The 139,547-nt window shown below is 47.4% G+C and overlaps 1 protein-coding gene across 1 annotated transcript; it reads left to right on the forward strand.

The window, feature by feature from the left end:
- Nucleotides 1-44,539: 44,539 nt before the first annotated feature.
- Nucleotides 44,540-119,941, forward strand: LOC126527925 (dermonecrotic toxin StSicTox-betaIC1-like). Its single transcript, XM_072284592.1, has 6 exons — nt 44,540-44,671; nt 94,992-95,232; nt 102,849-102,977; nt 107,879-108,010; nt 113,950-114,190; nt 119,774-119,941. The coding sequence occupies exons 1-6, from the start codon at nt 44,540-44,542 to the stop codon at nt 119,898-119,900; spliced, it is 1,002 nt and encodes a 333-aa protein (XP_072140693.1). The 3' UTR covers nt 119,901-119,941.
- The last annotated feature ends 19,606 nt before the right edge of the window (nt 119,942-139,547 follow it).

The raw sequence follows: 139,547 nt of genomic DNA on the forward strand, positions 1-139,547 counted from the left end.
TAGCCGTACGTGAGCTGCCTGATCGGTCTGCATGGTCCAGCCACCTGGTGGCGCATAGCTTACAGCAAACAAATACCGAATTTTTTCTAACCAAGTGTAAAATATTTACAAAAACAATGTGTTCACGATTACGCACCTGATGAAATTTTACATCAGCAGCAAAGTAGAACAGAGTTCATTACAGCTACTGTGTTTGGTTGAGCTCTTGCCACCAAGTGGCTGCACCGTGTAGACCATTCACGTTTGTGCCTCTGCTCATCCCATAAACGGCACGGTCAAACGGCCTGACCCAGTCTGCTTGCGCTTGTATTTAGCCAAATACCGGACACGCAAAACACTATTAGCCCAGGGAACGATCTACAGGGGCTCTGCGAGCGCCGCTTGCGTGACGTCAGGGCACGGACTCACGCCTGTCGTCTGCTGCAGTTCGCGTGCCTTCTGCGGTGTTTTGATTTGTTGGCAGTCGTTCCCTCTGCTTTTATACTCATGGCGGTAGTCTCAAATACATTTTTACTACATCTTCGTTCGCGAAAATTTATTCAAAGAGCTTATTTCTTAGAGAACGGTACAGTTCTCATAGGCAATGCTACTATGCCAGCCGAAGGAGCACAGGCTAGCCCACTGCGGGTTTTTCATGCGCGGATTGACAACCGCAAGAACATAGCACATAAGAATCCAGTTATGACATCATACCTGCCGGAGTTCAACAGGTATGTCAAAAACGCTGGCAATGTACGACTTCTACAGCAGTTACCTTGATTTTAATTCGCTAAACCAGGTTTGCTCATGACGAGTAGTTCCTGGTATAATATTGAATTTTTGCATTTCTTCACAGGCACACTCGGTAGTAACACGAGGACTTAACACTGCCGTTTAGATTCTACCAGCACCACCTGCTTCTTTAACTGCTTCTGAAAATTAGGTGGTTCTTCACACGTTTATTCTAAGGGGCAGTTTTTTGAAGTAAAGCTAATTAATTGAAGCTTACAGCTGTTTGCAGAATACGAAAGGGAATGCACCGATGTATATTCCCTTTTCCATGGTGCATGTTCAACTCACATGAGCAATTTACTGGTGTTTGTTGATTGAGGAATATACACAACGAATCTGTTTGGGAAACTGACATAAGCTGTTGAGTCCAAATTTTTTTAGTGAGATATGCTTTTTGGACCAAGTGGCTACAGCTAGAAAAAAGCTGAAGCATAATTCATTAGTATATGGGACATATTGAAGATAACTTAATTCCCTAGTGCAGGGTCAAAACTCAAGTGAGACATGTAAGGCTTGTGATGCCTTGCATAAGAAGGTTTGCAAGGTTTTCTTTTACGTACTGATGAAACGAATAGTTCTCCAATTAAACAACACTCGATCGAGACATGGTGAGGTGGAAGGTGCTTGACTTTTGCTTTTCTAGGCAGCCTAAGCTGCACTTTAGTACCTCGAGTATGCCTTAGGCATTACAATTGGCTCTGCAAAAAACGGCCTCGTGGTTTCAATTTGAAGTTGTAGTGAACTGATAGGTTTCGTGAACAATGCGTGCCTCGCCATAACTACAGTGGGTTGCTTCCGTTGTGCGAGGGATGTGCAGTATTGTCGATAAAAGCTACTGAGGGCGACCATGAAACATTTCATCGCTTGCAATTGATTAGCTCTAGATCATAACCACGAAACTTTTCTTTCAAGTAATCGCTACTACGGTTGTTTGTGAATAACCTCTAGATAAGGCGCCGTCGTGTTAGCAGCCACGAGCAATTCGTTTTATGCGGTCTTGTTTCAGAGAGCGGCGAAAGTAGCAGCAAATGCCCTTGCTTTTGCTTTTGCCCCTGTTGCTGTTTGCGAATTTATTGCTGCTATTTATTATTTGTCATTCCGAAAATGCCCCTCTTGCTAGTGCCAAGGAATTGGCCTGCAGTACGGTTTAATAAAATAAATGGTTCATACAATGTATAACGTTACTTTGCCTGTCTACCTTTTATTTCGCTTCATAATTATAAGACCATGTGAATACTTCTCTTGTTAACCCCCCCCCCCTTATGTAATGCCCAATCCAGGGCCCTTAAGGGATAATAAATGATGATGATGATGAAATGCGTGTCTAGTTCTATCTTTTACACATTAATAATGTGGCCATATTTGAATAGAACAATTCACCCGAGTAATAAGAATCATGACAGCTTCCCTGGGCAGTGCCTTTCTAACATGGATAACAGGCCGCCAAATACCAAGATTTTTCTTCCATATAAAATGCAGTATCTCTCGTAACTACGTACCAAGGCAATGGTAAATGTTCGGTGAAGCATCATACACAACTTCGCGTATTGAGTTCACAGACATTCTTTTTACGCAAAATTTATGTACAGACATGGCGCATGTATGCATTGCAAAAGCAGTTGATCCCTTTAACACTACATAGCTTGCGCTATCCAAGCCGCAAATTTTCTTGATTCATGCGTTTTAGAAGAAGGAACTGTGGTTCAGGCATGGCAGCAGAAAGAAGCCGACATATCCTTCGATAAGTACGGTTCGAGCCACTCATACCCCAAAAATACAGGAAGGGAACGAGCGTGCGCGGCAGCCGAGCGAGTCGTAGCGAGCGGCGCCCTGGCCGGGGCGTCACTCGCAAGAGGGAGCCACTCCAACTTCTCGTCGCTAAGTGTGGTAGTAATCCTCTGGCGTAAAGTGATGGCCGCAAATGCGCAAATCCTTGCACCGATCGGTTGCCAACAGTAAGATGCGCTGTAGCCACTCCACTCATCTGCTGCCTTGCAGAGAGACACGATGTCACAGCTTGACATATTTCAAGTAGCTACGTTTCCGGCCACCAATGTAAAAAGCGCGTACCATGGTGCTTGTTAAAATAAAGATCGAGATCAACCCTGACCGCGGAGCTCGTGTCAACATGCAACACGTAGCACAAGCAGTTCCTTTATGCTGGAAGTGCTTAAGTGTATTGAAAGATTGTCCTTGTGAATTCTCTTTCTGTTACTTTCTTTTTATAGAAACAAGTTAACTAACATTACAACTATTACAAACAACATTTGTTCACCATAAAGTCGGAAAAATCATCGATGACGCACCCTGGGCAGCCAATCGGATAGCTCGCCCTACTAGCGTCATTAGGGCAGTTCACGTCAAATGGTTAGGTGCGGCTGCAAATTCAACCGAGCGGTGTGCTGCGATCGGCAGCAATGTACATTTATAAGACCTTATAATAAATTACATGCTTTATGCGGAGCACTTAGATGCGTCAATTAAAGATCAAAAAGAACTACTTTAACGACTCAGTACGTTTCTATAAAAGCGTGAAAATTTTTTCGGGATCCCATTAATTAGATCGTGTTAAATGTTGTACTCGCTGTTAAATAGGGAGGAAAAAGGCAAGGTGGCGCTAAAATATCAATACAGTCGGTGATGGTAGTTGCTAAATTCTCCCCATTAGGTTATGACGAATGATGGGCTTTCATATATTGCAACATGGCATCAATTCTAGCTATGTATGCCTAACCAAAGGTTCGTATCATAAGAAGCCAACAAACACCGACACCAAGCACAACATAGGGGAAATTGGTTGTGCTTAATAAATGAAATAAAGAAACAATAAATTAATGGCATGAAAGTGGATGAAGAAACAATTTACCGCAGGTAGAACGATCCCACAACCTTTGCATTTCGTGTGCGATGCTCTACCAATCCGATAGACTACGTTGTTTGTGAAATCAATGAAATTATTCTTGTGTGTGATAAGGCAACCTCGTTTGCGCCGAGATGCTGCGATGGTTAATTTTGCACAGGATGCCAAACTTTTCAGGCGCAGAGAAGACAACTTTGACGTTAACACAAGGAGCTACCTTTTTAAATTGTGCGTGATTCTATGCATGTATGGAATTACCACAATTTTTTGTCTATCCCGAGTTCCTCCATCTGAATTTTCATTCACCATGGATGAATAGCTGCGCCGCAGGCCTTCAGCAACAGAGACTTGTACAAGAGATTGGATATCCTGCTGAAGTTTAAAAAATATCGCTCAATGTGTTAATCTCAAAGTAGTCTTCTTTTCCTCCTGAAAAATAAGGCAACCTGTGCAAAAACACCGTCCCATCATCTCGGCCCAAAAGAGGTTGCCTTGTCACACAAGAATAAATTCATTCATTGCATAAACAACGTGGTGTATGGGATCCCCCTTTCCTGTGGTAATTATTACATCGAACAGACGGGCCGCTGCCTTAATGAAAGACTGAAAGAGCACATGCACAATGTTCACCGTGCTATACAGGGTTGACTTTCTGCCAACTGCTGCATGTGTGGATGTAAGCCATGATACAAAATATGTAGCATCATTGCAAAACACAGTGATCGTGTCACGCGTGAAATAATCGAAGCGGGAAAAATTTAATGTTTGAAAGATGAGTTCGTCAGCACGCCCTCTGTCGCGCTAACTGACAAGGAGGTCAGATACCTCAGGCTATCGATGCCGCGTTGAATTTTGTATGGCGTTGTAGCGGTGTTCTGTGTGTGGTTGGTGTGCTAATGTGTGGCTATAAAACTTGCTATACTTTCTGAAAAGAAAACAAACTGTTGGAAGTAAGCGCTCTGTTCTCTCTTCTGTCCCCTCTGCTGTCCTTCAGGTGTTCTCCAAACGTTAAATTATGTTCAAGTTGTACTGCATGTTTATAGTTGCTAGCAGCAGTTTTGAACAACTTGAAAAAGCGTGTTTCATATTCTGCATCGAAATGGCCCTCAGTCTCCAGCGGCTACGTAGCACCTGACCGAGGCGGCGGTCAGACTTTCAACGCAGCAGAGGGTGCTCAAAATACCTGGGCCCGGACAGATCACCAATGGAAACTGACCTTTGCAAGGTTTAACAACCGAACCCTCTCGAGTGAGGCAAGCTTAGCAGGACACTTCGAAGAACTATCAGACATTGTTCGGGATATTATCGGCCTTAGTGAGATTAGAAGAACGGGTGAGGCTTACACATTGCTGAATAACGGCCATGTCCTATGCTATAGAGGTCTCCCGGATAAGAAGGGATACGGGGTAGGATTCCTAATCCATAAAGGCATAACGGGCAACATTGACGAATTCTACAGCATCAACGAGAGGGTAACAGTAGTCGCAAGCAAACTCAATAAAAAGGTATAGATTAAAGGTAGTACAAACATACGCTCCAACATCCAGTCATGACGATAAGGAAGTAGATCAGTTTTATGAAGATGTTGAATTAGCGATGAGAAACGTGTAAACGCAGTATACAGTTGTAATTAGGGGCTTCAATACAAAAGTGGGGAAAAAGCAGGCGGGTGAAAAGGCAATTGGCAACTACGGTGTCGATTCTAGAAACGCTAGAGGTGAGATGCTGGTAGAATTCGCAGAAAGGAATAAGCTGAGAATAATGAATACTTTTTTCTGGAAACGTACCAACAGAAAATGGACCTGGAGAAGCCCTAATTGTGAAATAAGAAATGAAATTGATTTCATACTTTCTGCCGATCCCAGCATAGTGTAGGATGTAGAAGTAATAGGTAGGGTAAAATGTACTGATCATAGGTTAGTGAGGGCCAGGATCCACCTCAATTTAAACAGAGAAAGTAAAATTGTTCAAGAAAAAACAGGTCAACTTAGAGGCAGTAAGGGTAAAAGCAAACAAATTTAGGCTGGTACTTGCAAACAAATATGCAGCCTTAGAACAGAGATGATGACATAGAGGTAATGAATGAAACCGTAACCAGGCTTGCCTCAGAGACAGCAATTGAAGTGGGAAGCACGGCACCAAGGCAACCAGCAGGCAAGCTCCCCAAGTAACAAAGGACCTAATAAAGAAACGACAAAGAAATGAAAGTGTCCTACTGAAGAGATGAGATAGAATTCGCGGAACTGTCAAAATTGATCAACAAGGCGAAAATAAGTGATATTCGAAACTATAACGCAAGAAAGAGTGAAGAAGCCGTAAAAAAAGGACGCAGCCTGATATCGATGAGAAGGAAACTTGGCATAGGGCAAAAGAAGATGTATGCACTGAAGGATAAGCAGGGTAATATCATCAGCAATCTCGAAGGTATAGTAAAACAAGCGGAAGAATTCTATACTGACCTGTGCAGTACTCAGAGGAGTCACGTTAACTCCATTAGAAACAGTAATGAACACGATACCGAAACTCTTCCTATAACTAGCGATGAGGTGAGAAGGGCCTTGCAGGACATGAAACGGGAAAGAGCAGCAGGAGCAGATGGAATAACAGTCGATTTAATCATAGATGGAGGAGAGATAATGCTAGGAAAACTGGCGACTCTCTGTACGAAATCTTCTATCGACTTCAAGAGTCCCAGAAAACTGGAAGAATGCAAACAATATGGTAATCCACATAAAGGGAGACGTTAAAGAATAGAAAAATCATACACCCATTAGCTTACTCCCAGTATTATATAAAATATTTACCAAAATATTCTCCAGCAGAATAACGACAACACTGGACTTTAGTCAACCAAGGGAGCAGGCTGGCTTCTGGAAAGGTTACTCTACAATGGATCACATCTGTGTAATTAAGCAGGTTATCGAGAAATCCACACAGTAGACTAAACCTCTCTATATGGCTTTCAATGATTACGAAAAAGCATTTGATTCAGTACAGATACTGGCAGTCATAGAGGCATTGTATAATCAAGGAGTACAGACCGCTTACGTAAATACCCTGGAAAATATCTACAGAGATTCCGCAGCCACCTTAATTCTACACAAGAAAAGTAGGAAGATACCTATAAAGAAAGGAGTCAGACAAGGAGACTCAATCTCTACATTGATATTCACTGCGTGCTTAGAAGTATTCAAGCTATTAAACTGGGAAGGCTTAGGAGTAAAGATCGACGGCGAATGCCTCAACAACTTTCGGTTTGCCGATGACATTGTCCTATTAAGCAACAATGCAGACGAGTTACAACAAATGATTGAGGACCTTCACAGGGAGAGTGTAAGAGCGGGGCTGAAGATTAATATCCAGAAGACAAAGAATGATGAATAACCTGGCAAGGGAATACGAGTTCAAGATCGTAGGTCACCCTCTAGAGTCTGTGGAGGAGTACGTTTACCTAGGTCTAGTAAACACAGGGAACCCGGACCATGATAAGGAAATTCACAGAAAAATAAGAATGGGTTGGATCGCCTACGGCAGACATTGTGAGCTCCTGAATGGGAGCTTACTTTATCATTGAAAAGGAAAGTATACAATCAGTGTATTTTACCGGTGCTGACATGCGGCGCAGAGACTTGGAAGCTGACAGAGAAGCTCGAGAACAAGTTAAGGATCACGCAAAGAGCGATGGAACGAAGAATGCTTGGCATAACCTTAAGAGACAGAAAGAGAGCAGTATGGATCAGAGAGGAAACGGGTATAGACGATATTCTAATAGACATTAAGAGAAAAAAATGTCGCTGGGCAGGTCATGTAATGCGCAGACTAGATAACCGTTGGACCATTAGGGTAATAGAATGGGTACTAAGGGAAGGGAAGCGCAGTAGAGGACGGCAGAAGACAAGGTGGTGCGTCGAAATTAGGAAATTTGCGGGTGCTCGTAGGAATCGGTTGGCGCAGGACAGGGATTCGCAGGGAGAGGCCTTCGCCATGCAGTGGGCATGAATAGGTTGAAGATGATGATGATGAAGATGATGACATTATACATCACCAAACCTTGGCATAGCTTAGTGAACAAACACTGCACTTCACCATTAGATATGTTTTGTGATTCTTCAATCTTTTAATGAGAGTTGATTGGATGCATTTCAAAATCAGGGGTTCAGTGGTATTAAAAGCGGAAAAAAATTGCAACTGTTTATTACTGTTTGGTGAAACTTACCCGAGATTACCCACATATTCCACCATCAAGTTGCACGAGCAGCCCACAAGCAGGGTATCAAAAAGGAAGAGACTGGAGGCCGCCAGCGTTTTACACGAAAGCATAATTGCTCAATCAGAAAATGGAGCAGAATCACAGGTTTGTACCTTTTGGGTTCACTTTGTTGGCACTCAGCAGCAAGAGGGTCCAATCCGGTTAGCACAGTATGTCTAAGGGGACATGCAGCATGGTTAAAAAAATCATTTTTTACACAGATGCAAGTAATGGTTGGTTTCAAGAAGTGTCATTTCTTTTGCCGCAGGAATAATGTTCATGATTATTCAGCCATGTTTCTAATTACTGGTTTTCTTATTTATATACAATCTCAGAAACCTTAGGTAACATTTGGAAAGACAAGTTTCTATAAATGAATACACCTATTTCGTGTCCAGCATACTTGGAAAACACGTCTGATGCAAAACAAGCCGAAAACAATGCCATTAGTAAACCTGCATCATGACATGCTCGCACGGAGAGCAAGCTTTAAGACATCTGCTTCGCGAATCCTTTTACGGATACAATGTGCACATTATTCAAACAGTTGGCACGTGTGCAATCAGAATATTTTTTAAATGTATCTGGTATATTTAATATTTTTTGTCTGCCATTGTTTTTTGGCACCGTCTTCATGTGCAGCTGCAAGGGATATACACCCAAAATTCAGCAAGCTTTTGTAAAGCAATCTAGGCAGGAACCTTCGATGTACGTCCCATCGTGCTGAAATCAATGGCAGTAATGCACTTTCAATGTGGTTCGCTTCAAATTTCTTCCATGCTCTCTGTGTCATTATACCAAAAGCCTCATGTATGTGATAATTCAGTGGAGAGTTTTCGTTTAGAACACTATGCAAAATGTATTTCTAAAAATGGAACCAGGGAATGTAAGCCAATTCTGCTGAACACATTACTTCTTCACATAATTTGTAAAAGTGGCCACTTAATCTGCTTCGACGGTTTGTTTGCTAAACCTAACTGGGCACTTTCTTGAATATTGTGTTAATCTTTCTGGGATAATAAATTTTCTTGGTGTTTCAGGAAAACGAGGAACCATAGGTTCAAGAAGAATTGATTGCTCAACTGAGAAAGGGACTAGAAAAGAAGGAGCAAGAAAATAAAAGTGTAAGAAAAGAACTTCGGGAGGCAGCATCCTTGAATCAAAGGCTGACAAGTGCTCTGCTGGAGAAAATTGGTGAGGATGGGCTCTTTGCTTTTTTATCTATAAAAATAACAGATTTGCTGGGTTCATCTCAAAAACATTCCAATACAGATGAGTAGCCTGGATTACAGTAACGCTAATTACCTTATAAAAAAATGAAAACAATATTGGCAGGATTTTAATCAGTTTCATGATGAAAATATGTGGATTGAAATATCATTCTAAAGTTTACTTGAAACTGACGCATATAGGTGTCTTTTTTTATGAGCATAGTTGAGCCAGCGTATAATGGTGAATTATAATGGTGAATGAGCCGTACTTTGGGACATGAGTGATACATTCGGGGTGGTGCGGCACGGTGATGAGATGGCCGCAGCAGCAGAAATATCACTTGATCATATTTTTTCACCAACAGGAAAATTTTGCAGTTGTGCGAGGTAGAGCTAATATACTTCAGCGTGGACTACAATTCATGGTAAGTGCCATTTGTGGGCAGCCAGTGTGTGGAAAACTTCGCAGCAAAGTGCTGTGCCGCCAGTTGTACGACTATGTGAAATTTTATATTTTTTTTATTTATATAATTACTTCAAAGTTTTTCATGTTCTTTGGTATAACAAAGAACAGACTCCCCACTTCTTCACGCTCCTTTTTCTTAAATTACACCACATCTTTTGCAAAGAGAAAGCAGCTCGATGGTGTCCATGGGGAGGTAATAAAGGAAGTGGCAAGTTCATTGCATGTGTCAGTTTTTGTTTCTTATTGAATTCATCTTATCTGTTTAGTTGACTTTATATGTAGAAATGTATATGTTGGCCAAAGCGGACAGCATATAAATGAAAGCCTGAAGAAGCATGCGCAGGATATCAAATCAATAGAGAAGTTGTCCAATATATCAGGATTGTGTTAAGTGAGGAAATAAATGTGTTCCAGAACAGTGATTATGTTGAAAATAAAGGTACTTGGGTTGCATAGGGGCTTTCTACATTGAGAGAGTTGCAGGCAAATGTGTGTCCCCGAACACAATGATTGTTTCTAAAAATAGAGGCACTCGAGATGGATAGGGGCTTCCTAGATTGAAAGAATGGGAGACAAATGTGCCAGTAGACCCGAGTTAAACATGCATTAAAACGAATGTTTATACATTTATTGAAGCTCTCACTGACTTGAGCAGTTAGGTTGCAGCTGCGGTGGTTCTATGATGTCTTGCTTTTATTGTCTCATTAACTTTGGTCTGCAATTTAGAAACTCCTCAGCGTGGATCAAGTAGTATAAAAGTTGTAAACAGGAATAAAGCGCCTCAGAAAGGCTGGCCAATGTTTCCATAGGACGTATGTTCGTCAAAGGTGACCTCGTCATCCTAGGCAGGTAAGTTTTAATGGGGTAATGGAGTAACGTCATGTGCAGTCGGTAGCGGCTCGCTGTGAAGGGAGAGACTGAAAATAAAATGGGCGCTGTCATTTGACGTCTCTAGGCGTGGTTTCTAAGATGAGGGGACTAGAGTAAGAAAGTGGGAAGGCAGCCAAATAAATGGAAAGATTTAAGACGGCGGGGTGTTGCGGGAGTGAGACGTTAGTGAGCCTTCCGAGGTCTCGTAGGTGGCATGTGTTTCTGGTTGTAGAAGAGCCGGTAAGTGTGTGAGGAACACAAAGACACGAGTTCAAAGAATGACTTGACTTGCGTAGCAGCAATGTGCCAGGAAATTTTTAAACTGTTAAGATGGCGACACGCAGTTTGGGTGCAATGAAATTCATTCTCCCACTCTTGTCCCCTCGTCTTTACACCTTGCCTAGAGACATCAAACGACAGTGCTCATTTTCTTCTCGGTATCTTCCATTACAGCCAGCTGCCGACAAGAAGGACAACACCTAATGTCACTCCACTAACCCGTTAAAACTAACCTGCCGATGATAACGAGGGCACCTTTGGTGAACATAGCTCCTCCTATTGAAAGGTCGACCAGGCTTTCTGAGGCACTTTATCCCTGTTTACAACATTTACATTATTACGATATCATCGAACGATGCTCAAGAGACGAGCCGCCGTGAGAACCACGATTAAGTTTGTCGGTGCGCTTGGCGCGAGTCAGTGTCGGCCTGGCTGCCTGGCTCCAGTGTAAATAGCTTGTAAATAGCCTTTTCTGTCTGTGTCTTTCCATATGCAACATTCTGGTGGAGGTCAGCGATCCCCGTCCTCACTACGGAACTCCGAAGTGGTCGGCACACCGAGCTTGTCACCTTGCCTCTCGGTGACGCGCCCACCTCTGCAACGGCTTCGGCTTGTCCCACTGCTCCAATCACCACGGTCGCCCAACATCGCGACCCAGGCGTGTTCTCTGGCCTGGAGGGACAGGATGTTGACGACTGGATCAAGCTCTAAGAACACGCCAGTGCTAATAACAGGTGGGACCCAACGATTATGCTCGCCAATCTCATCTTTTATCTCGGCGGCACCCCACGCGTGTGGCGATAAACGCATGCCGACGAGATAACCAGTTGGGACAGTTTCAAAGAGAAGCTACGGGAACTGTTCGGCCACCCCATTGAGCGCAAGGCTGCCGCGAGAAAGGCTCTTGCGTCTCGTGTTCAGTCATCTACGGAGCCGCACGTTTCCTACAACCTCGACGTCTTGGCTCTATGCCGCAAAGCTGACGATGCTATGTCCGAAGCAAATCAAGTGTCACATGTTCTAAAAGGCATCGCCGACGGCGCTTTCAATTTGCTTGTTTTCGGCAACGTCTCGACTATCGACGCCATCATCAAAGAATACCGGCGCCTTGAACAAGCTAAGAGCCGCCGTATCACACACCGCCTCACGCGGCTTCCCAACACTGCTGCTACGTCGATATGTGAGGGTCGACCACGTCAGACCACCACCTGTGACGATGTCACCCGTATTGTTCGCCGCGAACTCGGCCACCTGTTCGCCGGCTTTCTCTACGGTGCCTCCCGATCCTACAGCAACACCATTGCTATAATTCAGGCCGTCGTCCGACAGGAACTTGAGAACATGGGTCTGAACTCCGTGTTTTCCACGTCTCAACCCAGCGTTCCCCACTTCTCTAGCGGCCCTCCTCGTCCTCGGCAGTCCTTTTCCGCCACATCTCGCCGCAACCCGTCCGATTCGCGTACCCCTGATAACCGGCCGATCTGCTTCCACTGCTGTCGCATCGGCCTCGTCGCTCGGCACTGCCGCAACCAATGGCCACCACCTCCTCGGACATATGCCGCCGCTTATTCCCGCACCTTTGGACCTTCCGTTCCCTACACCACCCGCCATGAATCCACTGCCGCTGATGCTCCTGCTCCGAACCTTGGCTACAGCCGCTCGCCCTCACCTCGACGCCATTAGTCTCGTTCGCCCCAACGCCGTCGCTTCTCTTCGCTGCTTATCGCCTCCCAGGTCCAGCAGGAAAACTAGGCACTGCCGCTTCTGGAGGTGAAGCTGCGTTGTCGACCCTACCCTCAAATCCTCTGCTCACGTTACCCACGAACCGAAACTTTCTTGACGTTGACGGCTATCCTGTCACGGCACTCATCGATACAGGAGCACATCTTTCTATTATGAGTGCTGCCTTCCGACGACGACTGAACAAGCTCCTCACCCCAGCGTCGGCACGCGTCGTCCGCGTTGCGGATGGCGGTACTGTGCCTATCATCGGCATGTGTACGGCACGTGTCAGCATCGCCTGCCGCCACACTCCTGTCCTCTTCACCGTAATTGCTCATTGTCCCCCACGACCTAATTCTCGGCCTCGATTTTCTCTCCGCACATTCCGCTCTTATTGACTGCTCTTCCAGTACCCTTCGCCTTGATTTGCCGATGCTCGCAGAACCTTCTGACGCACCCCACTGCCGCTTACGTCCCACTGGCTTTCTTCGCCTGCAGCCAAAGTCAATAGCCTACATTAAACTATTGTCTTTCCCACCAGTTCCCGATGGCGAGTACCTCGCCACTCCTCTGCCCGACATTCCAATAAGGTATGACGTTACAGTGCCTCACAGTATACTTAATGTTACTGGGAACCGCACTCGCATGCCGGTCTGTAACTTTGGATTGGCAAAGCAAATTCTACTGCAAGGTGTTTGCCTTGCCACCGTTGATTGTCTCGGCGACGAATACGTGGCAGCGTTGTCGACCGATGGTTCTCGCGAGCCTACCATGCCCCTCGCTTAGCATGCCCCTCTCGCGAACTTAGCCTACCCCTGCAGCCTCGGGTGCCGATCCCAACATAAAGAAAATGGCTGCGACGGATCTGTCCTCTGCGCAGGCTGAAGAGCTTTGCCAACAATTATCGTCCTACCGAGATATTTTCGACTTCGATGATCGCCCTTTAGGCCAGGCGCTCGCGGTCAAGCATCGGATTTTTACTGGCGATGCTACGCCTATTCACCGACGAGCGTATCGAGTTTCTGCGTCGGAACGCCAAGTACTTCAAAACGAAGTCAACAAAATGCTAGATAAAAACATCATTGAGCCTTCTTCGAGTCCCAAGGCGTCACCTGTGGTGTTGGTTAAGAAGAAGGATGGCACGTGGCGCTTCTGTGTAGACTACCGTCGTCTGAACAACATTACTACATTACGACGACGCCCTTGACTGCCTGCACGGTTCCAGCTATTTCTCGTCTATTGAGCTTCGTTCGGGATACTGGCAGATTGTTGCTGACGATATAAACAGAGAAAAAACCGCGTTCATCACACCTGATGGCCTATACCAATTTAAAGTAATGCCGTTTGGATGATGCAACGCCACTGCCACCTTTGAGCGTATGAGCTGCTTGCTCCAAGGTTTCAAATGGTCCACATGCCTCTGCTACCTCGACGACGTCATCGTCTTCTCGCCTACGTTCGACACTCACCTTGAGCGCCTCACAACTATACTTGATGTATTTCGAAAGGCGAAGCTACAACTTAACTCGTCCAAATGTCGTTTTGGCCACCGACAAATTACTCTTCTGGGCCATCTCGTTGACGCATCCGGAGTACAGCCTGATCCCGACAAAACTCGCGCTGTCAGAAAGTTTCCGGTTTCGTAGACAGCCGCAGACGTTCGAGGTTTTGTAGGGCTATGCTCATACTTTCGCCGTATTGTTCCACATTTTGCGACAATTGCTAGACCCCTAACTAATCTTTTCTAGTCTTCTCTAGTCTCGTCACTCTTCTAACCTCACCACCCCTTCTCGCCCATTTCGACCCTGATCGCCCTACACAATTGCGTGCAGATGCCAGCGGTCATGGCGTAGGGGCCGTCTTAGCCCAGCGTCAGCGTGGCGAGGATCGCGTTATTGCTTATGCGAGCCGCCTCCTAGCACCATCGGAGCGCAGCTATTCCATTACCGAACGAGAATGCCTTGCTGCTGTCTGGGCGGTTGCGAAGTTCCGTCCTTACCTTTACGGTCGCCCTTTTTCCGTAGTCACTGACCATCATGCTCTCTGCTGGCTCTCATCGCTAAGAGATCCTACAGGCCGGCTTGGTCGATGGGCTTTGAGGCTACAAGAATTTTCATATTCCGTGGTCTACAAGTCTAGCCGCCTGCACCATGACGCTGACAGCTTGTCGCGTTACCCTGTTGACGACTCTGACTCCTCCAATATTGCCAGTGCTTCTTGCCTATTCTCTATATCACAGCTGCTTCATTTCGCCGACGAGCAGCCGTGACGCTTACATCAGAGCCCTCATCGACCGTTTTGAACACTCTCCGGCCGATGCTACTCTATGCCTCTTCGTCCTCCGCGACGGCACTCAGTACCGTCGTAACCTTCATCCGGACGGCTTTGAGTTCCTGCTTGTAGTACCTAAACACCTCCGCTCCACCGTTCTAGAAAAGCTCCACGACGCACCAACGGCAGAACATCTCGGCGTATCTCGAACCTATGACCGTGTACGTCGCCGTTTTTTCTGGGCGGGCCTTGCCCGTTCCGCACGACGTTACGTCGCCGCTTGTGAACTTTGCCAACAACACAACAAGCCTTCCCAGCTCCCCGCTGGTTACCTGCAGCCGCTCGACATCCCTGCCGAGCCCTTTCATCGTGTCGGCTTAGACCTTCTCGGCCCATTACCGGAATCTACATGAGGGAACAAGTGGGTTGCAGTCGCGGCGGACTACGCGACACGCTGCGCCTGTAACCCGTATTCTTCCGACCAGTTGCGCAACTGATGTTGGGAACTTCCTCCTACTTGATATCATTTTGATGCATGGTGCCCCACGTCAATTGCTAACAGATCGTGGCCGTACGTTTTTGGCCAATGTCATCGGCGACATCATGCATGCCTGCTCAATACGGCATAAATTTACCACCTCCTACCACCCCCAAACGAACGGCCTCACTGAGCGCTTGAACCGCACCCTTACAGACATGCTATCAAAATACGTTTCCGGCGACCACTGTGACGGGGTCCTGGCTCTACCTTACATTACCTTTGCATACAACTCTTCCCGTCTCGAAACTGCTGGCTTTTCACCGTTTTACCTCTTCTATGGCCGCGAACCAACGCTACCACTGGACACTGTGCTTCCGTCCACCGCAGCTTCAACTAGCGCTTATGCCCGTGATGCTATCGCCCATGCTTACCATGCTCGCGAAGTTGCGCGCGCTCGTCTATAAGTCTCTCAAGGCAAACAAAAGCAACGCTACGACCTCCGTCACCGTGATGTCCATTTTGTGCCCGGCAGCGTAGTGTTGCTTTGGTCACCTTCGCGTAAAGTTGGCTTTTGTGAAAACGGCTTTCTTGTTACACAGGCCCATATCGCGTGCTCCACAAAGTGACCGATGTCACCTATGAAATCGTTCTAGCCACGCCAACTACGTCCTCCCCTGTAACAAGCAGTGACATTGTCCACGTCGCCCAACTCAAGCCCTATATCTCCCCACGCGCCTTGGAGATTTAACAGCACCGTGAGGGTGATTTTGCCGCCGGGGGGGATTAGTATTACGATATCATCGAACGATGCTCAAGAGACGAGCCGCCGTGAGAACGACGATGAAGTTGGTCGGTGCGCTTGGCGCGAGCGAGTGTCGGCATGGCTCAAGTGTAAATAGCCTGTAAATAGTCTTTTCTGTCTGTGTCTTTCCACACGCAACTGTATCGCGTGTGCGATACTCCATCTGACAGCCCTCTTTTTGATTCAGCATGTAATTTTGCAGGTATGTATTTAACCCTGAAAAGCCCTATGTATTATTTTTAATACGGAATTGGCTGCCTAAAGACTTATGCACTCGAAACTCAATGTGGAGCCAACACTAGTGTTTTTGATAGGCTGGAGGGAGTTTTCAGTTTGGACAGTCTAGCAAATCAATTACTGATAAAGTATTTGCGATGGTAAATAATTTTTACTGTAAATTTTTTCGTGGTTTCTTTTGTACCAATTTATCCGGGTCCAGAAATTAATGTGATAAAGTTGTTTTGATTTTCTGTAATGTGGAATGGTGCTCAGGTCTTTTTGGAGTTCATCTTTTTTACCTCACCTTTAGTTGCAGGTTCAGTGAGACGTCATGTGTTCTTCGCTTGGTTTCTGTCTCTTTGCACTGGTTTCCTACTATGCATACGTACCAACTTGCCCAGCTTACTGTTTTAGAAGGAACTGGTATATAAAGTTCCTTCATGCTTGCATGTGCAGTAACACTTACGTGAATAATCCCAAGAGGCTGTTTATAGAATAAAAGCTAAACTATTTGATGGCTATCTCTCCATGAAGGCTTTGTCAAGGGACAGAAAAGTTTAGAATTATGTTATTATAGAAGGCTGTGTTATCGTGAAATAGTAATGGTGTTCTTTCTTTCGGAATTTCTTCCTTAGAGGTAGCTCGAGCCACAGCAGAAAGGCTAGACGGACAAGTCATCGCTGAGTATATAATGCCCTGCTCTTTGGATGCAGGTAATGCCTTTTTTTCTGCCCTTCAGTGTCCCAATTTCATAACATACTAGTCACTCAACTGTGCTTTGTGCACAGCTTGCACATTACAGGCACCGGGCTGCCTAAAGAAATGGTGCCAGAGAGGGCAAATGATTCAGGTATGTTTAAGTGTTAACTTCTGTTATTGGCAGCTACTTGGATAGCTATATCTAGTTGAGCTGTAGTCCACTATACTTGGAGATGGCGAACAGTATTTCTTTTTGCTTTGCATTTTCTACAAAAAAGTTGCATTGCTCACTCGAATATCTATTTTCTGTGCAGGCATTGATGCCTTTGACATAACCGAGTACTTCTGTAGTGAGCAGGATTGTGCTGCATCTTCTGGTGAGTATTGGCTGCATTCTTTTTCAGTCTTGCAAGGAAGGATGACATAATAATACTTCTATCTTTGTTTTTCACATATTTGGATGGCTCTTTCATTATTTGTGCGGGAATTGATGCCCCTGTGGAAGGTGGCCCCATCGGGGGAAATTGTTCTGCATCCAGTGGTAACTGTTGAGCATGCTTTTTTGTGTTTTGAAATTGGATGCTATTACTTAACTCCACATCCTTGTTTAGTGCATGTACTTCGAAAAAGCAGAATTGCAGTTATACTAGTGCCTTTGTTCAATCCTATTATTCTGGATCACCAATAACATTATGTGGGTGTAATTTAGCAAAAAAACAGCAAATACAAAGGCAAAATATAGCATACGTGGAGTTAACAGTGTCTAGGATTCACTTTAACTGCAAAACATTGCACATATTAGCTGTTGGGCCAGTCTGATTAGGGCCAATCTAAATGTACTGGGCCTGCCTAATCTAAATTTACAGCTTGACAAACTTAACAAAAGAAACCTGTTTTCAAAGGTTTTGGAAATGAAGGTTAAAGTATATCAAGATTGACGAAATCTCGTCTAGGCGGAAAGTAACCGCATAATAGAAATAAAAACAGAATACCGACCAAAATGGGGTTGTCTAAAAATTCCTATGCGTTTCAGCTTCCACATGGAAGCCTTGTTCATTGAGCTGAGAGGCACAAAACATTCAGCTTAAATCCATATCAAAAATCGTTTCAGGCATCTTGCGCATATTGGCGGGAGATTGCCATCGTTTCGATTAAGCCTGTGTGCGGTTGTTTGCATAGTCAGGCATTCCAGATACTATGTCTTCGTCCAGTTATTTTCTTGGGCGATGACTGAAGCTTCGCCCCAGTTGATATCGCATTGCTTGTATTCTGCGTCTTCAGCGAGTGCACTGGAAGGGACATTCTTTTTTTTTCACATCGTTAATGTGCTCCTTTAGGCATTGCTAAAAATTTGCACTTTTACTAGTGTAGACATAGGTGCAGTCTGCGGACAGTATATTATACATTGACAGCTCCATTTTGGTTGTTCTGTTTTTACTCCTATTATAAAGGTTAAAGTAGTTCTCAGTGCTTTTTGTGGCAAAGAATGAAATTTTACTCCTTGACCAGGTGATGAAACAGGTGGCACTTATGTAAAGCCTATCAACGAATAAAAGAAAAGCCAACAATTAAGGTTTGGCACTTCTGCACTTACTTTTCGCCATTCTCCTCCACGCACCTCCAGCCTTTTGCCTCCTTTGTCATCTTGTGATATTGTGCGGCTTTCATTTCATTGCTTCTTTGATCAGAAGTGTGTAAATTATAGACGACTCTCTGCCGCTATTTCTGTTACACTTGCATGAATACTTAAAGGGTAACTGACACAAAATTTGTGTGTGATAGCCACCGACTTCGTAATCAGTGGGTGTGACACAGTTCTTTAAACGTGTAATTCAGAAATACCATATTTTAATTCGATGAATTAAAAGAACGCATGAAATGTTTTGCCGAAGGTTTCGTTTACAAGGGACCTTTTGTGATGTGTGTGGGGCGCGACATGGTGTGGTGGTCGGGATGGACAGAAGCAGACAAGGAGTGCGTGCGCCGAGACGAATTCCGTGCTGAAAGGAGAAAACGACAACGCCGAAGGACGTCCGGCACGTGAACGCGCGGCGCGAAAAAAGGAACTAAAAGAAGAAAAGCTAACCAATTAGGAAAGACAACGGGGCATCAGGCAGCCAATAGGAAAGTGACTAATTGGCCAGGGCGGAAGAAAAGGCGAGGCGCGCTGGCAGAAGGGGGAGACGCCGGGAGAGTTCCAGGAAGCGACGCCAGGAGAAGGTCAGCCACCGGACTGGGAGTTGAAGACGGGCGTCGGGTTCCGCACCCGAGCCACCAGGACTTCACCCAACCGGGGCCTCCTGCCAACCCGTTCCTGTGAGTCGCCAGTCTACCCGAGCGTGCCGCCGGCTGCCCGAGGCCGGCGTTCGAGCTTCTGTGCCCGTGGGCAGGACGAGAGCAGTCGGGCTACGGGCCCGAGTTCTACGCCCAGCTGCCCGGCCAGAACGCCGCCACCATCTGCTCGTGCCGCCAAGTCGCCTGCCTTACCTCTTCAAGCCAGAGCTGGCACGCTCCGGTCGCCCGGTCAACCATTCTATACCCCGACCTTTGGTGAGACCGGCGCAACTCCTTTCATCGTCTTGTCGCCGCGTCTCCACGTCGAGACTGTTATGCGTCCCTGCCGTCGTGGCAAGCCCGGACACGCGCACTAGTTAACGTCATAATAGCCCCAAGTGTGTTTCTTACTGCCGTGATGTCTGTTTGAGTACTTATTTTAAGCTTTCTATTTCCTTCTATTTATTTTAAAGCTTCTTTCTAGTTCCATTAAAAGTTTGTGTGTTTTCGAAACCAACGGCTTTTTCCTCAATTAGGTTCTCGGAGGCGGCGCCTAAGAGAACCGTTAAAACCTTTGAGTACGCGAACCTTTGTCCCCAATTGGGTATCACACCTTTGTATGTCATGAACATTGGGTGTGATCACAAGGTATCACTGACGCAGTAGTAACAGCTGCATTGTGATCATCCTTGTAAAAACTTTCAAACAGGATAATAGGAGAGAAATGTGCGAAGGATAAAAGGCGCTGTGCATTTTGGCAGAATCAACAATAGGGTACCATCTCATCATTCCTTGTTTAAAGCCGGGAAGCGCAGAGTGAAAGAGGACAGTGGTTTAATCGGCACTTAAGCTTTCTTAAATACATTGTCAATGTGTAGCTTGCAAGCATTGGACATGACTGATGCACATGTGAACCACCCCCTCCTAATTTCATGACATGCAAAGAGCCTTGTAAGCAGACCCTCTTTGACAGGAAACTGCACTCCATTTGGTGCAAATTTTGAAATGGTCATCTTAAAGAAGGTATAAAGGGTGATCTTTAGCTTATTCAAGAAATTTTGCCTTGCATTTTTTTTTTTGCATGAGTCGACGGCTGTCTGATGAGCCACCCGTGGTTGCTTAGTGGCCATAGTGTCGGGCTGCTAAGCATGAAGTAAAGGGATCAAATCCTAGCTACGGCGGCCGCACTTTGATTGCGGTGAAATGCAAGGGCACCCATGTACTTTGATTTAGGTGCACATTAAAGTACCCCAGATGGCCCAGATTAATGCGCAATCTGTCAGTATGGCGTGATTCGTAATCAGATGGTGGTCTTGGCACGTAAAACCTTACAATTAAAAAAAGTTGATCTATGTGATAAAGCAAGAAAAATCGGATCCACAGTTGTTTTCAGCACTCTTTTACGTGAATCCGCAGCAGAAGTGCCGCATGCTTACAGCGCTTGCGAGGGCCACATTATTTCATCAGAAATACTCTTAGCCACACAAACTAAATGGGGCAGCTGCTCTGAAAATTTTGCTACAATTAAGTATAAGACACGTATCATTTCTTGTGTAACAGCTTTTTTCATATTCTCAGTGCCTTGTGCAAACCACGACAACATTGTCAATTAAGCTTGGGAACATCCCATTATGTTCTGTGCGATTTTAATGCTTGCATCAAAGCGGTCACACCTTAGCAGAGTTCTCTCAACGAATTTGAGGATGCTGGGATGTTGAATAGCTAGTTAATGCATATAGTTTCATTCAAATAGAGCACAATATGCGTACAAGCACATAAACAAGAGGGGAAATACGTGAAATTTGCCAACTAATGGAGTTCAGCATAATGCCACAATCGGGCTATGCTTTTACAGTGAAACGTCAATAAACCATAGTTGGTCGGAGCATGGACAAAGTATGTAGTATGTACTAAACGCTAGTACTGCTTAACGAAAATAGTATGAGATGGCCCTCTTCGCTGTCAAAAACAGAACTTAGAGAGAGTGTGATGAAAGGACAAAACCATGCCGTATTTATTCACTTCGCACGACAAAAGTCTGCTATTTTCATTTTCGTTTGATGACGCGGTGGCCTAGCAGTGACGACAGCGGCCTCAAACTTGCTGAAGCTGCGAGCCACCATTTCAGTCAGCCCCCTTTTTTCGGCAAACACTCACATGGCAGATTCCTCGTTGGCGCTGCATATTCTCCATGCACGGGGATGGCAGCGCTACAGACGTCGCGGGCATCTTTTTCACTGCGGGTGCTGTTCTTGTCTGTACGATTGCATTCATGAGGCTGACATAACGTGCAGCTTCTGCTGCTGTCAGGTCTGAATCGCTCATGCTGTTGTCCTCATCATTGTCGTTAGGCGACACTTCGGTAACGATGGCGAAAAGCTGAACCTCGTAGCCGTCATTTTTTCGCAACTTCTTTGCATTCCAAATCTTACACACCGTAGTCAACAGTAGATGCCTGTCGCGTGCCAGCACCGACTTCGTGCCACGTTTGATAGCACGATGTCCAGTTTTTCTTCTATGCTGAGCACCCGGTATTTATTATCTGAGCTTCGGCATGACGTGAGTCCTAGCTTGCACGACGCCGAAATTATGTTGATGTGGCTTCACGCGCAAATACACAAGGCGCTTGGAGGCTGTTGTTCTGATCTCTGACCCTTGTTGTTCTAACGGGCGCCCAATGAGGACGACGTACCGCCGTGATTGCAGGACAAAAAGTGGAAACACTACGCACTAACCAATACGTACGCAATAAGCTGGTACGGCTCGCGCGGATACCAAACGCAATGTGTTTAATGGCCGCTGAGCCAGGGATATCATTTTAATACTTTTAAAATGAAACTACTGTCTAGGCAGGTACGGTTTAACGAGGTTTTACTGTTATTGCATTTTTTCACAATGTAAGTGTATGCAATTTGATATGAGTGGGTTCAACTGTATTTGGTTTAAGGGCATAATGCTCCCATACCAGGCATTGGTGCTCACACCAGGTGCTCCCACCTTCAGCATTGCACTTGAGCTCAAGAAGCACAATGGCGACTATTTATTTTGATTTAATGCTACCAATTTTACAGAGAAACAACAGCCTGCACTTGCCGCGCCTCCACACTTCAGGAGCGCAAGCCAGGCACCAGCAAGCTTGTTCGAAGACGTCAATGGCCAGGTGACACTGCTTATGATTTCTTGCGATTGTAACTATAGTGCGGACAGTTAAACTTTTTTTGCCAAGGATTAACTGCATGTTGTAAATACTGTCCAGTATTTGCTGTTTCGCTTATTTGGTCTGCTTTAATGATATTTCATAGATTGTGGGAGTTGTGTGTTGTAACACAGCAGTGAAAATTTAGTGAACCTCAAAGTTGGAAAATCCAAAGCATGTTCATTATGCACTTGCTTACATGTGGGCATAGTGCACAGTAGTACTGTGAACCTGTGTTACGTGACCAGACTTTGGTCTAATAATATTGGAGGGGCACATTCATTTTTGTGTACATTAGACATTGAAAGATTGCTTCTGCATCGAATGACACTGCCGTTTGAATCTGCCCATTATGATGTCATATTTATGCTGATAATAATTTCTAGGATCAATTTAGCAGCAGAAAAACAGCAGACTGCTACAATTCCGCTTCGCTTTAGTATTAATTATCAAGGGACTGCAGAAGTTAAATATTAAAGGTGCTACATATGACATACAGGGAGTGATATCGCCCTTTCAAAGAAAAAAAATTGTTTTTGATGAGGATTGCGGGTTAACTGAGAATGTGGTCATAAAAATCGTAAGACCTCAACTACAGCATTTCTTGTAGCTCAGCTATTTTTGCAATGTTAATTCTCATCAGTTAACCAATCAGTCTGCTCAAATAAGTCTGTAGAACCAAAAGGTATACACTAGACTCCAGTGGTAGAAAACTCACCTTAGGGGAACTACTGTATAAACTTAAATAGGGTTGCGACATTGGCTGGCTGCCCATTGGAATGATTATGATATAGTATATTACCGTTAAATAGTCCGGTCAATTCGATCCTGTTCTGAAAGCTTCAGCTGGCACTCATACATTTCCATTGGCTCAAATACATTATTTCTTTCTGAAGTTGTCCTTCGCTAGATAATGCAAAAAAGTAATCATAATCCGCATGCATGCTGTCACCCCCCGGAGAGGTGTTCGATAGCTGCTGCATTTGTCTTGGGTGTTACCTAGGGCACAGTGAATGCGTTGAACACATCTTCCTCCAAGTACCCCATTTATGGCCTGCATAGGTGGACATTTTAAGAAGTGAAAACTGTTTTCAATTAATTGTACACTATTTGCTTGAATTTAATGTGCACCTTTTTTCAGTAACATAAGTCCAAAAATTTCCTCCGCAGTACAGTAACGAAAAAGACGAGAAAACAGTGCCGCGCACGCCTGGCGAAGCTATGTGGGCTGGATGCAGTGCGTGGCCAGAGATGAGTTGGAGACTAATGGTATAGACTATCAAAACAAGCTACTATAGTTCAAATTGCTCTAGCATTACACAAAATATGATAGCTGTAGTTTCCTTCGGCAACCTTTTGTGCGCAGGTAGGTACATATTGCAAAATAAGCAGCATACAGTACAGCCTATATCCTTCACCCAAATGTCCTCAATCCATGTCCTTCAATTAAATGAAACTTCATTGAACCCTACACTTTTTCTTTCCCCTCATGTTGTTTAAGTGGATACCAGTGAGCATCACTTCAGCAATATTTTTCAGACTGCCTGGCAAAGTACATCGACCGGCACCCTGCACCACAGCCACCGAAGGAGCATCGAGTGAATGCAGGGAGGAAGTACTTGCGCACTTTCTTTACTGAAGCGGCACAGCAGGGCAAGAGGGTGCCCAAAGCACCAAAACATGCTGATGTGCAATAAAAATGGATTCATAAGCAAGGGTGTTACACCACTTATTGCAAGCATGCTGCTATAGTGCCTGATACGCCTAACATACATGTTTGACCAAACTTACAAGTTTTTTTTCTCCATGGGCAAGCTGCTTTTCATGCTTCTTGGCTCTGAAATTATACATGGTAAACATCAACATTATAGGTCAGTTCAATTCACCTGAACCACTGAACCAGTTTACAGCAGGGCGTAAGTAGTTCAGAAATTATGCAGCTCATATTTAGTGGTGCAAGCCCAAAGCTCAGATGAGATACTGTCCACACGCGAGCAGGCATAATGTTTTCTCTGCCTAAAGTGTACCGTTCGCGTCGGTTTAAGAGATGATTTGCCGTCCTTGCCACCGCCCACCATATACCCTCCAGACCCACCGTCCAACAACCATACGACCCGCCCACCATCCACCCAGCTTGCGGCCCGCCCACCATCCAGCCATCATGCTCGTTGCCCACCATCCACCCATCATTCCCGCCGCCCACCATCCACCCATCATACCCGCTGCCCACCATCCACCCAGCGTGCTGCCCACTACATTATTCCACCATTATGATGGTGCTGGATTCCGCTATGCCCATCATGTGTGTTTTTCCAACAGGGCGCGTTTTAAATCTTCCTCCGCTCGAGGTTCCTGGCGGCACTTCTACCTCATCGGTCTGAGAGTCAGCGGCCCTTTTATTAAGCGCACCTGTCGCCGAGGATGACCCTACAACCGACAGCGAATACCACCGTCGCATTCGGGCTGTAGTGCGCTTTCCCTACCTTGAGGTGCGGCATGATTACCCCTTTACGACGGCGGAGATAGAGTGCGCGGTTTACCGTGGGAATCCGCAGTCGGTGCCAGCGTTGGACGGGCTCACTGCCATGTTAGTGCATGATTTTTACCGCTTGCATCCTCATTTCTTTTATGTCATCTTTAATGCCGCCCTTCGGAAGGGGCACTTTCCCTCTGCCTGGAAGGTCGGTCGAATAATTTAATTCCTAAGCCCGGCCGTCCCTCTCGCCAACCTTCCGACTAGCACTCCATCGTCATGAATTCTCTTTTCGGATAGATATTGTTACGCGAAGGACGGCGCAGTAAGTAGAGCCAGTATTTACATGTTATATTTACAACAGCGGTTGCAGCGCTGACCGGTTAGGTTCACAGCGCGAACCCAGTTCATTCTTCCTCCTCTTTTCTTGAGTGATGGCGCCCAGGTGCCTCGTTCAAACAATCAAATACCACACGCGTGTAGCTTAATCTCCCAGCGCCAGAAGCGACGTCCCAGAGCGTCTAAATGTCATCACCGGTAGGGTGACGCTGCTTCAGTCGTGTAACCTGCACGATATCACTGGACTGGGAAGCAAATGGGGTGTCAGGGACGATCTCGTAGGTGACCGGGGGTCACGGCACGAAGCACGCGGTAGGGGCCTCTGTAACGTGACAGCAGTTTTTATGACAGGCCGACCTGACGCGACATAGACCATAGAAGCACCAAAGAAGCGAGCGGGAAGTGCACCTCTCGGGGTCGCCGGTAGTACAAACGCCTTTGACTCTCTTGGGATTTCAGAAGGCGGTCACGGGCAAATTCCCTTGCGTGGGCACCACGGGCGATGGCGTGAAGTGCATATTCACTGGTCGGTGCCACGTGAAATGGGAGGGTTGTGTCGAGGGGCAGTTCTGGTTCTCGGCCGAACAGAAGGAAAAATGGGGAATAATTGGTTGTGTCGTGGCGCGAGGAATTATAAGCTAATGTGACAAATGGGAGAGCGAGGTGCCAATCAGTGTGGTCTCAAGAGACATATTTCGCGAGCATGTCTGTGAGAGTGGGATTGAGACGCTGCGCGAAGGCATTTGTCTGCGGATGGTATGACGTAGATAGCTTGTGCCTCGTGGCACAGGACTGCAGGATGTCTGCTATAACTTTTGTAAGGAATGTCCTGCCATAGTCTATGAGAAGTTGTCGCGGAGCTCCATGTAATAATATCACGTCGCATAGTAGAAAATCGGCGACATCAGTGGCGCAGCTTGTAGGAAACACTCGGGTGATGGTGTAGCGCGTGGCTCAATCCGTGGCCACAGCTATCCAGAGGTAGAAAGAGGAAAAGGGCCAAGTAAGTCCAAACAAACCCGAAAGAATGGTTCCGCGGGAATGACGAGTGGTTTAAGGTACCCAGCAGGGAGCGTCAATGGTGTCTTGCGTCGCTGGCATTTCTCACATGCAGCTACGTATCTTCAGAGTGAGCAAGCCCTGGTCAAAAGAAGCGTCGGCGGATCTGGTCGTAAGTACGTGACACACATAGGTGACCGGCAGTGGGGAGGTCTTGATGTTCATGGAGAACAGCCGAGCGAAGGTGTTTAGGGGTCACTAGGAGTAATGCAAGGCCGTCCGGATGAACGTTGTGGCGGTAGAGTACGCCATCTTGAAGTGTGAATAAGCGAAGGGAATTGTTGGCAAGTGTCGATTCCAGCCGATCAATGATGATACGCAAGGATGGGTCCGGGCGCTGCTAGTCGACGACATGAAGCAGTGGAAAAACAGAGAGAACACAGGCACCGGTGTCAGTATGAGACGTAGAGGTTGCGTGTTCGACTGGGTAGCGAGAGAGGCAATCGGCGTCCTCTTGTTGGCCTACTGACCTGTAAGTCACCCTGTAAGGATATTCTTTTGGTCGGAGGGCCCAACGACCGAGCCGGCCAGTAGGATCCATGAGCGACGAAAGCTAAGAGAGTGCACGATGGTCAGTGATTACTGAGAAGGGTTCGCCATATAAATATGGGCAGAACATTGAAACAGCCCCGACGAGAGCAAGACATTCGCGCTCGGTAATCGAAAACTTGCGCTCTGCAGTTGTCAGGAGCCGGCTAGCGTAGGTTATAATGCGGTCTTGTCCCTGTTGGCGTTGCGATAACACGGCGCCGATGCCATAACCACTGATATCGGTTCGGACCACTGTAGGTGCAGACGGGTCAAAGTGGGCCTAGACCGGGGAATTGGTGGGAATCGTGATAAGGCGTGATAATGCCGCAGCCTGAGGGAAACTCCACGTTAAAGGCACGTCTTTCTTCAGAAGTTCAGTGAGTGGTCGAGCGATTGCTGCGAAATCTTTCACGAACCTTCTGAAATAAGAACAGAGCCCCACAAAAGTCCGCACTTCTTTGAGAGACTGACGCACATGAAAAGCCGTTACTACCCGAACATTATCCGGTCGGGTTGTACTCCGGAAAAATCGACGTGATGACATAGCACTGTAATCTGTCGACGCCGGAAACTCATCGAAGTGGCACTTCGATTAGTTTAATTCGACCCCAGCCTTGCGGAATACGTCAATGATAGCTGCGACGCGCTCAAGGTGCATCTCAAATGTAGGAGAAAATACAAGGACGTCGTCGAGGTAACAAGGGTAAGTTGACCGTCTGAACCTCGAAGCAGAGAGCCTATTATCCGTTCGAACATGGCGGGGGCATTGAATAAACCGAATGGCATAATTGGTAGAGGCCACCTGGAGGAACGAAAGCCGTCTTTTCTTGGATTTGCTCACCGACGGAAATCTGCCAATAAGCAGATCGAACGTTGATGGAAGAAAAGTATTCGGCACCGTGAAGACAAGACCGTCATCGATTCGTGGTAAAGGGTAAACGTCCTTTTTAGCGATTCTGTTTACGTGGCGGAAATCAACTTAGAAACGCCACGTGCCATCTTTCTTTTTAACGAGCAGGACCGGTGACGCACAAGGACTCGACGAGGACTCAACAATGCCTCTGGCTAGCATCTTGTTTACTGCCTGCTGAATAACTTGCTGCTCTGCCGTGGACACGCGATACTGGTCAGCGGGGAATAGGAACAGCATCACCAGTGTTTATCCGATGCTTAACAAGGCACGTCTGACCAAGTGGTCGATTGTCAGTGTCAAATATGTCGCCGTAGGAAAGCAAAAGGTGATATAGGGCAGCTGGTTGGTCAGTGGCGAGGTCCGGCGCGACCACGGGACGTAATGGGCCGGTGAGGTTCAAGGCATCCTGCGGCCTAATCAGGAGGATCTGGAGGCGAGTCGGCTGCAAAAGCAGTGGCGTGGTCACCTGTCACTGACCGGAGCGTGGCCACCGCTATGCTTTCAGGTAACACTTGCTTCGTCAAGCCAAAATTCATAACGGGGAGACACATCCGATTAGCGGCAATGGTTACGACGGAGTGTGGCACAGAGGTGTCGTGCGCCAGGAGGACATCACAAATAGGTGCGACGACATAGTCGTCATCTGGCATGGTTGCCGCTGAGGCCAATTCGATGAAGGTTAGGGCTTTTGGAGGTAAGCGAAAAGCTCTCTAGTGCAGAGTGTTCGGTTGTTCGGGGCAAACGCCTGAAAGAAGAGGAAGCTCGAGGCACAGCGCATCGGTGGAACACTCGATGAGAGCGGGATGCTTCGTCAGAAAGTCGAGTCCAAAAATTAGGTCATGAGGGAAACTGGTCAGCATGGTGAACAGGACTGGAACTGGGCAGCCAGCAATTCCTATGCGAGCAGTGCACATACGACGGACGGCAACAGTAGCGCCACTGGCGACGCGTGCGGCTCGAGTGATGGCAGGTGTAATAACGTTTTTGAGGCGACGACATAAGTGCGCTCATTATGGGCACTAGGGCTCCAGTATGAAATAATTCCATCAACGGAACACCATCTACGACTACTTCAATTAGGGGCCGTTAAACGTAAACAATTCCAATATGTCTTTATTCCAAACTCCTGACGTCAAATTTGCGTAACCGCCGACGCAAGCATCGGGCGATCACCCGTAGGGTTGCCTGGGCAAACCAATCAAGTGCTCCAGGTCACATTTGTTTGCTTCAAAGACGATAAACATTGCCTGCATTTAGCAGCCTGTCTTATCTAATTGGCTCACGAGAGGCGAGGTGCATGCTCCAGTGGAGAGGGATTCGATGGGGCCAAGCCAGTGCCCTGAATATCGATAACCGGATAAAAAGAGTGGTGTCGGCATCTGTGACGGTTCCGCTTTCTCTTACCTTGCGGTGGCTCACCGACAATCGCGACGGCATGCAAGGGAAGCTTAATGACGCTAAAACGGATCCTCAGCAACGAAGAGTTGGCAGAACGAGGTCGCAAACGTGCCGAAAGTTCTCAGAAAGGTTACACGGCCACACAAAAGTTTTGACTACACGCAAATAAACCAATGCTCTCCGGCAGGGGCGTGTAGCCAGTACCGGAGCCATCGGCGGCAGCCATCTCTTAGTCCATTCGGAACGGAGAAGCCTACGGCTATTCCATTCAGTTTTGTTCGGCACGTTAAGGCATCTTTAACGCGTACGCGTCACTTTGACGCTGTAAGTTTTTGCGGTTTTGTGACGTCACGTTCGCCGCTTCAATCTCACGGCGAACGATACGTGTGACGTTCTCTTGAAATGGTCGTGTGCCGGTACGAGCGGAGCAGGAGGACGTGGCTGGGGTGTTTGGGAGATGGGAAAACTGTGCGACGACGCGGCGGCTTTTGACTACCTCGAAGCGGCGGCATTCTTTGGCGATGGCGTCGACGATAGAAACGCCGTTATAGACGAGCAAATTGAAGGCCTCGTCCGTGATACCTTTTAGGATATGGCTCACCTTCTCTACCTCGGTCCCCTGCAGGGGCGTCTGCGTCAGCAGGCGTTTGGTGTGTTGCGACACCACGGACCCGAGCACAGGAGGGTCGGAACCTCCCGCGTGTAGCCGTGCGCGGTTTAGCCGTGTCTGGGGAAAGGGGGATTCTGTGGGTTGAGCCGATGCTGGGTGTTCGGACCTTTAAGGCCCCTTGGCGGTGGCAACACACCCCTTTCGCCTCCGCTTCACATAGACGGCACCTCCAGGCTGACGCACCTGAGGGAAATCGGTAGTCGCCTTTTTCTGTTCTCCTCTCCATCTTCGTCTTTCTCTCTCACCTTTTCCGCTTTGCTGTCTTCTCTTCACTTCTTATTACTTCTGTATTTGCTGGCGGCAAGGGTTAACCTTGTGCATTATGCCCAGCATTGGGTATAGGTATTTGGTTATAGTGAGGATGTACCGCTGGCGTGTTCAGAACTGAACACTTCCTGTCCTTTGTCATCCCCTGGTTTGGCTCCATGGTGGGTGGCTGCCATCCCTGCCGAATCTATTATTATTACTTATGGAATCAACTTTCCCTCCACTCCCTGATTGCTCCTTCAAGAGGGGGCGCACCGAAGATTCCTTCAACTTCTTCTTGACTAAGAAAGAAACATTCCCCAATTACCATGTAATTAATAGTCAACATGAAAGCAAGATAGTCCGAACAATATCTCCTTTTTTTGTGGCAAGACCATTGACAAACTCCATCGGTCCAGGCTACAAAGTAATTAAATGGGAAGCGGCGACCTTCTTTAACTTCGTGACAAGACACAGGATAGTAAATTGTCAAAACTAATTGCTTTTCGGGACATTCCAGTTTCCGTAGGCCCACACCGATCTTTGAACGCTGTCTGCGGTGTCGGCTCAGAAGATGACCTGCTCTATCTTACTGAAAGTGAGCTATTTGAGGGATGGCAAGATCAAAATGTAGTAGGTCCGGAGAATAACGATTAGGCGGGACAGCAATGAAATCCCCACGAAACACGTAATCTTAACTTTTGGAACTAGTAATTTACCAGACTCAATAGAAACAAGCTACTGCAAACTCCATGTAAGGCCATGCATTCCTAACCCACGCCGATGCTTCTAGTGTCAGCGGTTCGGGCACGGTTCGCAAAGCTGTCGAGGGCGCATTGCTTGTGCAAAATGCATCAAACGAGCACTGATCTGACACTTGCACTTCCACCACCCGTTGCGCTAACTGTGATCACCCAGCGTACTCCCGTTCTTGAACATCCTGGAAAAAAGAAAACCAAATCATTGAAATCTAAATCAAACTGAACCTTTCTTTCCAAGAGGCGCGCAAGCGCTTCTCGAAGAACCAATCTAGTCCGTCCTACACCGATGTGGAGCGCCGGGGGCAGCACTACATCATTCGGCGGCCAACCAAGTCACACGGGGTGTGACGGCGGTCACGCAATCAGCCTCCCCGGCCCGAACAGCCAGCGCTGTTCTGGCCCCCGCAAAGGAGGAACAGCAGACCGTCGGGCCTCTTGGACCCAGTGCCACTGCGCGTGCAGATAGGCCCACCAACCCCGCGAACGCGCCCGCTACGCAGGCATTATCCACCACCTCAAACGAGGTGATGGATACGAACACAAATCCGGCGTCTCCGACACCCAAGGAACGGCGCAGCTCCCTCGAGCGCGCCGGGAAGAAAGAGAGAGTTCGTATCAAGGGGCCTCGAAGGGCCTCGTGGGCTAATTTAATCTATATCTCTTAGACACACAGCACAAAACATACATATTATAGACACACAGATATTACAGTGGAATGTAAGAGGTCTACCCCACAACCTAGACGATATTAAGTAACTTTTACATAGGTACACCCCAAAGTTTCTGTCGGTCCAAGAAACACATCTTACACCTTGACGAACAAACTTTCTCCGACAGTATTTCATTTTCCGAAAAGACCACAACGAGGCCCTTGCCTCGTCGGGCGGTGTGGCAATAATAGTATATAAGTGTGTTGCTTGCCGGCAGTTACAGCTTAAAACGCCCCTAGAGGCAGTTGCAGTCAGACCAGTGCTTATTAGTAAGCTGCTGACAATTGCGTCTTTATACATTCCTCCCAACTGTCAACTCTCTAAAATTGAATTTGACAGCTTAACTGCGCAACTCCTGGAACCCTACATGGTCGTTAGAGACTTAAATGTTCATCATACCTTGTGGGGTGACTCTCGGTGTGATGCCAGAGGACGTCTAATTGAAAACTTCCTCTTCAGTACAGGTGGATGCTTGCTGAACAAGTAGAAGCCAACTTTTTACAGCGTTGCGAACAAGAGATTTTCATCTATAGATTTATCCACTGTTTCAAGTACAGTCGTGCCGTTCTGGAATTAGAAAGTACATAAAAATGCATACGGCAGTGATCATTTCCCGATTGTATTAAAATTAAGGAAGCGGGACGAATGTTATCCACATGTACCCCAATGGAATGCTGACTCAGCGAACTGGCAGCGATATGGAGAGCTGACATATATGACCTGGGATGATATTCGTGCGCTTAGTATTGACTATGCAGTGTCATATTTAACCGCATTTATTGTCAACGGAGCGTCAATATGTATCCCGCAAAGAAACGCATCGCCTAATAAACGACGTGTTCCCTGGTCGAACAATGAATGTAAGGAAGCACGAAAGAAACAGAATAAGGTTCGGAATCAGCCCCGTAATTCCCCGACTATCTAAATCCTTATAAGCTTGAAGAAAATAAAATCAGAAGGCAGAAGAACGTGCCTACGTGCCGAAAGGGATAGCTGGGAAAAATACATTTCCGGCATTAATTCTTATATAGACGAAAAACCCTGGAACAGGGTAAACAAATTAAAAGGCTGCGATACTCATCCTCTGCCATTAGTAAACACGCAAGCAGACACTCTTGAGGACCAAGCTGATTGTCTAGGAGCACGTTTCGAGCACATTTCCAGTACATCTCATTACACAGATACATTCCTAAAATACCAGCGACTAGCAGAACAGCTGCATTTGGGTAGGAAAAGCACATCTAATGAAGTATACAATCGTCCATTTGGAATGGTTGAGTTCCAGGCCTCACTGAACTGTTGCGACAAGTCCGTTGTAGGAAGTGACAGAATAATGTATGACATGATCAGACACTTACACCCTGAAACCCAAAAAACACTACTGTCACTCTTCAATTCCATGTTCTAACTATAGCCCTATAGTCCTATATATTATTAAACTGCGTCGCACGACCAAGCTGCTTTTCGCTGTGTCACAAACCCGGGTGCGGGGAGTGGGCCCAAAAACTACCGGAATAAGTTATGATAATGTTGGGGCTCATAGAAAGCGCCGCAAACATCTCCCTGTACGAGTAATTAACTCACATTAACTATGCCAGGACGGCGGACCTATTTTTCGCTAACTGCGTCACAAGTGTCGGTTCGGTGCCGTAAAAGCCAAGATTGCTTGAAATGCGTCGCAGACTCACAAAATTTGCCACCTTGCCATGGTGCCGTGTCGAAATGTAGATGGAACGCAAGAATACGGCGGAAGCCCAACAAACCCGCTACATGCAAAGGAGACGGGTTGCGGAACAGGCGAATTTCACATGCGCAACCGGCCTCGCTGGCTTCCCTCGCGTGCCCTTAGCTTGTTGCGAGGTAACGCAACAAAACAATAAGCCGCAGAGTTCATCTATGTGCAATACTTCTTATTTTTAGCGGGAAAAATGGAATGTATAAACCACCTGCGCGTTGATTGCCCTTTCTTCCTATGCTCGCGTAAACTGAGGGACGTGTGTGGATTCTCTCTCTCACCTTCAATGGAGCCAAACTGTTAATAGATCGGCTCGCACGCCACATTGCAAAACATTCGAAGCCAGTATGGTTATATTCAGTACTTGCGAGCATATATTTTATGAACGTAAAAAAATTATTGATGTCTACTTTGACAGCCATAATAGATTTTCTCCTCGGCATAGGCCTTTTATCCACGAGTGTAACAACGATGGGATATAAGTGCAGCATTAGCATTAACCACATTTGTCTAGTAAGCGTAGCACTCGCTAATGCAGCTTACTCGGCTTGGCACCCTTTCGGTGTTTGCTAGCTTGGGCTAGAAACACGGAGACAGCTCGGGTTTGGTCAACACCTCCTAGAGAGTTGGACGCCCTTACGGCATTCCCCACGCGCAGGCTACTGGGACGAGCCCGATGGGCTGTCTGTGTATTTACTTGGTGGGAGCCCGAGACGTCGTAAGCTAACGATGAGCCAATGACAATTCTGTGAATATAAACGTTATGAAAACATGAAAGATTAGATCCAAATCTGCAATAACATGACGGACAACACTATAGAAAAACATAAGTGAGAAAGTCCCCGAAAAAGAAGCCATTGAAACCGCGAGAGATACGAGAGATTACACTACAGAAAGAATAAATTGGGAGGAGGTAAGCGATTGCACGAAGCCGGAAGGTAATGGTAGGCGTACACCGGGCGGCCCAGGCCGCATGGCTGCGCAACACTCCGGTTAAAGGGTACGGAAGGGGTGGGCGCTTTCAACCACATGCGCCCGCCCGCGCCGCTGTGTTTAAAAAGCCATCTGCGTCAAGGATACGGTCCACCGTGTCCGTGTTTTTGCGGCTGAGTTCGCGTTAATGAGAGACGCAGCACTAAAGTCCATTCGCTCACTGCTGCTGCTGCCATGCTTCCTCACTCCAGCCTTTCGACAGCAAGTTTCCGCGGTCACGAAGTATGATGTGTTCATGTCTCCTTGTGCGCGCTTGACACCATGCTTGTTCCTTTAGTTAGTATGCCTAAGTTCACCACCTTACACGGCCGATAAAACTACTCTTGTTACTTCCTATAGATGTCTACTAATGTGCTATCGCAATCGATGCTTCGCCTTTAGGCGAAACTGCAAATTTTTCGTAAGTAGTCCTTTCCCAATTATATGGATTTTGTTGTAATACTGCAACACATCAGCTTATGTCTACAGTCAGAAGAGATGTTGAACGCCAGTTCGCCGGTAGAGTGCGTCTGATCGAAGCAAACTCATGAGACACACACCGTGAAACGGACGATTCTTTCTCGGAAACTTTTTGGTGTCAAAAGACGCGAAATTGCAAGCTAACCCTGCAGAAACCCGTCACGAGGTGGAAGTTTCATCAAAATAAAGACAAAATATCTGCCTTAACTGGATGGCATTTTGGCCTTAGTCCGAGGTTCAAACCCGGAACTAACGCCTTTCCAGGTCGGTCGGTCTACAATCTCAACAAAGCAGGAGTCTACCACTTTCCATGAGGAGGCTGAATTGATGGGCAGCCCCAATCTTCAATACACTGACTACGGCAAATCTGTTGTGCGGAAGCGCGCAAGTTGGAAGAAAGTTTTATAAAAGGCAGAAAAAACTTAAAAAATTGCTTCTTCTTTAGCTTCGCCTTACAGGGAAGGTGGATACCAGTCTTTCTATTTATCAATAAATTACAGGGCGCTCTGAATGTCCGTATGATGGGTTGCTTGGGGAAAGCATTGCTACTTAAAACTTGAGTCTTACCGCGTCGCGACTTTCGAGTTCCAAAGTTAGGCAAGTAAAGGTTGCTGTAAAACTAGCGAAGAAAACTTTTTAGATACAGTTTTCGATAAGTTCCTCCCACACACGCGAAGAAATATAATCGTAAGGGCGAACATTGGCGTAGTAGCAGCATGGATCAGGAGTGTTTCACTCCATAGTGCTAGACTCTTTCCGTAGTGGTAGCTATAGGTGACCGATACCGGTTTTAGAAGAGAACACGCTAAGTTGCATGTACACATCGGAAGAAACAAAAGCATAGACGCAATAGCCTGACTGGCTGTATTGCAGAGTGTATATGGTCACGCCAACAGCGTTTCGCGGGGTGCACGACTGAGTAAGAGATTCTATGATGTATTCGAGCGTTATGTATCGCCTCACAAGGTAGATGCAATCCTCGGGCAGGCGTTCCAGTTGCAGCTGGGAATCCTCGAAAGAATGGTAGATGACCCGGAGCTTGATGACATGAGCCATTTGCATGAAGGCGTCCATGTCTTGAAAGCTCCTGACAGCCTCTCAAATCATAGTAACCTTCCCGACAACACTGACGGGCGACTGCCGGGCAACCTGCTGCACTATGTAAAACACACTGCACTATGTAAAACTGAGTATAAGTATGTATCCTCAGCGTTCTTCACGGATGCCTCAATGCCACAAGGAAGAGTTTTGTGTGCAGCACTGGGACAATATGTTAAAGTATGCGAGGCTGTCAATCTGCAAATAAGCACCCTTATAACCGAAGTACTCACAGTTAGTTTCTTCATAAAGTGCCTTATAGGAAAAATCATTCATAAAGCTGTGTTACTAAACGCTGACGGCCTTGCCATAGTGGAAGTATTGGAAACACACAAGAACCATAAATCCTCGTACTAAGCTCAAGTATCTGTGGATGGATTAATTGTATTCGACGCCTGCTCGCGAGGCTTTGGAGGAAATAAGCTTGCGGCGCTGGCGGATTGGTCCCTTCCCTCAAAACCACGAGAATGCGAGAATTTTAGCCTTCACAGTTCTAAGATTACATGCTACGCAAGCATCTCTTATGCATACGTTGATAGGCCCCTCCCCCAGCCCTGCCGTGCAGGCTGCCCTGGATCCACATCTCAATCCGAGATCAGAAAGCGACATCCCACCATTAAAGGGGCCCGGAAAGTGGAGCTTCTGTTTCATTCACGGACGTCAAGGTATTTTGTTTAAAATGATGAGAAGCTATTGCCAAGATATATAGGATAAACAAAAGCCAATTGTGAATTGCGCTTAATACAGAATGATTGAAATGTGGGCAAGTGGGCACAGATTCATAGCTATGCTGGGGCGCGCGATTTAACATAAGCAAAAGAAGAGAGATGAAGAAAATAGACAATTGACGCATTGAGTACGTACAACATTCAGGCCAACCGCCGTGGTTGCTCAGTGGCTATGGTGTTGGGCTGCTGAGCACGAGGTCGCGCGATCGAATCCCGGCCGCGTCGGCCGCATTTTGATAGGGGCGAAATGCGAAAACACCCGTGCACTTAAATTTACGTGCAGGTTAAAGAACCCCGGGTAGTCGAAATTTCCGGAGTCCTCCACTACGGCGTGCCTCATAAACAGAATGTGGTTTTGGCACGTTAAACCCCATAATTCTTTTTAATTTTTTTACAACATTCTGGCCGTGTTTTCCAATAGCGAATTCCGCCAACAAAAATATGATGATGTCGCTTGTCGAACATAAGCCTATTTTGTTACCCCTTTCCAACCGACAGTTCCTGACCACTTTTTATGTGGGAGATTTACGTAACAATTGGATTCATAAGCAATAGTGTGGCACGTACTTTTCTCGCCTCCACTTCTTCCTTTCTGAAAACACTGTTCACCCTGACATGACCAAGACTGTCTTTTTCAAGGACCTGCGCAAGCTGCACGAGGAGAATCCTCAGAACTTATAGTCAGGATATGGCGACATATCAAAGGCGCCAAATTCCACTATGTTGAAGTGCTAAAACCTCAATCTTGCTTGGCACGTTTTAAACTATATGCGGCCGAGGCCATTTTAGCTTGGAAGGCTTGGACTTCTGCTCCATGAGGCAGCAGCGAGCTCAAATTATAGAAAATTCATGGTACTGTCATACGGCGTCGTCAATGGTGGAACTGTGGGAGTTCATTTAGCGGAGGCAAGGAAGATACGTTTTCACAGCTTGAGAATGGGGAGTCAACTGCCTTTATTCAAAGGTAAAAGCAGGTGCCAAGTGAGAGCAGAGGGCAATCAACCTCTCTGCGAAGTATGGGATATACTCTGGCTTTCCGCGGAGCCGGAACAATTTAGAGGCTGGCGGTCGCTACAAGGGCTCCCCCTCCAGAATTCCGGAAGCTTAGGTCTGAATAGCAGAAGGACTGAAGAGATAATGTTCTAGACAGGCTGGTGTCATGTGTTCAAATGACAGTATCTTTTTTGCCGCGAACGTCAGTGTTCCGCGTTCTCTCTGAACGATAAATCACATGGAAGGAACCTTCATAAGACGGAGTCAACGGTGGCTTGATAAATTCGTGTCGCACAATGACGAGCGTGGTTTTGTCTATGGTCTGGAAACCAAACATACGCTGCCGGCGAGCGATAAGGGGGGGGGGGGGGGGAGGGTTGTAGGTCGAAGCTATTCGAATCATCGTGTAGCCTCCCAAACGGCTTCGTAACCGCTGGTGGAAGGCCTTGGTGGGTGCCGAAAATCTGTCCTGCAACGCGGATTGCAAACTCACAGAACATGTCGGCTGCACTGACTCCGAGTTCATCCTTGCTTGTTGTTCTTAGCCGCAGTAGTACTAGGGGTTGCCTTACTACCCAGTGCTGTCTATCGAACGTGGTGCTCAATGACGCCTTCATTTATCGGTGGATACATTGGACTATGCCATAGTTCTGTGGGTGGTAAACCATGGTGTTATGTAGGCCCGTGTGGAGCAGTCTCGCACGGGAACAAAGAAGCGGGCTTGGGGATTGCCGATCTTGGTCAGCAGTTATGTGCAAAAGGCAACTGTATCGCGACAGCCACGTAGTAACAAATGCTTATGCCACTCTTTAGGCCGTAATATCTTGTAGAACCCTGGCCTCAGGCCACCTTGAGTAACGGTCCACACACGTGAGGAGGTACCTGAAACCTCGGCAGCGCGGAAGAGTCCCCACCGTGTCTAAATGCACATGATCAAAATTATTCTCTGTTAGTAGAAACTGCTGCATCGCTGAATCTATGTGCCGTGTCACTTTCGTGGCTTGACAGGCTTGGCAGCTTCTTGCCCAGCTTCTAACTAACTTTGTTGATCCACGCCAGACGAAGCGGTCTGTGAAAAGCCTCTATGTCGCTCTGATGTAGGGATCACTTGGCCCGTGCAGTGAATCCAATATTGGCCGCTAAAACTTATGGAGGACGAACTGGCCAGGAGTTGCCTGCGATGTGTCGCACGTGACCAAAGTTGTGCAGAGAAGCGGACTCCCCGCTAGGTGGAGCGACGAGCCTTTTTCTCGCAATAGGCGCAGCTTGAAGTCATCTTGTTGGGCTGAGGCAAGGGCTTGGAACCCACAGGGCCAGTACGCAGATTGCCGACCCAGGACAGTAGGTCAGCTGCCTGATTTTTGGTCCAATAGATATGGCATATCACCGCAGAAAATTTGGAGATAAAGGAAAGTTGCCGAAGCTCAGGTTTTGAGTACGAGGGAACTGTTATTCTTGAAAACTAAGGTTACAGACTTTTTGTCCACCAGATCGTAGAAGCGACAACCTTCAAGAAAACAAAACGGAAATACTCCCTCCAGAAGGTGCTGTACCGAGCTTCTGTAGATTTTGTGCACTTTGAGAAGAAGCAAAGCGGCCACCATTCTTTGTCATAGTGCTGCTGCAGTACTGCACCCACTGCCGTGGTCGACGTGCCTACCATAAGGACAGTTGGCGCGTCGGGTAACAGATGATTCAACAACACTGCAGTCGCCCAACGCGTTTTGGCTTCCTGGAAGAAGTGCTCGTGCTCGTAGGACAAGTGAAACGTAGGCGATTTTTTTTTGTTTTTGTCGCGATGTAGCAGGTCGGTAAGTGGCTCAAGTACTTGCGCACGCCTGGTGTGAAGAGCCAGTGAAAGTTTATGAGGCCCGGAAACTCGCGCAACTTTCGGAAAGAAGTTAGAGAAAAGAAGTCCTCGATTGCCCTCACCCTTGCTTCCAGTGGCTTGATGCCTTAAGGGAAAATGCAATGGCCTTGAAAATAAGGGCTTCAACGCCGAAAATGCCTTCCTGGGCCCTTAAGAGGAAGCTTTAGCTCGGGCCCAACTCCGACGCGGCCTATTCAAATACATGTAAAAACGCAAAAACGTTTTTCTGAGATAACCCCTGGACCGATTTTAATGAAATTTGTTGCATTTGAAAGAGAAAGTGAAATTCTAGTGACTGTTTGTTGCAGAATTTCTATTTATGTTCTGAATTTTGTTAAAAAGATTTTCAAATATTCGAAAGTTTGAAAAAAATAGAAGCATGAAGTTTACAAATTCATAACTCTGCATCAAGAGCAGATATCGCGGTTCTGTAAACGGCATCCATTCGACCATTGAAAGCGGACAAATTTCATATGTCATTTTATATTTTACGTGAATTTGTTACGTTGTTTACAAAGGTTCTGCAAAAGCTGTATTTCCATAATACTAAATTTTTTTTAGATTCATGTATAGCATACCAATTTTGTCCGCTCTAGATGTACTATTACATGCAATTCAAAGAATTGTATTATCGTTCTTCGTTTTAGAGTTACAGAGTTGTAAACTTGATAGTTTCTTTTTTTGAAAATTTGCGATATTTGTCAAATTTTAATAAAAAATCAAGGCCCTAAATCAGAAATTCAAAACCAACATTCACTAGATTTTAAGTTTTTCCTTTAAAGCCAACAAACCTCGTCAAATTCGGTGCAGTGGTTGCCGAGAAAAACGAATTCTCCTTTTACATGCATTTAGATAGGAGCACCCGAGCTAAAGCTTCCTCTTAAGACCAGGCCGTGTTCACCCGCTCACTCAAACAGAAGGCGAGTATGGTCATCGTGCTTTTCGCCTGTGCAACATGCAAGGAGAATTTTTTATAGTTAAACGAAAATGAACGGGAGTCCACGCGTAACCTCGTCCATGCACCTTTGAAAAGTTTGCGCGGCATTCATCAAACCGTAAGGCATACGGTCAAACTCAAATAGGCCAAACGGAGTAGTGATTGCTATCTTGGGAGTGTCGCTGGTTTCAACAGGAATTTGGTGGTACGCGCTCATCAAATCGATCATCCTGTCTATTTGGTTCCTGCGAGAAGAGCGATGAAGCCATGTATGTGTGGAAGAGGATGTGTATCCGGAGTAGTGACGGCATTTAAAGGTCTGTAATCACCACAAAGCCCCCATTAGCGACTGTCCTCCGCTGGCTCCATATGAAGAGGGGAAGACCAATTGCTCGAGGAAGAAAGAATAACGTCGATGTGAAGTATGGATCCGAACTCAGTGCGGGGAACTTCCAGCCTTCGTCCAGCGAGCCTCCTTGCCCGGTCGGCGACCGGTGTGTTAGGAGTCATTGTCCCAGAAGCCGCGGAGCATGCGCGAACATCCAGCTTCTTTGGGAGAGGATGTCACTCGCTTGCCCTCCACCGCCGATGGCGGGTATAAATCCACCGGGCGATAAAGCACGTGGCTCATTTCCCTGCAGCCGTGTCGATGTGTTTCATCGGTGCCGCAGCAGCCGATACATGGTGTCAGAAGTGGGGTCGTCGCCGACGTAGCAGCGGGCCTCGCCGACCAGCCAGATGGAATTTCTGAAGCCACCGGAGCCGCTATGTTTGACGGGGGATAGCAGACGCTGGCACCTCTTCAGACAGAAGTTTGAGCTTTTCTTGACTGCCTCGGAGCCAACCGACAAACACCGACCGGAATCTCCGAACGCTGCTTTGATTTTGAGCATCACAGACGAACGGGGCAATGGCTATCGTATACGGATGCGAAAAATTTCACCACTTCGTCTACGGCCGCAAGGTTATAGTGAAAACAGATCACCGCCCACTGATTGCCATCTACGAAAAAGCACTTGGCCACATGCCGCCTAGGTGCAGCGCTTCTTTCTTAAGCTAATGCGGTATGACATTACAATGTGCTTAGTTCCAGGAAAGAAACTTCTGCTCGCAGATTTGCTATCAAGGGCCTCCGTCAAGGATGATACGAGCATCTCGAGTGATGACTTGGAAATTCATGCTGTAAGTATGGTTTCTGCCCTTGTTAGCGACGACACGTGGAAGACACTGACAGCAGAAACGAGGATCGATCCGTATCTAAGCGGCTTTCCAAAATGTTTAAGCAACGACACTCTAATTGAATGACCACTCAAGACATCCGAGGGCGAACTGTCTGAAGTTCGAGTCGTTCTGCTCAAAGGCTGAAAGGTTCTAATACCAGCTAGCTTGCGACGCGAGATGCTAGAAAGACTCTATCACGGCTATGTAGGAATCAACATGAAGAAATTCAAGGTACGACAACTCGTTTTTGACCCGGAGTGAACTCCGACATTGAGGCATTCGTTCAGAAGTGCAGTGCATGCATGAAATACGCATACAGCCAACCGCGAGAACTATTGAATATCCGCGATTTGGCTGAAAAACACTGATACCGAGTGGGCGCCGACATCTGCCACTACGGAGGGAAATAGTACTTGTGCTTATACGATGCTTTGTCTAGCTTCCCCGAAGTAGAACTGCTGAAAGCCTTGTAAGCCAGGAGCGTCATTGAGTAAACCAGCTTCATTTTTGTGAGTTACGGCATACCAATGCAAGTATGCACCGACAACCGTCCGCCATTCGCAAGCAATGACTTCGCTGCGTTTGCAAAAGCGATACGATTTCAAGCATACCCCCTCGAGTTTGTGATTTCCTCAATCAAATGGTCTACGGAAAATGGAGCGCAAATTGTAAAGCGCATCCAAAAACAACTACGGAACTTAAACAAGATTACTGGTTGGCACTTCTTGCTTACAGGACCACACCTCTAGAGCGCGGCCGAACCCCTGCAGAGCTCCTCCAAGGCCGCGTACTTCGCACCACCTTGCTCGACTTGCGCTATAGTCCTGAGCACAGGGTGTACAAGCATCGTCAAACAAACAGCCCCAAGCGGCCGCTGGTCCCACTACAGAAGGGTCACGTCGTTCGGCCGAGGGAGAGCTCGTGGACCCCAACAGCTAAAGTGTTACGGCAGGCTATGTTTCCCAGGTCGTACGACGTCGTTACGGAAGATGGAAGAGCGCTGCGATGGAACCGGCGACACCTGCTGCCGACCAGAGAGCCTTTCGCGACGGAACTACCGGATTTCGGCGACGACGCCAGCTCCGACGATTCAGCCCCTTCTCCCATCGGTACACCGCAGACTCATACGCCAGTGCCGAAGCTCAGCCTAGCACCTCCGGCGTCCGGGCGCCCAGCCATTGCCGCACCAATACGAGCACTGAGGAGGTCGATACGACAAGGAGCACCACCTCGTCGCCTCGCATACAACGAGGTCTTGCGCAAGTGGCTTAACTGTACAATAAGAGCGCTGTCTATACCAAACCAGTTATGCGAATAACATACGTCACTCAGAGATTTAGTTGTGACTGCACATTCTCTTTGTTTTGTTTTCCTAACGAATTGAGGGTGTAACGGTAGCCGAGTCATTGTCCCAGAAGCCACGGGGCATGCGCCCACATCCAGCTTCTCTGGGAGAGGAGGTCACTCCCTTGCCCTCCACTGCCGATGGCGTGTATAAATCTAGCTCGCATAAAGAATGTGGTTCATTCCCCTGCAACCCTGTCGGTGTCTTTCATCAGCGCCGCAGCAGCTGATACAGGCGCCGGCCGCGAACACTCACATTAGGGCTCAAATGGCCGAGGAAGTCCGCTTCCTGTATGGCAAAGCTGACGTCTGCGATCACAAACACCCATCTTTGCAAGCGTCGGTGTCCGATGTCTAGCATGATCGACCGTAGCCCATCCGATGCGACAATAGTGTTGTTCAATATATGGAACGTGAGTGTGGACCTGCCGCGTTGGCGATCTGCGGCTGTGGTGGGAACGGTAGACAGCTCAGCTCCCGTACTGACGAGGAGGCGGGCGCTGGTTTCGCGGTAGACTACGAAGAATAGGCGGCTTCCTCGAAGGCCAATGTCGCATTCTGGCGTTAGCGAGTGGCCGGTGCACTTTCCGTCCATGAACAAGGCTAGGTGTTGCGATTTGTTTGGTCGCGAAAGCGACGGTGATTCTAGCACATCTGCCGCTGCGGAGCCCTAGGTGTCCTGCAAGACCGCAGAGCATTATGGTTGCGCCGAATGGGTCGCCAGTGATGCCACCAATCCTCAGCATCTCCAGTGCACTATTAAGGTGGTCGACTGTTTCGTCCAGGCATAAGAGTCGGTCTCCTGGAAGCTGTGCCGAAGACGAGCAGTTGAATTTGCGGTCAGCGAGGGCTGCTAGGCCATTGAGACCCATCTCGTCGGGACTCGCAGAACCATGCGTGCGGACTGTGGGAGGCGCTGCAAGAACATCTCGCGCAAATTTGGAAGCTGGCTCCCGTTTGGTGAGTGATCACCAAGAATTTGACACATCCGAGTGCAGAAGTTGTGACGGTCGTTAATCGCCAAGATCCTCGGAGAGAAGCTGTAGGGGCCCACTCTGTTGCAATGGGTTGAGGCGCAGCGGGACCATGCGCTTCAGATCGTCGTGTGCTGTGACCGAAGGTGTACTTGCTAGCAAGTCCTCTGTGGCATCGGCGATGTCGGAGGGTAGCGCGGCGACGATGCGCAGGTACTTTGCTGTCTGTGAAGGGATGCACCGGAGTTCAAAACGGGCCTCTATTTCCAAAGGAACTCTTGGCAATGACAGGAGACGTAATCGTGGCGTCATCCCTGCCAGCAGGAGTAGGAGAAGGATCGTCCATGGCTATTACTTGCAAAAACGTAAATGTACCGGGTCAGTCCTTCTTGGTAGCTCGGTTTAGCCGAGGCAAGGAATGCGCATTTTGACACCTCGAGGACGGGGAGTCCACTGGCGTTATCCAATGGTAAAAGCAGGTTTGCCGAGTGGCTGTGGTTGTGCCCCTGTGTTGTCTCTGGTCCCTAGGCGTCATAAAATAACATAAATAATTTGTGGGGAAACCCGTTCCTATAGGTATGCAATAACGGATGTAAGGCCAACTGACACTAAATAAATAATGTGCCTGTAAAAGTAACCCAAAGCGCAGATTTTTAAAGAAGAACCAATTGGAAATATGAGTGGGCACGGTGACTCCTAGTGGTGCTAGCAGGGGCAATGATTCCCAGGGCCAGGCCTGGAGAGGAAGGTGCCCAAGAGGCCTGGGGAGGAAGGAAGCCCAAGAAAGGTGCGTACTTCATGCATCGACCACGGAACCGGGAACTCGCTAACTGCACGGACGTTGTCAGGGTCTGGTTGGACGCTAGCAGCATCAACTAGGTGTCCAAGTAACTTGATCTGGTGGCGCCCAAAGGTGCACTTAGAGTAACTGAGCTGGAGATCAGCCCGGAGAAATATGTAGAGAATGGCGGACAGGCCAGGTAGGTGGCTCTCGAAGCTTGGCGAGAGCACGATGACGTCGTCGAGATAACAAAGACAGGTCGACCCCCTAATACCGCGTAGAAAAGTGCTCATCATGCGTTGAAAAGTTGCAGCAGCGTTACACAACCGAAAAGGAATGACCTTAAATTGGTAGAGACCGTCGACATTGATGAAAGCTGTCTTCTTGCGGTCGCGGTCATCGGTGTCAATTTGCCAGTATCCCGAGCGAAGCTCTAGTGATCAGAAATACCTGGCACCATGGACGCAGTCGGGTGCATCATCAATTCGAGGCAGATGATACAAATCTTTCTTCGTTACCCGAGTAAGATGGCGATAATCAACGAAAAACCGCCAGCTGCTATCCTTCTTTTTCACAAGCACCACAGGAGATGCCCAAAGGCTAAAGGAAGGCTCCATCCCACCTGTGTCAAGTATTTTCTCTGCCTGCTTTTGGATGACATGGCTCTCAGAGTGAGACATTCGGTAAGGGTGCTTGTGAAGTGGGATGGCGTCTCCAGTTTCGATACGATTGGCCACGACATGTGTACGGCCTAGTGGGCTGTTGTCAACGTCAAAAACGTCAAGGTAAGAAAATAGGACAACATGGACTGTTTCACTTCGGTAAGGTAAGAGGTTAGCGGATATCATTTTGTTCAGAAGTGCCTTGGCTGGCGCGGGTATGACAGGGGTGTGCACGGTCCCAGCGTCAGCAGCGAATACAGAAACGGTACATTCCCGCAGTGGTGACGGATCGGCTAGTGAAATTTTTTGAGGAAGAATATGGGTCGAAGAAGAAAAGTTGAAGACTGGAAGCGTCGTTCTGTTGTTGGCAAGAACCACTATGGTGTTAGGAAGTACGATGTTGCGCGAGAGGATCAGATCTTTGATGGGAGCAACCACATAGTCACCATCAGGGAATGGGGGAAACGGCGACAGAACGACGTAAATAGCAGCCTGAGCAGGTGGCCGAAGAAACTCCACAGAACGTAGGCGAGTGTTACGTGAAGCGGCGTCATCAGGATACACGTGTCAATGACAGATGTGTATTTAGAAGACGTTGATTTCATCAAGAGACGATACTGTCACGTGGTAGTGACAGTGAAGAAAGCAGCCCAACTGCGAAAGACGAAACTACCGTTTTATTCGGCGAACTTGTGCCCTCAAAAACAGGCTACACGCAAAGAATGACGACAGCGGCGAACACAGTCGGCGATCGTCGAAAATCTGATCAGTGGGTCAAGCGCGTCGGCTTTTATACGGCAGTCGTCGAATGTTCCAGACTAATCGTTGGGACCCGCATGCCTTCCACAAAGTTCTACACCATTAGAGTCACGCGATGAAATCAGATAACACAAGGTTCGGCGACAACAGACAGCGGATAGAAGCATCGATAACTTTCCAGAAACTTCGGATACATGCAGGGGGGTCCCGCGCTGTGCGATAACATTTGTTAGGCGCGAAACGTGGTCGCCCGATAAAGATAAGTACACGTGTCAATGCGAACACTGTGTCACAATCACGACACAATTTTAACAGGTATGTAACATATACAAAGAACGAGGCACTCCATCCCCGGCACGCTTGACAAGAAATGCCCGAGTCCTCAGTCACTAACACATAACCACATAAGCCAACGTAAGCACACGGCTACACGTAAACTAATTCTCACATTATATATAATGATTTCATTATACACAATGCGCACAATTATTATGTACAATGATGATGTGGCAGAAGCATTTACAAAATTTTGTAGTAATTCTTTTTTCATATAGGAGGTTGTGGCCAAGTACTGCACCAGGGTGGCCAATCCTGCTCTGGTGAGGGAGTGCGTTACCGGTTCTGGTCACTGGCATCAGGCCGCACTCCAGGCCTGTTCATGCAATTTTATCAACACGCGGATTTCGCTTTAGTCCGGTGGAAAATTGCACGGCACCGGGATTCGAAACCCGGTCCACTACCTCTACGCCCCCGCTGCAATCACCTGCACAACCTCCTATATGAACACAACAATCAAACCCCGGTCCTCAGTCCCCACCAGCTACGAAGCAACTGACCATGGCGCCGGTACCTGCGACGCAGCAGAGGAGGCTAAGAATCCCTGGTTCCGGACAGGCCGCCATTGGAATCCGAACCTGGCAAAGTTTAACCCTAGAACGTTATCTACTGCGGCGATTGGAGTGTTAGCCGTCGTCTACTGCGGCTAACAGTGCTATTGGAGGAATTAACGTGCAGTAAATGGGATATGGAACAACTCCTGCGGTGGCGAAAAGGTAAAGTATCCGCCTAGCGTGCAAGAGGACCGCGGTTCGAATCCCGGTGCCGCGCAATTTTCCACCGGATAAAAAAACAAAAATATGCGTGTTGATAAAATTGCATAAATACGCCTGGAGTGCGGCCTGATCCCGGTGACCAGAACCGGTAACGCACTCTCTCACCAGAGCAGGATTGGCCACCCTGGTGCACAACTTGGCTACAACCTCCTATATGAATACAACAATCAAACACCGGCCCCTCAGTCCCCAACAGCCGCGAAGCAACTGACCACGGCGGCAGTCAGACCTGTGACGCAGCAGAGGGTGCTAAGAATCCCTGGCTCCAGGCAGGCCGCCATTGGAATCTGAACCTGGCAACGTTTAACGTTAGAACGTTATCTAGTGAGGCGAGTCTAGCAGTGTTATCGGAGGAATTAGAGGGCGTTAGATGGGATATATTAGCGCTCAGTGAGGTTAGGAGGATGAACGAAGCATATACAGTGCTAGAAAGCGGGCACGTCCTGTGCTACCGGTGCTTAGCGGAGAGACGAGAACTAGGAGTCGGACTCCTGATTAATAAAGATATAGCCGGTAACATACAGGAATTCTATAGTATTAACGGGAGTGTGGCAGGTCTTGTTGTGAAACTTAATATTGTCATCCAGCTATTACAACTAAAACAGTTTAACACCGACAGATTGGCAAAGAAACATCTGCCTTTTTGCGATGGCTGGTCCTCGGAGAGCGCGCGCGCAACCACGAACTTCGTCGTTCTCGCCTTAAGGGTCCCGTGTCAAAACGTGCAAACTTACTTTGCGTCATTGCTCCCCTCTCAAAAGCGACCGGCCCGGTCGCTTCAAGGGCAGCGGGCGTGCACAATGGGCAAGAGTGCCAACATGAAAAGACAAAAAAAAACATACAGGAATGTACACAATGCTGAAGCGGTTTGTGAGGGTTGCTTATCCCTCGCGTGCGTAATACGGCTTCATCCGTACTACGAGGACGACTTCAGCACGGGGTCGGCGTCGGTTCCAACCAGGATCAGAGCTTTGAGGCGCCACCTCGTAGTTCACATCACTGAGGCGGCGTACAACTTCATAGCGGCCGAAATAGCGGCGCAACGATTTCTCTGAGAGCCCACGGTGTCGGATAGGTGTCCACACCCACACGCGGTCGCCTGGTAAGTACTGGACATTCCGTCGGGTCCGGTTGTAACGGTAGGCGTCGGTATTCTGCTGGGTGTGGATGGGATTCCGAGTAAGCTGGCGAGCTTCCTCGGCTTTCTCGACGAAATCTTCAGTGGTGTCATTCCTTGTGGCTCCGTGGTCTACCGGGAGCATGGCGTCTAAGGGGGCTCTAACGCGACGTCCGTAAACAAGCTCGAATGCTGTAAACTCGGTGGTCTTCTGCCCAGCGGTATTGCAAGGAAACGTGACGTATGGAAAATTTCATCCCATGTTTTGTGTTCCACATCAATGTACATGGAGAGGATGTCGGCTAATGTTCTGTTTAGGCGCTCTTTTAAGCCGTTAGATTGGGGATGATAGCCTGTGGTCTTTCGGTGGTCGGTGTGCGTCAGTGTGACGACTTGTCGCAATACCTCCGCTATAAACGCTGCACCGCGGTCAGTAATTAGTACAGCGGGTGCACCGTGGCGAAACACGATCTTGTGGACGAAGAAGCTGGCGGCTTCAGCAGCAGGTCCCCGTGGCACAGCTTTCGTTTTTGCATAGCGAGTTAAATAGTCAGTTGCCACGATTATCCACTTATTTTGCAAGGATGACAAGGGGAACGGCCCAAGAAGGTCCATTCCCACTTGCTGGAACGGCGCCGGAGGCGGATCCAAAGGCTGAAGGAGGCCGGCAGGCTTGACGGGTGGAACTTCACGCCTCTCACAGTCACGGCACGTTCGCACATAGCGCTGAACCGACGAAAATAGGCGTGGCCAATAGTATTTTTGCCGTATGTGCGCTAATGTCCTCGCGAAGCCTAAGTGGCCGGCACAGCGATCGTCGTGACACGCCTGTAAAACTTCCTCGCGCAGTGCCGTCGGGACGACGAGAAGGAACGTTCCCTGAGTGTTCTCGAAATTGATCTTGTAGAGGACACTGTTTCGCAGGCAGTACGACGTCAATCCTCGTGAAAGTGGGCGTGTGACAAGAATGTCAGCTCCCTAGAGATATCGGATGACTGGAAGAAGCTCAGAGTCTACACGTTGATAGTCAGCCATGCGCGCCACGTCGACGACACCAAGAAACGGCAAATGTAGCTCCAAGTGGGAGGATGTCAAGGGAATAGGAGAACGGGACAAGCAGTCGGCGTCGCTATGCTTATGGCCGGATTTGTAGACAAGAGTTATGTCGTATACCTGGAGGCGGAGGCTCCAACGAGCGAGGCGACCAGACGGGTCTCGTAGATTGGCAAGCCAGCAGAGCGAGTGGTGATGACTGATCGCTCGAAATGGCCGGCCGTATAAGTAGGGTCGGAACTTGCTGATGGCCCACGCGACTGCTAAGCATTCTTTTTCGGTTGCTGAATAATTAGCTTCTGCTTTTGCCAGACTGCGACTCGCATACGCAATTACACGTTCTGCGCCATCTTGCCATTGACCCAGAATGGCCCCGTGTCCTACGTTGCTGGCGTCGGTGTGTATTTCGGTTGCCGCAGTGTCATCAAAATGTGCCAGCACTGGAGTGGATTGGTGGCGTTTACGCAATTTGGTGAAGGCCTGCTCTTGGTCTTCCGTCCACGCAAAGGGCACATCTTGTCGCGTCAGTCTCGTGAGCGGTTCAGCAAGCCTTGAGAAGCCTTCAACGAAACGATGGTAGTAAGCGCAGAGGCCCAGGAACCGCTGAACAGCCTTTTTGTCTTTAGGACGAGGAAACTCGGCAACGGCAGCGAGTTTTTCTGGGTCTGGTCGTACTCCTTGGGAGCTGACCACGTGGCCTAGAAAATTGAGTTCCTGGAAGCGAAAGTAATATTTTTCAGGCTTGATGGTGAGGTTGGCCTTGCGTATTGCGGTAAGGACACTTCGTAGTCGGGCGAATGTTCATCGAGCGTGCTGGAAAACACAACAACGTCGTCTAGGTGCACTAGACACGTCTGCCACTTTAGACCAACGAGTACAGTGTCCATCATTTGTTGAAACGTAGCAGGAGCGGAACAGAGACCGAAAGGCAGCACTTTAATTTCGTACAGCCGATCGGGAGTCACGAAGGTGGTTTTTTCACGGTCACGCTCGTCCACTTCGATTTGCCAGTAGCCTGACTTTAGGGCTAATGAAGTAAAGGACTGAGCATGACGCAGACGGTCCAAAGTGTCATCGATGAATGGCAGGGGATAAACGTCGCGTTTGGTGACTCTGTTAAACCGTCTGTAATAAATTGAGAAGCGGAGTGTGTTGTCTTTCTAGTACGACAGGCGATGCCCACGGACTTGTCGACGGCTGGATGACGTCATCATTTAGCATTTCTTGAACTTGACGCTTAATCGCATCCCGCTCCATAGGTGACACTCGATACGAATGCTGAAGAACAGGCCGCGCCGACTCCTCTGTAATGATCCGGTGTTGCGTAACGGAATCGCGCTGGACATTGGATTCCGTGGAAAAACAGCCGGAGAATTCTGTCAGTAGGCCCAGCAGCTGATTCTTCTTTACATCTGCTATGCCAGCATTAATGTGGACGCGGGTATTCAGGCTCGCGTGAGTTGTTGCGTCCGGTGAAGTCACTTGTAATGTGCCGATGTCTGAGAAGTCAGCAATGTCGTTCAGGAATGCCACAGCTGTACCTTGGAGGGACGTGCTGATACTCATGGCTGAAGTGTGTCAACAAAACTTGCGAGCACTTATGCTGTATTCGAACAAGGCCCCGGGCGATGCAGATGTGTCTTTCGAGCAGCTGCGGGAGATTTGCCTGGGCAATACCCTCATAGCCGTCGAATGCGTCGCTGGTGACGAGGGTCAATACGCTGCTCCTTGGCGGCACCGTGATGCTCTCGTCAACAATCCTCAAGGCCTTGACATACATGTGGTTAGTGCTGCTCCCTGCTAAGGCCTGCGCCGTCGAAAACGTTACCCGCGACTTTTGTAAGTTAATCACCGCTCCATTAGCCTGCAGAAAGTCCATTCCCAGAATTACGTCCCTCGAACAGCTTGGGAGGATAACGAAATCTCCGAGGTACGTAAACCCACGAATGCTCACGCGCGCTGTGCATCTTCGTACCGGGGTTAGCAGATGGCCTCCTGCAGTGCGAATTTGCGACCCAGTCCCCTCGTTAGAAACTTTCTTCAGCTTGCAGGCAAGGTCAATGCTCATAACTGAGGTGTCCGCTCCAATGTCGAGTAACGCAGTTATTTCTTCGTCGTCTATGGTGACGGGAATGTTCGACGTTACTACCTCTCGTGAGGTGTTTGACTCCGTCTGTACGTCTGCGTCGTTCTGTTTTCGTCGTTGTCGTCGTAGTGGAGGATCTTGCATACGGTCGTCGTCAGCGGCCTCACCTCCGGAGGTCGCCGAACTCAGTTTTCCCGACCCGCCGGGCTAGGCGAGCGGCGTCTTAGAGCGCCGCGAGTAAAGGATTGGCTTGGTGATGGTGACCTGTAACGAGCAGGAGACGACGAACGGGGCTCCTGCCATCACTGATCAACATTGCGACGATTCGCGACAAAACTCTCTATTTCCGGCAGCCGCTCACCAGGTCGTGCACGAGGTGCATTCGGCGAGAATCCACGGAGCCCCACATGACGACAAGGACACATTCTGTAGATGTGTCCGGCTTCGCCACAATGAAAACAAAGGGACTTGTATTGTGTGTTGCAACAGACGTCGCTCTTCCTAGTCCTTGCTTCGGCGATGCGCGGTGGGCTGCGAGGCGGCCTGAATCTTACGTCCATTTGTTGAGTAGGGTGTACCATGCTGCACGAACTTGAAGGTGGCGGACGGCGTACTGCTTCAGCGTAACTCATTTCGGCGTGCGGTCCCTGCTGTGGTGCCTCGTACTGTCCAGGAATATGGACGGCCTGTCGGACCTCGGCGCGCACCATTTCCGCAAAGAAAAGTTGTCCCACAGGGGCAGTGGTCGTCTGCATCTTCTGCAGTTCCTCCTTGACGACAGCCCTGATGAGTTCTCGCAAGGCGCCAACGTCGTTACCGAGGGTAACGGCAGAGAGCTCCCTTGAAATCATGGCGCCGCAGTTGTTTTGCCTGGCCCACTGTTGAAGGGCCTTTTCCATAGTAGTGGCTTTGTCATGGAACTCTGCAAGTGTCGTCGGCGGATTTCGAATGAGGCCAGCAAAGATTTCCTCTTTGACGCCGCGCATGAGATGGCGCACCTTATTTGTTTCAGTCATAAAAGGGTCCGCACGTCTGAAAAGCCGATTCATGTCTTCTACGTAGGCCGTCACTTGCTCATTCGGGCCTTGAATTCTTGCCTCCAACGCTAACTCCGCCCTCTCCTTCCTGTCCGCCCTGGCGAAGGCATTGAGGAACTGTCTACGAAATTCTTCCCATGACGTCAGTGTCGCCTCGTGGTTCTCAATCTAAGTTTTCGCGGAATCCTCAAGAGCGAAGTACACGTAGCGTAGCTTATGCTCGTGGTTCCAGTCGTTGAGGTTGGCAACCCGGTCAAAATGGTTAAGCCAGTCGTCGGCGTCCTCTGAAGCACTTCTGTGGAACAGATTCGGCGTTCGGATGTGATTGAAGACAACGTGCGATGCTGCAGGAGTGGCAGGAGGTGGTTGGTTCGTCATTCTAGTTCTTTCGGGTAGCAGACCGTGCTGTGGCTGGAGTCCCTGGAGACGTCGGCTGGCACGTAAGTGCACAGGGGTAAGCTCGGCTGAACTTTTCGCCGGGTTTAGGTCTGGGGTATGCTCCGGAGACCTTAACATCGACCGTACCCTGCACCTCCACCAGAAATGTCACCCAGCTATTACAACTAAAACATTTTACCTCCGACAGATTGGCAAAGAAACGTCTGCCTTTTTGCGATGCCTGGTCCTCGGAGAGCGCGCGCACAACCACGAACTTCGTCGTTCTCGCCTTAAGGGTCTCGTGTCATCACGTGCACACTTATTTGGCGTCAATATGAGGTACAAATTGAAGGTCGTACAGGTCTACGCCCCAACATCCACTCATGATGACCAGGAAGTCGAAAGCTTCTGTGAAGACGTGGAATCGGCGATGGGTAAAATCAAAATAAAACACACTATACTGATGGGCGACTTCAATGCCAGGGTAGGCAAAAAGCAGGCTGGAGACAAGTCAGAGGGGGAATATGGCATAGGTTCTAGGATTAGCAGGGTAGAGTTATTAGTAGAGTTTGCAGAACAGAATAATCTGCGGATAATGAATACCTTCTTCCGCAAGCAGGATGGCCGAAAGTGGACGTGGAGGAGCCAGAATGCCGAGACTAGAAATCAAATAGACGTTATACTCTGCGCTAACCCTGGCATCATACAAGATGTGGACGTGCTCGGCAAGGTGAGTGGCAGTGACCATAGGATGGTCACTGCCACTCACCTTGCCGGATCACTCACCTTGCCACGCAATTAGCCTAGACTTGAGGAGGGAACGCAAGAAACTGGTACATAAGAAGCCAATCCATGAGTTAGTGGTAGGAGGGAAACTAGAGGAATTCCGGATCAAGCTACAGAACAAGTATTCGGCATTAACTCAGGAAGAGGACTTCAGTCTTGAAGCAATGAACGACAATCTTATGGGCATCATTAAGGAGTGTGCAATAGAAGTCCGTGGTAACTCCGTTAGACAGGATACCAGTAAGCTGTCGCAGGAGACGAAAGATCTGATCAATAAACGCCAATGTATGAAAGCCTCTCACCCAACAGCTGAAATAGAATTGGCAGAACTTTCTAAGTTAATCAACAAGCGTAAGACAACTGACATAAGGAACTATAATATGGATAGAATTGAACATGCTCTCAGGTACGGAGGAAGCCTAAAAGCATTGAAGAAGAAACTAGGAATAGGCAAGAATCAGATGTATGCGTTAAGAGACAAAGCCGGCAATATCATTACTACTATGGATGACATGGTTCAAGTGGCTGAGGAGTCCTACAGAGATTTATACAGTACCAGTAGCACCCACGACGATGTGAGAGAGAATAGTCTAGAGGAATTTGAAATCCCACAAGTAACGCCGGAAGAAGTAAAGAATGCCTTGGGAGCTATGCAAAGGAGGAAGGCAGCTGGGGAGGATCAGGTCACAGCAGATTTGTTGAAGGATGGTGGGCACATTTTTCTAGAAAAACTGGCCACCCTGTATACACAATCCCTCATAAGCTCGAGCGTACCGGAATCTTGGAAGAACGCTAACATAATCCTAATCCATAAGAAAGGCGATGCCAAAGGCTTGAAAAATTATAGACCGATCAGCTTACTGCCCGTTGCCTACAAAGTATTTACTAAAGTAATCGCAAATAGAATCAGGAACACCTTAGACTTCTGTCAAGCAAAGGACCAGGCAGGATTCCGTAAAGGCTACTCAACAATAGATCATATTCACACTATCACTCAGGTGATAGAGAAATGTGCGGAATATAACCAACCCTTATACATAGCTTTCATTGATTAAAGAAAAAGTGTTTGATTCTGTCGAAACCTCAGCAGTCATGGAGGCACTATGGAATCAGGATGTAGACGAGCCACATGTAAAAGTACTGAAAGATATCTATAGCGGCTCCACAGCCACCGTAGTTCTCCATAAAGAAAGCAACAAAATCCCAATAAAGAAAGGCGTCAGGCAGGGAAATACGATCTCTCCAATGCTATTCACAGCGTGTTTACAGGATGTATTCAGAGACCTGGAGGGGGAAGAATTAGGGATAAGAGTTAATAGAGAATACCTTTGTAACTTGCGATTCGTTGATGATATTTCCTTGCTTAGTAACTGAGGGGACTAATTGCAATGCATGTTCACTGACCTTGAAAAGTAAAGCAGAAGGGTGGGTCTAAAAATTATTCTGCAGAAAACTAAAGTAATGTTTAACAGTCTCGGAAGAGAACAGCAGTTTATGACAGGTAGCGAGGCACTGGAAGTCGTAAGGGAATACATCTACTTAAGGCAGGTAGTGACCACGGATCCGGATCATGCGACTGAAATAATCAGAAGAATAAGAATTGGCTGGGGTGCGTTTGGCGGGCACTCTCAAATTATCAAGAGCAAGTTTCCATTATCCTTCAAAATAAACGTGTATGACAGCTGTGTCTAACCAGTACTCACCTACAGGGCACAAACTTGGAGGCTTACAAAAAGGGTTCTACTTAAATTGAGGACGACGCAACGAGCTATGGAAAGAAGAATTGTAGGTGTAACGTTAAGGGATAAGAAAACAGCAGATTGGGTGAGGGAACAAACGCGAGTTAATGACATCTTAGTTGAAATCAAGAAAAGGAAGTGGACATGAGCAGGACATGTATTAAGCAGGGAAGATCACCGATGGTTATCAAGTGTTACGGACTGGATTCCAAAAGAAGGGAAGCGTAGCAGGGGGCGGCAGAAAGTTAGGTGGGCGGATGATATTAGGACGTTTCAAATTCAAATTTATTTGCCACCATGGTACAGATGATGGCGGGGACCCGTAGTAAAAGCTGCCGTTGGACAGCTTGACAAGGCCACGGGCCCCCACTTTGACAGCAATACAGTGGTTGTTTTTCTTTCCCTTTTTTTCCTTTTTTTTCCCTTTTTTCTTCTTTTTTTTTTTTTTTTTTTTTTTTTTTTTTTCACACACACGAAAAAGAAAAGAAAATACAGGAAATACAGATAACAAAGGAAAAAAAAAAAAAAAAAATACATATAGCAGAGTTGTTATCCGGTTACAGTAGTCAGCATAAAATCAACAGCATTGTCCTGGCTGGAAAAAAAACTTACAATGATGGTGAAAGAAAGAAGAATTGGGTAGACAAATCACAGAAAAAAAAAAAAAAAAAAAAAAAAAAAGGTTAGGTGTAGTGTAAAAAATACTCGAACAGTTTGTGGCGTGTTGTGTTTTGGAGATCAATATCGTTTTGTGCGAGTTTGTTAAGAAGTCGTGGTAGTTTATTTTCTAATGTTTGATTACCATAGAAAGTTCTGTATGTTTTTACGTTCCATTGTGCTATGTTTCTTGTGCTGTACATTGCATCTCGTTTTTCTAAACCAGCTAATTTTGATAGAAAAGATATGTTCTTCAACACCTCGTTTTTCACACACTTGCTCAGACGATAGTCATAAAGTTTAGTAATTGGTAGTAAGTTATACTTTAAGAAAAGTTCGCAGGGACAACATGGCCACAATTAGCACATGACCGGGGTAGGTGGAGAAACATGGGAGCGGCCTTTGCCCTGCAGTGGGTGTACCCCGGCTGATGATGATAATGATGATGATAGTGATTCTATGAGATGCGCATATACACAAATTATCATTCATACAAGAGTACGCGCACACAGACATCACGGGCACCAACATTCTATGCACATTCAATGAATAGTTTTGATGGCCGGGCTACAAGAACCCGGCTGGTCTAAAATTAAGCCATACGCGCCCATCGGCCACCTACAGGAAACGGCATGACCTATAAAAGAAGCCACAGTAGCTCTGAGTAGAGCCTCTCCAAAAGATTAAACAGAGGGCGGCGACAATGTTCCACGACAACTGCCTCGCACCGGTCACACCTTAAAGAAAAGGCACCGCAGCAAGTTAGTGTCGCGCGAAACGGCCACGTGAGCAGGACAGATACATTGTGTGCATGCGCTCGTCTAGGGCGCACAAACAGGCATGGGGGGAGCTGCATGCATCCTCATTCTAGGAGGCCCTCTGCCTGGTACAGTTGCAGTATTGAGCTAATTCAATTTCTCAAAGCAACAAGTGCCCTAATACTTCCAAAGTACGACTCTCACAAAACCTGAATACATGATAATATTAGATTGTATTATGAATATACGAGAAAATATAATTCTTTTACGCGGAAACAAAAAAGCCGTTTTCCGGCGGTTGATTCATCTGCAGTGAGCGCAGACTGGACATTTGCGACCAGCTAAAGGCTATCTACTTCGCTGTGAAAAAAAAATGGAGGACGCTTAAGCTTCGCCTTCAAGAGTGGAACGCGATAGTCTTATCGCACCCTGTTCGCAGCGCCCACTCAAACGATCTACGCGTGCCAAACGTCGCGATCAGCACGGACAGCCGGGCCGCGACGCGCCACGAAGGCGCACGCGATCACGGGTAAAGCTCCGCGAGTGGCGCTCCACGTGTCCGGACAGCGGTGTACATTGCGAGGAGGGGGTCTTCTGTGTTTGCCGCAAGATGGCTCTGCGTGTGCGCTGAAGCATATTGCCAATGAGGCAATATGGAAAATGAGCCGAGAGAAAGGCTTCGAGGTTGTCGAAGTAAACAGGGAAGTGAGAAGTTGTGGTGGTTTTGAACGAGATGGGATCCACTTCAATTACAGGCTAGCGCGAGAAGTGGGCTGGCGACTTGGGGGTCGCGCTGTTACTTTTTTAGGGGGCCCGAGGGCGCTCAGGAGGTCAGAGTAGGTAGTTATGAAGAAGGTCCCCTAGGGGAACATGAGAAAAGCATCGCCGTCGATAACAGAAAAACGAGGAAAGCAAGAACAAGAGCTCGCCATGCAATAGGCTATATAAACATGCAGGGCGGCAGAAGAAAGGAAAATTCGGCAGAGATTGAGGAGCAGTTATACAGAGAACAAATAGAGGTGTATGCGGTTACAGAAACGCACCTTAGAGACTCAGAAGAGCCGCCAGTTATTGAGAATTATGTATTGGAAGGGTGCAACAGAACTAAGTCGGAAAGAAAGGGAGGGGGAGTCGGAATGCTCATCCATCAGGGAGCCAAATGGAAAAGAGTAAATTCACAATGTCAAGAGCATCTTTGGTTATCCGGTACAATGAGTGGGAAAGAAACTTGGCTGGGAGTTACGTATTTGTGGACCGGAAAAAAATTGCACAGAAAAGAATAAAGAGTTAGTGGAATGCATAAGCGCTGATAATAAGGGTTTCGGGAATGGTACTGAGACTGTCCTATTAGGTGACATCAATGCCCACATACAGGATTTAGATGGCTATACCGACAATAACGGGAAGTCAATGCTAGACCTTTTCGAGCAACATAACATCGTGATCGTGAATACAGGGCCTAAGTGTGAAGGACAGATCACGTGGGAAGTGGGAAACCGGCAATCGACCATTGATTACTGTCTGATGACAGAAGGAATTCATGATAAGTTGAAAGAAATGGTCATTGATGAGGAAGGGTTTAGCAGCATAGGGAGGGACCATAAACGCATCATTTTGAAAATGGGATATGTAGTTGGGAAAGAGAGCAAGGAAAGCACAATGGCCAGTCCAAATTTGAACGCTGAACAAATAGCAAATATAATCACTAGATTTGAGGAAGAACTTGGCAGGTTGCCAAGTAAGGAGTGGGAATATGGTGAGCTTCAAAGTGTAATAACGACAGAAATACGGAAAGAGAAACAACATGTTGGTTGGAAAGGAAAAAAGAAACCGAAAAGCTGGTGGAACAAGGAGATACGAGAAGTGATCGCCGAACGACAGAAAGCATCTCGAGAGCACAGGCAGGCAAAGAAGGCGCAGTTGCCACAGGATGAAGTAACAAGTAAATGGGAAATATACCGGGAGAAAAAGTCTATGCTTCAAATACTGGTGCAAGCAAAATTAAAAGGTGAAAGTGAACGTTGGTTGCCAGAAATACGTGAGAAAAAGAAGGCCGCACCTAGAATATTTTGGAATCACATAAAATTATTAGGCAGGAAGTCAACAACAATACAACATATCCTAGACGAAGATGAAAACAGACTTGAAGGAGAAGCGGCAATAAATTACATCCAAAAAGTAACAGCCGAATTTTTTCAAGGCAAGGACGAGGTTGTATTTGAAGAAAAAAAGAGCATGAAAGAGACCCAAGTGGAAAAGGAGCTGGTGCTGGCAAATTTAGACTGGAAGAAAGCGGAAGAGAAAATTCCTAAGCGCACAACCACAGGGCTAGACGAGGTTCCCGTTAGGCTGGTAAATGAACTGGGACCAAAAAGTAAGGAAGCTCTGGTGAACGCAGTGGAAAAAACTTTAAAAGATAGACGAATACCAGACAGTTGGCGACAAAGTAGAATGAATTTAATTTATAAAGGTAAGGCGGAGAAAGACAGAATTCACTCGTATAGACCGTTGAACATTACATCGGTAATATACAGGCTAGCAATGCAGGCAATCAAATTAAAGCTTCAAGCATAGGCAGAGAATAATGGCATTTTGGGAGAGCTTCAAAATGGCTTTAGAATATGTAGGCGTTTGGATGATAACTTGCTTGTTCTTACTCAGTCTATTGAAATATCAAAAGCAGAAAGCAGACTGTTGTATGTGGCCTTTTTGGACATTACAGGAGCCTACGACAACGTAGACCGCAACATCTTGTGGGATATCTTGGAAGGGGAAGGCTTAGGTAACGATTGTCTAATGCTTTTCAGAGAGATTTACCTAGAAAATACCTTTTGCGTTGAATAGGAAGGGATGAGGAGCGCGGAGAAAGTTCATATCAACAAGGGACTGAGGTAGGGGTGCCCTTTATCCCCGCTGCTTTTTATGATGTACATGGTGAGGATGGAGAGGGCGCTAGAAGGAAGTAATATCTAGAAGGAGTTTAATCTTTCATACAAACAGGCAGGTGCAGTAATATAGCAGCAACTCCCAGGTTTATTTTATGCGGATGACATTGTGTTGCTCGCTAACAAGCAAAGTGATTTGCAACGTCTGGCTAATATCTGTGGACAGGAAGGCAACAATTTAGGTTTGAAATTTAGTGTTAGAAAATCAGGTGTTATGGTATTCAACGAAAACAGTGAACAGACAGTGGAGATACAGGGCCAAGAAATACCTCGGGTAACAGAATATAAGTACCTTGGTATATGGATAAACGAAGGTAATGCATATATGGAAACACAGGAAAAAACCATAACAGTCAAGGGGAAGAGAAATGCATCCATAATGAAGCACAGAGCGCTATGGGGATACAATAGGTACGAGGTCCTCCGAGGTATGTGGAAAGGGGCAATGATTCCAGGACTTACTTTTGGAAATGCGGTTGTTTGATTTAAATCAGGGGTACAATCAGGACTCGACGAGAACCAAAGGTCAGTGGGTCGCCTCGCATTGGGCGCTCACGGCAAGACTACAAATGAAGCTGTGCAGGGGGATATGGGCTGGACTAGTTTTGAAGTAAGAGAAGCTCGCAGTAAAATTGAGTATGAAGAACGGCTGAGGAATATGGAAGAAAGTAAATGGGCTGGGAGAGTGTTCAGGTATCTGTACAGGCAAAACATTGATTCACAGTGGAGGAAAAGAACTAGGAAGCTTACCAGCAAGTATGCGGCCTGTGGGGTGGGCAACACAGCAACAAAGAAGCTCAAGCGGAAAATCAGAGAGGCTGAATTAATCTCATTTGTGGCGGCAATGGAAAAGAAGCCTGCCATGAGTAACTACTTAAGAGGAACAAACGAAATCAGGAAAGAAACCATTTATGAGAACTCAAAGAGAAGCTCATTACTTTTCGAAGCGAGATCGGGATGCCTTAGAACACGCACATATAAAGCGAGATATAAGAAGGAAGAAGCATGTGCTTGCTGCGGTAAAGCTAGGGAAACGACGGAGCATATTTTATTAGAATGTGAAGACGTCTACCCAGCGGTCGATTTAGGCACCACTAGCCTCCTTGAAGTCCTTGGGTTCAGCGGGAGCAGTGGTAAAGCAAACAGGTCCGCAATAGACATTAGTAAGAGGCGATTGGAGGACTGGTGGAAGAAAAGTAGGGAAACGACAAAAGACGGAGACGTACAAAAACACAGTTCGCAATAGGGGATCAGAAAATTTGGACGTGGTAGTTCATAGTGTGTTTTTTTTTCTTTTTTCATTGGTTAACCTAGGTAGGATATTAGGCAGCATAGTAGCAAGAACTTGGTGGCGCAACCCACCGCCCCGTTCCAAAGGGGGCGCTCATAACATCCATCCATCCATCCAGCAATGCAGCGGAAACGTACTTCGCTACTCGTGTAACTGCGACTTCTGTAATTTACATGCTCATAATTACCGATATACACCGCAGTATAACTTTCTAGGGCACCTTCCTGGCAATACCGCATTCACTAGAGGCGCTTTTGTCCCAGCTTGAGCTACTGAACTCGTGGCTGGGTGGTAGCGTCTCCATCTCACACTCCGAAGACCCCGGTTTGAATCCCACCCAGCCCATCATGCAATTTGTTTTTTATTATTTATGAAGTGCCTTTCCAGATTTATCGCTCACGGCCAACGCGCTGACGCGGACACCGACGCCGACGACACCGGCTTTTCTGCGACACGAGCTCCTTAACGCTGTTGCGTTAAAAAGTAACAGAAGAAACACACTCACCATTTATTCATCGAATCCCTTGAGGAGGCATGCACCCAGACCTTACCTTCCTCAGCGTCGACATATGGTTAACCCTTTCCTTTTGTTACTGTCGGAGTTGTAAAATAGTATAATATAATGTAGTCGGGCACAAATATTTCCGTGATATTTTAAACTGTTTCCGGAACATTGTTCCGTTATTAAAATATTTTGGAGACAACTGCCTTTACCTCCAGATAATTTCGGAAGATATTTAATAGTATCGTAATGTAGAGGTGCCAGTTCCACCCGGCTCCATTCGCAATCTGCCCAGCGATCCCGTGGAGAGTATAAAAGATATTTCACGCAAACGGGTCACCAAATATTTTACAATTACAGCTATTTTCACATATGGAAACAAGTCAACCGCTGCCAAACATGTAGCCACAAAAAGCGACACACTAGTCGTACGATTTTTTTTTATAAAACAAGAACTCTGGCAAGCAAGCACCCAATCCTGACAGTCCTGCACTGCCTAAGGTGGTGCTACCAGCCAATGAGGGCTCGGTATGCAGCGAGTAGGGCAGTCCTTCACTGTCCGGGACGACTATTCGTAGAGAGACATAGATCCAGAGCAGCAATATTCCGCTAGAATTGGCGATGGCCTTTGGAGCTCAGTCCCTCTGGCGAGAACCTCTTGGCCGTCTTGATGCAACTGGGCTTTGTGCAAGGCCAGCACGTCACAGACTACATTTGAACAAAGGGTTAAACTTTATCATTTGTTCATTGTCGTGATGTTTGCTGCTAAGGAACTGCCGATTTTCCGCGTATGAATCACGGATAAGCCAAGTTGCAGAAGAAGGCAGAGGGGGCGAATGTGAATGACAAGGTTAAAGAAATGAACAATTCCCGAGTATGTGGGCTTCATAGGGTAACATCCACAGGGTGCACATCTCGGCGGAGGCCCCGTACCTCCATAGATTGTACGGCACTGCGCAATAATAAGCAACGTGCTTGTATGAACCTCACGGATGGGTCTTTCCTGTCGTCTCGCGAGCAATGGCTTGAGGGCAGGGTACCGATGGTGGTTCAGGCAGTAATTCGAAGGGAGGGATTGATATAGGTGTTAACTTGAATGTACAGGCCCAATGCAAGGCGTCCGTTGAAGGTTATAGCAGGCAAGCTGGTCAGATGTGTCATGACCTGACAATGCAGCATTGCCTTGTATTCGTGTTACTCCATGGGCTACGCGCTCCATGATGACTGAAGCCATGGGTGTTCGCAAGTTGTCATTTTGCAGGCACCTGACCGCTTCAATGGAGTCACCGAAAATGGCGGGAGGAGACGCAGGAAGGAAGGATGGTAGGTGTTCTGGCGTTCTGTCATTCACCACTTCCTGAAACTCAGTCTAGTCGGTATTATATATCGCTTCTATAGAAGTCACAATCGTATGTCCATGGTTCCTTACAAATGCTGTGGACGCACTTTTGTTTGCTGTGTTGGCGTCCGCATTGAAGTAGTGTGTGTTAGAATGCCCGAGGGTGCGTTCAGTGTAGCGCAGAAAACGCTGCCTGCGTCTTTCGGCGTGGTGAGTGGGGTACCTATTGCTAGGTAAAAGGGCCATGTGGAGGAAATGCCGCTTCTCTGGCGGCATGGGAGCTATTTCTGGTGGTCGCTCCGTGACCTCTTTTATGATGCCATTGAGCATGGTCTGGCCGTGTTACCTCAGGTTCAGGTGGAGCTCCTGCCGTTTGCGGTCAATAGACATAATTTCTGACCGACTGTTGTCCCACTTCGTCGAACACGGCCGCGCTGGTGCCGAGACGTAAGGATGGTAAATAATTTATTTTTTCGACTAAGGAATAATCATTCATTATATGTACGTGACTTGGTTCATTCCTTTGTATGCAGGGTCTTTCGGCCAATAATTGAATAATCAAAATTCTTGACGGGCACGTCTGTAAAGATTGAAACACAGTTATCCTCTGTTGAAGGAAGCTAATTTAATATTTAAGAGGTGGAAACAAGTTTGAAACAGGATGTTATAATCGTTTGATAAAGGATAATATTTATCTTTTTAAAAAGTAAGCATAGTTGACGCTAGTGGCTTTGCAAGAAATCAATGTTATACAATGGCAGGTAGTGCAGAAATAAATAAGATGCATGGCATTATTCAATCTCTGTACAGTAGAATTAATGAAAGATGGTAAATGGCAAAAGTAAACGATGAAGTCCAACTTAAATATGACAGGAATCACAATATGCTAAGCAAGAACGAAAACTGTAGGTTTAGGATTTTTAACCGCATACTCTTTTTTACACATGGAAGGAATGTGACTTAGCCTGTCACTGGGAGTGTCATCTTCTTTGAATGGCCACATAACCAGCATGCGAGAATATATAGATGCTCGAACGTTACCAATTTCGAGTGCCACATTTACATTTCTGACGCAAAGCTCGTCTAGAGCGCTCACGTAATTCTTTTTGCGAAGAGAATTATATTCTTGATCCTTAGTTTATGGCTTTTTCAATGATCCTTTAATATGCAAAAAAAGAAACCCCGGTGTTTTATCTCCTTCTTTCCACATGTTTTCTACTTTGCGCATTGGCACACCGAATTAACCATACAAACACCACTGCATCCTCTAGGGTTAGATTAACCATTCCAATTTCATTATTTTGAAGTGCGCAAACAATCTTTTTTAGATGTACACTAGGGTTCAGGACTTTCTTTTGGGTTTTATGCAATTTACTCATGATTTGGGTCTGTTAATTTTAACTAGATTCAAATTCGAAATTCCTACTTGATTGTGTTTATTATTTTGCAACATTTAGTTTTTACTTCGGTCGTATTCATTTGATTCCTTTTTTTCGTCTATTGATTATGTTTGTTCTTGCCAAGGTCTGCTTCTTGATATAATATTTTTCTGTATTGTGGTATTCTGGACTGAAATTCTGTCGGTCACAATTCATAGTGGGCGGGTAATGATACCAATACCTGGCACGGCCACGCGACGAGCCATTGATACCATGGTCTCCGTATGTCCATATACGTATATTCACGTGCGAATTTAAGAGAAGGAAGAAAATCTGTGTGGCTAAAAATTACTGATCGCCTTCTAATTCCGCCCAAATCTTGGCCAATCCCTCATAGAGGGTATTACCGAATAGCAGTGCGCAAACATTGTGTACCTGTCGATAATCAGGATTACAATATTGCTGAGTTCTACTTGTACTAACTTTTTCGTTCTGTATTTCCCTTTCTCGCGATTTTTTTTTGTTGTCTCATCTTGCTATTCTGCATTTTGTACGGTCCCCCTTGCTGGACCCCACAATTATCTCCAATATTTTAAAATAAGTAAAATAAATAAAAAGAAAGCCCGACGCCGATGTCCTCAAAAACTAGTATAGCAATGACACTTAAGCATTGTGCTATCTCCGGAAGAAGAGCATCTTGAAATATCTGTGCATAGTTTGAATACCGACGGGATAATTAGAGATGTGGCCTATCGATTGATTTTTTTTCCACAAGTACACGGACGAAGAGGGGACAGTACCAGATCGGATATTTGCAAATGTTTAAACGAAAGGGATCTCACCAACGTAACCTGTCTAAACGAATGTTTCAATCGTTTGAATGACTAAGTTACGCTTAAAGCACAGCGATAGCGGCGAAATCGATTGGCGATCGTAGAAATCTGATCAGCCGGTCAAGCGTATCGGATTTTATTGACGAGTCATCGATTGTTCCAGAGTAAGTGGTGGTGCCCGCGGGTCTTCCAGAAAGTTCTACACAATTCGCGTCACGCATACATACACGCACCTTACAGAAGCTCCGGTGACAACAAAACCATCGATAACATTCGAGAAACTTCCGATACATGTGGCCGCGTCCCGTCGTGAGCGATAATATTTGTTAGGCGGTGGAAAGCGTTCAACCGAAAATTATTAACATATCCAGTTGTCAATACCTCCCTTCAAAAAGCGTCGTCGCGATGCTACAAACATAACAGTACAACAAAACACAAAAGGACACTTACTAGCGTAACAAAAAACAAAGAAACAAAGTCCAACGTGACACAGCCCTAATAAAGTCCTAAGTTCAGCTATACAAAGTACCAAACTTCGTTAGCGCTCGTAAACAACTTAAGTTGCACAAGATGGATTACTTCAAGTCATGAGCGGCGCCGCTTTGATAGTGAAATGCCGTCTGGCACGGCCTCATAGTCGAGTGCGCCGATGCGTCGGATGATCTTGTAGGGTCCGAAATAACGGCGTAAAAGCTTCTTGCTAAGTCATCGTCAGCGTATTGGGGCCCAAACCCACACACGGTCGCCAGGATGTCACTCGACGTAGAGTCCTCGAAGGTTGTAGCGTCGGCTGTCGGTCCTCTGCTGGTTTTTGATCCGCAGGCGGGCGAGCTGTCGGGCTTCTTCGGCGCGCTGGACACAGGTGGCGACGTCAAGATTCTCGTCGTCGCTGACGTGCGGCAGCGTGACGTCGAGAGTCGTCGTCGTCGGATTCCTGCCGTAAACCAGTTTGCATGGCGTGATCTGCGTTGTTTTTTGCACCGCCTTGTTGTAAGCGAAGGTTACGTACGGCAGGACGGCATCCCAGGTCTTGTGTTCGACGTCGACGTGCATTGCTAACATGTCGGCGACGGTCTCATTCTGACACTCTGTAAGACGATCCGACTGCGGGTGGTAGGCAGTTGTCCTCCTGTAGCTTGTCTGGCTGTATTGCAGAATGGCTTGGGTTAGCGCTGCTGTAAAGCCCGTTCCCCTGTCAGCGATGAGGACTTCTGGGGTGCCATGTCGCAGCAGGATGTCCTCGACGAAGAATTTCGCCACTTCTGCTGTATTACCTTTCGGCAGAGCTTTCGTTTCAGCAAAGTGGGTGAGGTAGTCCGTTGCCATGACGATACACTTACTTCCGGATGTTGATGTCGGAAACGGTCCCAGCAAATCCATCCCGACCTGCTGAAAAGGTCAGCAACGAGGCTTGATCGGCTGTAGTAATTCCGCTGGCCTTGTCGGTGGTGTCTTGCGTCGCTGACAGTCTCAGCATGTCTTGACGTAACGGGCGACGTCGGCGGTCAGGCACGGCCAATAATACCTTTCCTGTATTCTCGATAGCGTTCGGGGGTATCCGACGTACGCAACGGTCGGATCTTCATGTACGGCGTGCAGTACTTCTGGACGCAGCACTGAGGGAACAAGAAGAAGGTAGTCGGCGCACACTAGTGAAAAGTTCTTTACGAGTGCATTGTTTTGAAGCGACAACAAAGGCAATACTCGCCTAAATTCCCTAGGGACAACGTCGCTGTTCCCTTCCAAATACAGTACGAGGCTATTTAGCCTCAGGTCTATTGTTGCTGTTCAGCGAAGTCGTCCGCGCTTATTGTTCCAAGGAAGGCGTCGTCACCCTCATCATCTTGCAGCGGTAGGTCAATGGGGGCGTGTGATAGGCAATCGCCATCAGGGCGTTTTTGTCCGGACTTGCAGATTACAGTGGTGTCATATACATAATCAGAAGTATAAGAATGGGGTGGGGCGCGTTTGGCAGGCATTTCCAGATCATGAACAGCAGGTTGCCTTTATCCCTCAAAAAAAAAAAAATTCTATAACAGCTGTTTCTTACCAGTACTCACCTAAGGAACAGAAACCTGGAGCTTACGAAAAGGGTTCTACTTAAATTGAGGACGACCCAACGAGCTATGGAAAGAGGAATGATGGGTGTAACGTTAACGGATAAGAAAAGAGCAGATGGGGTGAGCGAACAAACGCGAGCTAAAGACATCTTAGTTGAAATCAAGAAAAAGAAATGGGCATGGGCAGGACATGTAATGAGGAGGGAAGATAACCGATGGCCATTAAGGGTTACGGACTGGATTCCAAGAGAATTGAAGCGCAGCAGCGGATGGCAGAAACTTAGGTGGACGGATGAGATTAAGAAGTTTGCAGGGACAACATGGCCACAATTAGCACATGACTGGGGTAGTTGCAGAAGTATGGGAGAGGTCATTGCCCTGCAGTGGACGTAGCCAGGCTGCTGCTGCTGCTGATGATGATGATGATGATATTCTTGCAGTCGTAGACCCCACCGCGCCAGGTGTCCTGAAGAGTCCTTTAAATTGTCTAGTCAACACAACACGTGATGGTCGCTGACGACGTTGAAAGGCCTACCTTATAGGCAAAGGTGGAATTTAGCTGTAGCCCATATGATGGCGAGACATTTCTTTTCGCTCTTAGAATAATTAGCTGACGCTTTTGACAGCGACCGGCTAGCGTAAGCTATCAGCCATTCAAGTTCGTCTTCTGGGACAGTACGGTGCCGATGCCTAGCCTACTGGCGACAGTGTGGATTTCGGAATCGGCGTCCTCGTCGAAGTGCGCAAGTACTGGAGGCGACTGCATGAGTCGTTTGATTTCATGAATTGCATCGGCCTGCGGCGTGTCCCACTTGAAGTCGGCATCACATTTAGTTCGATGTGTCAGCGGCTCAACGATACGTGAAAAGACCTTCACATAGTGTCGGTAGTAGGCATACATGCCAAGGAATCTACGCACGGCCTTCTTGTCGATGGGCTGCGGAAACTTTGTGATTGCAGCTGTCTTCTGCGGGTCAGGGCGGACTCCAGATTTGCTGATGACGTGGCCCAGGAACAGACGCTCTTCGTAAGCGAAGCGGCACTGCTCCGGCTGCAGAGTGAGCCCTCAGGACTTGATGGCCTCTAGTACCGTCGCAAGCCGCTTAGGTGATCGTCAAAATTTGCAGCGAAGACGACGACTTCATCCAAATAAGAAAGACAGGTCTTGCGCTTCAATCCTGCTAAAACGGTGTCCATCACGCGCCGTAACGTTGCAGGCACCGAGCACAGTCCGAATGACATAACCTTGGCCTTATTGAGGCTGTCTGATGTGATGAAGGCAGTCTTTTCGCGATCTCTGTCGTCGACTTATATATGCCAGTAGCCAGTCTGGAGATCCATCGACGAGAAGTATTAAGCGTTGCAGAGCCGATCCAATGTGTTATCTATCCGAAGAAGGCGTTATACGTCTTTCCCCTTGATCTTGTTTAGTCGACGATAATCGACGCAGACACGCAGGGTTCCGTCTGTTTTCTTCGCCAAGGCTACAGTAGATACCCATGGGCTTTTGGACGGCTCGATGATGTCACGCAGCATTTTGTGCATTTTTGCCTTATAGCTTCACGTTCTCGCGTAGGAACTCGGTAAGGGCTCTTGCCTCCTCCGCCAAATCGGAGCTGTTGTTGTACTGCCCAAAACGACAAGGCAAAATGTCTAAGGCATGGAAACCACCGACCGAGCGCAACATCACCGTCCGCACCAGAGACGGTCGCTCAATCCCCGGTGTCAACTCCATCTGAGTACTGGGAATGATTATCGAGGCATGCGGGTCAAACATCCAAACGGTCTACAAGCTGACGACAAAGACGGACAACGCAATACGACTCGTGCGCAGAGTGGCCAACCGTCACGACGGCCTCAAACAAGACAATCTGCTGCGTCTCATACAGGCGTTCGTCCTATGCCACTTTACCTACGTCGCAGCAATGCATAAGTGGAAGCAATCGTAGCGTGACAAGCTCAATGCACCCATCCGAAAGGTAGTGAAGCGGGCCCTTGGGCTCCTAACCACCACGGTGACGTATCGACTCCTCGAGCTCGGGGTGCACAATACCATCGAAAAGATCGCTGAGGCTCAGGAGAGAACGCAAATGATACGACTGACGATGACCAAGACCGGCCGTCACATCTTGTGCGAGCTCGGCTACTTCCCACCGAACACCCAGGATCCACCGGTGTTTACGCCGGTTCCCCCCGAGCTCCGTGACCTGATCACAATCGCACCCATTCCGTGAAACGTACATACGGAACACAATCGAGACAGGCGCCTAGCCCGGGCCACTGCATTCCTCAAGGGCATAAATAGGAAAGCGGGCGACGTCGCTTTCGTGGACGCCACCGCCTACCGATGCAACCGAGCCTTCGCCGCGGTAGCGGTCTGGTCCTCGCTACGGACTTTAAACGCCGCCACGGTACGCACACGTGACCCCGAGGTGGCGGAGCAAGTGGCCATAGCTCTGGCTATGCTCGACGATAAGCGAAAGACAATATTCAGTGACTCGAGACCGGCCATCAAAGCGTTCAAAAGAGGAGTCGTCTCCGACCAGGCGTTACGCGTCCTCCGCCGCGCTGATACGAGCCCCCTAAAACACCACACCGTCATCTGGTTTCCTGCCCACCTGGGTCGGATCCCGCGAGCCCCGCCCAACCTCAGCGAGACAGCCCACGACGCTGCGCGCGCGCTTACCGACCGCACCGTCCCCTCCGGGCAACCACGTCTCGATGAGTTGGAGGCGAACAGGGACACCCCAGTAACCTACAATGATATTACCAAGCACTTTTACTTGTGACGACATCTCTTTCCGTCCCCGCACCCCAAACTAAAGAGGCCGCAGGCGCTAACACTACGCTTGTTACAGACAGATACCTATCCAAACCCCGCCAACTTACATATCATCTACCCGGACGTCTACCCCGACAATGCGTGCCCCTGGTGTGGGGTCACGGCGACACTCGCACACGTGCTCTGGGAGTGCAGAAAAGTTCCGCCGGATTCTACCTCTAACAAGTGCGAGAAGACCATACGAAGCCCGCTCCTACAAGACAAGCAATGGGCTGTCCAGCAGGCTCGCGCAGCGGCCGCCAGGTACTCCCGGTTGGCCCCTGCGTGGAGACGCCCAGTGCGCGCTGACATGCGTCCTGCAAGACCTTTATTAAAGTTTTTCCAATCCAAGAAATCTGGTGGAGTGGTCTAGCGGATCCCTCGGTTATCATGAGATGCTTTGCAACTGGTGTCCGTCGAATCCTCGATGACATCGAAAAGCAGTCCTTGTATCGTCGGAGAATATTTCTGCACTATTGCTGCTTGCTCACGGGGAGACATGGATTTATTTCGAAGTCTGGTTCGGGAACTAGAGTTTTCGGGGTAAATGCAGCGAAATCCGAGCGGACAAATACATTGCTGGTTTCTTCAATTTCCCCGATGTATGCGATCTTCGCGCCCTTGTTGACGTGCTTGAACTGCTGGCTGAAGTTGGTCAGCATCACTTGGGCTTTTTCTCCATACAGTCGAACGATCCTTCTTGCGACGCAAACTTCACGATCGAGCACTTGACGTCGATCACCCTAGATGGCGCCATCTACATCTGCGGGTACTTTGGTGCCGACAGAAGTAGCAATGCTGGAGCCAGGCGGGATTCACATGATCATCGAACACACTGAAGGCGTTGTGATACGACAGCTCTCCGGCGGTATCACTTGGTCTTCCAACAGCGTTATCGTCTTCGACTTCCGGTTGATTATTGCGCCGTGTTGTTTCAGGAAGTCATGCCGAGAATGACGTCTCGTGAACACTTTTGGAGGTTAACGAAAGTGGCAGGGTACATCCGGTCATCATCATCAGCCTGGTTATGCCTACTGCAGGGCAAAGGCCTCTCCCATACTTCTCCAACTACCCCGGTCATGTACTAATTGTGGCCGCGTTGTACCTGCAAACTTCTTAACCTCATCCGCCCACTTAACTTTCTGCCGCCCTCTGCTACGCTTTCCTTCCCTTGGAATCCATTCCGTAACTCTTAATGACCATCGGTTATCTTCCCTCCTCATTACGTGTCCTGCCCATGCCCATTACTTTTTCTTGATTTCAACTAAGACATCATTAACTCGGGTTTGTTCCCTCACCCAATCTGCTCTTTTCTTATCCCTTAACGTTACAGTTATCATTTTTCTTTCCATAGCTCGTTGCGTCGTCTTCAGTTTAAGTAGAACCCTTTTCGTAAGCCTCCAGGTTTCTGCCCCGTACGTGAGTACTGGTAAGACACAGCTGTTATAAACTTTTCTCTTGAGGGATAATGGCAACCTGCTGTTCATGATCTGAGAATGCCTGCCAAACGCACCCCAGCCCATTCTTATTCTTCTGATTATTTGTCTCATGATCCGGATCCGCAGTCACTACCTGTCCTAAGTAGATGTATTCCCTTACCACTTCCTGTGCCTCACTACCTATTGTAAACTGCTTTTCCCTTCCGAGACTGTTAAACATTACTTTAGTTTTCTGCAGATTAATTTTTAGACCCACCCTTCGGCTTTGCCTCTCCACGTCAGTGAGCATGCATTGCACTCGGTCCCCTGAGTTACTAAGCAAGGCAATATCATCAGCGAATCGCAAGTTACTAAGGTATTCTCCATTAACTCTTATCCCAATTCTTCCCAATCCAGGTCTCTGAATACCTCCTGTAAACACGCTGTGAATAGCATCAGAGAGATCGTATCTCCCTGCCTGACGCCTTTCTTTATTGGGATTTTGTTACTTTCTTTATGGAGGACTACGGTGGCTGTGGAGCCGCTCTAGATATCTTTCAGTATTTTTACATACGGCTCGTCTACATCCTGATTCCGCAATGCCTCCATGACTGCTGAGGTTTCGACTGAATCAAACGCTTTCTCGTAATCAATGAAAGCTATATGTAAAGGTTGGTTATATTCCGCACATTTTTCTATCACCTGATTGATAGTGTGAATATGGTCTATTGTTGAGTAGCCTTTACGGAATCCTGCCTGGTCCTTTGGTTGACGGAAGTCTAAGGTGTTCCTAATTCTATGTGCAATTACCTTAGTAAATACTTTGTAGGCAACGGACAGTAAACTGATCGGTCTATAATTTTTCAAGTCTTTGGCATCCCCTTTCTTATGGATTAGGATTATGTTAGCGTTTTTCCAAGATTCCGGTACGCTCGAAGTCATGAGGCATTGCGTATACAGGGTGGCCAGTTTCTCTAGAACAATCTGCCCACCATCCTTCAACAAATCTGCTGTTACCTTATCCTCCCCAGCTGCCTTCCCCCTTTGCACAGCTCCCAAGGCTTTCTTTACTTCTTCCGGTGTTACCTGTGGGATTTCGAATTCCTCTAGACTATTCTTTCTTCCATTATCGTCGTGGGTGCCACTGGTACTGTATTAATCTCTATAGAACTCCTCAGCCACTTGAACTATCTCATCCATATTAGTAATGATATTGCCGGCTTTGTCTCTTAACGCATACATCTGATTCTTGCCAATTCCTAGTTTCTTCTTCACTGCTTTGAGGCTTCCTCCGTTCCTGAGAGCATGTTCAATTCTATCCACATTATACTTCCTTATGTCAGCTGTCTTACGCTCATTGATTAATTTCGAAAGTTCTGTCAGTTCTATTCTAGCTGTAGGGTTAGAGGCTTTCATACATTGGCGTTTCTTGATCAAATCTTTCGTCTCCTGCGATAGCTTACTGGTATCCTGTCTAACGGAGTTACCACCGACTTAATGATGCCCACAAGATTGTCGTTCATTGCTTCAACACTAAGGTCCTCTTCCCGAGTTAAAGCCGAATACCTTTTCTGTAGCTTCATCTGGAATTTCTCTATTTTTCCTCTTACCGCTAACTCATTGATCGACTTCTTATGTACCAGTTGTTTCAGTTCCCTCCTCAGGTCTAGGCTAATTCGAGTTCTTACCATCCTATGGTCACTGCAGCGCACCTTGCTGAGCACGTCCACATCTTGTATGATGCCAGGGTTAGCGCAGAGTATGAAGTCTAGATCCGGTGATGAACCGCAATTCTTGCAGTGCAGATTCCAGTCGGCGTGGTGAGGTGTCCTCCAGTGGTCCGAATTAGCAGACCTTCCCATGCAATCTTAACTTTTTTCAATTGGGCTGCGATGGGTCCACTCATGACAGAGTAATCGGCTCCTCTGTCCACTATCGGCTCCTGCGTAGCCGTCGAGAAGCACGTCGAGGTCTGTGGTTCCTTGTGTTGCGTTACAGTTAGGTCTTAGTGTCAGATCACGGCCGCATCGCGTTGACGTGTGGCTGGTACTTCGCGTCGTCAAGTCTTTGGTCGGTGCATTCTTTGCTTGCAGGCTTCGCCGGGATGGCGGCATGTCGTTTTTATGTCGGCGAGAGAGCGTCTACGGCTTCTTCGTCGGCGGCGGAGGATCTTCGCCAGTTCGACGAACAGCAACCACACCTCCATCGGTTGCTGCTTTTAGTTGTCCAGATATGGGATGACGGACTGACCCCGGGCTGGCCCAGTGTATGGTGGGCGCTGTGGTTACAGGTAGCTGCTTGGTGACGGCGAACGGGGCTGGTCGTCGAGGGCTCCACTGAATGGCGGCGACGTAGTCGGCAATATCGCGAGGGCGTTCACCTTGCTGCGGGTGCGGAGCATTGACGGCGAAATCTCGTAGACGCATTTCACGGTATGGGCACGGGTGGCACTCGTGGCTCGCTTCTCCGCAGTGATAACACAGCGGACGATGGTCAGGGGCGCGCCAAACGTCGGTCTTCCTTGGAACGCTGTGCTGGGCGGCGGTCGGGCGTGCTGGGAACGGCGGCGGTTGACGACGGAATTGCGGCGCTGCGGGATGCTGGCGCGGGCGCGGAGGTTGACAGTGCCAGCAGGCGCCGGCGGCATATGTCATCGCTTCTGGCTGGTGTTGCGGCAATTGGGGCTGCATCTGAGGAACTCCGAGTGATCGATGTAGTTCATGCTTGATCATGTCAGTTATTGAGACCACTTGGGGTTGCGACGAAGGCAAGATCTTGTGCAGTTCTTCGCACACAATGGCCCTTATGGACCCTTGAAGGTCGTCGAAACCCTGTGCTTGGATCACGCACTGCGGCGTGAGCACTTGGCCGTTAGATCGGCTAGTGCGAGCAAGACACTGTTCATAGTAAAAATGAACTCAGTTAATGAGGTTATACCGTCGTCTCTTATGCACTTTGCATACATAGACTATCTCCAAGTGGCTTGCCGCGCCTGTAATTCGTCATCCTGTGAAAGGCAGCTTCAAACCACAATCAGTAAGTTTACTCAATGGGCTAACAAAAATGGTTTCTGTTTCTCCGCACAGGGAACAGTTACGGTTTTGTTCTGAAACTGAATGACATCATACTGCCGGTCCAACAAGACTATAGGTTTTTAGAAGTAACATTTGACACCATTTCTAGCTCACATAAAAACATTAAAGACTAAAGCAAATAAAGCACTGAATATCCTCAAAGTTTTATCTCACAAGCACTGGGGCTCCGATCGAACGTCCCTTTTACGTATATACCCATCTCTTGCGCGCAGCATTCTGGACTACGGTTGCGTGATTTATGGCTCAGCCACACAGTCTTACATTCGACGACTTGATCCAGTACATAACCTTGGACTGCGACTTACAAGTGGAGCCTATAGAACATCACTTGTCTCAAGTTTATACATTGAGTGTAATGAACCTCCCTCAGAGCAGCGCAGAGTGTTACTCACTTTTTCCTACGTGCTCAGAGTTCAGTCATCACCGCAACACAATTCTACTTTCATCATCACACAATGCAACTTAAGCTTACCCTATGCAAATAAACCGAGCATGGTTAGGCCACTTGTCCTGTGATATGAGGAATAATGTCGGGAGTATGGCATTCCTCATGAAGTCCTCCAGGTTGCCAAAAAACCACTACGATTGCCCCCGTGGTACGATTTCACACATTTATGTGACTAGACATTAACACATCTAAAGAAAAGAGACACACCACACGATCATATTATAAACAATTACGTGCTCCTCAGGGCAAATATCAAAATAAAATGAAGTTTTACACTGATGGCTCTAAAACAAAAGAACACTTCGATGTAGGAGCCGTAAGGGAAAATTGGGAAACATGTATTCGATTCCCAAAACTTGCCTCTATTTTTACTGCTGAAGATTATGCTTTATGGGTTGTTAAAAAGTTCATTACCGACAAATATAAAGTTACAGTCATATGCACTGATTCCTTGAGTACACTAAAGGATCTACATCTGAAATATAAGTGTGAACCCCTGCTAGGGGATGTATTAAACATGGCGGCGCTTAACAAATACGGGAGATCAATTGCTTTCTGTTGGGTCCCAAGCCATGTTGGGATATCGGGTACTGGAGCAGCTGATAGATGTGCATCGATGGCAGCGTACAAAGACGCAACAAACGCAACACTTCCGCATAAAGATAGCATGCGTGCGATTAGGAAGGCCTTAACGTCAAAGTGGCCACACGAATGGGACCATTGTACAGACAACAAACTACATCTCACTAAACCCATACTTGGTGAGTAAAAGTCGTGTAACCACGAGGAGCGGTTCTTTGAAGTACTTTTATTCCGAGTACACATTGCGCACACACACATCACACATAATTATTTACTCACAAAAGAAGACGCATCAGCATTCAAGAAATGCCAAGAACCACTAACAGTTATGCATATATTACTGACATGTACACATATTGAAGTACACAGACGGAACCTTTTGCACAATCTATATCAACTACACATATCCTTACACCTTGCTTTTATTTTAAGGACATGATCCGACAGTCACATTACCTGACGTACGGAAATTTCTAGACGTCACCGGCTTGCTACACAAAACATAGATTAACACAGCCTTTTCTTTATCAAACTGGATTTTAAGAACACCTTATGTTTGACGAAGCATAGCTTTAACCGCATTTGCGCCACTAAACCACACTTAACTAAATAAATCTAATTTTAAAAAATTCGGTAAGGTCTGAAATACCATGTATACCTACTTGTATATAGGCGTATACAATATGGCACATTTCCTCTAACACAGGCAGCTTTACAGGGTCAAAATTTAGCAGAACAGTGCCTAATTTAACACACAACGCATGCAGTGTTGTGATGTCATATAACTTCAATCATTAGACGTAAAATATATCCAACAGTATCAGCAGCAAAAAAATCGTCGTCCGAGCACTCCGTACAGATGATTAACCAGCAAAGCTGAAACGTGCGGCCCCAGTGTTTATCACTGGCTTAATCCCGATGGTTAATCAACGGCTTGGTGGGCCGCTGGATCCTCGGTACGCCATTGCTGCTTGCGCTCGGCTGCACTAGCCTGTTCATGCTACCGGGCTGCAGCATCGGCACAGCGTAGACGAGCTCACTCCCTATTCTGCTCACAGCGTTGCTGATCAAAAGTGCCTGCTCCTCAGGAGTAACTACGACGCGTTGCCTACCCGTTCCGGAGCCGGAGAGAAACTGTTGAGCACGCGCTTGGCTGCGACGGCGAGCAACGACGTCACTACTGGCGCAGCTAATCCAACACCATCTACATAGGACAAGGCCTTTTCACTCCGATCCATGACGTCATGTTACCTGGCCCGACTGCCATAGAATCAAATGGGGATGCTGCCGAATAGGCCCCAGTGATCTTGACATCACCGCTTTCATCATGCCAGCTTTTTCAATGGAAATTTTGGACCAGGTAGTGGGACTTTATGGATCGGAGTAAACAGTCCTTGGGCTATCTACGTGGTGTTGACAGGAGCCGCCGCCATCACATCAGCCGCCGCCGACAGACCTCCCAGACGATACGCGCCTCTCTTTCTCTTTCTCTCTCTCTTTGCGCATGCGCATGGGGTTGCGCCGGAGGAATTTTCGGCGTACTGGCGACCGATAGGCGGACGTACGAACGGACGGACGAATAGGCTAGCCATATACAGCTTCGCTTTAATAATGCAATTCCATGCGGCTCTCACATCTCATCTCTGATAGACTGAACAAAGAAAAGCGGCAGCAAAAGGGGAAGACAATTGGAATTCGAAAAACTAAGAACTAAAGGGAAGCAAAACTTTATTTGGTTACTGCAGCCGTGTGTTATGTGTTTTTTCTTGGGCATGTAGCACATTCTTGATGTTAATCGATTGGTGCAATATGCATAGGTCCATCACTCTTTGTGTCAAAGGGAAAAATTCCAATTTATAATATTTAAAAATGAAAAAGCAGTGCATGGCCTGGAGGCGCAACGGGACAAATGAACAAAAATCTAGGATGTTTTGTTGATAGTGTACAAGATAGATTCTTGCACCTTCCAAAACGTCAAGAAAAGATTAGTGATGCGCCCGCTCTGATCAGATAAGGAATTGTTATTGCGGTTAGCAGTCCATCTCAATCCGGAACGAGAAAGGAAGAACCGCAGTAATGTTGCCCGCTATGGCAGCCTTGTCTGTACGTTAATATTGTTACGTAGGAAGACGCAGACGAAAACCTATGTACAAGTATATTTACAAGAAAATACGCTGCGCTTGGCCAAGAGGCAACAGCCCGCGCTAGCTTCTAATCGTCGCAGTCGTCTTCTTACTGCTCGGCTCTTCGTCATTGGAAATACTATCCCGTAGCACTACCCCCGGCGGCAAAAGCACCGTCCCGGACCGACTAAAGGCGGGAGTCTAACGCAGTGTAGTAGGTCTTGAGCCTACTGACGTGCACGACATCACTAGATGCCAGAGTAGATGACGAGGTTGAGCTCACAGGAGCAATTTCGTACGTCACAGGCGTCACCTGGCGCAGCACGCGGTAGGGCCCTGTGTATCGCGAAAGGAGCTTTTCTGAAAGTCCGACGTGACGAGAGGGCGACCACAGAAGCACGAGTGCACCAGGCGAAAACTGTACATCACGGTGGCGGGCGTTCTACCGACGCTACTGCGTGGTTTGCGAGTCCGTCAGTCGAGCACGGACAAGCTGGCGTGCATGGTCGGTGAGGCCGATGGCGTCGCGCGCATACTCGGTTGTTGAGATCGCAGCAGGAGGAAGTACTGTGTCAAGGTGCAAGGTCGGTTCGCGACCGTAGAGTAGATAAAATGGAGAAAATCCGGTGGTGTCGTGCCGGAAAGAATTATAAGCAAATGTGACGTAAGGAAGGGCAACGTCCCAGTCGTGGTGGTCCTTCGAAACGTACTTGGACAGCATGTCGGTAAGAGTACGGTTTAAACGCTCTGTCAGGCCATTGGTTTGAGGATGGTATGAGGTAGTCAGCTTGTGTTGAATAGAGCAGGAACGCACAATGTCGGCGATAACTTTCGAGAGGAAGCTACGACCACGGTCAGTAAGCAGCTGTCGCGGGCCGCCATGCACCAAGATAATGTCACGCAAGAGAAAGTCCGCGACGTCAGTGGCGCAACTAGTAGGGAGAGCCCGCGTGATAGCGTATCGGGTGGCGTAATCAGTTGCGACGGCTACCCATTTATTCCCAGAGGATGACGTGGGAAAGGGACCAAGGAGGTCTAATCCAACACGAAAGAACGGTTCCACAGGGACGGTGATCGGCTGGAGATGACCGGAAGGTAGCACCTGAGGTGTTTTCCGACGCTGGCAGGGATCACAGGCAGCAACATAGAGTCGGACGGAGCGAGCGAGACCAGGCCAATAGAAGCGACGGCGGACGCGGTCGTACGTGCAGGTTACCCCAAGATGTCCTGCAGTGGGTGCGTCATGCATCTCAAAGAGCACAGTCTGTTGTAGATGTTTTGGCACGACAAGAAGAAGATCAGGGCCATCAGGGAGGAAGTTCCTTCGGTACAGAATGCCGCCCTGTAGGACATATCGGCATACGGATGCGTCGGTAGGTCTAGAGCGCAGACGCTCGATGAGTACTCGCAGCGATAGGTCTCGGTACTGCTCATCGGCGATGTTAGCGAAGGCAGACGCAGAGAAAATGCCGTTGGCGCTACTACTGTCGACGTCGTCAGGTTTGTCTACCGGGTAGCGAGACAGGCAGTCAGCGTCCTTGTGTAGTCGGCCAGATTTGTAGGTGATAGAGAACGAATATTCTTGGAGGCGTAAGGCCCAGCGACCAAGCCTTCCTGTAGGGTCTTTCAATAAGTATAACCAGCAAAGCGTGTGATGGTCTGTGACAACGGAAAAGGGTCGGCCATATAAGTATGGGCGGAACTTCGCAACCGCCCAAACTAGAGCCAGACACTCACGCTCAGTGATGGAATAGTTGCGCTCCGCGGGCGAGAGGAGCCTGCTGGCGTAAGCGATAACACGATCGTGGCCACGCTGGCGTTGTGCCAGTACTGCGCCAATTCCGTGACCGCTGGCATCAGTACGGACTTCGGTAGGCGCAGAAGGATCGAAATGGGCCAGAACGGGAGGCGTTGTGAGAAGGTCGATTAGAAGCGAGAATGCAGAGGCCTCGTTATCGCCCCGCTGGAAAGGGACGTCTTTTTTCAAAAGCTCGGTTAGTGGTCGTGCTATGGCCGCGAAATTTTTCTCGAAACGGCGAAAGTACGAGCAAAGGCCGATGAAGCTGCGCACATCCTTGACACACTTTGGAACAGGGAAGTGCGTAACTTCATGAATCTTGCTTAGGTCCAGTTGCACTCCGTTCACGTCAACGAGATGTCCAAGGACGGTAATCTGGCGACGGCCGAATTGGAACTTTGATGCGTTGAGTTGCAGACCGGCTCGCCGAAAAACGTCCAGGACTGCTGAGAGGTCCGCGAGGTGCGTCGCAAATGTTGGGGAGAATACTATAACGTCGTCCAAGTAGCACAGGCACGTGGACCATTTGAAACCATGAAGAAGGGAGTCCACCATGCGTTCAAAAGTGGCAGGACCGTTACATAGACCGAACGGCATCACTTTGAATTGATAAAGACCGTCGGGTGTTACAAAGGCAGTCTTCTCGCGGTCGAGATCGTCCACGGCAATCTGCCAATAGCCGGAGCGAAGGTCAATAGAGGAGAAATAGCGAGCACCGTGGAGGCAGTCAAGGGCGTCATCAATCCGAGGTAGGGGATACACGTCCTTTTTGGTAACCCTGTTAAGGTGCCGATAATCCACGCAAAAGCGCCATGAGCCATCCTTCTTTTTTACCAGCACAACAGGTGACGCCCATGGACTACAGGACGGTTCAATAATGTTCTTGGCAAGCATTTTGCGAACTTCGGTGTGAATAACTTAACGCTCAGCCGGTGACACTCGATACGGGCGGTGATGAATAGGAGGGGCATCGCCGGTATTAATGCGATGTTTGACAGCTGTTGTTTGGGCCAAAGGACGATCGTTAAAGTCAAAAATATCTTAGTAGGAAATGAGAACGCGGTAGAGCGCACGAGCGTGCTCGGAAGGCATGTCGGGTGCAATCATTTTTTGTAAGTTGGCGATGGTACAAGTTGCCGACTGCGACGGTAGAGGAGAGAGAGAGAGAGAGACAACTTCATGTAGTCGCCTGCAGAACGACACCATAACTAAATGGCGCCGTGACGCGGGCGCTGACGTCTTCTCAGTGGGTGGTCTCTACTCAACTCCAGCGCGTGTTACTCCCGCGGTCGGTCGCCCTGAGGGCAACGTTCCGTCGGTTTCGCTCGGCCTTTGTCTTTCAAGAGCCGCCGAGACCGGCTGGACGGCCCAGGTTTGGCTTTCGTGGTCGTAGCATTCCGCCGCAGCCGCGAGTCGCGGCGGAATCGCTGTACTTGTCGAAGCCTCATTGGGGAACTTGGTGCAATCCCATAGGATGTGCGTCAGAGTGGCCCTCTCCCGCTGGCACACGCGGCACACATCACTCACATATAATTTAGGGTATAGATGAGTCATTAACACTGGGGTGGGTAAAGAACCAGTTTGCAATTGTCTGAGGAGGGTAGAGGAGGATCGGCTGAATTGTCGTCTACTGAAATCGATGCTACAGAGTGATCCTCGAATGAGCAAAGTGGGGCCAGAGACATCCCGCGTGGCAGCACTTGTGTCGTCAAGCCAAAATTGACCACTGGCAGGCAGACGCAATTCGCCGTAATAGATAAAACTGTGTAAGGTACTGTAATCCCGTGTGTAAGGAGGACGTCTTGCATAGGAGCCGCGATGTAGTGACCGTCGGGGACTGGTGAGGATGACACGAAGTCAACGTAAGTCAGTGCCGAAGGTGGCAAGCGAGCGAAGTCGACGGAACTGAGGCGAGTAGGGCGTTGTTCAGCGGGATCCAGAACAGGCAGGTCGAGGAGGAGAGTACTGGCAGAGCAATCGATGAGAGCAGAATGTGTGGAGAGGAAGTCTAAGCCGAGGATGATGTCGTGGGGACAGTGAGCGATGACTGTGAATAGCACGATTGTTGAGCTATCGGCGAAGGAGACGCGGGCGGTACACATACCAATTACGGGGGCTGTTCCGCCATCGGCGACGTGGGCAACAGGCGTCGTTGCCGGCGTGATAATTTTCTTGAGCCGGTTACGAAGGTCAGCGCTCATTACGGACAAATACGCCCCAGTGTCTATGAGTGCAGACACAGAAACACCGTCGACTTGCACGCCAAGAAGGTTCAGATGAGTGAGCAACGTCAGTAGAGGATTTGGCAGCGTAGGGAGCAATGCAGCGTCACCTCGAGGCGCTGCATCGTCTAGTTTTCCGGCTGGGAGCGGCGTCCGAAGGGAGTCGGCGAATAGGAGCGACGGGGCTGGGGAGAGCGAGATTGTCGTCGTTGGGGCGAAGGCGAACGAGAATAGGAGCGGTTCGGTGCAGGAGAATCAGCGGCGGCGTTCTGAGAGCGTGCGGCATAGGGACGAGAAGCGCCACCTGAGGGGCGAGAGTAGGCAGTATTATTAGTAGGCCGGGTCAGGGAACTCCAGCGACTGCGACAGTGCCGAGAAATGTGCCCGATTCGATGGCAGTGGAAACAAATGGGCTTGTCGTCAGCAGTGCGCCACTCAGATTTGTTGCGGGAACGTGGTGGGTAAGAAGATGCGGGACGGGGCGGAATCGAAGAAGCCGGGCGGGTATCAGGACGATGGGCCGAGCAGATTGTGTGAAGACCCATGTTTTCGAACTCTTGGCGGACAAGTGCCTGGATCAGTGAGACCGTGACTGCAGATGTGTTGGTGGGACTGTAGTCGAAGGCAGGATAGGCGGCCTCGATCTCACGCCGGACGATCCTGGTAACATCGGCAGTGTTGTTGGGACGAGGAGTGCCGGCACAGGAAGATGTCGCTGGGGTGTTGGGCAGACGGGCAAAATGCTGGTCAATATACGTCGGCTTTTAGCGAGTTCCAGGCGGCGGCACTCTTTTATAATAGCATCCACCGTCGCTACGTTGTTGCAAACAAGCAAGTTCAAGGCGTCATAGGCAATGCCTTTGAGGATGTGGGCAACCTTGTCGGACTCAGTCATGTGGGTGTCAACTTTGCGGCACAGAGCCAAGACGTCCTGAATGTACGTGACATGGGGTTCTGTTGACGTCTGCACACGGCCGGAAAGCGCCTTCTGCGCGGCAAGTTGGTGACCGTAGGGGTTGCCGAACAAGTCTCGAAGCTGTGCCTTAAGTGAATCCCAACTGGTGAGCTCATCTTCGTGCGTGCGATACCAAACTCTAGGTGTGCCACCGAGGTAAAAGACTACGTTGGCGAGCATAATAGTAGGGTCCCACCGGTTAATGTGGCTGACGTGCCCATACAGGCTGATCCAGTCATCGACGTCTTCCCCATGTTTGCCCGAGAATACGCCAGGATCACGGGGAGCGGGGAGAGCGATGTAGGTCGTCGAGGTGGCAGCAGGTGTCGGAGCCGGCGGAGTCGGGTTGTCGTCGCCGGGAGCCATGAAGGAAAGCTCGACGTACCGTCCACTGCGAAGCTCCGTGACGAGGTACAGGGAACGTCCACCTCCACCAGATATGTTTCGTAGGAAGACGCAGACGAAAAGCTATGTACAAGTATATTTACAAGAAAATACGCTGCGCTTGGCCAAGAGGCAAAAGCCCGCGCTAGCTTGTAATCGTCGTCGTCGTCTTCTTACTGCTCGGCTCTTCGTCAGTGGAAATACTATCCCGTAGCAATATTGACCCGTGCACTTGCTTATCATTCTCCGGTGACCGCTTTTCTCCAGCTAACAAATGTTAAACGCTATCGCTCGACGCAGGACGCACCTGCGTGTATCTGAACTTTCTAGAATGGTATCCACTGTACTCTCCGTTGTCTGTTGTCATCGAACCTAGTGTTATGTGAGCGTGTGCGCGACGCGAATTGTGTAGTAGTAGTACGTTATTGAAGGCACGCACACGGGCGCGCCAGCGATTACGCTGGAACCTTGGATGAGTCCTGTATAAAAGCCGATGCGCTTGACCCGCAGATCAAATTTCAGCGATGGCCGACTTTACTTACCACTATCCTTGTGCTTCGAGTGTCACTTGCTTTTGCGGGCACATGTTCGCCCAATAAAATGTAGCAAAACTGTGAATCACGAAATATAACACTGTTCTTCGGCGTCACTAAAACGTGACAATATGCCACCTTACCACTTTGTTTTCTCATGAGCAAAAGAGCGAATGTGGCTTGGCTGATTCTTGTTCCTTAGCTGCAGCGAATACAGTTATGTAAACACGATAAAAGTAAACAATGACGCCGTAACAAGAAGGGAAGGCACGGTGCCAACATTGGCTAGTTGGTTAGTCCAGCATTTCTTGCATATTCTTTTTCTTGGCGTCATTCGGCACCAATGACATAGATCCAAACAAATACTTTAGGCAGTGTTGCCCAACGAATGCGACTTTCAAGCAGCCGTCTAAAGGCAGATATCGGTACGCAACACGGCATTCGTGAAACATAACCTTTCTTTTTCTTTTTCTCTTGTTCAACAGGTCAGGAACGCCGAAAAATTGTTTCTTCGGAATATCCTACGACTGAACCAAACACTAACAGAGGCAGAAAATCAACAGCAATATTATTTAGAAGTACCATATAATTAGCGCAACCGTCGCTATGTTAGCATGACTATGGCATCGCTATAGCAGCGTACACGTTAAGAAGGGTGAAGAAACAAAGAATAAAAGTGGAATATGTGGTCTCTCATTCGTGGCAGTGGTGTTCCGCCTCTGGTCACCGATACTGTATATCTGCAAAAAGAAATTCACCGATGATTACAATACTCCCTAATGCGAGATATCAGTTCAACTCTATACGTGCTTTCGCGATATGTTGGCTGGCGCGGACGATGTGCCTCGCGGGGCACATCGCAAACGGAGCGAAGTGTGGCGCAACTACCTCGCTAATCGGGAGATCACGACAGGCAGGCAGCGCGTGGGTGACGCGTGGGCGCGATTCACAGCAGCCGCCTCCGACAGACCTCCCAGACGACGCGCGTTGCTCTGGCTCCATCTCTTATCCATCGTCGCCGCACTACGCTTTTCCTCTCACCTTTTCACCATACCCTCCTCTTCCGCTTTTCGCCTCATGGTACTGCTGCAACCTCCTCCCCCGCTTTCCTTCTTGCGTCTTTCATCCCCCGCTGCGCTCTGCATTCGCTTTCATCTTTCGCTGTGCTCGTTTGCTCGGTCACACCGACGCCGCCGCTCGCCGTAGCAACGGGCGCCTAAGAGACGCGCTCCAAAACGTTTTAATTTAATTATGGGGTTTTACGTGCCAAAACCACTTTCTGAATATGAGGCACGCCGTAGTGGAGGACTCCGGAAATTTTGACCACCTGAGGTTCTTTAACGTGCACCTAAATCTAAGTACGAAACGTTTTAATATAGCGCTAAATTATACATTATGAACTATGTACATTGACCTCCTTTAAACATATAAAATGTGCGTTGTGCTTGGAACACATGTGCAATTTTTTTTCTTTTGCTTTTTTATGGTGAAGTTGATTGGAGAAACTCCAATTAATGACATTTTGATTAGCGACAGTGTGACAGTTGTGGCAACTGTACAATAAACTTTCTTTGCATCTCACGTATGCGTTTTTATTCCCTGATCGCCGAATTCATGCAGCTGCTCCACAGGTCCGAGCCAGCTGACTCCCGGGATTCCCGTTTGTTAAAATTGAGTGCACGGCACTAGGACACATGGGAGGAGAACTAGAAGACGTTTTCGCGAGACGGAACAATAAATGGCGTTGCTAACTTTTCTGCAGTCCACTTTTCGAAGGCCTGTTAAATGCTGACGCTGCTCTTGAGCGGGAGAATTTTCGGGTATTTCTATTTTTCACGAAGTTAATCACATCAATGGAGTGCGGTTTGCTCGTAGAATTTATTGTATGTTCTTTTATTAGAAAACACACCATATGAGCAGTCATCAGCATTCGCTTCCAATTGTATCAACGTGGCCAGCAATTTAATTCAAGGAAAATAAAAAAAAATAAGCAGTTATTATTCTTGCTTCTCATTCTTCTTGGCCGGCGTAGCTATAAGTAACTTTCATAAAACAATGCGAAAATGTTCGCGAATACATATGGGCTCATGCTCATCATAATTTTTTTTTATTTGATAAATACTGCCAGCCTTCAGAGAAGGCCGTATGCAGGAGTGGACAGTACATATGAAGAAATGATCAAAAATAAGAAGACAAGAACGCATTACACAAGGCTCACACTACGCACTGAAAAGCAGCGAAAGACCAATAGTTTGCACGTCGCTCGCATACGAACCCGTGCTACAGATATAAAATTGTACAATGATATATTGACAGAGTGCTTGACAAGGAAAAATTAAATCAAAACACAGACATTCAGCTGCCCATGCGCGTCGCTCGATATGACAAACTGCTGTAATTCATCACTTATCGAAGCATTTGGCGGGAGAACCATAGCATATGTCGTGAGAGGATAAGTGTTGCTGAAAATCGAAGGCTGATGGAATTATAAAGCACTTAAGAATGGCTGTATGGTGGGTTTCTCGATAATGTGTGCACTGAGCCGGTTCCATTCTCGAATAGTTCGAGGAAAAAATGAATTACTGAAGCAATCGGTTCTGCAGGCGTATTCTTTAACTTTTTTCGAGTTATTTCCTCGTGTGGAACGACGAGTCACCTGTTGAATGTACAATTTCTTATCGATACGCAGATTATCATGATATATTAAATACACATATTTCCACTTATCACGATGACCAGTTTATAATGTCACGCCCCGGGGAGTTCGCAAGGCGGATTCACATGGCTCGAATTCTCAGAATGACACCATTTTTGAGCTATTAATTCACGAACTTTGCGGTGAAATACATTCGCGTTTCCAGTTACTTTCGGGCTTCAATGCATAAAGCGACATTTGGTTAGGAAATTGCAATGACAGTGCCCTTTTGCCGCAAGTTTGACAGCGCATATATCGTAACTGGTGTCATGCGCACAGTTCTTTTCAAGTGAATATGCCTTGCAGTCTCACCTGCAAGGACGTATAAATTGCAATATGTGCCATAAAGTAATTAGCTAAAACTGTATTAGTGAATTTCTGCTAATTAGTCGATTGTGTATTTCAATTTTTCGTGCAAGTAATGTCCGGCTCTTCGAGTAGGCTAGCTCATGGACTAGACTTCTGCTATATGTCACAGGTAACTTTTTTTTAAATGTTCGCTGATTCACCTTGTATATAGAAAGCCCCACCGCCGTGGTCTAGTGGTTATAGCGTCGCGCTGCTGAGTTTGAGGTCCCGGGATCAATCTCGGCCGTGGCGACCTCCATGATGTCAAAATGCAAAAATACTCGATAAAGAATCTTAGGTGGTGGTACAAAATTATTCAGGAGTCCCCCTACTGTCACATGCCTCATAATCAGGTAATTATCATGGCACGTAAAGCCTCACGTATTAAGGTATCTATTTATACATGGCAGGCTATTGCTATTTCATGATTGGGAATACAGGCTTGCCGATTCCTCCATCAGTAAAGCTTCCCGACACGTTACCACGTATACTCTCTTTTGCTAATATCAGTTAACCCAGTAAATGTTTGCATCTTTGACAATCCTAGTCGGGCAGCCAAATTACATCCGGCACTTCCTCTTTTCACATGCTGGAGACGCTCGGCGCCTTGAAAAGATAGTAGCCATGCGCTATCGTCACACGAAAACGATGCCGAACGCCGCTTTTCTTTTTCTATAACCGGAATTTCTCTTGTCCTAGTTACTGCAGTAACATGTTCAACTTGAAAATTAAGACAGCGATCAAAAAAGTCGCAGTTTCATCCGAGAGCCGAAGCATCGATTGCGATTGCAAATTAGTTGACAGCTATACAATGTAAGTATAGTATAGTAGTAACAACAAAAATACGCGAGCTAGCGCATGTGTGTGCTATTGTGTGTAGTGTCCCAACTTTTGTTTCTCTGAAAAATGGCCGTGGAACAATGGGAACAGATGCTTTGCTCTCCTTCCAACCAATTAGGTGTGAAATATGACGCAAGTGAGCTCGAAAGAGCTATCTGGTTGCATTCTTGGTTATCGCGAAGGGACTACACTGGTGTGCACCAACCAACTGGAGCAGACGCACATGGGGTGCCTCGAACACGGCAGACTTACAACAGCTGCAGCCTACGCCTCGTGTCTCCCGCTTATGTGACCGCAAATATGCGGTATAAGTGTTACTGAACTCTTTGTGGAGACATGACAGGTTGTTACATACGTCATGTCGACGAACCCAGAGGTTTTGATGCAGTGTCATGACAGCCTGAGAGTGCCGTTTTTGCTTAAATACGAGAACACAGTCAGCGCCTCTTGCAAATTAAGGACTAGTGCTTCTGTTTTTCAGGTGAGTTTCAAAAGTTTTTGAATTGTTACGTTACCAAAGAAATAGAACCTGAGTGCACAATGTGTTTTCTAAGAAAAGGCGTTCGGACTTCTTTCAGTTGCTTTACGAAACAGGTAAGTAAGTTTTGCGTAATTGTCGCTGTGTTTTTCTTTTTTTCGCAAACCTGCTTGTTGTACCTTGGGATTGCTTCCCCGTTCTAGCACTTAGGATAGGTGCCTGTTTCGTCACTCATTCATCTGTAGCCGTGGGCACTTCACACGCAGCTCCTCCTCTCATCTGCATTGTCATCCAGACCGATTACCGAATGTTATCTGCGTTTAACTACGGTGCAAAATAAGAATGAGCGCAAAGTGAGTCATTCTCCGAAGTTTGTTTTTTAAATTGAGTGGATTATATTTAACATGGTGACGCTGAGTAGGCTAAGCTTATAAAATAAAGAATTCATGCCGCGTCGGGGTACTGACGTTGTCTATGTTAATGTGTGCGTCAGATAATTTCGCGAGATCATTCAGCCAAAAAAAGAAAAAACTATCTCCCAAAGGGCGTGGCCTACGTAGACGCCGTAGAACATGGAGAACGCAAGGGGATGTCCGTCGCCGTAGCGGTGGACGGGAACGGAAAACCCCTCGCGAATGGAAGTGCGAAAACGGACAACGCCGAAGTAGCGGAGGACTCAGCAATATTTACCCCGCAGGCCCGGAGGGTAAATAACTAACTCACTAAATAAATAAATAAATAAATAAATAAATAGTTAGCATTAGCGGTGACCTCCACCAAATCAAGAATTATTATAAGCGACTCAAAGATCGCAGTTCATAATTTCGCTAAAGGACGCATCTCGCCAGAGGAGCTGAAAATTCTTAGTAATAACACCTACCATCATCGGGAGACGATCCAAATTATTTGGGTGCCCGCGCACACCTCTCTGCTCGGCAACGAGGCGGCTCGCTGCGTAGCTCGAGGTCTTGGTCACCGAGCAAGTGAGCCAGCCCAGCTGGGAACGAGAGGAGACCGCATGATCAGCTACAAAGAAGTGATCGATTACTATCGGCTGGGAAGGGCCCGGTACCCACCAGCTCATCCCGAGCTAGCCAAGAAACACGCGGTAGCCTGCCTGGCGGCTCCTGCAAACAAACATGTATCCTAACCCCGAGGTCTGCAGCAGATTCTATCCAGGGCAAAACAATGATCACTGCAAATTATCTAAGGATAGGGCGGATCTGCCACATATCCTATGGGCATGCTCCACGGCGGCTTCTCACAAGGGCAGCAAAATTCAAGACCGGCTGCAGTGGGAGACCCTGCTGCTAAGCTCAGACCAGCAAGGCCAACTCTGCGCCGTCCAGCCAGCCGAGCCAACCATTCAGAACCAGGGGATCTCGACCACCTGCTAGGCGGAGGGAGGCTGCGTCCAACCCCGTGATTGCTGGCATCAATAAATGCCGACTCTCTCTCTCTCGCCCCCCAAAAAGAAATGCATTATTGCTGCAGTAGCGTCGTCTTCATCGCACATCATTATCTTTCATCTTCTGGCCAGCGTGGTCACCGCTCCGCTCTTCGCCTTCACTTTCCCGAGTAAATGCAGAGACGACCACAAGCCTCGTCGGCCACCGTCAGGTCGGGCTGCACTGCCACGTACGTTGCGACCAGCACAAACTGTGGGACATTTATTCAACGACCAAAATATTTCATGCACAGCGATAATCACAAAATATTGCAATGAATCATTAAGAATTCCATATACATTGTGACCTCAGACGAAACATTGATTGATTGATTGATTGATTGATTGATTGATTGATTGATTGATTGATTGATTGATTGATTGATTGATTGATTGATTGATTGATTGATTGATTGATCGATTGATCGATCGATGTGGTTTCTTTCTCCAAGGCAACACTGAGGCTACAAGAGTCGGCGTGGTTAAATCAAACTAAGGAACAATTCTGATAGTAAGGAGTTTCTTGAGTTCCTTAGCGAGCTATCAAAAGCGTAATAAACGAGCCCTCTTGAATTTCGTCCCAACAAATTCTGCCCCCCCCCCCCCCCCCCCCCGATTTTACCCTTCGATCTCGTGATCAATAATGAAATGCCATTCCCACCACATGGCGGGTTGAAAATAAAAGAAAGGGAGATGATCCTTGCAGATCAGACCGAAAAAACATCGCTCTTAAAACTCAAACCGCTGATCCAAGCATCTACTTTCTTTCTTCGAAACCTGACGAAAGTTAATCGATAATCATTTATTGTATAATAGAGCATGCGGCGGACATAATAACGCTATGCGAGCGTAAGCACATGCTTCTCGCGCAATGCGTTTTGAAGCACACAGTTTTGGTGAATAAATTATACAATTGCAAGATAAACACCCGAAATCGCGATATATTTTTTTTTTATATTGAAATATTGCTGTTGTTTGTATCAGAAAACGTGAGTGCAACCGTATTTTTAGATGACTGGAATCGCATTTTTCTAGAGCGCTTCTCTGATGAAATATCCATCAGGAAATCTGAAACTCAGTAAGCCCATTTAGCATCCAGGAACAGCAGTCTCGAGACAAAGAGAAACATGCTGTGTTGACGCTGATGACTTCGCATACCAGGCCTGTTTAATAGCCGGGCACAGTTAATAACAGCTGCATTTCTGCTTTCGTCTGGCATAAACAGTGGCTTTAATTTTTCCTGACAATCGGCTACATGATGCAAGAGAATTATGTAATTATGTAGAACATCGCGTATCAAAAATAATTAGTAATATGTAGAAGCGAAATCGGCGTAAGGGAACGAAAGACAGGAATGTTAATAACGCACATGTCATATCTATAAATTAAATGAAAAAAAACAGGTGTTCAAGAAACCTTGCTTTATTTATGTATTTACTCACTCCTAAAAAATGCACACCGAAGCAAGTGCCAGAATCACTCGCTTAGCTAACATACCAGTTTTGTAAAAATAATGGCAGTAAATGTTTTAAACGACACGTGTATTCGAAGAGCTTGTTACCCAGGGATTTATCAAACCTCAAATTTAGCAACCACATGTGACCTCGCACGATGTACCTTTTGAGCACTGCTCGCAAAAACAAATACAGACCGTTCTATTGTGATGAGTATTCTCTGAATACTTCGGAAACAATCCCGTAGCTATTACGCCAGTACTTACCGCCTTCCTATTTTTCCCTGCTGATCGGCTTCTTCAAGGTTAGAAGGAATCGCCACAATATTCCATCACGCATCCACGGTGAGACACCGCCATATACGTAATTTCCTGCGAAGTGTTTCCATTCTCATGCCGAAATTTGGAATTGGGGGCTTAACAAAATGGAATGTGCTCGAGCGGCCAGTACATACAACATGTGGATGGCTGCTGGTGCATCGTGACTAATGAATGGCTTAACGTGTAATAAATATTTTTATCCTTTATTCTTTTTCAGAGAATTTCAGGGCTTGGTTACTGAAAGAAGGAGTCCGGATCATGCTTCTCGAAGCGACATGCCTGTTCATGCTGTCGATTTGTGCTGCAAGTATTTTTCACACTGGTTCTTCGGTTGTACCGCGGAAGGAAGTGGGGGATATTAAATACACCAGATGTTTTTTTAGAACATACATGTATTTTATTAAAGGCTATTTGAGTGTTGGTGATAAGTTCTTCGGCGAGGTGGACAAATTTTGCGTCAACAGCGTGAGTGTTGGAAAAAATATTTCCCGAATGATTTTCTATAAACGTTTTTATTAGAGCCGTGCCGCAAACTGTTCATATGGCAAATTAGAAGGCAGTCGCGTTTCTCGCACAGCTCTTTTGACAAACCTTGAAAATCAAGGCCTAGTTCAACATATTGATAAATAAATTTCAACACTCAACCCAAGCAATACCGAAACAGAGCACACGCTGCAGCCATGTAAGAAAAAAAAAAACACCGCCATAATCCGGAGGTAGTGGGTTTGGCTTCCACCGGTGGCAATGTATCTTTTCGTCAACTTTCATTTCCCTTTTCCCCATTATTTTCTCACATTTCAATTTCGACTACAGCTAATTTCTCGATGCTTTCTTGGCTGCATTGTCTGTAGGGATTTATGTTGGGATTTATGTGATCATGATTAACAAAACCAAGCCCCTCGGTTCCCCTTCTCTCGCGTGACTAAGTGTCAGACGAAGTTTAAACGATGACGAGTGGCTACAGGTACTGATACAGCGAGTCGCCGCAAATGCTTGCTCGGCAAAACGCGCCGTATCAGTCTATGCCGCGACTGACCGTGGCGTTCCGTTTGAAACTTCATCGCACTTTTCCTCAAGTGGCGTTTCAGTCACACATGTTCCCGGGACCGCCTTCCCTGCGCTCACGGTGTAGTCGGTTACGATACTGCTTGAATTAAGCGTAGAAATCCGATGACGAATTTCTTCAAATAGGTATTGCTTTCAAGAAGCAAAGAAGAAGCAGTGGCATCGAAATGTGACTGCTTCCCAATTCTCTGTATAGCACTACGGCCTTCAAGGTTCAATTTTGTTTCTTCCTATTTTTCTGATACTGTCATTATTAGCAGCAACCTATGTCCGACTCGCCGAAAACCGCATCTTCTAAAACGCGACGTCGATAATACCATAGCCTTTTGATGAAAAGTCCTTAGTTTTCAAAAGAACACCTTGTATGTATTCTGTTCTTCAGGACGGTAAGTTGTGAATTGCATCGGCTTTTATCGTGTTTGAAACATGTCTCGCATACGAAGATGACTGTAACACAGTATAGTAACAGAAATAGGCGTGATAGGAGTGAGAACTGACGAACTTTTGTTGTCGTTTAATTATTGAGGTATCGCACGCGGTTAGTAAATTTACAGCGTTATGTAACTGATACCGAAAATAAAAAAGAGACTCGGCAAGTATTTTTTTACTTCATAATCTACTCACAGTATGCAAATACATAAATTAGTGGAATGTTGCATTTTCGTCTGCACCTGTGAGTGAATATAACTTTCGCAAAGCTATAACTAAACTTTCTCACAGATTTCACATTAAATCAGTTTGCATCTTGCTTTGTTCGCATTTCTTTTTTTTTAAACAGCAACACTTGTTAATCAAAACTGAACAAACAATAATATGTATTCTATAAACGCATGCAAAAAACTTGCGCTTGCTTCTGAATACTTTCCAGCATAGTGCGTAGCAGTGCTGCTGTCCGCCGAAATAGTCACTGCTCTTATTTGCCATTGTCCGGAAATATCTCAGCAAGAAAGAAATACTAATAACCTGCCACCAAGAGCTTTCAGGGTCAAATGAGGGCAGTAGCTGTGCACTGAATTGAAGCTGCACTTGTCAAGGAACAGTTGTCATAATCATGAAAGTTTGTTATGAAGCACTCCGCTTTCTCCATTCTTGTGGCAGCACCCTGCTAAACACGGAGGACATTAAATGATCAATACCTGCAGTATCTGCTACATTTTTGTCGTAAATAAAATGAAGACTGGCAAAAGAAAAGCTGAGAAAATCACTCAACTGGCTACTGGGCTCCCAGAAATAAAATCAATAAACAGACAATGCTTTGGAGCTCAGCGGACGCGTGTCTGTTGGGACGCAGATAGGGAGGGCCATGACACAACCTCTCCGCGCCTTTTGTTTCGGTATGTCTTAGTGGGCATAGGCCGTATGCGTATAACATTACTTCTTACAGTAATATTCTCAGTGTTACTGCGATTGCGAGAATATAGTAGCCGTCATCGATAGGTGACATAGTCTCTTTCTTGTTTTTTAATTTGAGATTTTTTTCTTTTTTCATTTAAAAAATTTGACGATTTAGTTCGAAAATATTTCTGGCAAGCAAACCGCACAGAAATCGAAATAACTTTTCTGCATTAAAATATTTTTAAAAAAAAGTAAGCAATATTGGAGATCGCAGGGAGACGCCTTTGTCCTGCAGTGAACATAAATTATTATTATTATTATTATTATTATTATTATTATTATTATTATTATTATTATTATTATTATTATTATTATTGGCTCATCCCCCATAATTAGCTAAGGACCTACAGTAGACCAACGAATTCTACAAAACCTTCACAAACAGGGAATAAATTTTCACAGATAAATGTCAGTTAACCCTGTATATCATATAAGTAAACAAACAAAAAGAAAGAACGTTATAAGTTGCCTCAGCTGTTTTCCTTAAAGTGGTTTATAATTTGTATGTGATGTAGCATCCTAGTTCATAATGCTATTTTATGAATCAGCGATTCACAAACAGGTAAATAAGGCATGCAATTCTTTTTGGGTGTACTTTTTGTGGACCCGTTATGACTACAACACAAATTTGATAGCTGTTGTAGTTTGTCTTCTAGCATTAGTGTACTATGACTCATTCTGATTACACCGGCATCTTTGAATTTTAGCTATGTGGGTAGAATAATTGTTCATAGTCCTTACCAAGCAGGCTAACCGACGATATCCAAAACTTTAAAGTACGCTTCTTTAACGGATATATTGGCCTTTTGAAGCACTGCTGTAAGCGCGAACGTGAAAGCAAAAAGGCATACATCATCAAGAGTTATACAAGATGTGTGTTGGTCAACCTTTCGTTTCTTATCGAACGACGAGATCACTTTTACTGATTCGCCGTGTCGAGCACGCACACGTGATCCTGATCTTTTCCTTTTCAACATTTATATAGCACGTTGTTTCCAAATACAATTCTCAATTGTTAGACCAGCGCTTGTCCTAACCGCCTCCTGTTGTATTTGTTAATTTGTGCGCTGCTGGAGAACTGATATTTTCTCTGACCTAACCAAGATTGTGGACCTTGGGCTAGGAGCGTAATAGGTTCTGGAAATCATTTCTGTCACTATTTTTCCCCGCGCCTTCCAAGCTTTCAAAATGCGCGTTTCAGCTTTACAATACTGCTGGTGGGAAAGCGGCCGTCTCAGTTGGGGCAACCTAAATGTTTAAGAAAATCTGCTTACAGAATTTTCCATACTTCTATTTCGTTGAGGAAGTGACCATTTTATCGGTAAGATATGCGGAGGAGATGTGGATGTAGACACAGCAGTTTCACGATATTATACAGCACCGAGCAAACAATCGTAGTCGTCGCCCCGTTTGTGGATATGAGGCCCAAATGTATAAATAACAAAAATTTCGCCGCTGCTTTCGTCTCTAGCAGGGATCAACCTCGACAAGCCATCGGCCCTTCTACTTATTCGGAAACATGGCGAACAGCCTGGCAGACGTGGACAACTTTGTGGCGCAGGGTGCAAACGCCATCGGGGCTGACCTCAGATTTGCCTCCGACGGAACGGCGCTGGATTTCTATCATGGCGCGCTTTGCGACTGCGGTCGCGACTGCCTAAAATCAGCGGAAGTTCCCGAGTACCTGTCCTACCTGAGGGACGTGGTCAATGAAGGTCAGTTCAAGAAACAAAGAAAGTGACTGACTGTGCGAAACCTATCTCCACGTACTATTTTGGCGAATCAGCGTAAAAAGGCAGACTTTACCCTGCCTCCCCCGCCCCATTATGACATGGTCCTCGATTCGAAGCTCGAAACAACATCACAGAGTTGACCATAGCGCCGCCCCTTGACCAATGAATACATTACACTTCCAAGAATTACCGCTTATTGGCAATTTAGAACAGTCACCACCTCTATCGATGGGTGGCGGCGCCGTCCAATTTCTTGAGCAGAATAATTGGCCAGCAGTCGAGATAACTAAGACGTTTAGAGTATTCGTCAAAAAAAAAAAAAAAACCCGGGAAGAGATTGATAGAACCGGAGTCATCGGAAGCGTAGGTAACGATACAATATGTGAATACATGTTTTAAATACGAAAGTTCAAAACGAGATCAAATATGCAAATAGAGTTGATGGCTATAAATGCAGTGAAACCTCAATGAATAAATTAGGCTGGGTCGCCACCTCGTTTCAATGCATATGTCAATAAACATCGTTCTGATCGTTGAGATGACGCGGAGCTCTCAGTGGAGGAACATTCTAGAATACGGGGATGCGTAAAGCTTCATCACTTAGATGGCATACTAATGCAAATTTCGCGTGTAGCGTGCTACCGCAGCAAGGACGTCTCTTGGAGAAACAAAAACGTTTCCGAAATGGCTATGGAAAACATTTGAAAGCAGGCGCTACAGACAATAAGGAGCATCAGGTCATATACCTAGATCCCGTACTATATTATAACAATAAAGTTTGTGCCTGAGGTCTGTCGGGACGCTTGGTGAACCAAGCTCCCAGACTTCTCGCACCACGCTTATCTTTTGAAGCCTCGCGTAGTTGTCCTGAAGCACAAACGGGCGATAGTGCAAACGCTTTGTCGGGCGTCCGTTTTCCGAAAGCCCGCGTAACAGTGACTTTGTCGCTGTATTCTAGGATGTCCAAGATTTTGCATTTTGAACTTAAGACCTATAGGTCATAGACAAGTGCTTCAGTGCGGTAGGATATATGTACCGGGAAATATATTTTACAATGAATGCATTGTTGCGCCAACAAGGAGAATAAAGACTTGGGAGGGAGAGTATGAAACCACAGATCAAGCGCTTAATCTGTCGTTTCGTACTCACCCCCCCAAATCTTTATTTTCTTTTTTGGCGCAACAGTGTATTCATTAGATCCCAACCAACTCGCCCATCAACAAGTTCTCATATATTTTACAATATGGAGAAAATGTGTTAAGTCCAAACCTTGGGCTCAGTTTCTGACAGTGTCAATTTTGCCTAATTAAAAGTTCACGTCCTCTCATGTACTAAGTGATATAACAGCATATTCCCTTTCAGCGATCCTATAACCCGATATTGTAAGTTAGGCAGTACAATCGTCGGAGGTAAATCGATGGTTCTTGTGCGACGTCCAGCCTCACTGAGCAATTTCTACGAAAGTTAATCAAATTAAATTCACACAGATTTAACACAGAGGACAAAATTTGAGGAAGAGCATACTTGAGCATTAAGTTGATTCGTAGAGAAAAATGCACATATCACCACCCTAAAGGGGCTACAAGAAGATGCCGTCAGTAAAGTTATAAGCACGCTTTAGCTCAGGACTAACTCCAAAGCGGCCTGATCAAATACATGTAAAACGCAAAAGTACTTGTATGGGAAAACCACCGAACCGATAATAATGAAGCTGGTTGCAGTTGAGAGAGAAAGTTGAATATTAGACATTGTAGGAGGCCGAATTTTTGTTTAGAGCTTCGACGTTGTCACGAGAATTTCCGAACTTTGGTAAGTTTAAAAAAAGTTAAGCACTGATTTAACAAATCCTAACTCTGCGCCAGAAGGAGATATCGCAGTTATATAAACTGAACTTGTTAGCGCAACTTAGACGGACAAATTTGATATTTGAATTTACAGCTTCCGTTTCGTTGTTACGGTGTTTACAACGATTTTACAATAGTTCTACACACAAATTATTCGCTTTACAATGCGGTTTGAGTGGTAAATCAGTTTTTGTCCGCTTTAGAGGCACTATTACGTGCAGTTAACCGAATTGTTATAATAATTTTTATTGCTGAGTTACAAATCTGTACATTTCATGGTGTCATTTCTTAGAATCTTGCAATCTTTAACAATATAGAAACAACGGTGCACCAAAATAAAGATCTGCCTCCTGCGACCACTACACTTTAACTCGTTTTTCTTTAAATGCTACAAACTTTCCTAAAATTCGGTTAGTAGTCGCAGATAAAAACACTTTTAATGTTTCCAACCATTTTAATAGGATCCTCTGAGCAGAAGCTTTCTTTAATTTCCTCACCGTCATATTCCGCGAAAACAGAAAATCAAAGTCGTTTTTGGGGGTCATAGATATATTATTCTGTTTTCGTTGGGGTGGGGACCTATTCTATAAGTGAAGAATTTCAAACCTTCAGTACTATAATAAGCAGTTACCAGATGACACAAACATTTTAGCGAACGTGTATGATTTCTGAGTCAAACTGAGGGGAATGCGGGTTTACATAAATCGGATAGTACCACCTTCTGTATTCTGTGTAACTTAATAATGTCATTCCTATATTTGAAGTCTCGAAAATACGTAATACTACAACACTAAAAGTAAAAAGGTGTAATAGGCAAGGACTGGTACATATGAGGCAGCGAAATCCCATGAATGCATATTGCAAAATCCTAAACCACGTTCAGCTCAGTGATGTTTCATTAGTATTTTAGATAAGTAGCAATCCACACGACAGATTTACACAGACAAAGTGACTTATTGTTCAGTATCACAAAGTGTAGTAAAACGATTAATGTTTCTATTTTGCAAGTGAGCCTTGCATAATCAGCCTGCTACGAGACATCTTACAACGAAGCTGTTAGCCTCTCTGTGGTCGCCATCTTAAGTGTCCGTCCGTGAACAAAAACTATGATCAACAGCAATGGCTCATACCCCCTAAACAAGCACAAAGGCAATGGATCATCCGCGTCGTAATGCATAGGCTACAAGCGCTCGGCAAAGTTAAGCGAACAATAGATACATTCATTGGAATTACGCATAAAACGTACAGAACAGCGTACGTTTCAATAAAAAACAAGCTCACAACAAGCTGCCGTCATCACCAGCAATGGCTCATACTGCCGTAAGGAAGCAACCAAATGGAATGGCTCATTCTATCAGCCATTTAATAAATAAGTAATCCTCCTCCTCGGCCGCCTTTTATACATGGCGCGCTCTGGGGCGTGTGCCCCGTGCTGCGAGCTGCAAGGTCAGAAGTGAAATAAAAAAGAAAGTTTCTTCGGCTTATTCCTATCTGGACAGGGCTGACTGCTCTATTATACGATATATTATTTATTTTCAGTTTATTTCTCATCTTCGATTATTCATTTATTTCCCTTTGTATTACCTATTTGTTTATTAAGTAATTTATTCCATTTTCAATTGTATTACTTTCCGGTTTGTGGCCTATCCTCCCCAGTGGCTCTGTGTCATTAATTGAGGCTTCAACATCATCAGCATCATAATCGTTCCACCGGTCCCAACGGTTCTCGGGCCTTTCGCTCGCTGGATTTGTTGTGGTGGACCAAACCTTGGTTTCCTTAACGGGGTGAGCCGGACGTGATTGTACGGCGAGCACGACGTCACGGAATAGGACACGAACCAGAGACTGACGACCAGCGCCGAGACCCTCTCCGTAGTGCAAATGTCTGAAATGTCCTATTACAAATGTCTCGGGTGGTCGGTTTCCAGTAGTCTCAGTTCGAATACGTATATTGAACATGTTACAGCTAACGCCTACCGTAATTTATTTTCCTTGATAAGAGCCCGGACTCTAGATACCGCCCGCTTTGCGAAGATTGGTATACAAGTCCATTTTCCTCGCAATCTTATACTACGCTGTTATATGGGACCCGTGTGCAAAAGCTAGTTTTCGGAAACTTCAGAAAGGCCAGAAAGGGGCCGTACAGTTCATTCATACGGATGTCAGACCCAGCCCAATTACTGAACTTCAAATATTTGGTAATCCAGCTTACTTATCCAAAAGAAACCATTCATCAAGACTGAAGTTTTCACATCAATTATTTAAAGGAGGCTATAAAGTTGACATTAGTGAATAGGTTTCACTTCCGCTTATTCTACAAATTAGAGGCACGACCTAAGCAAGAACGCCTTTTCGCTCCTATAGATTCAGTTATAGGTATCCTGTTTTTCCGTACGGAGTAGACACGAACAATCTTAGCAACCACTTGTCCGAGCATGCTCGTTGTCAGTGTTATAATGTTTTGTGATAACTGAAATAACGTTGGTTTCATTTTCTCAGTATTTTTGCTTTTTTTTCGTCTCTATAATAGTGTTTTCACAATTATCTGCCTGTTTTATAAAGACGGTTAAACACTCCATGATGCTTTATAAACAGTGTTGTTCCTGAAGGCATCCTGAAGGCACCATTGTTGCCGTATTTGAAACCGTCATTATGTAGGGAACAAGAAGGAAGGGCTTAACCTAGGGGCCACTTTCCACTTTCATTTCCCTTAATTTATCATTTCTTTAATTCAATTAGTAAATACAACTAATTTCCCCTATGTGGTCCTTGGTGTCATTGTTTGTTGGCTTCTTATGATATGATTAATAAAAATGGGGTTTCGGTTAACCCCCTTCTTCTCGTGCATTACATAACGAGTGTCTAGAATCTGGCAACGTGGATGCCTTCAGAGAGTACGTGTGGGTTTATTTACCAGTTGCCTTCAACCAAAAAAAATCACGTGCGCGTGACGCCTGCAGCAGAAAAAAGATTGGGGGGTTTTACGTGCCAAAACCACTTTCTGATTATGAGGCACGCCGTAGTGGAGGACTCCAGAAATTTTGACCACCTGGGGTTCTTTAACGTGCACCTAAATCTAAGTACACGGTTGTTTTTGCATTTCGCCCCCATAGAAATGCGGCCGCCGTGGCCGCCCTGCAGCAGAAAAGATGTTCCACATCCGCCACGAAGGTTTGTAAGTAGTGGCGCTGGCTAACACTCCCAGGGTTAGTTAAAGTAGTAAAAACATAAATCACCAAGAAAGTTCATAGGAGAACGGCGCTGCGGTAGCCCAATTGGCAGAGCATCGCACTCGTAATGAGTAGACGTAGAATCTTTCCCTACCTGCGGGAAGTTGTGTTTCATCCATTTGCATTTGCATTAATTTATCATTTCTTCAGTTGACTTAGTAAGTACAAGTAATTTCCCCTATGTTGTCCTTGGTGTCAATGGTTGGTTATCGGCTTCTTATGATTATTAAAAATGGGGTCCCTCGGTTAACCCCTTTCTTCTTGTTCATATATATATATCTATATATATATATATATATATATATATATATGTATGTAAGCAAACTATACCATGGGCAGCTGCACCTAATTTTTTAATGATAGCCTCTTGCAGATAGCACAATTCTAATTCATGGCCTAAGTTACTCAACTAGGCGACCCTTAGTTCGAGACATCGAAATGTTCAATTGAATAATTAATGTAATTACGCTAATTAACATTTTAATTATTTACGGTACGCCACATATTTAAATCTACCAATTATAGTCACTGAGTGCGCATGGCGTATCCACTTCGAACGAATTCTCGGGACAGCAGCAGTTCCGAGATAATAATTTGCAAAGTACCAGACGAAATGCATTGGCGCTCCAGTTAGTTTGTTAAGAAACCGATGTTTTATGCATTGAAGCACAGAAGAAACTATATATAGAGTCACTTTTGATATTTTTATATATAAGGAACATCAGGCTGATAGCCACGGTGATGACGACAGCGAAAATTTGCCTAGGCTGTGTATGCATCTGCTATTGCAATAATAGAGATGCAAATGCACATAGTAAGCGAGAAAGTATGCGGCCGCACCCATCACACGATGAACTTCGATGGTCATACAATAAGCAATAACGCAAGTTAGCGACACACCGCATTTCCAAATTCCTCACTCAGGTGTAGGCGACTGCCCCACTCTTTTCTTACGAACATCTTGTTCACTTGTTTGTAGGTCGACAGTCCTGGCTAAATGCACAGGCTCATCCCATTCTGTTCGCTTATTTCTCGGCAGCCGGCTGCTATTGGTGCCTTCTTTAAATTCTCTTTAACTGATTTCTTCAATTTTCTGTTGCTGACTTCTTCGCATCACGCACCTCCTTCTGCTCGTCTATTCGGGCACCTACCCAGTCAAACCTAGCCATTCTCAAGGAGTGGCCAAAAATGTTGGCGTGTCAGCGTCACATGTCCCGTTACAGATACCCAATGGGACATGACAGCCGCACATACCCAGTGTCCCTAGTTGTCTATTCGTGCACAATCCAAATGGCACACGTCTAGTTTCAGGTAACCCGTGGCTCAATTTGTATATTCGGAAGGAAGGAAGGAAAAAGTAGAGAACGAAAGGCAGGAATGTTAACCAGTTTAGCTCAACCGGTTTGCTATCCTACAGATGGGAGTGGGATGGGGGGGATGAAAGATGGGGAGAAGAGAGAGATAGTACATAGCACAGCACACACATCGTCAGTTACAGCCCGTCACTCTTGCATGGTACGTCACATCACTGTCGCAGCCACTTGTCCAAGCCCGTCTCTTTCTAAAACCGAAGTAGTCCCTTTGTCGCGTTCAGCTGCGATGTCTTCTGTCGGCGACATGTGAAAATCGTTTCAACTGACAATGGTATACTGTCAAGGTGCGCTAGAACGCACGCCAGGGACTGTCTCTAAACATTATATTCAGGACTGTCACACAGAATGTGTTCTAGCGTCTCCTCGCAAAGACAGGCATTGCAGAGAGCGTTGTCGGTCATTCGAGTGCGAAATGAGTAAGATTTCGTGAATGCCACCTCTAGCCATAGGCGATAAAGCAGAGTGGCCTCTCTTCGGCGGAGTCCAGTTGGTATACAAAGATGCATCAAAGAGGGCTGGTGGTATTGACGATTGCTCCGGTTGGTCTGGCTGTTTGGTGTGCACCATAGAAAGATCTTCTGTGCAAACATTCGAAGTCTACTGGCTGCGTCGGACTGTAAAAGTGGTATGGCCTCTTCGTGTGTGTCTTCAAGAGCAGCCCGAGCGGCATTATCGGCGTCTTCGTTTCCTATGACGCTGCAGTGACTTGGAAGCCACTGAAACGTCACATGGTGTCCTTTCTCATGTCGTGTGTGGAGTAGGTATATAATATCGAATACGAGCTTTTCGTATGGCCCCACGACGCATAGCTGATAGCACAGATTGTAGGGGCACATGCACAGTAGTATATGCCCTGCTGTAGATGTTCAGAAGCCGAGGTTGTTTACTTGGCGCACAAGACCAGCGGCCGACGTTGACGTGAAAGAAGTATTAAACGGACATAGCACGTCGAAAAGCGCTTGAAATTCCCAAAGTATGCTAATAACGTTAACTTTAGTTAACCTTTTCACCAAGGAGACTCACGCGTCTGTTAAGTCGCATACAATTTTTGTAAGAAATATGCTTTAACCATGAATGCGTGATATCTTTTAGTGTAAAATGTCTCGCTGGAAACGCAACTTTCCGAATTTGCTTGTTCTCGTCAACGTAAGGTGGCAAGTTCGCCGGCAAGTTGCAGCTCCTTCACATCAACGCGAAGGCTGGAAACCTTCTTCCTGGCAAGAAATACGAGGCCGGCATCAACTTGGCCAAAAGCTTACTGCGCTACCTGTGGAACAACGGTTGGTTCTTACGATTTCTATCCAATTCGATTTTCATAATACTCCCGATTCTTGCACTTACAGTGCCCGAATTATTGTGAATACACACTCATCATTCACTATTGTGCAGGCGCTACTCCGAGCAGTCAGTTACTAAAATTATTTCCTGAGCGCAGTATTCAGATCATCCGCGACAATATTGCGCGCAGAAACGTAATAAGAACACCTATGACACTGCATAGTGAACGCTATTAAGATGGTTATTGCGTGATATCACATATTACCTAAAGTTTATTAAAATGTTCTGTGCAGTTACAGGTTGCATAATTTAAAAATATTTTGAGGTTTTGCGTGCCAAAGGCATGACCTGATAATGAAGCTTCTCGTAGTGGAGGACTCGGGGAAACTGCACCACGTTTTCTTGAAGCCGCCATGGCAGTTGCCATGGCCAGGATCTGGTCCCGCGACCTCGAGCTTTTCAGCCCAAAGCCATTGTCATTAAGCAACCACGGCTGCTCGGTTGCATAGTAACTAATAGATGTTTTTGTTATTGCATTCACCCTTTTCATGACATTAATTTTTGTTTGCCTGCAAGGCCTATGCTCTAAGCTAACAATAACAATTATCGTCCCTTATATACCATCTCCTCTCGCAACATACCGCACAGATGAGCCGGTGAGGAATTTTTAAAAAGGCAGCAAAGTAGACATTTGTGCGAATATTTTTCAAAGCACAAACAAGGAACACAGCACAAAAGGAAGGTCATTCACAGGACAGGCGCATGTCCTCTGAATGACCTTCCTTTTGTGCTGTGTTCCTTGTTTGTGCGTTGAAAAATATTTATCAATAATGCACCAACTAGGCCCACAGAAAGTTCTTCTAAGCCACATTTCTGCCCCCCCCCCCCCCCCCCCCCCATCAAAGCTACCTGCCTCTCTATCTCCTCAGATTTTTCCATGGTGATGAACTGATTTTTCTTCTTCCAACATTATATAGGACAATTTCTGATTGCAATTTAATCGTGTTCTTTCTTCAATAACGACGGTTGAGGGCAGCTTTTTGTTAAGAGGAAGGAATCGCATGTTTTTTTTTTTTTTTTGTTCCACACAAAAAAGCCTAGAAATATAATAGCGAATTTTATCAAACATACGAAAGCTGTATAATCTGACTGCATTTAAAAATAGACAACTTGGAGTTAGTGAAAGCTGGTTCATCAAGTTAGCCACGTAGATTGTGCAGAGGCACCATGCATTAACCGTACAATTTCTAAAGCAGTTGTCATTACCAGTAGCGCAACCAGGGCTACACAACCGAGGATGTTACCAGTGTAGATATCACTTTGGTTCCAATTTTCGCCTGTTTGTTCCACGTTTCTTAAGACAAGAGATTATTTCAGCACTGTTCTCGTATTAAAATACTCCCCTAATTGCCGCACCAGTTGGTGCATGTTTTGTTAGATGCCTATTAACCCTTATTGATTTAATGCTCATCTTATTTCATCTTCATCGGAAAAAGAAGAGCCTCAAACGGCATAAAAATTTAATACGGACGGCTGTTTCCTAACCTGAGGCTTATGTCCAAAGAAACTCGACCGAAATTGCATATATAAACAACCTGAGAATCCGCAAACGCAGAGGCAAAACGCAGGCACACTTCTTTGCTGCTTGCCTTTTTCAACAATTTTCTTTGACAAGTGATTATCAGTAACTCTGCCAGAACTGTTATTCTAGCTATTAAACTGGGAAGGCATAAGAGTGAGAATCAACGGCGAATATCTCAGCAAACTTCAGTTTGCAGATGACGTCTTGTTGGGCACCACTGGGGATGAGTTACAACGAATTATTGTGGACGTTAACATAGAGAGTGTAAAAGTGGTGTTGATTAATATGCAGAAGACAACAGCTTCTAGAGTCTGTGAAAGAGCACGCTTACTTAGGTCAATTACTAACAGGGATACCGAAGAATAAAATTTAGAGAAGAAAAAAAATGGGTTGAAGTGCGTACGGCTGACATTGGTAGACCCTGACTGGAAGGTTCCCACTACTTTTGAAAAGAAAGTTGCACAATGAATGCATTGTACTGTTGCTAACATATGGGGCAGAAACTTGGAGATTTACAAAGAAGCTCGAGAACAAGTTAAAGACCGCGCAAATAGGGATGGAACTAAGAATATTGGCGTAGCGTCGAGAGACAGGAGGATAGCGGCGTGGATGAGAGAGCAAATGGGAATTGCCGATATTCTAGTTGACATTAAGAGAATAAAATGTAGCTGGGCAAGTCATCTAATGCGTAGAGTAGGTAATCGTTGGACCATTAGCGTCCCAGAATGGGTGCCAACGGAAGGCAAGTGCTTTCAAAGACGGCAGAAAATTAGGTGGGGTGATCCAATCAGAAAAAGCAGGCGCATGTGGGAATGAGCTAGCGCAAGACAAGGGTAATTGGAGATCGCTAGGAGAGGCCTTCGTCTTCCAGTGGACATAAAATACGCTGACGGTGATGATGATAATGAACTGTGATTCTTTCCTTACAAAAGAATTCACAGCAGTAGAGTTTTCACAAATATCTTTACAGCTCTGTCTCCCGCGGATTGTTAAGGCAGCACTGCCATATTCTAGCTACTTAGCCATGTCGCCTTCGCCACTGGTTCTGTACGAAAAATTTGCTTTCTTAACGCTTGCCAGCAAGGCCGTCTAGTTATTAGTAACTTTTCCTTCGAACTTCATTTCGGGCCCTTTTGTCCTTGCTCGTTTTTGCACTCTTGTTAAAGGGAAGCTGAAGAGTCTGACGAATTCAATAAGACGCTCATATACTGATGCGGGAACCTTATAAACCATGAAGGTAAAATTTTGGGGGGGATTTTTCACTTAGGAGCGACGCAATCGTCGGTTAAAATTGCGCTGTAGCTCCGCCCCCCGTCGAGCGCCGTGCGCTGCTGCTGACGCTGACGATGCGAGCGGAGACCAGAAACCGCGGCGTAGTGACGTCAGCACTGGTGTTCCGCTCCTTCGCAGTCGCCGCGACCGTGCCTGACCGGGCTTATTTCTGCGTGCGTGCCGTCCTAATCTACTTCGCTCGACCCTACATTTCGTTGTTTGTGTGTATATAGGAGTGGTAGTTGACGTGCGCAGCATCAATTGAACTTGTAGGGCGATCATGCCGGTGTTCTGTGCAGCCTACGCTTGCACGAACGCCAGCGGCCGCGACGATGTTCCGATGTTCCACTAGTTCCTGCAAGACAAGAAGCTTTCAGCTAAGTGGGAGGCTGCTGTGAAGCGAAACAACTTCAAGCGCTTAACAACAACAGCGTTGTGCTCTAACCACTTCCGTGACGATTACTACCGGAGTTTATCAATAATGCGTGCTTTGGGTTCTCCTTAAAAAAAAATAATTAGCACGCTGAACGGAAGGTGCATGTTTATCTCCCACCCATGACGCAGGTTTCATCGCCAAGCGCCGCGAATTTTCTATTCGCACGTGTGTTGTGAAAGAGCCTGCATGCAGCTACCATAACGCAGTGCAAGCGTAAAGTTTGCATGTGTTGGAAAGCCTGCTCACGTCAGGACGCTGCGCTCCCCCTTCTCTCGCACACATAGAGAAACCGACCATCTCACGTAGCTGACGGAAGTCGCCGGTTACGAGTAGCGTGCGGATGGCGCGCTGATGAAGGTTCTATACTACACGTGCTACAACAGCCGGTAAACTTTTCACGCGTTTAAACCGTCTGTGTAGATTGCCGACAGCTTTGGGGCAGCGCACAAATGCCGAAGATCGCATCACCGCTTACGTTCTGCGAGGAGGCATGCAGGAACATCACACTACAGTTCTTTGCCCGGAAACGTACTCACTGGAACGCCGAATGCAGTTTAGCAAAAAACATACTCGCCAAAGAACATTTCCAACACAAGGAGATGCTAACACTTCGCCTTCGTTCGCGTGGTAAGCAGTGCTTGCACCAGCATTTCTTGCTTCTTGGAGAGGCCGCCTCTTCGCAATCGGCTCGTACATGTAGGGAGTAAAGTATAAACCCCTTACAAGTCATCTTGCACGCGACAGCGACAGCGCGACAAGCGAGGCGATGACTGTCGCGTTCACTCGTCGCCTGCAAGCCGAACTCCACGCGAGCGACGGCTTTGAGCGACGACTTCCCGTTCCCGGTATGAGGGCAGCAATATACGCGCCGAAACTAGCGTGACGCATGCTTTATCAATTTAGGTTGATGTATTTTACTGAAGAAGGAGCATACAACATTTCTGAAGGTCTTGCACTAGGTTCTTATTCTTGCACGCGTAAAATTCAATAGTTTGCTCGTTCCGTGCGACAAACAGTAGTATTTGAGTTATGTACATCCAGATCGGCTTCGCACTATTGGCTAGTCGTTCATAGCATTTCCGGGTGGCGAGCGACGAGTTCTAGATTTCTAGGAACGAGCGATCGAGCGACAACACCGAGCAATCTGTTCAAGCGACGGCCCGTTTTGTCGCTCGAAGCCGTCGCCCGTCACCGTCGCGCGCAATATCGCTCTCGTGGAGTTTGGACTTAACGCCAAACTGCTCAGAGAAACGCAAGCTCTCGAAAATTTCCAAGACCGTCTCAGCAAAACACCACCAAACTACTTTGCACCGTGCTTCGTGTGTAGCGGCAGCAGTCGGTCCGGACGAACACCATTGTTGACGTCACGAGGCGCCCGACCAATCACAGGCGGAAACGAGGCGCGCGAGCTGGGCGTGTCTGCTGCTGCACTTTTCGTCGAAATAAGACATGTTTGCGCTTTCTCTCGCTCAATTTTGATGCGATATTCGAATTCAGAGGGCTGAAAACCACGACGTACTGCTCTTCACTCATTTTTTCTGGAAAAGCTTTCAGCTTCCCTTTAACAGTATTCACGTTTTAGCTACCAAAGTTCATTGTCGTTTCCTTACAATGCACAGTTACGTCCCAGAACAAGCTGAACGTGATCCTCTCTGTCTTCACAACGCTGGATAAATACATCATCTCGGGAGCACTGGATACCATCAAGCGGGCCAACAATTCCTCGCAATATCTCGACCACGTGGGTAAGGACGGTACATTTTGAAGCTCCAGAAAACTAGCAATGCCTCCAGTCACTTTTGATTTGATCTTTTATGTAAACTGAATAGTTTTTTTTTTTCGGCTAGCGTCTCCCATAGTTAGATGTCCACGGCCAAGAATCTCGCCAGAGCGAAAGGACAGCCCGATCGCTGATTTATCTCTGCTACGCTTACCCACTGGCAGCGCCAGTGCGTCTGTCACGACTGACGTCACTCTCAAAATACCGAGCGCCAGCACGGGCATAAGAGACGGCAGAGAGTAACGGAGGGAGAGGAGTAAGATTTCGAGGAGTATGTGTCGCTAAACGCAAAGTATGTTTTACTATGTTTTACAAGCGACATACGAATATGTGACCGCAAACAACAACAGTACTCTCGATGCCAAATCATGAGGGTATAAAATGAGGTGTATCCCGCCGTCATGTCTCAACAGAAATGTCTTGCAAGTTTACAACGTGCAAGACGACATGCGGAAGAATACGCAAGCGAAAGCAAGGGCTCTATAACGTAAAGCTATTCCAAGCTTTTCTATTCCAGGGCCCCTATAACGTAAAACTATTCCGATATGTTTCTATTCCAATCTCCTGACGTCAAATTTGCGTAACCATCGACGCAAGCACCGGGCGGTCACCCACGGGGTTGTCTGTACAGACCAATCAAACACTCTCCTCATTCATAGGAGGTCACTTTTGTTCGCTTGAAAAACGAATAACATCGCCTACACTTAGCGGCTTGTCGTATCTGATTGGCTGACAAGAGGCGAGGAGAACGTTCAAGTGGAGAGGGATCCGCTGGGGCAGAGCCAGTGCACTGAAAATCGATAACCGGATGAAGAGGGTGGTGCCGGCGTCTGCGATTGGTCGGCTTTCCCTTACTTAGCTTGTGGTGGCTGGTCGAAAACCGCGGCGGCATGCAACGGAAGCTTAAGAATGACGCTAAAACTGACCCTCAGCAAAGAAGAGTTGGCAGAATGAGGTGGTAAACGTGCCGAAAGTGCTCGAAAACGTTACGCGGCCACGCAAGAAGTTTTATTATACGCAAATACACCCATGCTCTCCGGCAGGTGCGTGTAGCCAGCGTCTCAGCGATCGGCGGCAGCTATCTTTTATTCCTTACGGAACGGGGCAGCCTGCGGCTATTCCGAAAAAAATTCAGTTTTGTTCGGCATATTAATGCATCTTTATCGCGTACACGTCACTTTGACGCGGTGAGTTTGTGCGGTTTTGTGACGTCGCGTGACAGGCAGGTGAAGTGGGTGCAGCCCGAAAGCTTTTTACCAATAGCCGAGGACTAATGGCGAAAAGGGGTCGAATCATGAATAACTGTTTTTCTTTTTCTGACAAATCATGTATTATTAGTATGTACGCATCATATCAGATGGGGAGCTATCGCGGTTTTCGTGACGTCGCGTGACAGACAGGTGAAGTGGGGGTAGTCGAAAAAAGTTTTTGACCAATCGTGGAGGGCTGATAGCAGAATTGGAATAGAAAAGTTTGGAATAGCTTTACCTTATAGCGCCCCAGTTCTGCAATCAGCTCTCCACGATTTGTCAAAAAGTTTTCCGGCCACTCCCCCCCCGCCCGTTTTGCCTGTCTATCACGTGACGTCACGAAAACTGTGAGAACGCGCCATCTGATAGTGTATGTGCACACTGATTATGGATGATTAGACAAAACTAAAGAAAAATAATAATTTCCGATAGAATGCCTTTTTCACCATTTGTCCTCTGCTATCGGTCAAACGTTTTCGGGCTGCGCCCACTTCGCCTGTCCATCACGCGATGTGACAAAACCGCGAAAACTCACTTCGTCAACGTCAAAGTGACATGTGCGCGTTACAGACGCAATTATATGCTGAACAAAACATTTTCTTTTCCTGAATAGCCGAAGACTATCCCGTTACGAAAGAAATAGAAGATGGTGGCCCGCCGATCGCTCTGGTATTGGCTTCTCGAAGCTGCCGAGGAGCACGGACTTATTTGCATTTAATTTAAATTTCTACATGGCAGTATAACGTTATCGAACCCTTTTGGCACGTATACGGCATCGCTCTGGCAACACTTCTTTGCTGAGCATCTGTTCTGGCGGCATTTTTTACCTTCTGATGCACGCTTAGCTTGCGGTGGCTGCAGCCACCACAAGCTAAGTCAGGGGATGCGGACTAATCACAGACGCCGGCGCCATCCTCTTCATCCGTTTATCGACTTTCCCTGTGCTGGTTGGATGGATGGAAACAACTTTATTCTGAATCCGGCAAATTTGACGACCCGGGCTCAGGTCTCCCATGAGGGGACTTCGAGGCCTTGCCTCGTCGCCGCCTCTCGGGCTTGCTGGACAGCCCACTCTTGTGTCTTGAGGTTGGAGCTGCGCAGAGCGGCGGCCCACTTCGACGCAAGAGCCTCCGGAGCTACTACCATTGTAGCTGATGCAACCCGACACTCCCACAACATGTGTGACAGCGTCGCTCTAGTGTCCTGACATAGTTTGCAAAGAGCAGTCGGGTATTGCGCGGGGAAAATGTGCTGCAATCGCACCGGACTGGGGAATGTTTGTGTTTGCAATTGTCGCCAGATGACTGCCTGGCGACGTTTCAGCATGGGGTGAGGTGGGGGCAGCAACCGCCTGCCTAGCTGGTAGTGCTTGGTGATGTCACTGTACCTGACCAGGCGTTCTCGCGTGTTTTGAGCCAGCAGTTCCGAACTCGAAGAGGCGGTCTCCGATTCTGCGCGGCGGGTCAGTTCTCGCGCAGAGCGGTGTGCTACCTCGTTCAAGTTAATGAGGCCCTCATCGGTGGGGGTGGCGACGTGCGCTGGAAACCATATGATGGCGGTGTTATCGAAGTGCTGTCGACCAGCTTTCCTTAGAATCTGGAGAGCTTCTGAGGAAATGCGCCCCCGCGTGTAGTTGCGAACTGCGGATTGTGAGTCGCTAAAAACTACCTCGCAGAGGGGGTCGGTAAGCGCAAGCGCAATCGCTACCTCTTCTGCTGTTTCGGGGTATTCCGTTGCGAGACTACACGCGTGCGTAAGCCGGGAGCTAACGTCTACGACTACCGCCATGAATCGGTGTTCTCGTGTGTATTCTGCGGCGTCTACAAAGCGCGTAGTCCTCTTTCCACCCAAGGAGCGCAGCAGTGCCTTGGCACGGGCCTGGCGTCGGCCCCGATTATATTCGGGGTGCATGTTTCGAGGTATAGGGGCGACAATCAGCGTGTCGCTGAGGTCAGGTGGAATGACCTGTTTCTGACCGTGTTGGACATGGTAGTTGAAGCCGAGTTTCTGCAGGATGTACCGGCCCGTGGCTGTCAGAGACATGCGTTCGAGTTGAGAGGTTCTTTGCGCATCCACGATTTCCTCAAGCGTGTTGTATACCCCCAGCTGTAGCAGACGAGCAGTGCTTGTGGACTCCGGTAGGCCAAGGGCGATCTTGTAAGTCTTGCGTATAAGGGTGTTGATTTTCTCCCTATCAGTGACATTCCAGTTGTGGAAGGCAGCCACATAAGTGATGTGACTGATTGCGAAAGAGTGTATGAGGCGCATGACACTGTCCTCCTTCATGCCCGTGTGCTTGTTTGTAATGCGTTTGATCAGGCGGGTAGCCGCTGTAACCTTGCCTTCGATATTGCGGATAGCTTCTATGTTTGACCCGTTGGCTGTTATATGCATGCCTAGGATGCGTATCTTCGGGACTCGGGGAATGCAGGAGCCGTCTTGCGTATAGAGGATTATGTCGTCACATTGGCGCGATTCGGCTGTAGGCTTGGGCCGGCGGCGCGAGCGGTAGACGAGCAGCTCCGATTTCAGTGGAGATAGTCGGAGACCTGTGTCTTGGAGGTAGGTTTCGACTGCAGATACCGCTGCTTGTAAGGTGCATTCTATCTGACCGTCACTGCCCTTGTTGACCCACAGGGTGATGTCATCTGCGTACAAGGCGTGATGGAGGCCATCGATCTCGTCGAGGTAGGCCGGGAGACCTAGCATCACGAGGTTGAAAAGGAGCGGGGATATGACCGATCCTTGAGGAGTGCCGGTGCTTCCTAGTGTATGTTCGTCGGATGTCATGCTGCCGACCGCGAGGGTGACTGTGCGGCGCGAGAGGAAGTCTCTGACGTAGTTGTAGCTTCGCTCACCCAAGTTGAGCTTGTTTATGCGGCTCAGGATTGCTGCGTGTGCTACATTGTCAAATGCCTTTTCCAAATCTAGGCCGAGGATGGCCCGATTGCCACTAGTTGGGTCATTGATAATCTGGTGGTAGAGCTGGAGCATGACGTCTTGAGTGGAGAGGTGTGACCGGAAGCCCACCATAGTGGGTGGGTAGGCTCCAGTGTCCTCGAGGTGGTGGTTGATGCGGGAGAGGAACGCGTGCTCCATCACCTTGCCGACGCAGGATGTGAGGGAAATGGGCCGCAAGTGGTCGAGGCTGGACGGCTTGCCTGGCTTCGGTATCAGGACTGCTTTAGAGCGTTTCCACGCCTCTGGGATGCAACCTGCTCGCCAGCATTTGTTGATGTATGCTGTAAGAGCGGTTATCGAGGCATCATCGAGGTTTCTTAGAGTCTTGTTCGTAACCTTGTCGGGACCAGGTGCTGATTTGCCATTAAGGTCGTGGAGAGCTGCGCGGATCTCTGACTCGTGAAATTCTTCATCGAGTGTCACATTTGTCTCTCCAGTGTAATCTCCGTGTTGCACATCGGGCCGTTGAGGGAAGTACTTGGCTAGCAGGCGTGTCACGAGCTGGTGATCACTCGTGGTAGTCTGTCCCTTGTGCAAAAGGCGTTGCAGGTTTGCTTGCTGAGCAGACTTGCTCTGCGTTTCCCCCAAGAGGTGACGAAGGAGACGCCACGTGCTGCCATTGTGCAGCTGCCCATCGACCGCGTTGCAGATGTCATACCACTGTTGGCGGCTTAAGGTCCGGCAATGTTCTTCCAGCTGGCGATTGATATGTGCGATCTTCTTACGAAGCTTTCGGTTGTGCCTTTGCTTTTTCCATCTTGCGTTTAGTGACGTCTTCGCTTCCCAGAGGTGGGCTAGTCGGCTGTCGATCTTGTCAACCTGGACCTCGGGTGCGAGCGTCTGCGTCGCCTTGTTCATGTCGTCGTTGAGCGTCTCCATCCATGCCTCGATGTCATCGATGTTCTCCTCACCTCTCTGTTCAGCTCGCTGCTTTCGGAATTTGTCCCAGTCCGTCCATTTGAATAGCTTAGGAAAAGGGGGTGTACCCGCCTGAGGAATTCGTGTTTCTATGATCATGTGGTCACTACCGAGATCTTCAAAGGTATTGCGCCACATTGCTTGAGGGATGTTACGGACCGCCGTCAGGTCTGGTGTCGTGTCCCGTGCCGTAGACGTGCCCGTGCGGGTCGGCGCCGTGGGATCGGTAATAAGAGTTAATTCGGCATCATGTAGGTCCTGCCACAGGCGTCGACCTTTGGCTGTAGTGTAGCCATAGCCCCAGGCCTCGTTCGGGGCGTTAAAATCTCCCCCCACCAGAAACGGGTTTGCGCCCGCCAAGGCAAGCGCCCCTCGGAACAGAGAGAGGTTCGGCCCCATTGAAACCATCTCCACTTCGGCGAGCTCCTCGCCTCTTGTCAGCCCATTCAATAAGAAAATTTGCTCAATATAGGCAATGCTATTCGCTCTGAATGCAAAAAAAGTGAGCTCCTATAAGCGAGGAGAGCGTTTGATTTGGCTTCTCAAACAACGCTGCGGGTTACTGCCCGACGCTTGCGTCGGTCGTTACATAAATTTAACGTCAGGAAACTTGAATGAAAAATAGACTGGAATAGTTTTGCGTTGTGGGGCCCCATTTCACCAAATCGGCTACAATTCCTGCGCATTCGCGCACGTGAGCAGTCTTAGGTGTCCCTGCTGAACTTTTTTCTAGAGAACGCGAAAATAACAACCACAGAAACAATTCGCTTCGCAGGTTTTGACATCAGTGGACACGAGTTGCTGAGCGTCATAGCCTACACGTACGAAGAGCTGGGCATTTGGCAACATCGCTGGCAGGGTGATGGCTCGGCTAATTGCGTCATTGACGGCTACGGGGATTTACGCACGGAAGCAGTGACGTCGCGACGAACGGCGGCGAACACGACGCATGACTACGTGGACAAGGCGTACGTGTGGACGGTTGACACTCCACTCAGCGTGCGTCGATTCCTGAGGTATGGCTTGTTTGCGTTATTCACGATCTTCCAGTGTGAACACGTGGGTAAGCACAATTAGAGTTACTAAGGTGCTCTTTCTTTTAGGAGGCAGACCTTGGAAACAAATTAAAAGTCAGTTCTTCAACATATACCGATTCCTCAGTATATTGCAGGGTTCCGAAAATCCACCCCCGTCAAAATAACGCCATCGCAGCGAGGAATAGGACTCCTGACGTTGAGTCCAGGAGCAGGACACAACACTCGTGGAGCCAATGCAGCGGCTGTTCGTTTAGGACAGTGTTTCGCGGAGGCAGTGTGTGTAAGACGTGACGATGCTCAGAGCTCTTCAAACGTGCAGTTTAGAGAACTCCCCATTGGCCGTGATGTCGACCAGAGTTGTCGCCTGGCGGGCACTGGCTAAACCACGGATAGTGTGGCATGGCCTCCGATGCTGCGCACGCTGGCAGGTTTTTCTCCGGTGCGCTCGGTGCGCTCATCGGTGCGCTCATCAGCAAAAAAGGAAGAAAAAAGAAAAGAAATGTAATCTGGTGCGTGTGCTCCACCGCTTCTGGATGGCTCTTAGCCGAGGTGTCCAGCGAATGCGTAGACGGCCGTAGAAGGGACACCGCGAGACATCTCAATGTGCGCATTGCTTCTCTTTTCGCGTGTTGCGGAAGATTTTCCCAGAATACATCCCGTCCAAGTTCTAAGCTCTGCCTCGAACATTTTGACGTCTCAACCATCTCGTTCTCTAGCACCTTTTTTTTTCAGTGTTTTTCTATATTCTTATTCATTGATGTTGTGTTACTATCATTAATAACTTATTTTTTAAAGAAATCATATGTACGTTCACACGCCATTAATTGTCTCTGAACTTGTAGTTTATTGTATACGGCGGAATTTAATTGTTGTTGCCTTACCTTACTTTGTTCATTTTTTTTGCACTTATCGTTTCGGTGATTCATCATTTGATATGGGAGTTGCTATGGTATACGCCTACACTGTAGTGCGGGGATCTTCGTCTAATTTTTCCTATAGTACCTTACCGCGCATGCTTTTTTCAGTTTTTGGTTTTGATTTCAATTGTAGTTTTTGCAGTGACTGAATTATTAGTGCACGCCGCTACGTTGTGTCAATAAAGCTATCATTACGTTGATGTTTTGTTTTTGCCCTGTTGCATAACACTTGTTTTACGTTGATCTAACCGTATTAATTAGGGGAAAATGAGACATCTACCCAATCGTATCAGTTGCTACAAAGGAAACCGACACGGCTTCCTCGAAATAAAAGCCTCGCAATTTGAGAAAAATTCGTCGTGGTCCTGCACGAATTCAACTATAGTTTTCCACTTCCCGCAGGTTCTGTCAGGTATTAATCTATAAATATATTTTCTTAAAATAAATAAAATAACCATGCCGTAAGCAGACACGTGATGAGAGAGTCGCTAATTTTTGTGTTTGGTATAATTAATATTTCAGCCATAATGTTCATACTAATGATGATGCCGTTAGATTGGCATCTATAATGTACTAATCATCATCAGCAGCATCAGCAGCTTATTCTTTTATGTACACTGCAGGACGAAAGCCTCTTCCAGCGATCTTCAGTTACCCCTGTATTGCGCTCGCTGATTCCAATTTGCGCCTGCAAATTTCTTAATTTCATCACTCCACCTTGTCTTCTGCCGTCCTCGATAGCGCTTCTCTTCTCTTGGCACGCATTATGTAACCCTAAGGGTGCACCGCTTATATAACTTGTGGTCGATTTATTTATCTTAATGCCAACCAGAATATCGGCTATCCCCGTTTGCTCTCTGATCCACACCGCTCTTTTCCTATCTCGTAAGTTACACCAAACATTCTTCGTTCCATCACTGGTTGCGCGGTCCTCAAATTGTTCTCGAGCTTCTTTCTTAACCTACAAGTTTCCGCCCCATTGTTAACAACTGTAAAATGCAATTATTGTTGAATTTAATTTTCAACGACAGTGGTAAGCTTCCATTCAGTATTTGGTAATACCTGCCGTTTGGACTCCACCCCATTGTTATTCTTCTCTGAATTTCCTTCTCATTATCAGGGTTACCTTTGAATAACTGACCTAGGTAAACGTACTCCTTCATAGAATCTAGAGGCTGACTGGCGATCATGAACTCTTGTTCCCTTGCCCGGCTATTCACCATTATCTTTGTCTTCTGCATATTAATCTTCAACCTCACTCTTGCATTGTCTCTGGTAAGGCACTCAATCATTTGCTGTAACTCGTGTCCAATGTTGCTGAACCGGACTGGACAAGTTGTTGAGATATTCATGGTTCATCCTCGCTCCTAAGCCTTCCCAGTATGATAGCTTGAATACTTCTTCTAAGCATGCAGTGAATAGCATTGGAGATTCTTTGTTGATTGAAGTCAAGTGGTGCCCGGCCCAATAGAGTCAAGGTAGCACGTAACTTCAATCAGCCAAGAAGGCAGGTTGCCTTCAGAAAGGGATATTCCACAATGGAACACATCCATGTGATCAATCAGGATATTTAGAAATCTGCGAGGTACAATCAACCTTTCTAATGGACTCCATAGATTATGAAAAGGCATTCGATTCAGAAGAGATACCAGCAGTCGTGGAAGCATTGCGTATTCTTGGAATACAGGACGCCTGCGGAAATATCTTGGGAAATATTTACATAGATTCCACAGCTACCTTATTTTCCACAAGTAGAAACTTCCTTATCAAGAAAGAGGGCAGGTAAGGCGACGCAATCTCTCCAGTATGTTAATACACGACAGAAAAATTGCATAATTTATCATTTCACGCATCTTTCACAATTTCTTGCTCCATCCAGCCGTGAGACTGCGGCCCGCTGCAGGCAGTGGCAGGCGAACGAACGCAAAACAATTTGTGGATTTTCTTTTATCCGCAATAGAACCTTTTTTTAAAGCTTGCTGCGCCTTAGCTGAAACATTCTTTGTGTGTCTGCCCTTTCAGCAACACTTCATCTTGAATATTTTCCTTTGAACTGGCACCCTTATTTCTGCGAATTACGATTGTTCGTTCGTTAACCAAGCAAACACTATGCACGTAGTTCAAAAGTTCGGTGAAAGGGATTAGTGGGTGGCTGTTCATAATCTCTATCCATCTTATGACGAACTCTACCAGAGATATACCACTCCTACATACCCACGTGGATGTAGTGGGAACATGTGTGCACGACATACATTAACGCGATTGAGAATAAATGGCCGCCAGAACGATATTTGCCCACCGCACCACCTTGAGCTATCATTTCCTAATAGTAAAGAAATCCTGCGAAATCTCCATTTCTCTCGCGTCGTCCAAACCGCAGCAAAAAAAGAAAAAAGGAACGGAGCGTGCGAAAGCTTCCTCGACGCATGAGTCCTCGCGACAGGGATAAGGACCCCGTGTCGCACGAACTCCGACGTCTAGCATCGAACGCCGCTGGAGCAAAAGGAATTTCAAAGCACACATACCCAACCGCGCAGGCCCTCTAGTGGCGCAAGGAAATTACTGAATTAATTGAATTTCCGAAGGTAACTTACGTAGAAAAATCGTGAAGTAGGAGTTACATACAACTTACAGACATGATAGAGTCGGATTGTAATTTGAGTATACGAGAAAGCATAATTCTCTTCGCGAAACTGAAAACAAAACACAAACACCTTTTTCAGCGTTTCTACTATTCATAAAGCAGCCATGGCGTCCCATATTTGCGCGCGCAAATCTCAAAGGCCATGAAGCGGCGCGCCCGCTCCCTTGCAACATCTCCAGATGGCGCTCGCCTCCACCACATCGCGGCCCACGCAAGAGGCCGCGTTTCTACCAGAGAGCTCGCCTTCGTGCATAGCGTTCCCCGCACGTTTTCCGCCATATTACGGTTACATAAGCTGCAGTTGCCGGGAAGCGTGAGAAGCGTACGATCAGAGATCTTCGAACGCTATCGCGTTGCACTCTTATAGACAAAGCTTAAGCACCCTCCAAATTTTTTTAGAGGGCAGATCCTAGGCGCCTGTTCCTGCGTTCAGCGTTTGAGCGTCAGCACCCCTAGGCGAAACCGAGTGAACTAGCACAGCGAACTATGAAAGAGCGAACTCGGAGTGCAACGGGGGTTGATAGACGGCCATAGCGAAGAGAGCTCGAAGAGGAAAGCGGAGGAGGAGGGTGCAGCGGTGCATGAGAAGGAAAGCGGAGGGGGAAAACGAAGTGCCGCACGAGGCGTTCTGCACGGCGGCGACCAGGCATGCAACGAGCGCGTCCACCGCTAGCGTGGCCTTCGGGCCCATTGTGCGTGCGCTACTTCAATCGCGCCCCTGTCGCTAGAGGATGCGCTGCGCGCGACCCAGGCGTTCCCGTGGGTTGCGTGGGCCAATTCGCACATGGGACAATGAGTGATGCAAGCGGTGGAAAAGCTTCGTCTGGCGCTGCTGCTAATCTAGCTGCCTGAGAGCACCGTATCGTTTCCATTTTAAGTTTCTACATTTCAATGTCAACCGCAGGCAATTTCCCCGACGCTTTCCTTGTTTTCATTATCTGTTGACTTTGTCTGGTTATAATTATAGCGGAGTATTATTCGCCGTGCCTCGCGGTGGGGGTTATTTCCCCTCGCTCCAGAGATTCCGGTTACCAGGCTCTGCCTCACCTTGGGGGGGGGGGGGTCATTGACCCCTGCTCTTTCTTGGAACAGAAGTGGCTGCCCGTCTGGGGCACCACCATAGCCACTCGGCAAACCTGCTTGTACTTTTGAACAAAGCCAGTCGACTCTCCGTTCTCAAGCTACCAAACTTGTATTCCTTGCCTCCTCCAAACTGAGCTCCCAATATAGTTAACGAAATCAATTCCCTTGGTTCCCCTTCTTCACTCGTCTAATCACAACGAGGGCCTCGAATGTGACAGCCTTTATGTCATAGGTAGCATACCAGGGTTTATTAGCCACGTGCCTGCTCTGCTAATATCATGTGCCACGTGACGCCATGGGGCGCGAAGAATACTCCACATCCGCCCATCATGGCTCTGAGGGGCGCTGACTAACAATCATAAGGCTAGATCTACTAAACTTAAATACTCAATTTAGTGGACGAGTTCATAAGCGTCACCGTAGCACAACTGGCAGTGCAACACATGCATAACCCAACAGGTAGGGGATTCGGCTCCGATTGGCGCCAGCGTATCTTTTCGTCCACTTTCATTTCTGTTTCCTTTATTGTTTTCTACGTTCCAATTTCAACCACACCTAATTTCCCCGGTGCTTTCTTGGGCCTCATTGTCTGTTTCCTTTACCATGCTATTGCGCGGTTATATTCACGCAAATTTTCGCCACAACCAATAGGCTCAATAAAAAATACAAGGGCACCTAAGCACGTCGTATGAATTGCAGATGTGAAGCCGCTGCGTGGTCCTTTGAGTTACGAACTTCTCGCGGAGAGGCGAGCGCGTTGAGACGCTTGGTCAACGCCCTCTTACTCGAAAAAAGACGACAATCTTTTTCGCTCAATGGACCGCTTGATGTTCTTGCATTAAAACTTGACCAATGCCATATGCGGACTCCTGGAAAAAATGAAAAAAGCTTTCAGTTGTACTTTTTTCCTCTTTTTAGGAAGAATATTGACGGGATTATGACCAACGTGCCAGCAAATGTCCTCGATATCCTCAAGGAAGACGAGTTCTCAAATATGTACAGGCTTGCAACCGCCCAGGACAGCCCATGGAAGCGTATTGTTTAAGTATAACAGTTTGTTTTACCAGGGTACCAAGAATCACGCGGCTACCCGTTCTCAAGCATATTAAAAACCTTGCTAATTCTTGTCTGATTCATTCGTCGCTTTAGTGCATTTACGTTGCCTGAAAAATAATGATAATATTACATACCGATAACTTACTTCACGATATAAATATTTGTTACGCATGCCGCACACATGTCGGTGCACACATGCTAGAGGGCATCACGTGACTCTCTTCAACAAACATACAATCGTGTTTTGCAATCCAATGATGCAATATGCAATACAACGATGCTATAATTGAACTTATGTTGACTGATAACTGCTCACATAGTAATAACGAAGCGGAAGTCCAGTCATTGTGACATACAATTCTCGCACCCAGGTGTTCATCTTTTACATTATAAGCATAGGATCGGGTGCCCTGCTTTCTGTGGTTTACTTTGACTAAGGACTGCCTCGTGTAAGAGATAACATCGATGTTGAGAGATAACGCGGTCACCGATATTGCGCTGGCACTCTGTGGTGCTCTACGACATCCGATGAGCTGTGAGACGACTACGTGTCGCAATCGGAGCCTGCATAAGGAACGTCGCTGACCGACTGGACTTCGTCAACGTTTCAAAGGGTCCTTTATTTCGCGCTGCTTCTGTTCCCCGAAGCATTCATAATATCTCACTGTGGCCTGCTCAAGGAAGCGTGTTAGGGACCAGGAGTTCTGTCAGCTCTTCGCCGTCATCTCGGTTCAAAACACGCCTTTCAGGTACCACAGCGCTGCTTAATTAAAGGCTCGGATGTGGCTCCACTATTTCAGTTTGTCCACAGCGCGCTGTCTTTTCAGCGTTGACACATTAAGCGAAACACGCGCAGCACGCAATTTATACTCAATGATGGCTATCCTACGGCGTTTGGCATTGTCTGCGGCGCTGCCGCCCGCCGCAATGCCAGTCTGTGTGAAGTACTTCACTATCGCGGGATGCCGCACCGTTCGCTTCGTCAACACGATTGTGTAGCAGACGTCTCGCAGTCAGGCCGCTCGGTAGAGCTGGACGTCGCCGCTCTCTTTTGTGCTCAGCACGGGCAGTGGTGCGTCACGTAGCAACGCCACAGGTCTGGATGCTTCAGGCCAGAGTTGGTGCGCTATATGGACGACAGGTTTATCTTTGCCACCCTTCTAGGGAAAGTATGAATGTTAGTGTCATGCCTCTAAGTATGAATAGCCTGTTTGATGGTCGTCATTCTGTGTGTGTTATATTGCGTAGCCATTGTGAATGTCATTGCTTTGCATATGCTATGGTATGATGAACTTTATTCAGGTCCTGAAGATCAACCCTTAGGTTGATGCAGGCGGCTTCCACGTCGGGACAGTAAGGTTTAATCTTACCGCCGTATAATGGGCCTTCTGGATGGCCTGTACTTGATTTAAAAGAACTACATTATGAAGGGCTCTTCGCCACCAGTCTCTTTCCTTGTCACAGTCTGTCAAAGACACAGGACATTGCCGAAGCATATGATCCAGAGTAATAATGTCATTGATCCAGAGTAATGATGCCATTACTCTTCTCGCAATTGACTGGTACCTCTCTTTCCGGATATAGCTTGTTAATAAAGTTTGGACTCGGATACATTCTTGTCTAACAATCTCAGAGTCACCGCTTGAGCTCTATTGAGCTTAGCGTGTGGCACTGGGAATTCCCTTCTGATTATGTGGTAATGCTTCGTGATTTCATTATATGTAAGTAATTGGTCCCTGTTCTCCTCTTGTATATTGTTATAGTCCTTGTCGCGTAGTGCACGGATGGTACGTCCTGGTGCAGCTGCGTTAGCCATCTCATTTAAGTTCTTCCGTGATGGATCGATAGACCCATGTGTGCAGGTCACCAGCGAATTTCTGCCCCTCGGCTGTCCATCTCACCAATCAGCTGGGCAGCACTTTGGTTACAAAGCCTTTGGTAAAATGTCTAATAGCCATCTTAGGGTCCCTGTAAATTAGCGTCCACTTATTATTCCTTAAAGTCAATGCTATCGCTGCTTGTTCCGTGACTGTCGTGTCTTTAGGCATGATTGTAATGACATGCCGAGTGAGACCATCTGCATCTACTATTACTGCCGTGAAGGCTTTCATTCCTCTGACCCATGCAGCATCTACAAAAGCCGCAGCTTCTCTGTCATGCTTTATCTCTTGCGGGAGAGGTTTCGGCCTTGCCTTTCGTCTTTCCAGGTTGTGCACCAGGTGCATATTTCTGGGGAAAGGAGTCGTCTTGATTATCTCTCTTATGCTATCTTTTAGTTCTACTATGTCTGCACGTGAAATTCTTGATTCGGCTGGGCACCACTTCTCCTCTTCGTGTATTTCTCTACCTGACCGTGTTCCAGAGAGCCTCTCTCTGTGGGTAATTTGCTGAGCTTCAACTACCTCGGCTATTGTGTTGTGGAGCCCCAGTTTCGTTAATTTATCATCCGACGTGTTCATCGGTAACGCCACTGTTGTTTTGACAAGTCCTTTTAATTAATCTGTTCAACGTGTTAATGAACTCTCGGTGTCCAACTGAGCATCCCAGCTACATATGAGAAGTGACAAAGGGCGAAAGAGTGGACCAATATCATGGCGCTCTCCTCTCCCAACCTTCTGCGTCTGTTAGTGATTCTCCTTAGCAATCTTACTACTTCTTCACTCTTGCTTGCGACGTGTTGTTCTTCTGTTTGTCCCGTTTGCCTCCAGGAATAACCCTAAGACTCTAATGGCTTCTACTTGCTTAATAGATTCGCCTGCCTTCGTGGTTACTACTAACCTGGGTCCTTCTTCGGGAACATATCCCCTCGGTATTCTAGCCTTTCACCTGTTTTGAGTACAAGGAGTTCAGCCTTATTAGCCGAATATTCGAGTACCATGTCTTCTAAAATGAACTCTAACTCATAAATGCTCTTCTGAAGTCTGCTTTCCAGCTCTGCCTCATATAGTCACACCGTCTGCATAAATGGTCAAGTGAATTCCTTCTATCAGGCACCCACCCAGGATTTCTTTTCGGAGGGGGGAGGGGGGGCACCCAAGGTAACTTTTGTATGCAAATGTGAGGGGGTACCTTTACTAGTACAAATGCTTATAACGCCCGCCATTCGCCATAAAGAAGCGTAAACCCGCAAAAGAGAAATGAAATAAGAAGCATCTCACAGGTACGCCTGTGAGATGCACCTCTGCTTTACTTGGCAAACAAGGAGCCACATCAAATGAACTCTCGCTGCAAGGAAGCGCAAGAAGGACACTGCCAAGAACAATTAAAGAAGCGAAAGTGTAAAGTAAAGATTTATATGGTAGCATTCATCTTTAAAAAACAGCAGTCGACAACCAAAGCACACAGCCCACACGGGATTGTGTTACTCCGCCAGCCAATCACAGAAGGAAACAAAATCGTCGTCATGCGGTCTTTTCAAAATGGCGTCGTACTTAGACGGAACGTCGAACAGCACACGCTCCTCCGTCTGCTGTTCTTGAAGAGTCTTTTCATCGACGGAAGCACTGAGGTGTGCAACAGACATAGACAAAGTGCGTGGAGTCTGAGCATTTCACTCTTCGAAAGCCTAACTGCCATGGTTACTTAGTGGCTATGATGTTGGGCTGCAAAGCACGAGGTCGGGGGATCGAATTCCGGCCACGGCGGCCGCATTTTCGGTTGGGGCGAAATGCGAAAACGCCCATGTACTTAGATTCAGGCGCACGTTAAGGAACCCCAGCTGGTCCGAATTTCCGGAGACCCCCACTACGGCATGCCTCATAATTTCGGCACGTAAAACTTCATCACTAATTAAATCTGCGGTACAGTTCATTTCACTGCTCAGCCCGTCTTACTCATGAAGCTTCACTGCCAACTGAAGTGCAACTTGACAATATACGGCACAGTTGCAGCGAAGCAAGCATTTTAGTTCAGTTCAATAAAGAATTAGGCATTCGCCATTCCACTATAATAGGAGAGGAAAGCATAGAAATTTAGGCGCTAATAACTTTATTTTTGTGGTTACCGCCTTGTTTGGGTAACAGGAAAAGTTTGAAGTACGAATTATTTGCTGCATCGCGGAGGAACAGTGGCTGGCGGTTATGAGGGCGTGGGTGGGGCTTCACTGTAAACTTTAGTTGTATCTAACTATAGCAGCGTTTTTTGAATTAGCTCTGGTAGAATTATAGAGGAATATACATTTGCGGAACAATCACAGTTCCTTTCGATCCCTCGTTTACTGCTCTACCAAGTAAAGTGCCACAACCAACTCGTATTGTTATTTGGGAAGTTGCGTAACGATGCGTGGCCGCCAGTCCCGTATAACCGTGTAGAGCGCAGGTCGCGGCGGTTATAGACGTACTGCGCCCACCATGGAAGGTTAGAAAAACACTTACATAAGCACAGCAGAGAAGTGGCTACGTCAGTCGGCTCGACTGATAATTGTAGAAGCGTCATTGAAAACACATGCAATTGTTCTCCACTTCCGGCGGCGTTTTCTCTACTTCCTTTCTAAATAAAAAGATGTTAATCCATAAAGATTTTCATAAACAATGGTTCAATTTGTTAATATTCGCTTTTTCTTCCTGTTTGGCTGCTGCCTTGGCACTCTCCCTTAGTATATCGCTTAATTTCTCAACTCCTTGCTACTCTTGTTTCCAGTTGCCAATTTTGCACGAAAAGTGTTGTACAATTATAGAAAAAGCAGACGAGGTAAGGGGTGACAGTTATATTGCTTATGGGTTTAAGAGGAAGCTTTAGCTCGGGTGCTCCTATCTAAACAAATGTAAAAGGAGAATTCGGTTTTCTTGGCAACCACGGCACCAAATCTGACGAGGTTTGTTGCATTTAAAAGAGGAACTTAAAGTCTAGCGACTGCTGGTTCCCAATTTTGATTTAGATTGTCAATTTTTTGTTAAAAATTGGCAAAAAAGTCAAAAATTTTCAGAAAGCGAAACTATCAAGCTTACAGCTCTAACTCAGCAAGAAAAAATAATATCACAATTCTGTGAATTTTGTCTTATATTACAGCTACAAGGGGGCAACATATATATATATATATATATATATATACATATATATATATATATATATATATATATATATATATATATATATATATATATATATATATACGCACGTGCTGGCTTGATGGCAGTTGTCTGTTAAACGTTCAAAAATTGGACCACAAGGAGGCTATTTAACTCGGCTCCCTAAATCTAAGCCCATGGGCGCACTTGCTTTGCGAATCCCATGCATATATACTTTTTTGGAACTATATATTTTTTTCGCACCGTAGCTGGACCACAGAGTTGCCGGAGCGGGCCGTGCCTTGTATATGTGTACTGTGACACTGTGTTTCTTTCCACAAGTTGCCGCTCTTCTGTCTTCCTTCTGGGCCCCTTCTCTATTGTGCCCCCCGCCACCCGATTCAACTTGCCCTCTCTCCCGCTACAACGGCAGCCCACGCACTGGTGCTGCGGAGCGACCGTTTTCTCCCTCCTTGCCTCGGGTGCACGGGACCCTAGCTGCCGCTACTTCCCGCCCCCCTCACTCTCCGACTCACGTCTCCCTCCTCCTGTGTGCTTCTCTCTTTTTTTTCTCTCTCTTTTTTTATTTTTCTTTCCTTTTTCTTTCTTTTTCCCTTTTTTTCCTCACTGACCTCCTTCCTCTACATACATGTGACTCCGCCTTCCTCTTGCACTGCATAGCTGCCAAAGGCCGCTGTAAATCTGCAAAGGCGCCGAAAATCAATCACTGTCACAACTGTTCCTCTCGGTTTGATGTATGTAAGAACGACCGGGCACCCGGTCTGGTGTCTTCACTACCAGGGTCGAACTGCCATTTTTTTGTAAACCCTGATGAAGATCGGTCCACCGATCGAAACTGTCGAAATTAAATACTTGTTCTGTTTACCTTGTAGCACCACTCAAGTTCTTTACGTTTGAAAGGTAGCCTGAAGAATCCCTCTTTGCCTACTATATATATATATATATATATATATATATATATATATATATATATATATATATATATATATATATTATGGCAAAGAAGTCCGGCACGGCTGTGGACGACACGAAAGACGCGGACAAGAAGACGCAGCAGCGTAGGCTTAGCCAGTCACACCAGGAACAGCGTCTAGCCCGAGCCCCACTTCAGTAGCGCTGGCGATCCGGCTGCGGAGCTCGGCACGGCGCACTTCTTCTTCCTTACAACTTCCCCCCTCGCTGAAGACGGAGCTGCACAGGAGGCCTAAGGCGTCGTGAGGACGAAGGGCTCGTGATACGGCTTGAGCTGATCTGCGTGCACAATTTCACGGCTTCGGCGACGCAGGTCCGTAGGGGGCGTCAGAGGTTCGATAACGTAGTTCACCAGAGAAGTTTGGCGTAGAACCCGGTAAGGTCTATGGTATCGGGATACAAACTTGGAAGAGACACCTTGTGTCGAAGTAGGGGGCACCCACAACCAAACGAGAGCGTCAGGCGAAAACTGGTGGTGGGGGCGCCCGTCGTCATGACGAAATTTCTGTAGCGCTTGTTCTTGCGTTGTAAGGGAGCGAGCTAGTTGCCGACATTCTTCTGCATACCGGGCGGCTTCGGAAACCGGTGTACCTTCTGATAAGTCGGGGCGGTAAGGGAGAATAGTGTCAATGGGAAATGATGGTTCGCGGCCATATAGAAGAAAGAAGGGAGAAAAGCCCGTCGTTGACTGGGGTGCCGTGTTGTAGGCGTACGTGACATAGGGAAGGATGAGGTCCCAGTTGGTGTGGTTGGAGGCGACATACATCGAAAGCATGTCGCCAAGAGTTCGGTTAAAGCGCTCTGTCCATCCGTTTGTTTGCGGGTGATATGCGGTGGTACAGCGATGAATAATGCGGCATTCAGCGAGAAGTTCTTGAATGACATCGGCGAGAAAGACGCGGCCACGGTCGCTCAGGATTTCGCGGGAAGCGCCGTGACGTAGAACGAAGCGTTGAAGGAGAAAGGAGGCAACGTCACGAGCCGTCGCGGCTGGCAGAGCGGCCGTTTCTGCATACCTCGTGAGATGGTCTACAGCTACAATGACCCAGCGATTGCCAGCAGCTGTGTATGGCAGAGGCCCGTAGAGGTCTATCCCCACCCGGTCAAAGGGTCGCGAAGGGCACGGCAAAGGTTGCATTGGTCCAGAAGGGCGGCAAGGATTAGGCTTCCGGCGTTGACATTCTGTGCAAGAGCGAATGTACTTTTGCACAAATGTGTACATACCACGCCAATAAAACCTATGACGTAGTCTGGTGTAGGTCTTGAAGAGACCAGCGTGTGCGCACTGAGGGTCGGCGTGGAAAGAGGCGCATACATCAGTGCGGAGCTGCCGAGGTATTACAAGCAGCCATTTGCGGCCGTCGGAACTGTAGTTACGGCGATAGACAATTCCGTCGCGGATGGCGAAGTGCGAAGCTTGTCGGCGTAACGCTCGGGATGGTGGGCGTGTAGGTGAATTAGAGATGTAATCAATCAAAGATGAAATCCAGGCGTCCTTGCGCTGCTCCAAAGCCATGTCGCCAGAAGCGAATGGGAGAAGTGGGTCGTCTAGGACGGACACACTGACAATGTCGGCGTGGACAGGCGAGCGCGAAAGAGCATCGGCATCGGCGTGCTTCTTGCCTGAGCGGTAGACAACCCGGATATCGTACTCTTGGAGCCTCAGTGCCCACCGGGCTAGGCGGCCGCAGGGATCCTTGAGAGACGACAACCAGCAAAGTGCGTGGTGATCGGTAACGACATCGAAGGACCGGCCGTACAGGTATGGGCGAAATTTTGTGATGGCCCAGATGATCGCGGGACATTCTTTTTCCATGACGGAATAGTTGGCTTCAGCTTTCGTCAGAGTGCGGCTCGCGTAAGCAACCACATATTCTTGGCAGCCGGGCTTTCGCTGGGCCACCACAGCGCCAAGACCAACACCGCTAGCATCCGTATGGATTTCTGTGGGAGCAGTTGGATCGAAATGGCGTAGTATCGGTGGTGTTGTGAGGAGGCGACGTAGCGTCGCAAAGGCATGATCGCAAGCCGGGGACCATGAGGAAAGATTGGGGTCTCCTCGAAGAAGCTCTGTCAGTGGTGCCATAATCGAAGCGAAATTTCGAATAAAGCGGCGGAAATACGAGCAGAGGGCAATGAAACTGCGCAAGTCTTTTAGTGACGTTGGCCTCGGGAATTCTGTAACAGCACGGAGCTTAGCGGCATCAGGGAGAACGCCGTCCTTCGACACGACATGTCCGAGAATTGTCAGCTTGCGTGCGCCAAAGTGACATTTCTTCAGGTTTAGTTGGAGGCCAGCGTCACTGAGACAGCGTAAAACCTGCTCCAAGCGATGAAGGTGAGTAGGAAAATCGGGTGCAAACACTACTACATCATCCAAATAACACAGGCACGTGTTCCATTTGAGGCCTCGGAGAATAGTGTCCATCATCCGCTCAAAAGTCGCGGGCGCGTTGCAAAGTCCGAATGGCATCACACGAAATTCGTATAGGCCATCTGGTGTGATGAAAGCAGTTTTAGGCTTATCGACTGCAGCCATAGGCACCTGCCAATAACCAGAGCGCAGATCGAGGGACGAAAAGAACTCTGCGCCTTGTAAGCAGTCTAGCGCGTCGTCGATCCGCGGCAATGGACAAACATCCTTTTGGGTTATTTTGTTTAGGCGACGGTAATCTGCACAAAAGCGGATCGAGCCATCTTTCTTTTTAACTAAAACTACTGGCGATGCCCATGGGCTGTCGGATGGTTCAATGACACCACGCTTTAGCATGTCACCTACTTGCTCGTCAATGACGCGCCGTTCGGTCTACGATACGCGGTATGGTCGCTGCCGTAGCGGTGAGTGAGAACCGGTGTCAATCCGGTGACATACAGTCGTCGTTCGGCCCAGAGAAGTGGTATGGCTGTCAAAAGCAGGACAGAATTTCTCGAGGAGACGAAGAAGGTCATGGCGTTGCTTGGGGTTTAAGGCATTGTCAATGACATGGTTGAAAACGTCTTCAGGCGATGTGGCAGTCACGGGACTACAGTAGAGGGTGCTGACTTCTGACGATCCAATAGGAAGTTGCAACGTGGTAATGGTGTCGTAAGGCTCCAAAGTGCCGACAGATTCACCGCGAAGCAACGTAATCGGGAGCGGGAAGTAATTGTATGCAGGAAGGTGAGTCGCGCCAGCTTGAAGGCCAAGCAGCGCAGTTGGGAGTGGTGAGAGGTGGCGATGAACGAAAGCAGTCGAAGGTATAAAGAGTACGGTGGCGTCGGAGGCAACGGAACAGGATACAGATGTCAGAACGGATGCGTGTGGAGGTATTAGGATGTCATCAGTGAGGGACAACTTGGTGCAGGAAAGCGAAACGTCATCAAATATGGCATTGCCAAGCGAAGAGAAGGCGACTTCTGCACGGGAGCAATCAATAACAGCTTGGTGACGGGAGAGAAAGTCCCAACCTAAAATAATATCGTGGGAACAGTGGGGAAGAACGACGAACTCGACTGTGTAGAGCACACCTTGAATTTCAAGTCTGGCAGTACACGCAGCCACCGGCTGGACGTGCTGTGCTGTGGCCGTGCGGAGTAAAGGACCGAAGAAAGGCGTCGTGACTTTTCGTATTGAGCGGCAAAGTTTTTCGGCAATTACAGATATGGCGGCACCTGTGTCAATGAGGGCAAGCACAGAGACACCTTCAACAGCGACATCAATAACGTTAGGCGGCGAAAGAAGAGGGCTTAAGCGTTGCGGCGATGACGCAGTTCTTGCCTCAGGAACTGTGCCACTTAGTTTTCCGTGTCAGCAGGAGAGGGACGTCGGCGCATCGGGGAGGGCGAGCGACGACGAGGAGAAGGAGAACGGCGGTCAGAAACTTGACGAAGGCTTTGGCGGGAAAGGGGTAAATCGCGGTCAGGAGCGTAAGGCAACGGATGGTCGTACGCGGCTGTGCGTGGGTCGTCACGTGGATGAAGTGGACGGCGGCGGCACAGGCGTGCAACGTGACCGGGAATACCGCACGAATAGCAGATGGGCCGATTGTCCACTGTACGCCAGGGATTCATTACTCGATGGACTGGAGGTCGTGGCGGCGTGGGGGTAAAAACAGGGCTAGGCATTGGAGGCGGAGCCCGGAAGGTCGGTGGTCGTGGTCGTGCGACGGCGTCGGCGTAAGTCAATGGGGCGGTGAGTTGAGGCGCCCGTTCCAGAGGAAGGGCCTCGGACACTTGTTCTTCTATAACGTGTCGTACGGTGGGACTAAGGGACGAACTTGACTCCTGTGGATTGGAGATGAGGGAGAGCTGGCGAGCAACTTCTTCCCGGACGAAAGCCTTGATTTGCGAGAGGAGGGTGGCATCTGGAAAAGGAGAGGTCAAGCCGGACAACGATTCCTGATGGGGAACAGGACGGCGGGTGAGGAGGCGTTGACGGCGGAGCTCGTCATAGCTTTGGCACAGTTCAATAACTTGGGCAACAGTAGAGGGGCTCTTTGAGATGAGCATCTGAAACGCGTCCTCGTCGATACCCTTCATAATATGCTTGATTTTATTGCACTCAGTCATGGATGCATCGACGCGTTTACAGAGATCGATGACATCTTCGATGTAGCTGGTAAAGTTCTCACCAGGCTGCTGAGAGCGCGACTGCAGACGCTGTTCGGCACGAAGCTTTTGAACAGAAGGGCGGCCGAAGACCTCGCTGAACTTTGTCTTGAACATCGTCCAGCTTGGGACTTCACTTTCGTGGTTCCGAAACCACAAGTGGGCAATTCCGGTGAGGTAGAAAGGGACGGTGGTCAATTTAGTGATGTCATCACATTTGTTGTTCCGACTGACGCGTTCGTATGATGAGAGCCAGTCATCAACGTCATGGTCGTCAGTGCCGCTGAAGATAGGAAGGTCCCGCTGGCGGAACGTGCCGGGGCATACGGTAGACTGGGGAGCAGGTGGTGGTAAGCTCGTGGCGCTTTCGGTGGTCATGATGGCAGGGAGAGTCCGGCTGCGCAATTCCAGGATTGCAGGAGACCCAGCAAACCTCCACCAATTATGGCAAAGAAGTCCGACACGGCTGTGGACGACACGAAGGACGCGGACAAGAAGACGCAGCAGCGTAGGCTTAGCCAGTCACACCAGGAACAGCGTCTAGCCCGAGCCCCACTTCAGTAGCGCTGTCGATCCGTATGCGGAGCTCCGCACGGCGCACTTCTTCTTCCTTACAATATATATATATATATATATATATATATATATATATATATATATATATATATATATATATATATATATATATATATATATATATATATAAGGGTCACGAGTTCAAATCACCTGTTATGTTCCTGCTTTCTTTCCCCTTTTTCTTTCTTCTTTTTCTTTCTTTTTAATGTATTTTCCTTTATTTTATCACTGTACGGGAACCCTCCTAAAATAAAAAAAAAGAAAGATACGCGTTTTCAATTATGTATGGCCACACATGTGCAGGTCATAAATACCAGGTTCTCTAGCCCAGTGCCATCCGTGCGGTATAACCGAGCTCAGATTGGTCCACCTTGACTGATCAAATAGGGCACCACTGTATGTTAAATGATGCGTACAACTCCTGCGGGACCCGCCGTGGTTACTCAGTGGCTATGGTGTTAGAATGCTGAGCACGAAGTCGCGGGATGGGATCCCGGCCACGGCGGCCGCATTTCGATGGGCGCGAAATGCGAAAACACCCGTGTACTTAGATTTGGGTGCACGTTAAAGAACCCCAGGTGGTCGAAATTTCCGGCGTCCTCCACTACGGCGTGCCTCATAATCAGAAAGTGGTTTTGTCACGTAAAATCCCATTATTTAATTTTTAATTTAACTCCTGCGGGCACGGTAAAGTATCCGCCTCCCGTGCAAGAGGACCGTGATTCAAATCCCGGGCCGCAGAATTCTCCACCGGAAAATACAAAAAAAAAACCGTGTGTTGAGAAAATTGCACAAACAGGCCTGTAGTGCGGCCTGATCCCGGTGACCAGAACCGGTAACGCACTCTCTCACCAGAGCAGGATTGGCCACCCTGATGCAGTACTTGGCCACAACATCCTATATCAACAGAACAATCAAACCCCGGCCCTCAGTCCCCAGCAGCTGCGAAGCAACTGACCACGGCGGCGGTCAGACCTGCGACCCTGCAGAGGTTGCTAAGAATCCCTGGCTCCGGACAGGCCGCCATTGGAATATGAACCTGGCAACGTTTACCGTTAGAACGTTATCTAGTGAGACGAGTCTAGCAGTGCTGTTGCAGGAATTAGAGGGCAGTAAATGGGATATAATTGGGCTCAGTGAAGTTAGGAGGCCAAAAGAAGCATATACAGTGCTAAAAAGCGGGCACGTCCTGTGCTACCGGGGCTTAGCAGAGAGACGAGAACTAGGAGTCGCATTCCTGATTAATAAGAACATAGCTGGTAACATACAGGAATTCTATAGCATTAACGAGAGGGTGGCATGCCTTGTTATAAAACTTAATAAGAGGTACAAAATGAAGGTTGTACAGGTCTACGCCCCTACATCTAGTCATGAGGACCAGGAAGTCGAAAGCTTCTATGAAGACGTGGAATCGGCGATGGGCAAAGTCAAAACAAAATACAGTATACTGATGGGCGATTTGAATGCCAGGGTAGGCAAGAAGCAGGCCGGAGACAAGGCAGTGGGGGAATATGGCATAGGCTCTAGGAATAGCAGAGAGTTATTAGTAGAGTTTGCAGAACAGAATAATATGCGGATAATGAATACCTTTTTCCGCAAGTGGCTTAGCCGAAACTGGACGTGGAGGAGCCCAAATGGTGAGACTAGAAATGAAATCGACTTTACACTCTGCGCGAACCCTGGCATCATAGAAGATGTAGACGTGCTCGGCAAGGTGCGCTGCAGTGACCATAGGATGGTAAGAACTCGAATTAGCCTTGACTTGAGGAGGGAACGGAAGAAACTGGTACATAAGAAACCAATCAATGAGTTAGCGGTAAGAGGGAAACTAGAGGAATTCCGGATCAAGCTACAGAACAGGTATTCGGCTTTAACCCAGGAAGAGGACAATAGTGTTGAAGCAATGAACGACAATCTTATGGGCATCATTAAGGAGTGCGCAATAGAAGTCGGTGGTAACGCCGTTAAACAGGAAACCAGTAAGCTATCGCAGGAGACGAAAGACCTGATAAAGAAACGCCAATGTATGAAAGCCTCTAACCCTACAGCTAGAACAGAACTGGCAGAACTTTCTAAGTTAATCAACAAGCGTAAGACAGCGGACATAAGGAACTATAATATGGATAGAATTGAACAGGCTCTCAGGAACGGAGGAAGCCTAAAAGCAGTAAAGAAGAAACTAGGAATAGGCAAGAATCAGATGTGTGCGTTAAGAGACAAAGCCGGCAATATCGTTACTAATATGGATGAGATAGTTCAAGTGGCTGAAGAGTTTTATAGAGATTTATGCAGTACCAGTAACACCCACGACGATAAGGTGAGAGAGAATAGTCTAGAGGAAGTTGAAATCCCACAAGTAACACCGGAAGAGGTAAAGAACGCCTTGGGAGCTATGCAAAGGGGGAAGGCAGCTGGGGAGGATCAGGTAACAACAGATTTGTTGAAAGATGGTGGAAACACTGTCCTAGAAAGGTTGGCCGCCCTATATACACAATGCCTCATGACCTCGAACGTACCGGAATCTTGAAAGAACGCTAACATAATCCTAATCCATAAGAAAGGGGACGCCAACGACTTGAAAAATTATAGACCGATCAGCTTACTGTCCGTTGCCTACAAAGTATTTACTAAGGTAATCGCAAATAGAATCAGGAATACCTTAGACTTCTGTCAACCAAAGGACCAGGCAGGTTTCCGTAAAGGCTACTCAACAATAGACCATATTCACACTATCAATCAGGTGATAGAGAAATGTGCGGAATATAGCCAACCCTTATATATAGCCTTCATTGATTACGAAAAAGCATTTGATTCAGTCTAAACCTCAGCAGTCATGAAGGCACTACGGAATCAGGGTGTAGATGAGCCATATGTAAAGATACTGGAAGCTATCTATAGCGGTTCCACAGCCACCGTAATCCTCCACAAAGAAAGCAACAAAATCCCAATAAAGAAAGGCGTTAGACAGGGAGATACGATATCTCCAATGCTATTCACAGCATGTTTACAGGAGGTATTCAGAGACCAGGAGTGGGAAGAATTGGGGATAAAAGTTGATGGAGATTACCTTAGCAACTTGCGATTCGCTGATGATATTGCCTTGCTTAGTAACTCAGGAGACCAATTGCAATGCATGCTCACTCACCTGGAGAGGCAAAGCAGAAGGGTGGGTCTAAATATTAATCTACAGAAAACTAAAGTAATGTTTAACAGTCTCGGAAGGGAACAGCAGTTTACGATAGGTAGCGAGGCACTGGAAGTGGTAAGGGAATACATCTACTTAGGCTAGGTAGTGACCACGGATCCGGATCACGAGACTGAAATAACAAGAAGAATAAGAATGGGCTGGGGTGCGTTTGGCAGGCATTCTCAAATCATGAACAGCAGGTTGCCACTATCCCTCAAGAGGAAAGTGTATAATAGCTGTGCCTTACCAGTACTCACGCATGGGGCAGAAACCTGGAGGCTTACGAAAAGGGTTCTGCTGAAATTGAGGACGACGCAACGAGCTACGGAAAGAATGATAGGTGTAACGTTAAGGGATAAGAAAAGAACAGATTGGGTGAGGGAACAAACGCGGGTAAATGACATCTTAGTTGAAATCAAGAAAAAGAAATGGGCATGGGCCGGACAAGTAATGAGGAGGGAAGATAACGGATGGTCATTAAGGGTTACGGACTGGATTCCAAGGGAAGGGAAGCGTAGTAGGGGGCGGCAGAAAGTTAGGTGGGCGGATGACATTAAGACGTTTGCAGGGAGAACATGGCCACAATTAGTACATGACCGGGGTAGTTGGAGAAGTATGGGAGATGCCTTTGCCCTGCAGTGGGCGTAACTAGGCTGATGATGATATATATATATATTGTAGTGGGTAACATGCATGGGGCGCTGTGCGGACTGCCACCGCTGCGGCGCGAGACCCGAGCTCGGGCTGCTGATGCGAACGGCTAGGACTCGCGATCAAGAGCTACTTGCGATCCCTCGTACGAGCTGCAATAAACCCCCTTACATTTGGTGGAGCTGCGGGGTCGACCTCGGAAACTGGAACTCCGAAGCCGGACGCTACCGACTGCTGCGACCATGCCTGACGAAACCACCCAGGAACATGCACCACAGCCTCCGGCGGTCATCGTTTCCGGTGTGTTGCGCCAGCGTGATCCTGCCATCTTTAGCGGCACCGATGATCATGACGTGAAGGATTGGTTGTCATCTTACGAACGGGTGAGCCAACATAACAAGTGGGACGACGTCACCAAGTTGCACAACGTGTTGTTTTACTTAACCGGCGTCGCGAACCTCTGGTTCCGAAACCACGAGCACGATTTCGCAACATGGAGCACATTCAAAACAAGTTTCGCTGAAGTGTTCGGGCGCCCCGCTGTGCGCAAGCTTCGCGCAGAACAACGCTTACGGGGGCGTGCGCAACATCACGGTGAAACTTTCACAAGTTACATCGAAGATGTCATTGACCTGTGTAAGCGCGTGAATCCGTCAATGTCAGAACAGGACAAGATAAAACACATTATGAAAGGCATTGATGAGGACGCCTTTCAGATGTTGTTAGCGAAGGATCCGCGTACCGTGGCCGAAGTTATCAATTTGTGCCAAAGTTTTGACGAGCTACGGAAACAACGCATCTTAGCTCGGCGCCCACCGCCTACGGAAGATTCGCTAGCAGCATTAATTATTGGCGACAACCACACAACTTTGCTGACGCAAATAAAAGAATTTGTGCGCGAGGAGGTCGCACGACAGCTCTCGATTTTGCCGACCACGGAGAAGCCTTCTCAATGTTTGACTCCAGCGCTCCGACAGATAATCCAAGAGCAAGTGACCGAAGCTCTTCCACCTCCGTGTCAGCCGGCTCCCGTGGCCGCGCCTCTGACGTATGCTGAAGCCGTTGCGCGGGCGCCTCGTCTACAGGGGTTCTCTCCTCCGCCTTCAGCGCCTCGCCCGCCGGTGTTCTTTCCTCCGCCTTCGCCTCGCCAGCCGGCGGATCCCTTTTTCAGTGCACAGCAGCAGGGTCCAAATCCTTGGCGCACTGCTGACAACCGCCCAATATGCTATGCCTGCGGTACCCCGGGTCATGTAGTGCGCTTCTGCCGCCGGCGCTTGCCGGCCTTCGTGGGCACCCCGCGACGACCCAGCTCCGACTTCCGACCTTTCCGTATGCCTTCACGACCACCACCAGAAGTCTACGCTGCTGATGACATACCGGCACCGCAGTCACAGCTCTACGGCACTCGTCGCTCGCCTTCCCCTCGTCGGCGCTCACTCTCACCCATGCGTCGTAGACCCAGTGCCAGTACTGCTGAGGCGGAAAACTGATTTCCGCAGTTCCTGAGGCACGAACTGCGTCATCGTCGGAACATCAAAGTCCTCGTTTTTCCCCCGCTAACGTTATTGAAGTGTGCGTTGATGGCATCAAATCCCTTGCGCTCGTCGATACAGGTGCTGCTGTATCCGTGATTAGCGAGAAGCTTTGTCGTGCATTGCGGAAAGTGACCATGAAGCCTTCGATTCCATTGCTTAGAACAGCCAGTGCGCAACAAGTACAGCCAGTCGCTATGTGCACTGCCAGAGTGCTGATTCGAGACATTTTGTATTCCATTGATTTCTTTGTGTTAACTTGTTGCTCCCACGATGTCATTCTCGGTTGGGATTTTCTGTCGCGCCATCATGCCGTCATCGACTGTGCACGTGCTGAGGTTCAGTTCTCCGTTCTGTGCGATTTGCCATCTCGCGACTTTCTAGTTCACGATCTTAGCAGGATCTGTGTAGCTTCAGATACTGACCTTCCTCCTCACAGTGCTGTATTTGTCCCTCTTTCATGTGCATCGCTTGCCGAAGCGACGGTCATGTTTACACCCGCTGCCGTCTTCATTCGCCGCCAGCCTATATTGTTGCCTTTCGCCCTCCTCACGGTTCACCATGGTGCTGCAGAAATACTGATTTCTAACCCAAATTCGTACACTTTGGCTTTGCACTGTGGCGAGACTATTGGTACCATCGAGTCTGTGGACGCTGACGCTATTGTGCATTTCCCCATGGCCGACGACGTCGATACTGCCAACGTAACAGCACTGACGCCCCATGTGCCATCTAACCGAGTCCCACCGGATGTTTTTTGTCGCTCCATTGCCGATGACCTCGAGCCGACACAACGTGAGCGGCTAATTACTCTTTTAAATGAGTTTCACGCGTCTTTTGACTGGAACCAAGCATCGTTAGGCCGCACAAGTACCGTCTCTCACCACATTGATACGGGACATCACGCACCATTACGCCAGCGTCCGTACCGCGTGTCATCCACCGAGTATCGTGTCATCACCTTAGGTCGCCAGGATGGCTCCTCTTCGCGGCGGGGGCAATTGTAGTGGGTAACATGCATGTGGCGCTGTGCGGACTGCCACCGCTGCGGCGCGAGACCCGAGCTCGGGCTGCTGATGCGAACGGCTAGGACTCGCGATCAAGAGCTACTTGCGATCCCTCGTACGAGCTGCAATAAACCCCCTTACAATATATATATATATATATGACACATGAATCTAAAGAAATTCAATAATATGGGAATGCAGCTTTTGCTTAACCCTTGTACACAACACAAAAAATTCACGTAAGGAATAAATTGACATAAAGAATTTGTCCGATTTGAATGATTTAATGGACGCCGTTTGCGGAAGTGCATTACCTGTTTTTCATGCAGACCTATAATTTATAAACCTCGTGCGTCTACTTTTCTTCGATCTTCCGAATTTTTGAAAGTTTTTTTTTTCGCAAAATTCATGCCATAACTTAAAATTTCTATTTCACAAGTCACTAGAATTTAACTTTCTCTCTCAAGTACAACAAATTTAATTAAACTCGGTGCAGGGGTTATCTCAAAAAAGCGTTTTTGCGTTTTACATGTATTTGAATAGGCCGCGTCGGAGTTGGGCCCAAGCTAAAGCTTCCTCTCAAGAGTTATTGCAGGGTTTGATGGTGCACGCTGTTTCGCATTAATTTATTTTCCACCTTGTCTAACCCATATCTCGGGTACGTGGTTCTGAGGATCTGCCACCGTCGCGACGAGCCGTCACACGAGGAAATAGTAAAGCAATAGGACGAGTTATACGCAACTCGCGTTTTGTCCGGCCGCAATTCGTTTCTCCTGCATACAGAGCAGCTGACTATGAACCGAATCTCTTTCCTGGTGCCTGGGTCAGTCAACAAAGAAGGTTGAACTAACGAAGCAACAGCAATGCGTCTGACCATTGAATAGGTGGTGAAAACTGAACGCATCTCGAGTTAATCGCAAGGGCACTGAATCTATGAGAAAACGGGCCTTCACACCCAAGGAGATGCCAATAACTACCACCATCCAAAAGCAGTGAAAAAGGACGCAAAACGTTGACCGTCGCATAGCTGTGAAGTCTCAACATTGATTTGGTCGTGCTTTAGGAATGTGTGTGAGGAGTGGTGGCGTGGGCGGGGAGGAGAGAGGGGGTATACCGTTTAAGTGCTGGGGGGGAGGGGGGGCTTCCCGTAATGGGTACGTGCCTGCCCTCTATCCTTTTTCATCTCTCTGGCACTTTTGACATGGCCAGGTTGAAAAGCATAGGTGACAAGACCGACCCTTGTGGGGTCCCTCCGTCAGCGAGATCCCTCTTTGATTTAATATCTGCGAATCTAAGGTGAGCTGAACGATTGCCAAGAAAGGTTTGACCATTTCATAGAGTTTTCTGCCCAATCTCAGTTTCGAAAATGACTTAATGTATTGCTCTACGCTTAAGTCTGCCAAAAGCTTTTTCGACATCCAACCCCAAGACAGCACGAATGTTCTTTGGTTTGGCTAATAGCAGTTGATGTTTGATTAACAACATGGCATCCTGTGGGCACAAGCCTGGTCTGAAACCCATCAGATTATACAGTAGGATATCATTGTCCTCCACATATTTCATTAACCTGTGGAACATGACATGCTCCCTTGTCTTCCTTAGACATGATCTTAACGAAATTGGCCTGAGGTTATCAAAGTTTAATTGTTTACGCGGCTTTGGTATTAAGATAGTACTGCCGTCATTCATTCTTTTGGATATACCCCATCTTTCCATAATTCATTCATGTATGTGGTCAGATATTTTATTGATTCGTCGTCCAAATTCTTATTCAATCAGTTAGAGATGCCATCCGGGCGCGCTACTGACCTGCTATTCAAATTATACAGTGCCGTGCGTACCTCACTTTCAGTGAATCTCTGATCCATATAGTTGCATTCTACGTCTAAGTATTCGGGATAACCTACATCCTGATCCTCTTTCATCAACATCATCATCACCACCATCATCATCATCATCATCATCATCATCATCATCATCCTGGTTACGCCCGCTGCAGGGCAAAGGCCTCTCTCATACTTCTCCAACTACCCCGGTCAGGTACTAATTGTGGCCATGTCGTCCCTGCAAACTTCTTTATCTCATCCGCCCACCGAA

This window comes from Dermacentor andersoni, chromosome 9, assembly GCF_023375885.2.
Source record: "Dermacentor andersoni chromosome 9, qqDerAnde1_hic_scaffold, whole genome shotgun sequence".
NCBI lineage: Eukaryota > Metazoa > Arthropoda > Arachnida > Ixodida > Ixodidae > Dermacentor > Dermacentor andersoni.

What these genes read in the sequence shown, in the direction of transcription:
- LOC126527925 (XM_072284592.1), top strand. Translation starts at nt 44,540, where the DNA reads ATGATTCCCAGGGCCAGGCCTGGAGAGGAAGGTGCCCAAGAGGCCTGG. An exon ending in GCGCTACCTGTGGAACAACG is followed by an intron (nt 102,978 to 107,878) that starts GTTGGTTCTTAC and finishes TTTCCTTACAAT; the next exon opens with GCACAGTTACGTCCCAGAAC. An exon ending in AGCGTGCGTCGATTCCTGAG is followed by an intron (nt 114,191 to 119,773) that starts GTATGGCTTGTT and finishes TCCTCTTTTTAG; the next exon opens with GAAGAATATTGACGGGATTA.